The sequence below is a fragment of the Dendropsophus ebraccatus genome, chromosome 11, assembly GCF_027789765.1.
Source record: "Dendropsophus ebraccatus isolate aDenEbr1 chromosome 11, aDenEbr1.pat, whole genome shotgun sequence".
Taxonomy (NCBI): Eukaryota; Metazoa; Chordata; class Amphibia; order Anura; family Hylidae; genus Dendropsophus; species Dendropsophus ebraccatus.
The window spans coordinates 78,966,604-79,106,779 of record NC_091464.1 but is presented as its reverse complement, the minus strand read 5'-3'; the positions used below and the strand labels follow the sequence as shown (position 1 = coordinate 79,106,779).

The 140,176-nt window shown below is 44.2% G+C and overlaps 1 protein-coding gene across 1 annotated transcript; it reads left to right on the top strand.

Annotated features, from left to right (window-relative positions):
- The first annotated feature begins 77,059 nt into the window (after window positions 1-77,059).
- TRPV2 (transient receptor potential cation channel subfamily V member 2) lies at window positions 77,060-132,761 on the top strand. Its single transcript, XM_069945598.1, has 16 exons — window positions 77,060-77,378; window positions 85,535-85,826; window positions 93,688-93,830; window positions 97,357-97,509; window positions 103,424-103,564; window positions 110,310-110,608; window positions 113,115-113,291; window positions 114,233-114,391; window positions 115,362-115,457; window positions 116,319-116,389; window positions 118,969-119,134; window positions 122,137-122,203; window positions 122,980-123,281; window positions 125,162-125,289; window positions 125,903-126,009; window positions 129,581-132,761. The coding sequence occupies exons 2-16, from the start codon at window positions 85,609-85,611 to the stop codon at window positions 129,676-129,678; spliced, it is 2,325 nt and encodes a 774-aa protein (XP_069801699.1). The 5' UTR covers window positions 77,060-77,378; window positions 85,535-85,608; the 3' UTR covers window positions 129,679-132,761.
- The last annotated feature ends 7,415 nt before the right edge of the window (window positions 132,762-140,176 follow it).

Genomic DNA, 140,176 nt, shown 5'->3' with positions numbered 1-140,176 from the left:
TATATATATCAATCTGCTCAGCTCTTCCTGCTCTATAACATCATGGCAGTAGATTAGATGCACCATCTTGGTGACAGGATCCCTTCAAGCTGGAAGAGATATTGAAAATGAAACAAGAAAACACAAATTATATTTGAAAGTTGCAACTAACATTTACATAAAAGTTCATTGGTGATCGGGCACCTTAGCCATAGATGGGAGTGAATCTGGATTGCTGACCATAACATTGATATTTGTTATCATAGTTACAGGTTTCTTCTAGGCAGGGATGTTTTCGACAATAATCTATAAAAGAAAATCATACTGTGCCACTAAGAAAATAAAAACCTATCTGTAACCACCGAGCAGAGGTCAGCATTGTGTATCTCTGACTCCATTTCCCTCCATTACACGATAGGAATCAGGATTGTGTAAGTTCTGTGGTCAGGATTGTTGCAAAATCTAAGTTGGTCCAAAATATTGACAAATGGTGGAAATCTTTTACTATAGTTTTGTTTTGTGTCAGATCCAGCTGGTAAAACTACTGACCAAAACACTAGAGTACATAGCTTATGTGTCAGGTGATGTATGCTCCATGTATCCTGTATCATATGTGTTAGATTGCACATTCAGAAGGCAGGGAAGCTGTTATAGGTATCTGCCATCTAGTGGACAAACCGTGTAAGACACAGCAGATCATTAGTCACCAGGCTGGTCCCTTTAAATTAGAGCAAGAAACCTTAGTTTCTGCAGAGTCTTCTTTGCCAGTCAGAAGAGATGAAAGAAACTCCATTTTATCACCAAGAATACTTCTACATAGTGGCCATCACATAGATTCCATATAGATTTCTGCCCCCTCATAGCTTCTTCAGGGAAGTGTTTAATGGGAGCGCTCGCTACCTCTCTTCTACCAAAGCACCTAGAAGACAATCTAATATACAGGGGGCTGTATTTCTTTCATTTGGATTGCGGGCACATTTGGGTGTACCTGCAATCCAAGTAACTATTGGCCTTAATACAATGTACGGCCATGAACACGGCCATACATTGTGAGAACAGACTGGGAACAACGGCTGTTGTTCACAGTCTGCCGTACGGAAATGATTGATGAGTCAATTATTTCCAAGGCCGCAGAGGAACAGCGGCCATTGTGCAATATGTTCCCCATAGGATTCTACAGCGTGTATTCTTTTTTTTTTTTACAAGAATGGCCATTGTTTTAATTGCTAACAACCACCATTCTTAAAAACATAAAATCAAACAAACAAAAAAAACACTATCTTCTAACTATTCAGCACATAGTGATTTCCCTGTTTGCTCATAGTCAGTCAATGTGCAGGTGTGCAGATACATTCGGCTGCAGATGATGAATTCCCAGTTTTGCTTGTATTGCTGCCGCGTCTTCTCCTGATTTCTATATTACGAGCACAAAAGCATCCGCAACTACAGAGACTATATACACTCACCAGCCACTTTATTAGGTACACCTGTCCAACTGTACGTTACCACTTAATTTCTAATCAGCCAATCACATGGCGGCAACTCAGTGCATTTAGGCATGTAAACATGGTCAAGACAATCTCCTGCAGTTCAAACCGAGCATCAGTATGGGGAAGAAAGGTGATTTGAGTGCCTTTGAACGTGGCATGGTTGTTGGTGCCAGAAGGGCTGGTCTGAGTATTTCAGAAACTGCTGATCTACTGGGATTTTCACGCACAACCATCTCTAGGGTTTACAGAGAATGGTCCGAAAAAGAAAAAACATCCAGTGAGCGGCAGTTCTGTGGGCGGAAATGCCTTGTTGATGCCAGAGGTCAGAGGAGAATGGGCAGACTGGTTCGAGCTGATAGAAAGGCAACAGTGACTCAAATAGCCAACCGTTACAACCAAGGTAGGCAGAAGAGCATCTCTGAATGCACAGTACGTCCAACTTTGAGGCAGATGGGCTACAGCAGCAGAAGACCACCCGTTACTAGCATGGTGTACCTAATAAAGTGGCCGGTGAGTGTATAACAGAGCATTTACCCGGGCGTATATACATGTAGGGACACACCAGAGCTGAGCTCATTCACCAGCTCCATGTCCAGGATAAGCTGAATATACTGCCCTGTACTGTACTAGTTACACCCAGCACATCCCTCCTGCACCCAACATCCTGGCGATCAGACGATCCATCATGTGACCACTGCCTGATGAGAGCAGACAAAGGGGGAAAGCATGGGGCTGACCAATATAGATAGCTCCGCTCCTTCCCTTTAATGTAAACATACTGTAAGAATATTTTGAATAAGAAATAAGTTATAAATAAGATATAGATTTGTAATTTACTTCTATTTAAAAATCTCCAGTCTTCCAATACTTATCAGCTGCTGAAAGTTGTATTCTTTCCAGTCTGGAGAGCAGGAGAGGTTTTCTATCAGGAATTGCTGCTGCTCTGGAAAGTTCCTGACATGGACAGAGGTGGCAGCAGAGAGCACTGTGTCAGACTGGAAAGAATACACCACGTCCTGCAGGACGTACAGCAACTGATAAGTACTGGAAGACTGGAGATTTTTAAATAGAGGTAAATTACGAATCTATATAACTTTCTGACACCAGTTGATTTGAAAGAAATAGATTTTCACCCGAGTACCCCTTTAAACAGTGAGTGGTGAGTACAGTACTATAAGAGATATCTGTGGCACATACAGTAGATTATTGCTTGCTGTGAATGTACTGCGGACAGACATGATGTGAGAAGGATTGTTAGTGATTGGTGGCGATGGTGGTGATCACACAGGTGCAGTTGTGATGGGATAGTAATAATAGCAGACACCTAACCATTAAGCATCCCAGTAAGCTGCCGGCTAATGGCTCCCGCCTCCCTCCCCTCTGTGTAGTTGGAGGCAGCCCAGACAGCCGAAACTCATTACCAAAATGCAAACACAACTCATCCTCATGTTGCTGAGTGAGGAAGAAGTCAGGACAGGAATGAAATGATCAGTAAAGAGACTGATAGACGTTCCTCAGCACCGCTGCGTCCTTATTATGAGTCTCTGCACGTATTACAGCCAGTATGACAAATCTTATTGAAGACCCACAGAAAAAGCCGGACGTGTAGAAGTTAAAGTAGACGGCACATTACTAACCGGCCGGCATAAGACAGATGTGCCCGATCTGGGGAATCTTTACAGAAAAAAAACATCAATTTCCATATATTTTCTTTGGGCCTAAAGGCATCAATTACCTCCTGCGTTCTCTGTCATAGACCACTCATACACAATGTGCCCAGACTACGCCGGATCCTCTTAAAGCATCATCTGGGTTTTATTCTTCAACTTCATTCTGTTAAACAAGAAGTCCGGCGATTTATAAAATTAGGCAGCTGGCATGGGCAGAGGGGAATTAGATAACATGTACGAACTTGCCTCTCCCCGTGCCCGTAATCAGTGGCAGGACAGGGCGCCTGCCGGGCTCTGGGTTCTCGGCACTGACACATCACGACCTGGCCGCCCCAGTCACTTATTGGTTGTGACGTGTGTAGCGCCGGAGATCCTGGAGCCCAGCGAGGGTCCTTAGGATGGTTTCACCGCTCATCGCTGGCACGGGGAGAGGTAAATTCATACTCATCATCAAATTCCCCCCTGCCCCTCCGGATTTAAAAAATAGACGGACTTCTATGTTAATTCACTGTTGTTGATACTATGTGATGTTTTACAAGATTTATATAAATGTGGTAGCCTCGCGGGAGAAAAGGCCCCGGGTTGCCACTATGCCAGATGGTATGGTCACGGTTAAGGGTATGCGGCTAGTCCACGGGAACCTGACCACGTGGGCCCCCAATTCCTCGTTGCCCCTAGTCAAGGCACCAATGATGAGACCAATGCCAGGGTTCGGAAACATCGGTAGTTGTATGTTTATTGGAACAGCAACACTAGTAGCAACAGTCTCTGGATGCAACCAGGTATAGTCAACTTGGTAATGAGCAGAACTGGTGATAACTGAGGTGATGGGTGGTGTTGCAATAGGGCGTAATATATATAAATGCCTCTTTAGTTAGGAAGGGTCTCCGCTGAGGATGGGAGTACTAGTTCCCTTGAGATAATGATGCTGGGTAGAGTAGTGATGAGGAGAATACTTGCAGTTAGCGATGAGGAGAATATGAAGACTTGAAAGATGAACCCAGATCTTAGAATAGAAAGGAATCTTGAAGAACACGCCAGGTCTGGACTGGACCGGAACGAGTTTAGAGATATATGACAGAGGGGTGGTAGCGAAGCGTCCGCACCATGAGGCTGGCGGTGCCGGTCCTTCTCTTCACAGGACCAGAGACAAAGCGACCTTCTCCCTGGAAGACTAGGGAGAAACTCACTAAAACCCCAGCCAAAAGCTCAATGGCTATTGGAGTTGCTATTTGCATCACCACACCACATGACCAACAAATATGCAAATCAATGTACATAACAGCAGGGCTGTGGAGTCGGAGTCGTGAATTAGGAGTCACAACTAGTTTTGGCTGGAGTCGGAGTTGGAGTCGGAGCTAGCTTTGGCTGGAGTCGGAAAAAAATGTACCGACTCCGACTCCAGCTTGAAAAAAATCTTTAAAAAATGTAGAATTGAATTTTGATATGAATTTTACAAGTTTTGCTCTTGAATATATATTATGAGCAACATTCTAATAGGACACTGGCCCTATTACATAAGGGTGGTCGGGTAAAAGTTGTCGGTCATTATTTGGCAGTTTGTTTCTGAGCTGGAAGATTCCATTGTTTGGGGGGGGGGGGGGGATCTGTGCTGTTCTCTTCCTGGATGACTGTATATGAGCAGCAGTGTAATATGAAGATATCCTGTGTAATATAGAGGAGGAGAAGACATAAGAAGTGTAGCTGTAACCTCTGTCCTCAGTGTGGTGTTTTCTCTGGGAGAAGATTGTGTGTTTTTTTTAAGTGTTCAATGGCTGCAGCTGTGTGTGTGTGCTATGACTACAGCAGGCTGTGTGTGTGTGCTATGACTACAGCAGGCTGTGTGTGTGTGCTATGGCTGCAGCAGGCTGTGTGTGTGTGTGTGTGTGTGTGTGTGTGTGTGCGTGCTATTGCGTGCCCCCACAGTGACCTTCTATATCACTGTGTGACCTCTATATTACTGTGTGACCTCTATATCACTATGTGTGACCCCTCTCTATATCACTATGTGTGACCCCTCTCTATTTCACTATGTGTAACCCCTCTCTATATCACTATGTCTGACCCCTCTCTATATCACTATGTGTGACCTCTATATTACAGTGATCTGACATTGTTAGCAGTGTTTCTTGTATGGTGAATATTTAGTTAGAAACATAGAAGATTGTCAGCAGGAAAAGACCAACTGCTCCATCTAGTCTAGTTCTGAGTTGTTCAGGATATGGAGGCTGGAGACTGGCTGTATCCACTGCACACACAGGAGAAGCTACTTTATATCTTTCCTCATTCCCTCAGAAGTCGCCCCAGGATCATGTAGGACATTAGGGAGAAGCTGCTGAGCCAGTCTGATAAATAACTCCCCTGGTATATGACCGTCCATTTATGAAGGAGCAGGAGTCGGAGTCGGGAGTCGGGAGTCTGAGTCGGTCCTGATAAAATTCAGGAGTCTGAGTCGGTGTTGGAGTCGGTCCTGATAAAATTTAAGAGTTGGAGTTGGAGTCGGAGCTGCGGCTTACCGACTCCACAGCGTTGCATAGCAGAATTATGACAGTATAAGAGATAATACCAGAATAAACCACTGGGGAATAACATGATGAGCTTTTTGCAGTGTCCATTAAACCTTTCCAGCACTAGACTAGCAGAATACCTTTAGAAAGAAAGAGCCTATGTGCTGGGACACTGCATAAAGGTCTCTTCCCTGGACTATTAGAGGCCTATTCTAGAAAGTTCCCACCAAACGGATGCTAAGTCACCTCACAGATCTTCCACCAATGGGATGTGGAGTCACCTCACAGATCCTCTACCAATGTGATGTTTGGTCACCTCACATATCCTCTACCAATGTGATGTTTGGTCACCTCACAGATCTTCCACCAATGGAATGTTTAGTCACCTCACAGATCCTCTACCAATGTGATGTTTGGTCACCTCACAGATCTTCCACCAATGGGATGTTTAGTCACCTCACAGATCTTCCACCAATGGGATGTTTAGTCACCTCACAGATCCTCCACCAATGGGATGTTAAGTCACCTCACAGATCCTCCACCAATGGGATGTTTAGTTACCTCACAGATACCCCACCAATGAGGATTAGCTCACTTGTCACTCTCTATATAAGGAGAGTCACGTCCAGAGAGATTAGTGTTATGGTGCGTTTACACAGACAGATTTATCTGACAGATTCTTGAAGCCAAAGTCAGGAATGGATCTGAAAAGAGGATAAATCAGTCTTTCCTTTATGACCTGTTCTCTTTTTATAGTCTGTTCCTTGCTTTGGCTTCAGAAATCTGTCAGATAAATCTGTCTGTGTAAACGCACCATTAGACTAGTGTGTATCCTGATAGAACTCCTGACAAGAAAAAGTTACCTTAGGGCCTGGTCCTTGTCACCAGGTGCCTCCTCCTGTCAGAGACTGACTCTCTTCTCACAGTTCCAGCCTATAAGGTGATGGCCTGCTAAAACCCTAAAGAGGTGCAACTATCATTAAGGGGTTTTCTGCTACCTTGTCTATGTCTGAGGAGACAAAACATTCTATACAAGCAGTGGCGGTCTTTGGCACCAAGCACCCCAAGCGATCGCTTGGGGCCCCCAACATCCAGGGGGGCCCCCACGCCCCGCTCTTGTGCTCAAGACGGCTGGACAGGGCCGCTGCCCCGCTCGCTGCTGCCATCTGAACTGTAACTATGAGCACTCGTAATGAGCGCTCATAGTTACATGCAGCAGCACTGACATGGCGGGAGACGTTGGCTCCCTTCCTGTTAGACACTCTTGTGGCCGCAGGAAGGGTTTTCCCTGCGGTCACAAGTGGCAGCTTTGTCCTTGTGGTGCCGGTGCTCCAGTGACATCACTGGAGCATCGGCGCCGGGACAAGGGGAATGCGGCCTCTTGTGATCGCAGGGAAAACCCTTCCTGCGGCCACAAGAGTGAAGAGAAGAGGAGACGCCCGGACCCAGGTGAGTATAAGTGTTTGTTTTATTGTGTTATATACCTATAAGGGAGGGGGAGCACACAGGGGTCTGTTTAACTGGGGGAACGCACATCGTGGGTCTATATAAATGGGGGGAGCATACAGGGGGGCTATTTAACAGGGGGAGCACACAGGGGGGCTATAGACTACTGGGGCTTCACAGAGGGGTCTATATACTACTGGGGGCAGCACACAGGGGGTCTATATACTACTTGGGGCAGCAAAATGGGGTCTATATACAACTTGGAGAGCACACAGGAGGTCTATATCCAAGTGGGGAAGCACACAGGGGGGCTATATACTACTGGGGGAGCACACAGGGGTCTATATACTACTGTTGGGGCACACAGGGGGTCTATATACTACTGGGGGAACATACAGGGGGTCTATATACTACTTGTGAGGCACACAGGTGGTCTATATATAACTGGGGGAGCACACAGGGGTCTGTATACTACTGGGGCAGCACACAAGGGGTCTATATAATACTGGTGGGGCACACAGTGGGTCTATATACTACTAGGGAACCACACAGGGGGTTAATATACTACTGCAGGAGCACACAGGGGTCTATATCCAAGTGGGGGAGCACACAGGAGGTCTATATCCAAGTGGGGAAGCACACAGGGGGGATAAATACCCCTGAGGGATCACACAGGGGGTATATACAACTGGGGGCAGCACACAGGGGGTCTATATACAACTGGGGCAGCACACAGGAGGTCTAAATACTTCTGGGGGAGCACACGGGGGGGGGGACTATACATAACTAGGGGAACACACAGGGGTCTATATTCTACTGGGGGAAGCAAACAAGGGGTATATACTACTGGGGGCAGGACACAAGGGGTATATACTATTGGGGGCAGCACACAAGGAGTATATATTACTGGCGGTAGCGCACATGGGGTATATACTACTGGGGGCAACACACAGCGGTCTATTGTTTTGGAACGCGTGTCGAGGGGGCCCCAGACATAACTTCCCTTGGGGCCCAAGAAATGCCAAGACCGCCCCTGTATAGAAGTATTCTCAGGAAGTCCTACAGGGACCATATTCCTGGATCTGGCACTCTGTGGTCTCTTTCGGCAATAGGCGGTATTCCGCAAACTTTGTGTACAGGGTTGGTCACCCCGACAGAGTTCTGAATTGCCTAAACAGGTCCCCCAGTAGCCTCCTGTCAACTCTAAAAAGTCTTCTACTTAAAAACCTACTGTCCTTATTCAAGTCTGACCTATTCCCAACTATCGCCCAAGAATTTCCAAAGGAACAAAGGCCATCAGTAAAGCAGTGAAGTGGTTAAAGTGTAACTGTCATTTAGTTTTCACTATTCAGAATTCAATCGGTATCAATAGTACAAGTGATTATAAGAAACTCTGTAATAGGTTTTGTTAAGCAAAAGCGTTTCCTTCTGTACTCAAATAGCTGTTTTCCTACCTCCCCCCTCTCTTCAGAAGAAGCAGGATTTCTGTGTCCATTAAGGTCTCTGGAGGGGGAGAGGCCAAGGGGATGAGTGAGCACGGAGAGGAGAAAAGGCAGCCCTGCACAGCACTACATCCTGCAATCTTCTCTCACCGAGCTCCCAGATAAGCACTGATCTTTCTAACCTGTGAATCCAGCAATTTATGTGCCCAGTCTGTCTCCAAACTGTACAGGTGCTTCTCTGCTCTACCTTCTCACTCATCCCCCTTGGCCCCTCCCCCCTCCATAGGTCATAATGGACTTGGCAAACTCGTCTTCACTTTACTCCTCTGGAATAAAAATGCCTTTGCCTGATAATGCACAGATAAGAAGTGAGGGGGAGAGAGAAAAACAGCTTTTTTTGCTTGAAAAAACCTATTACAGAGTTTCTTTTAACTGCTTCTACTATTGATTTCTGCTAAATATTTTACATGACAATTACACGTTAAGTTAGGTGCTATATCACAAAATTGTGGGGCAAGGATATGCAAAGTAGCTCTCTGACAATGGCTTCCATTTAGTGTTTATGCTCCTTTAATACATTGACATGAAGGGAAATTTACCTCCAAAAGGGGGCACCAGAGAGCTGCTTAGCATATCCTCCTTCCCAGAATTCTCACCCGGGCACAGCACGCCGCTCCATGGTGGGGCAATAACCCTGGAGCAGATGTCTACAGATCCATCCCTTCTCTCTCTAGGGAAGGCCTAAATTTGCTTCCTAAATTCCCAGCCATGTCCTCTAGCTTCTTAAAGGGACATAAACACTGACTTAAAGGGTAAGCTACTTCCAACAGGTGGTGCCTGAGAGATGCTTTACGTGTAATTCTTCTACGTCAAGAAATTCTCGCTGTTCTTTCTCAGGGTAGAATACAGCCAGTGATAGGGACCCTCACTTTTCCTCACGTTGGGGTTTGGGTAAGGGTGAGGTTTACCACCCTGCGCTACAGAGCCGGCCACCGCCGGCCACCGCCCCCCCGACCGCTACGCTAAGGGGGCCCGTACGGCCCCCCTTGCTACCTGTTTTTGAGCATCCCGAGAAGCTGCGGCCATTATTAGTATATGGGGGCACCTCTGGGGGCATTATTAGTGTATGGGGGCACCTCTGGGGGCATTATTAGTATATGGGGGCACCTCTGGGGGCATTATTAGTTCATGGGGGCACCTCTGGGGGCATTATTAGTTCATGGGGGCACCTCCGGGAGCATTATTAGTATATGGGGGCACCTCTGGGGGCATTATTAGTTCATGGGGGCACCTCTGGGGGCATTATTAGTATATGGGGGCACCTTTGGGGGCATTATTAGCTCATGGGGGAACCTCTGGGGGCATTATTAGTATTTGGGGGCACCTCTGGGGCATTATTAGCTCATGGGGGCACCTCTGGGGGCATTATTAGTATATGGGGGCACCTCTGGGGGCATTATTAGTATATGGGGGCACCTCTGGGGGCATTATTAGCTCATGGGGGCACCTCTGGGGGCATTATTAGTATATGGGGGCACCTCTGGGGGCATTATTAGTTCATGGGGGCACCTCTGGGGGCATTATTAACTCATGGGGGCATCTCTGGGGGCATTATTAGTATATGGGGGCACCTCTGGGGGCATTATTAGCTCATGGGGGCACCTCTGGGGGCATTATTAGTATATGGGGGCACCTCTGGGGGCATTATTAGTTCATGGGGGCACCTCTGGGGGCATTATTAACTCATGGGGGCACCTCTGGGGGCATTATTAGTGCATGGGGGTACCTCTGGGGGCATTATTAGTTCATGGGGGCCACCTCTAGGGGCATTATTAGCTCATGGGGGCACAGCTGGGAATCCTACATACAGGGGGCACAGCAGGGGATCCTACATACAGGGGGCATCCCACACAGCGCAGTTACTATGGGAACCTACAAGGGGGAGAAAGGAAAGGAAGTTGCTAGAAATGTGCGGAGCCTAAATTGTTTGTCTCGCAGGTTCTAAGGGGATGAAACGTATCTGGAAGGAATCATCATGGAGGTCTGGGCCGGATGGAGAGGAAAAGGGAAAGTGACGCCTCAGATCAAAGAAGACGTCACCTGTGAGTCACTGTATGACACTTTTCTTATTTTGTAGAACATCATTTAGTAGAGGCGCCCTGAGGTGACAGCTACTACATTATCTGTACTCAGAGATATCACTGTGTTATCTGTTGTGTTACATAGGACTGCAGGTGACTACTACATTATCTGTACTCAGAGATATCACTGTGTTATCTGTGGTGTTACATAGGACTGCAGGTGACAGCTACTACATTATCTGTACTCAGAGATATCACTGTGTTATCTGTGGTGTTACATAGGACTGCAGGTGACTACTACATTATCTGTACTCAGAGGGATATCACTGTGTTATCTGTGCTGTTACATAGGACTGCAGGTGACATCTACTACATGATCTATACTCAGAGATATCACTGTGTTATCTGTGCTGTTACATAGGACTGCAGGTGAAATCTACTACATTATCTGTACTCAGAGATACCACTGTGTTATGTGGTGTTACATAGGACTGCAGGTGATATCAGGTGATTTCTCCAGGTTGCAGAAGTTCAAACTTCATCGTGCCCTGGTGTGCTGGTGTCTGTATGTCTGTATACACGTGTGCTGGTGTCTGTATGTCTGTATACATGTGTGCTGGTGTCTGTATACATGTGTGCTGGTGTCTGTATGTGTGTATACATGTGTGCTGGTGTCTGTATACATGTGTGCTGGTGTCTGTATGTCTGTATACATGTGTGCTGGTGTCTGTATACATGTGTGCTGGTGTCTGTATGTGTGTATACATGTGTGCTGGTGTCTGTATACATGTGTGCTGGTGTCTGTATGTCTGTATACATGTGTGCTGGTGTCTGTATACATGTGTGCTGGTGTCTGTATGTCTGTATACATGTGTGCTGGTGTCTGTATACATGTGTGCTGGTGTCTGTATACATGTGTGCTGGTGTCTGTATACATGTGTGCTGGTGTCTGTATACATGTGTGCTGGTGTCTGTATACATGTGTGCTGGTGTCTGTGAGATCAATTCTAGAGAGCTGGTTCATATATCCCATTTTCCCCAGTGGCTTAAAATGTAACCTCTGTTATACAGTTATAAAATTGTAGAACCTAAATGTGAACAAGGTGCAATTCAAATAGACACTTACTTGTATAGCTGTCTCTTGTGCTCTGTATGCAGTGCATTATATTCACCCTTGCAACGTACAATTTATAGCGTGTCTACAATCCCAGCGGGGCTCATTATGATGGAGACTAAAACTTATACAAGAGTGGGGTAGGGGTTCCCCTGTATTCAGAATGCTGTTGAGTGCTAGGCAATGCCCCGTCTGGGATTATTGAATTTCGAGGGTCTATGCAGAGCAGGATAAAGACACCTCTGCTGCACAAACAGGATCTCCTAGGAGCTAAACTAGTCTGCCTGGGGGGGGGGGGTGATTTGTATATGCTCACTAACATGGAACAGCCTCATTATATTAGCCTTATCAACATATTCTATGTTAGTGAGCATACCGGGGGGGGGGGGGGGGGGGGGATATTGGTGAACATATACAAATCAAACAGCCCCCCAGACGCTTGAAATTCAATAATCCCAAACGGGGCATTGCCTAGTACTCAACAGCATTCTGAATACAGGGGAACCCCTACCCCACTCTTGTATAAGTTTTAGTCTCCATCATAATGAGCCCCGCTGGGCTTGTAGACACGCTATAAATTGTACGTTGCAGGGGTGAATATAACGCACTGCATACAGAGCCCAAGAGGCAGCTATACAAGTAAGTGTCTATTTGAATTGCACCTTGTTCACATTTAGGTTCTACAATTTTATAACTGTATAACAGAGGTTACATTTTAAGCCCCTGGGGAAAATGGGGTATATGAGCCAGTTCTCTAGAATTGATCTGAACCAAATTATACCTCCCAGCAAGGCGTGGGGTGAACACACAATTTTTTTTTTATTAATGTGGGGGGCCCAGACACTTTGGTTGTATGGGGCCCCAAAATTCCTGATGGCGGCCCTGTGTATATATATATATATATATATATATATATATATATATATATATATATATATACCCCGATTGATTGATGTGTACCATCGGTATTGCTATGGAAAAGATGTGCACTATACCTATTTTGGTAAATGTTCAGCTTAATGACAGTCAAAATAAATAAATAAATGATATATATATACAGCAAATGTCTGTAAAATGAGATGGATACATGCATGTGCCATTTCTCTGTTGTATAAGGCTTAAAGGGGTAGTTCAGCTAAAAAAAATCTCCAGTCTTCCAGTACTTATCAGCTGCTGTGTGTCCTGCAGGAAGTGGTGTATTCTCTCCAGTCTGACACAGTGCTCTCTGCTGCCACCTCTGTCCATGTCAGGAACTGTCCAGAGCAGCAGCAAATCCCCATAGAAAACCTCTCCTGCTTTCCAAACTGGAAAGAATACACCACTTCCTGTAGGACATACAGCAGCTGATAAGCAGATTTTTAAATAGAAGTAAATTATAAATCTCGTATTTTCTGGCACCAGTTGATTTGATTTTTTTCTCTAAACTACCCCTTTAAGGAGGTTGCCTGTGTCTGTGAGGAAAAACCTTGCCTACTGCTTACCTGCCACTTGGAGGGAGTATCCATAATTTAAGATTTTACTGGACAACTTTTTTTAAGGTTCACAAAATGGTTTACAGTGTGAATTTCTTTTTCTTGTGGGAATGCATTCCTCGTCCAATAACAAGAGACAAGAATAGAAGTGTTTCACATTGACCTTTAATTCTCTATCATAAATATTTGGACTTCTGTGAGGAAACGTCAGTAATTTATTTGCAGTTCCCAGCTCCTTCTATCTAACCCGCTGGGTGTGTGAAGAATTTGCATGTTGTCATAGGAGGCGAGTATATAGGGCCACTGCTTGGATACATATCCACCTCCTTATAGAATAACCGGCTCACACACTCACGTTTACACATTTATAGAACTTTATAACAGGGACAGATATTATTTGATGACTCTTTACTCCCAGCATTATGGAGTCACGTGTTTGCTGACAGTAGTTGTGGTTAGTCTGACTTTTTTTTTTGCTTTTTCCATATACAGTAAAGTTATTTATTTTATTATTGTAGCAAACAGTTTGTCTAAATGTTTCCAGACACAGCGGTTTTACCAGATAAATATTAAGACTTTTCCAGTCCCACAGTGAGAAGAATCTCAATCTGTTATATTAAAGGGGTATAAGGGGTACTCCGGACAAAAATTTTTTTAATCAACCGGTGTCAGGCAGTTTTACAGAATTCTAAATGACTTTTATTTAAAAATATCAAAAAGTTTAAGTACTTATCAGCTGCTGTATGTCCTGCAGGAAGTGGTGTATTCTTTCCAGTCTGACACAGTGCTCTCTGCTGCCACCTCCGTCCAGATCAGCAGAAAATCTCCATAGAAAACCTCTCCTGCTCTGGACAGTTCCTGACATGGACAGAGGTGGCAGCAGAGAGCACTGTGTCAGACTGGACAGAATACACCACTTCCTGCAGGATATACACTCACCGGCCACTTTATTAGGTACACCTGTCCAACTGCACGTTACCACTTAATTTCTAATCACCCAATCACATGGCGGCAACTCAGTGCATTTAGGCATTTAGACATGGTCAAGACAATCTCCTGCAGTTCAAACAGAGCATCAGTATGGGGAAGAAAGGTGATTTGAGTGCCTTTGAACGTGGCATGGTTGTTGGTGCCAGAAGGGCTGGTCTGAGTATTTCAGAAACTGCTGATCTACTGGGATTTTCACGCACAACCATCTCTAGGGTTTACAGAGATTGGTCCGAAAAAGAAAAAACATCCAGTGAGCGGCAGTTCTGTGGGCGGAAATGCCTTGTTGATGCCAGAGGTCAGAGGAGAATGGGCAATGGGTTTGAGCTGATAGAAAGGCAACAGTGACTCAAATAGCCAACCGTTACAACCAAGGTAGGCAGAAGAGCATCTCTGAACACACAGTACCTCCAACTTTGAGGCAGATGGGCTACAGCAGCAGAAGACCACACTGGGTGCCACTCCTTTCAGCTAAGAACAGGAAACTGAGGCTACAATTTGCACAAGCTCATCGAAATTGGACAGTAGAAGATTGGAAAAACGTTGCCTGGTCTGATGAGTCTCGTTTTCTGCTGCGACATTCGGATGGTAGGGTCAGAATTTGGCGTCAACAACATGAAAGCATGGATCCATCCTGCCTTGTATCAACGGTTCAGGCTGGTGGTGGTGGTGTCATGGTGTGGGGAATATTTTCTTGGCACTCTTTGGGCCCCTTGGTACCAATTGAGCATCGTTGCAACGCCACAGCCTACCTGAGTATTGTTGCTGACCATGTCCATCCCTTTATGACCACAATGGACCCAACATCTGATGGCTACTTTCAGCAGGATAATGCGCCATGTCATAAAGCTAGAATCATCTCAGACTGGTTTCTTGAACATGACAATGAGTTCACTGTACTCCAATGGCCTCCACAGTCACCAGATCTCAATCCAATAGAGCATCTTTGGGATGTGGTGGAACGGGAGATTTGCATCATGGATGTGCAGCCGACAAATCTGCGGCAACTGTGTGATGCCATCATGTCAATATGGACCAAAATCTCTGAGGAAGCTTCCAGCACCTTGTTATAGTGCTTGAAAATCCCTATATTGTAATCCGTATTCTTCTTCTTCTTCCGTTCCTTCTTCCAGCCATTTTTCTGCGCGTAATACAGCCCGAACCGCTTTGCGCACAGACTCCGTTCAAACTGCGTTTCAAAGCCCTCGGCGGTGTGTGGTGTGCTATCTATTTTTCGTTTCGATCGAATTTGTCGTTTGTAAGAAATTTACATTTAAAGACCCCAAATTTTCCATAGAAAATAATGGCCCATTGCAAATAATGGCCACACTCTAACCGCTAACAGCCAATCACAGCACATATGCAAATAGCTAAAATATAGCAGCCAATAGGAACTCTAAGGTCTTGTCAGGCATGTATCACACCATCCACAGTCACATGTCCACTATTGGCCAATAGAAGATGTAATATATGGAAGGTCCTTAACGATTTTGTCTCACTGACATGAATAAGATTGTCATGGTAACCGAGCAATGATCTTTACCATTATAAGTACCCAGATTGCTCTTAAAGGGACCCAGGTCGCCCTTAAAGGAACGCAAGTCGCTCTTAAAGGGACCCAAGTCGCTCTTAAAGGGACGGGAGCCATGTAGCTCTTAAAGGGACCCAAGTCGTTCTTAAAGGAAGCCAAGTCGCTCTTAAAGGGACGGGACCAAAGTCGCTCTTAAAGGGTCCCATGTAGCTTTTAAAGGGATCCAAAACGCTCTTGAAGGGACAGGACCCAAGTTGCTCTTAAATGGACGGGATGCATGTTGCTCTTAAAGGGACCCAAGTCACTCCAAAAGGTATGGGACCCATATCGCTCTTAAAGAGACCCATGTAGCTAGAGCGACCTGGGTCCCTTTAAGAACGACCTGGGTCCTTTTAAGAGCGAAATATGTCCCTTCAAGAGCGAAATATGTCCCTTCAAGAGCGAAATATGTCCCTTTAAGAGCGACCTGGGTCCCTTTAAGAGCGACCTGGGTCCCTTTAAGAGCGAAATGGGTCCCTTTAAGAGCGAAATGGGTCCCTTTAAGCGTGAAATTGGTCCCTTTAAGAGCGACATGGGTCAGTTTAAGAGCAAAATCGGTCACTTTAAGAGCGAAATATGTCCATTTAAGAGCAAAATGGGTCCCTTTATGAGCGACCTGGGTCCCTTTAAGAGCGAAATATTTCCCTTTAAGAGCAAAATTTTTCCCTTTAAGAGCGACCAGCATCCCTTTAGGAGCGACCTTGGTCCCTTTAAGAGCGAAATGGGTCCCTTTAAGAGCGAAATGGGTCCCTTTAAGAACGAAATATGTCCCTTTAAAAATAAAATGGGTCCCTTTAAGAGCGAAATGGGTCTCTTTAAGAGCGACCTGGGTCCCTTTAAGAGCCACCTGGGTCCCATTAAGAGCGAAGAGACCCAGGTCGCTCCTAAAGGGACGGCACCCAGGATTAAAGTTTCTCTTAAAAGAAAGTCACTGGTAAAGGGGTACTCTGGAAGTCACTGGTAAAGGGGCGCTCTGGAAGTCACTGGTAAAGGGGCGCTCTGGAAGTCACTGGTAAAGGGGCGCTCTTTTCAAGCACTATGTATTTTCCTGGAAATGCAAATCTAGTTGAATCTATGCCACGAAGAATTGAGGCAGTTCTGAAGGCAAAAGGGGGTCCAACCCGTTACTAGCATGGTGTACCTAATAAAGTGGCTGGTGAGTGTACAGCAGCTGATAAGTGCTGGAAGATTTTTAAAAGTATAAAAGTATATTACAAATCTGAATAACTTTTTGACATCAGATGAATTGAATTTTCTCCAAAGTACCCCTATAACAGTTAAAGCATTGCTATCATTTGTAGTCATTTTTAACATGTCATCAGACATATCAAACTTTAGTGATTGCACCGGGTTCTGCTACGATCTTGAGATACAGACATGCTGCTTTCCCTGGCTGTCACTAAGATGCCACTCCTTTGCATCATTTCAGCATTGAATGCTCAGGTGGCTGGGGAGCGGAGCACACTGCTGCTCACTCCTACCCTGCATTATCTGGGGATCGCACTGGGTCTCAGGATTGAGATCAGATGCGATTAGTAACTTTTGACGTGTGTGAAACCAATGACGCTTTAGTAATGCTTTAGGACATGGTGCAATATATAGGGATACTTACATATTATGTGATTAAAAGGTTAAAAGCTTCTAATGATAGAATACAAAGCAGGTTAAAGGAAATCTGTCACTAGGTATATGCCACCTTAAATGAGTGACAGAAATGCTGAACGAATCGGTGTATTACTTACATCATTCTGTGCAGCCGTTCTCCAAATATGCAGGAGAATAGGATTCTTGCTGCACCCCTCCCCCTGCCCTCCAGCTGCTGATTGACAGGTGACTGCCTATACACAGCATGGTTAGATAACTGCCAATCAGCAGCTGGTGGGCGGAGTTTTCTGTTTCTCATGAATATCCAGGACTACTGAGCTCATGCACATAATGGAGAGGACTACTACAGATGTTGGTCAGAGTCCCCATGTTTTGGGACCTCCGCTGATAAACTGTAATCTGGGGGGAATCCTGCGGCCCTCCAGCTGTTGTAGAACGACGAGGACCATCAGGCTGGGTTTTTATTTCCTTTTCCAAGAAACAGAAAGACAAACAGCAGATGCACAAAGGCAAATATTTCAGCAGAGAAATGAACGTTGCTGGTGAACATGAAGGGAGGGAGAATTGTATGAACTCGGGTCATGTGACCAGGATGTTTTTACAGTCTGGCCAGGATGTAATGTGAGTATCTATATACTGTCAGTCTGACTGCTGGAGAGCGGATAAATAATCACCAGTTCTTATCCCTCACACTGTCTGATGAAGCCGCAGCTTAACAATACACAATGCTGCTTTCCTGCCGATCAGTTCTGCAGCTGCTTACTGATTAATATATAATTAATATTAAAGAAAAATATATTATCATTAGCTATGATCGCAGTACATAAATACTTAAAAGGGTTATCCGGCAAAAATATTTTTCTTTCAAATCAACTTAACAAAGTTATATAGTTTTTTTAATTTACTTCTGCCTAAAAATCTCCAGTCTTCCAGTACTTATCATCTGCTGTATGTCCTGCAGGAAGTGGTGTATTCTGTCCAGTCTGACACAGTGCTCTCTGCTGCCACCTCTGTCCATGTCAGGAACTATTCAGAGCAGGAGAGGTTTTCTATGGGGATTTGCTGCTTCTCTGGACAGTTCCTGACATGGACAGAGGTGGCGGCAGAGAGCATTGTGTCAGACTGGAAAGAATACACCACTTCCTGCAGGACATACAGCAGCTGATAAGTACTGAAAGACTGGAGATTTTTAAATAGAAGTAAATAACAGATCTCTGGCACTTTCTGGCACCATTTGATTAATAAGAAACTTTTTTTTAACTAGCCCTTTAAGTATTGTGATCCCAGCCTGTTCTATTGACCTATTAAAGTGAATCCTGCCATATTTCTGTGAGTTCAGTCTACTCCAGTCATTACACTCTGCACTGCGATGAAAGGGAGAACACATTACCATGAAGCATTCCCCAGATTCCTCCATTATAGCCTGTGATGGAATCCCGTACACCTGGATGATGTGAAGCCATGGACCTCCACTTCCCTGAAGCAGGCCTATGCTTGTACTGTTTTCTTACTGCATGCTATGTGAGCTGTTTACTGCTGAACCATCACCATTCCGATACGTCTTCTTCATGGGAAAGGGCTCAACCTGACAGGTCTGTATGAGTTATAATGTCATTTCCCTGGAGATAACATGAGCTAAGCAATCCTGCTCCAGGACAGCCTCATAGGCGTCAGTGAGACAAGTGCAAGAGGAGATATTGTGAGTGACTGACGGCCGTGGACAATCCTGTAACATAAGACTGACGGCCGTGGACACTCCTGTAATGTAAGACTGACGGCCGTGGACAATCCTGTAACGTAAGACTGACGGCCGTGGACAATCCTGTAACGTAAGACTGACGGCCGTGGACACTCCTGTAACGTAAGACTGACGGCCGTGGACACTCCTGTAATGCAAGACTGACGGCCGTGGACACTCCTGTAACATAAGACTGACAGCGGTGGACACTCCTGTAATGTAAGACTGACGGCCGTGGACACTCCTGTAATGTAAGACTGACGGCCGTAGACACTCCTGTAATGTAAGACTAACGGCCGGGGACACTCCTGTAACGTAAGACTGACGGCCGTAGACACTCCTGTAACATAAGACTGACGGCTGTGGACACTCCTGTAATGTAAGACTGACGGCCGTGGACACTCCTGTAATGTAAGACTGACGGCCGGGGACCCTCCTGTAACGTAATTCAGATGGTCGGGGAACCTCCTGTAACATAAGACTGACGGCCGCCACGGTCTGAGGTTAATGCGGATGTCTTATCTGTTTGGCATTTTCAGGAATGAGAAAGAATGGTTTCCTGTGATAAGCCGTCACTATGATCTAGAATACATAGGTACCAGGAAAATAATGGTTGACCTATTTTTATATCTATTCTTTTCTTACATCTTGCCAAAAGGAATTAAAGGGGTAAAGGAACTGTCCAGAGCAGCAGCAAATCCCCATAGAAACCCTCTCCTGCTCTGGACAGTCCCTGACATGGACAGAGGTGGCAGCAGAGAGCACTGTGTCAGACTGGAAAGAATACGCCACTTTCTGCAGAACATACAGCAGCTGATAAGTACTGGAAGACTGGAGATTTTTATAAAGAAGTAAATTACATATCTATATAACTTTCTGATGCCAGTTGATTTGAAAACATATGTTTTTCACCAGAGTACCGCTTTAAAAGAAAATGGAGTAAACTATGAAATACATACATAGATTTTTTTTTAAATGAAGAGTGCATAGAAAGGCAATGACTAAATGGTGATGTGAAATAAATCCATATAGACAATGCGTTATCCATAGAGAACAACATAATAATAGAAATGAGATATTACTCCTAAGGCAGTAATAGAATTAGTGAATAGAACATTTTCATTTTCCCTATCTAACCAGTGTTATATCTGATATCACTGGAAACCATGCGGAGGAGAAAAATAAGCCGTGAGAACCAACCAAGAACAATGATGTTACACAACAATCTGCTGCATTCATCTCAGTTTCAGTATTTCCATCATTTTACTCTTGCAGCGATTGCACGGAATGTTCTTCATTCAACTTCAGCTCCATAGATGAAACAGAGCTGCAGGCGCTCACCCCGTACAATGGCAAATGGAGTCACTCTGGTTATATGGACCACTATGTATTGCCTCCGTAGGTCACTGTGCTCTCTCCAAGATGCAATGCATAGGAACACCGCTGCATATTGGCCAGGCAATGAAACACTTCATGAAGGAAGGAGTTTGCATTGGCAAATAGATATTAAAGGGTATTCTGGGGATTTTTTTTTATAATTGTGCTTATGATCCTGTTAAATAAAAACATACCTTAGGGCCCTATTACACAGAGCCAATTTGTCAGATTATCGCTCAGTGTAATAAAGACAACGACGATCAGCTAAATGTGTTATTAGGTCCTGATCTAAAATAATCGGCCACTGACCGTCCATCGCTATGTATAGTAGTGATTACGGTGAGGACTGTGTAAAAAAAATAAAATAAAATAAACTGTATACTTACCCCTCCGTGCGCCCTGGTGTCTTCCTGGCTTCCCCCCGCTCCCTGCAGCTGCCGGTATAACATCAGAGTCGGTCTCTAAAGTGACAGGCCGCTCATCCAATCACTGGCGGGGGCAGGACCACTGTGGCCAGTCATTGGCTGAGTGGCCCCTCAGAAAGCGGCTCTAAAGTTCCACCAGTGGTTGCAGGGAGCAGTGGGAAGCCAGGAAGACACCAGGGAGCACGGAAAGGTAAGTATACAGTTTGTTATTTTACACTTTTAGGCTGGGTTCACACTACGTATATTTCAGTCAGTATTGTGGTCCTCATATTGCAACCAAAACCAGGAGTGGATTAAAAACACAGAAAGGCTCTGTTCACACAATGGTGAAATTGAGTGGATGGCCGCCATTTAATGGCAAATATTTGCTGTTATTTTAAAACAACGGCTGTTATATTGAAATAATGGCCGTTATTTACTGTTATATGGCGGCCATCCACTCAATTTCACCATTGTGTGAACAGATCCTTTCTGTGTTTTTAATCCACTCCTGGTTTTGGTTGCAATATGAGGACCACAATACTGACTGAAAAATACGTAGTGTGAACCCAGCCTTAAGGTATGGGCTGCACAGACAGCGCTAACAATTTATATATATATATTATATATATACACACACACACACACACACACATATATATACATATACAGCCCTTGCTGCCTGATCATCAAGCCACCTAATAGCCTCAGTAAACGAATTTACATTACTAATCAGGCCGTGTAATGATGCCCCTATACTTTCTTTCCTCTCTTACCCCCTGCTGCCGGTGCTCCAGTCCTGCTGCAGAACACTTCCGGGGTCGGGGTTGGCCCTCCTGGAATACCCCTTTAAGTGGTACTGTGTAGCAGTATGGCTGTGCTCCTACAGTTTTTCTGTCCCTCTGTAATATGTGCCATTATTGTGCCTCATCATGTGCTGTGTATGGGGCTGTGCGTATTGCAGGGATCCTGGGTGGTTATATCTATTATTACTCCCATTGTTTAGTGCTGGTAATATGTGACAGATGAGAAATATCCACTAATTGAGTCCAGACTTTTTTTTCCCTATTAATTTGAATTATGTATTAATAATGCTTTCAGATAGAAATGGAAAAATATTAACAAATGTCACCAGAAAGTGTAAGGAAAGGGAAAAACATGAATAATTGATAAATCAGTGAAATATTAATAGGACTGTCCTCCCACGTACGCTCTCAGTGTTCTAGAGAATAGTATCTGATGGAAATATTTCCCAATATCTTCCTGTTTCCGATGGTCAGTCCCAGTAACAATTTTCCATTGAGAAGCCTTAACTGAAATCTAGTCTTTGATTGCATTTGGCTCTTTCCATTGGTGCCATAGACTTTGCATGTGCCCAGGGCTGTTTGGATTTCGGGGCAGTCCCCGACTCGTGGTATACGGCCAAGACCGCTCCTGTAGTCGTGTTTTGTGTTTGGATTATATGTTTTCTTTGTATTTGTTTGATCTCTGTCTGAACACTGTCCTACTGCCTCTGCTCTGCTGATTAGTTTATCCGCCACACCCGTCTCTTCCCTGCTGAAATTCCCTCTGGACACTTCACAATTAACCTCTGTTTTGCCTTGGTGATTGACATCTCTTGTCTTTCTCTTGATAGTTTCTGGACCTCTGGTCCAATCGTGTGCTGGACCGGACCCCTGACCTCCTATATATATGCTCCCTTAGACTGTTAACCTGACCTAGCTACTTGGATTCTGATTTTGTACCGTGTTGCTTGTTTGGTTTTGACCATCCATGTGTTTGTTCTTCTTGTCTCTATTCCGTGGTTGTCATCGGTCGCTTAAGAAGTTTGAGGCAAGTAGGCTGGGTCAGTGGATAGGGACAAGTTCAGGCTTCACTGTCTGTGTCCTCCCCATCCCTGGCTGAACTCTACCTGCCATATTGACAGAATGGAGCACAAGATCAATCCTGGACAACTGCTCCATTCAGACTCCTAGCTGTGATCTTGTGGCTGGGAACCAAGGAACCAGCCTTCTGTTCTGGTTATTGGCGAAGGTGAGTCAGGACCTCAGTGATTTAGCGTATATCACATAGCTAGTGGATATGAAATAAATGCTTCTGGCTTTTATTCAATGTATATCTTGTTATTATGTTTTTTGCATTTGTATTGTCTATACCCAAGGAAGGATATATTTATAGGGGAAGACAGTACAACTACAAGAAAGCTCCAGTATCCTATTAGGCTTGGATATAAAGGGAGGTACAGTTGGGCACGGAGGATACAGGTTCCTTATGGCATTTGGCAGCACATTTGCCCAAATATGTTGCAGCTGGGCCTGCAGATCCTGTGGACTTATAGGCCACTAAAGTTTGTGTCCCAGGTGGTTCCATAATTGCTTGATTATCAATATTCTAGCCACCGGCAGAGCATATTCTGGTCATTCTCAAAGACCGAGTGTTACAATCTGGCAGAAACATTTCCTTGCTTTGTGGATGGAGCTGAAAAAAACAACAACTGAAAGCCATGAGAGACAACACATAGGGTCAGTTCACATTGTGGCTCTCTGCTCAAAGAATTGACATGTCAATTCTTTAAACAGAGAGCAGCGGAGGTGCCCTACATCTTACATTGAGGCGCTGAGGCAGGCAGAATTCCGAGCAGAGTTTGCTACGGGGATTCCACTCGGAATTCCAGCGCTGATTCCTCAGTGTGAACTGACCCATATGGTGTGGGATGTCCCATATATATCACTAAACTGTTAGTGTCCCTCATATAACTAGGGGTGACTGACTGTCGCATGTAATGTCCCAAGATTATAACACCAGCAGGGGGCGGTGTGTGGCTCCACAGCAAATGCCGGGTTACCACAAGGCCTCCATACTAGAATCTGACCAAATCTCATTGGATTCCAAACAAAACCTGGATTTATGGCTAAAAAATTAAACTTTCCAGTCTCTAACAGGGTTCTTGTTCATGACATCACTGCAAATGAAGGCTGTCTGATAAAGGACAAGTTCGGCAATTTGAAGATTCGGCAGGGGTAGGGGGGAATTTGATCAGGAGTACGGACATACCTCTTTTCGTGTCCAGGGACCCTCGCTGGGCTCTGGGATCTCCTGGATGTACATGTCAAGACCTGGCTGATAGACTGGCCACTCAGCCAATCAGTGACTGTGGTGGGATGCTGCTCCAGTCAATCATTAACTGGAGCGGCATCCCATTATATACCCGTTATACTGGGTGTATAATAAAGATGCCATCATTGTCTGCTCCCAACATCACAATGGTCTAGATGGTGGGCAATTCATTAAAAATGACTATCCTGTTCCTCATTCTATTGATGCGCCCCCTCTCAAAGTCTGTCAACTGGGCAAAATCTGGTCTTCAAACCTTTCATAGAGGCATGTCTAGTAATCATCTCCCACCAAGTTCCTGTATACTCAAGCAGGAGTATAATGACACAGGGTTGTTCAGTGGGTATAAATCCTTTTATGTTGTTTACATGTAACGCTATGACTCATGTTCTTGCTAACATTACTTAGTGATTATATACCTGGCATAAGCCTGTGCATCCCAATGCATTAACATGTAAGGACGAGTCAATCTTATAATGATATCATATAAACATAGAACATTACATGGTTAATGGTTGACAGGACTGGGTAAGGAGGCGCATACAGCTTATGTATTGCTTTTTGTTTCCATAATTGAAAACTAATTATTCAATTTCATAGGAAGCTCATAGGGCGGGTGGGGTTCCTCTGAATCTGTAGGCACAGGGCCAAATGGAGCTCATAATAGCTCAGGATTTAGCATGGCTGTAAATGACGTAAGGGTTTAAAGGTGGAGTTCCCACACTTTATGTACTGTACCTGTATGGCAGGTAGTGGTTATAGATCCCTGGGGAACACCTTGTGTAGTGTCTGGGGGTGATTTAGTCTTTTACTATCATGGGGCAACTGGCATCTGCTTGATGTGGGTTTTCCTCTTCCTCTGGATAAACACAGTAGGGTTTTAGTTTGAACTTGAAGGGGTTATCCACTATGTAACTATACAGATTTTTTTTTACGCAATTCAGCATTGGAAAGTATCCACCTTAATTCTATCAAAACTCTCCAAAACAAAAGGGGTGTGATCATCCCTTTAGGATAGTGGACCAGGTCTAGCACAATCAATGTCACTGCAATATATGGAAACCATAGGGTCTGCAATTACAATATACTGCTGTTTCTGTGCCAGTGGTAAGATTTTGCTTCCCCATAATATAGCCTGGCCCATACAGTGCCACGGTGCAGTCTGGCTCTGTACTGCACCCACTGTACTCTGTGTGCATGAGCACTACCATGGAATAATCCATAAATACTAAGAATATTTTGCGAAGCTATCGTAAGCCAATGGAAGATTGAACATCAAACACAATATATTCACTCTTAGGGAATGTTCACACTGAGGAATAGGAGAGGAATTGAAGAGGAAAGTTTTCTGCTTGAAAGTTCGAACGATTTAACAGTTTTTTGCAAGATAATCTTGCCGTGTAATATGGCCCTTGTTCACAGTATAGAGGTGGGTTCACACTTGGGAACCCACGTGGATAAGTTTTGGTGGATTCTGTCGCTAGTACCCGCTCATGGCGGTGCACATTTCTGCCCGTGCCATAGACACTATTCTATGCACGGGCGGATTCTGCCATCCAACGTAAGAATTGACATGTCAGTTTTTTCGGTGGAAGGCGAATCGGTCCACCCATAAGATGGTGTCTATGGCACGGGCAGAGATGCGCACCACGGTGAGCTGATACAAGCGACGGAATCCACCGGAACTTATCCGCACGGGTTCCGTAGTGTGAACCTACCCAAAGTCTGGATCACAGGTTCAGGTATAGTTCACCTAGAGGATACGGTATTTGCTGGGACAAGTAAAAATAAGTAACCTTTTCCTGCTAATGTGGATTATAATTTACTGCTATGACTGAAGAACAATATGTAATTCCAATAACTACAGATGAAACATTGAGATATATATATCAGGGAGTCTGTCCAGAAATTCCAATTGCCTGAACATGAAATTCCGTCAGGCTTCCTTGTTACTGACAGCTATGTTCTATCCTGAACTGCTGTGAAGTTCCAGAGAAAACAAAGCTTAAACCCGGGCAGGTAAATGATCTGGGAGGCAGCGCCCCCTGCTTTTCTCCACCTGGCTGGTGGATTACAGGGTCTGAGCAAAAAACAAACAAACATTTTTTTCTTCAAATTAAATGATGCCAGAAAGTGCCAGAGATCTGTAATTTGCTTCTATGAAAAAAATCTTCAGTCTTCCGATACTTATCAGCTTCTGTATGTCCTGCAGGAAGTGGTGCATTCTTTCCAGTCTGACACAGTGCTCTCTGCTTCCACCTCTGTCTATGTCAGGAACTGTCCAGAGTAACAACAAATCCCCATAGAAAATCTCTTCTGCTCTGGACAGTTCCTGACATGGACAGAGGTGGCAGCAGAGAGCACTGTGTCAGACTGGAAAGAATGCACCACTTCCTGCAGGACATACAGAAGCTGAGAAATACTGGAAGACTGAAGATTTTTAAATAGAAGTAAATTTTTAAAACTATATAACTTTCTGAAACCAGTTTGAATTATTTATTTATTTTTGTGCTGTACTACCCCCTTAACCCCTTGCCGCAAAATGACGTTTGGGAAACATCATGTAAAGCAGGTAGTGCTTGCTTCATTCTCTCCCTGCCTCCCCCCACTCTCCCTAACAGCGATCGGGCAGCGGGAGGAGGCTGTCACACAGCCTCCTCCCGCTGTCCCTGGCCGAAGGGGAGCCGCGGTCCGCAGTGTCTATGGGGAATCCGGGGAGATTCACTCCCTCCAATACCCCCCCCCCCCCCGAATTTGCGCAAGTGTGTGAGGGGGGTGGGGGGGTTACAATAGCAACCCAGATGCTGAAGAATGCCTCTGGGCTGCTATGGTATAAGACGATCAGGCCCTTGCACTGAGGCAGGGACCTGATGGTATGAATGAGCGGTCAGGTTCTGACAGCTCATTCATTCTATATTACATTACAGCACTGATCATGTGCTGTAATGTATTATAGATGTACCTGTAAAAGTAAAAGCACACACACACACAATTACATACATACACAAATAAATAAATAAATAAAATAAATTAATTACATAAATAAATAAATAAATACATATACACATTCCCCATCCCCCTTTATAAATGATCCCCTATAAATGAGATACATATATTTGGTATCGCCACATACATTATCACCCCGTCTATTAAACCGTTACATTAATTATACCGCCCGATTAACGCTGCAAAAAAATAAATAAAAAACTAAATCTAAATGACAATTTTTTTGTTAATCCCACCTCCTAAAAAATATAGATAAAAGCTATTAAAACGTCACATGTAATCCAAAAAGTGTACCACTAAAAACGTCAGCTTATGTTGCCAAAAAAAAAATCCCTCTCATAACTCCACGGGCGAAAAAATTTTAATATTACTGCCCTTACAATATGCAAGACACAAACAGTTTTTATAGTATAAATGATATAAACTATAACAAAAGCTATATAAAATGGATATCGCTGTAAAAAGACGTAAAAAGTAAAAGGACGTTCACCAAATGACGTCACCATAAAGCAGACATGTTGTAGATGTTGCAGTAATAATTAGTTCATGTGACATGACTATCTTTCTTAGGAAAAGAGAATTTTGAATATAAAGAAATGTAAATTTTTTGCGCAAACGTTGTGTTTTTTTTTTTTTTTTTACAAAAAACTACTGAGTGTATCAACCAAAGTATACCACAAACATAAAGAGGAATATGTCAGGAAAAAACAATCTCAGAATAACCGCGATAGTTAAAAGCATCGCAGAGTTATCACTACATAAACAGAGACAGGTCAGATTTGAAAAATATGCCCCAGGCATTAAGGCCTAAACAGGCTGCGGAGGCAAGGGGTTAATGTACACTTCAACTTAAAATGTCCTGTTACATTTTATATTCAGGCTCTTATTCAGCTTTCCACAGAAATTCTGTTACTAATAAACTATGTCCTTGGTTTTATGGGGTCTATGAGTTTATTGACTTTGGAACATTTGTTTGCATAGCCATTTTCATAATGGGCTTGTATCCCGTATAGAGTGGCAGGAAGAGTGCCCTCTTTTCTTGTATCCTGTAAATGTGGTGACCCCCTGGGATGTTATTTCGGAGGAGGCCGGTCACTTGCTAGATGGTGAGGTGTGACGCCACTTCTGTGGTGGTTGGCCGAGATACAGCCGATGCCCTACTAGTGTCAGGGGACCCGTCCTAGTGGGTGAAACAAGGCCCCAGACCTTATTACTTGGGATAAGCGGAATGCTGAGGATTTTCTGCTGACAACCGCACTGCAAGATAGAATTCCTAGGCTCTTAGCAACTTTGCTTTATCCAGATCAGTTCCTAGCTTACTGCTGTCTGTGGATACTGTCCTGCACTGTGACTCTCCTAGTCCACAGCGTGGGTTGAGATGATCTCTGATCCTCTCCTGTGAGGGGTCTAACACTGCATAGTGCTGTGTAGAGTAAACGGAGGAGAAACTGTTAGCTGTGTCTTGTCTTGCTTCCTACTCATACAGGAACCTGACTAAGACTGAACCACAAAGTGAGGGGACCTGGCAGAGGGCCAGGGCCCAAGTGGACCACTGTAGGGAGTTTTCTAGCTTGCGTCCTTTCTCTACATTGTCCAACACAAAAGACTCACGCACTTCCTCTACCCATGTGACCCTCAGCGTATCTAAGGTGCGCTGTGAGTGGGTGAAGAGTGCATTAGAAGAAGTAAAGAGAAAGCTGATAGGATAGAAAACATTCCCATACTTCAGCCGTGCAGCATCTATGTACATACATCTGCAATAACGACATCTAGTAGCGAAACTTTATCACTACTTTCATCACCACTGGCTCACAATAAGTACAGGCTTTTAGGAAGGGTGTAACCAAGAGCAACACCTGTGGTGGGACATCACATATAGAATGGCAGGGAGGGCGCCCTCTTTTCTTGTATCCCGTATAGAGTGGCAGGGAGGGCTCCCTCTTTTCTTGTATTCCGTATAGAATGGCAGAGGGGGCTCCCTCTTTTCTTGTATCCTGTATAGAGTGGCAGGGAGGGCTCCCTCTTTTCTTGTATCCTGTATAGAGTGGCAGGGAGGGCTCCCTCTTTTCTTGTATCCTGTATAGAGTGGCAGGGAGGGCTCCCTCTTTTCTTGTATCCTGTATAGAGTGGCAGGGAGGGCTCCCTCTTTTCTTGTATTCCGTATAGAATGGCAGGGAGGGCACGTTCTTTTCTTGTATTCTGTATAGAGTGGCAAAGGGGGCTCCCTCTTTTCTTGTATCCTGTATAGAGTGGCAGAGGGGGCTCCCTTTTTTCTTGTATTCTGTATAGAATGGCAGGGAGGGCTCCCTCTTTTCTTGTATCCTGTATAGAGTGGTAGGATTGAAGTCCCAAGGAGGTCCCAAAATCCCTAAGGGAGTGCAGGGCATGCTGCTGCATCGGGGCCCAAGAAACTTCCCAGTTCTTAGAATGCAGAGGGCAACGACCTAAAAGCAGATCAATATCTTATAGCAACATGAAGGAGGACACTACAAGTCTATTATGTAGGTGAGACGGTAAATGTCATAGCAGACTAACAATCATGAGTTTTCCATCAGAACAGCCAAGCTATCCTTACTGGTATCGAAACACTCTATAGAGAAGGGATACAAGGGCAACCAAGTAGGATGTAGGATCATAGACCATGTTCTAGCCCTATGAAGAGAAGACTATAATGAGAAAAAGTACTGAAATAGATTTATGAATTGGGTACTAAGGTGGGTACTATGGACTTCAACCTACAAGCCTTCTTATTGTATATATAGGCCCATGACATTATTTGTTCTTACAGTTTTCTTGTCTCTTTTTTTCGCCCTCTCCCTTCCCCCTTCTTCATATGATTCTTCTCCCTTCCCAAATTACCTTTATTTATAATTATTTTTTATATAAATGTTTCTATTTTTGTTTATTATCATTATTGTTTATATTATTGTTTTTTATACTACTCTATAATTTTTGAATCATTTTATTTCTTTATTTTTTTATTCTGTATTTTTTTTCTATAGAATTTTGCTCTGTAAAAAGGGTATAAACCCACACACCGTATACGCAGCAGATTTGTTGGTACAGATTTGATGCTGTGTTCAGTTATTTAGATCTAATCTGCTGCGAGTTTGCTGCAAGTTTGCTGCGTATCGCAGCAGTAAATATGCTGCATATACGGTGTGTGGGTTTATACCCTAAATTATTAAATATGATTAGTGAGTAAAGGGGTTGGCCACATTATAGTAAAATGATTCAGTGTACAGTACTAGTAACTGTACTCACACCACTTACTGACAGGAGCTCCATGTATACCCCATAGAGCTAAAATCAGACTCCCCTCCTCCAGGCTGGGCTGTCCTGCTCTGTGGTGAGTCTGTTCAAAAGATGGCCGACATGGAGGAGCATGGGACCGTGCCCCGCTCCCTAGTGTCCACCATAGACATAAACAGGCTAAGTGGTGGACACAGGCAGGGCCGCTTTAACCAGAGGGCACATGGTGCACGTGCACCGGGCCCACTGGTTAAAGGGGCCCCCCCGAGCAGGCCGGCCGTTGCTATGGGCGACCAATGCAGTCGCACAGGGCTCCGGCCACCAGCCTGTCAGGGGGGAGCGCCATGGATCGGTAATCTACTTACCCCTCCTTGGCGCCCCCTGCAGGGCCCCAGCGTTCGCCGCTGCCCCCGCCCGCTGCTGCTGCGGCGCTTCAGCACTGCAGCAGCAGCGACACTGACAGTCACTCTTGTGGCCGCACTTCCTGCGGTCACAAGAGGCCGCACTCTCCCTCTAGCGCCCGACGTCACTGGAGCGTGGCGCAAGGGTAAGGGGAGTGCAGCCTCTTGTGACCGCAGGAAGTGCGGCCACAAGAGGGAAGAGAAGAGGAACGCGTGGACCTAGGTGAGTAACAGTGTTTGTTTTTTTCAATGTTATATGGGAGGGGGAGCTATATACTATTGGGGAGCACAGGGGGCTATATACTATGGGGGGGCACAGGGGGCTATATACTATGGGGGAGCACAGGGGAGCTATATACTATTGGGAAGCACAGGGGGCTATATACTATGGGGGGGCACAGGGGGCTATATACTATGGGGGAGCACAGGGGGCTATATACTATTGGGAAGCACAGGGGGCTATATACTATGGGGGGGCACAGGGGGCTATATACTATGGGGGAGCACAGGGGGCTATATACTATGGGGGGGCACAGGGGGCTATATACTATGGGGGAGCACAGGGGCTATATACTACTGGGGAGCACAGGGGAGCTATATACTATGGGGGAGCACAGGGGAGCTATATACTATGGGGGAGCACAGGGGGCTATATACTACTGGGGAGCACAGGGGGCTATATACTACTGGGGAGCACAGTAGAGCTATATACTATGAGGGAGCACAGGGGGCTATATACTATGGGGGAGCACAGGGGGCTATATACTACTGGGGAGCACAGGGGGCTATATACTACTGGGGAGCACAGGGAGCTATATACAATGGGGGAGCACAGGGGGCTATATACTATGGGGGAGCACAGGGGAGCTATATACTATGGGGGAGCACAGGGGGCTATATACTATGGGGGAGCACAGGGGAGCTATATACTACTGGGGAGCACAGGGGAGCTATATACTATGGGGGAGCACAGGGGAGCTATATACTATGGGGGAGCACAGGGGGCTATATACTACTGGGGAGCACAGGGGAGCTATACACTATGGGGGAGCACAGGGGGCTATATACTACTGGGGAGCACAGGGGAGCTATATACTATGGGGGAGCACAGGGGAGCTATATACTATGGGGGAGCACAGGGGAGCTATATACTATGGGGGAGCACAGGGGAGCTATATACTATTGGGGAGCACAGGGGAGCTATATACTATTGGGGAGCACAGGGGTCTATATACTATGGGGGAGAGCACAGGGGGGCTATATATTATGGAGAGCACAGGGGGGCTATATACTATTGGGGAGAGCACAGGGGGCTATATACTATTGGGGGGAGCACAGGGGGGCTATATACTATTGGGGGAGAGCACAGGGGGGCTATATACTATTGTGGGAGAGCATAGGGGTCTATATACTATTGGAGAGCACAGGGGGCTATATACTATTGGGGGAGAGCACAGGGGGGCTATATACTATTGTGGGAGAGCACAGGGGGGCTATATACTATTGTGGGAGAGCACAGGGGGGCTATATACTACTGGGGAGAGTGCACAGGGGGGCTATATACTAATGGGGGAGTGCACAGGAGGGCTGTATATAACTGGAGGAGCACATGAGGGTCTATATACTACAGGGACATCTTAAAACTATGGAGGCACAGAGGGGTGTAACTATGTAGGGGTACAGAGGGGTGTAACTACTGTATAGGGGTACAAGGGACCTAACTACTGTATGTGTTGGAGCCTAAAATATTTGTCTGGCAGATTCTGGAGAGAAGATTCACAGCCAGGAGAAGACTTCAAGGTGGCCCAGGCTGGATGGAGAGAAAAAGAAAAGGTGACAGACTCTGATCGGAGAAGACGCCCCCGGTGAGTCATTGGATGTAACTGCACTCTGTTATAGGGTTGTAGTGTTAGGGGTCATGATGTGGCGGTATTATGTAATGGTATCATTGGTGATATCTTTCTGTTTTGTTTAGTGCAGTTTTTATGTAATATGTAATCACTGTATGGTGGAAATAGTGTGATAAGGTAACTACTGTATGTATTGGGGCTCTTGATACAGTGTGGGGGCAAATTCAGTGCATTATACAATGTGCCGAAAGGGAAGGGGGGGCCCACTCTTGAGGGCTGTGCACTGGGCCCACCAATGTATTAAAACGGCCCTGGACACAGGGGCGGGGCATGGTCAAATGCTCCTCCATGTCGGCCATCTTATGGACAGACTCACCACAGAGCAGGACAGCACAGCCTGGAGGAGGGGAGTCTGAGTTTAGCTCTATGGGGTACACAGGGAGCTGCTGTCAGTAAGTGCAGTCAGTACAGTTACTAATACTGTACACTGAATAATTTTACTATAACGTGGCCAACCCCTTTAAATATATTTGTGCAGTTCCTGCCTAGAAGCTCATTATTATGGTGTGGAAAAGCCCAGATGTTCCATCTCTTTCTCACTGGATCCAGTTAGTCAGTACAGTATGTTCCCCTATATCAAGCTCTGTATGAGAATAGGAAATTCAAATAAAAATTAAAAAGATTTGGATCCACTGGATATTACTGGAGGTTACTAACTTGTAATCCTGACACGATGCGTCGCCAAATGTGAATTTTATAGGTTTGAGCAGGGCTAAAAGGGGGGAGGGGTGGCTTGTATGGATATGTGAGTGGATGCGTGAGTGAGTAGGTACTATAGTATCTGGATTTGCATTGTTGGCATCTTCTGTGCCACCCTGACTTTTTTCTGCAGGCTAGTACACTGGGCCCTTCGCATTGTGGTTTTTGTGTATCTGAATTGTGTACTTCTGCATAATGTATATGATCTACTTATAGGTGGCTGTATTGCTCCTAATTGAAAATTATAAATAAATTCTTAAATAAATAAAGTATATATATATATATATATATATATATATATATATATATATATATATATATATATTTCTGTAGAAATGGTATTAATTAACTTTGTCCTTGTTTTTATGACTTTGGAGCATGTGTATACCTTTACTATTAATTACTATTAAGAAAAACTTTTGACATGGCACGTTTTACTCCCCCTCTACTCTCCCTCAAATACCCGGACAGAGATTGCTGCAACCTGTGAGTGAAATGCCTTACAGTATGCTCCTATTCACATAAACAGGAGCTGAACTGCAGTTACACATCGCAACATAGAAAAAGTCTATTTCATTGTGTAGTGTGACACAGAAGAGTCGATCAATGCAGATAGCTAATAATGTGGATAGCTCATCAGTAAGATTTGTCCAGAATACACCGTAAAGTTGAAAAAAAATCTTTATATTTTTTCACTAAATGAGAAAAAAAAGCAGACAGTGTTGTCTCTGTTAACTGTCACAGTGTTTTCTTTTTATGCCATTTTTTTCCAGTTTATATGGAATTTTTTCTGAACAAATAAAAAAATCCACAATACCAATTTGGTATTTTTCTTTTACATGTCAATAGTGTAATGGGGTTGTGAGTTGGATTTTTATCATGGGGGAGTCTTTTAAGTACATTTTTTGAAAAGATTTTTTTTAAACACTTTTTTAATCCCCCTAGGTTACTTGTATAATAACGCTTGTACTAAATTGACTGACGGCTTGCTGTAAAGCATGTCACTAAATTCTGTCAAAAACAGCCCAGGCAATATGGCCGCCTCCATAACAATGTACAAAAAGTGAAATAAAAAAAATAAAGAATTACAGTCAGAAAACAGAAACAGATTAGAATAAAAGAACACGTTTTAGTATCTGACTAATCAGTAAAAGAAAATTTAGGCGACACATTCCCTTTAACTGTTAAAGGAGAAGTCCGGTGAAAATGTTTATTAAAGAATTGTATGCCCCCCAAAAGTTATACAAATCCCCAATATACACTTATTATGGGAAATGCGCATAAAGTGTTTTTTTTTCCCTGCACTTACTACTGCATCAAGGCCTCACTTCCTCGATAACATGGTGATGTCACTTCCTGGATAACATGGTGATGTCACTTCCTGGATAAAATGGTGATATCACGACCCGACTCCCAGAGCTGTGCGGGCTGTGGCTGCTGGAGAGGCTGTTGCTGCAATCATCCTCTCCAGCAGCCCCAGCCCTCACAGCTCTGGAAGTCAGGTCGTGACATCACCATTTTATCCAGGAAGTGACATCACCATGTTATCCAGGAAGTGACATCACCATGTTATCCAGGAAGTGAAGCCTTGATGCAGTAGTAAGTGCAGGGAAAAAAACACTTTATGTGCATTTCCTGTAATAAGTGTATATCGGTGATTTGTATAAATTTTGGGGGGCAATACAATACTTTAATAAAAATATTTGCCAGACTTCTCCTTTAAGTGCTTTTGAAAAGGGGTTATCCAGCGCTACAAAAACATGGCCACTTTCTTCCAGAGACAGCACCACTATTGTCTTCAGCTTGGGCAGGGTTTTTCTGTTCAGCTCCATTGAAGTGAATAGAGTTTAATTGCAAACTGCACCTGAGCTGGAGACAAGAGTCGTGTTGTCACTGAAAGAAAGTGGCCATGTTTTTGTATCACTGGATAACCCCTTTAACAGCCCTAAGTAATTCTTACACAGCTCATTGTTACCCCTTACTGCCCCCCTTACGAGCAGGAATATTAAAAGATGTGTCTGCACAAACTCTCCTTTATGTCCCAGTGTCCTTGTGGTGTCAGGGACGGGACCGGCTTCTGGAAGGGTAACACTGGCATGTTTGTTGGTGTCTGTGTCACAATCTGTATTCTCCCCCACTCTCTGGATCTGCTGTAAGGGTTGTATTATTCCTTCTCTCAGAGCCCCATGTCAGAAGTTAAAAGGCGACTTATTTATATTCTTCAATGGAACAGGAAGCAGTCAGATCATCTGTATTGTCTGCAAATTAGGGACAGTCAAGTCACAAAGCATTTCTCACACTTGCTCCCATACTGGAAATGGTCCATATCAAAAACTTTATGTTTTAAGGGGGTTTTTTGTATCTTGTTGCCTGGCCCCTGAAGACCCCCATAATAGCCGTCAGATGGGCAGTAATGTAATTTCCCTTCTTACTTTTACAGATAAGAGAATATGGACAATGCTTCACAATGGTCGAATCTCCTATTACGGATTCACATTTCCATTATGTAATCCCATTTTAGCTGAAGAATTACCGACTGACCTTATTTTAAAGGGGTACTCCGGTAAAAAGCTTTTTCTTTCAAATCAACTGGTTTCAGGAAGTTAGATAGATTTGTATTTTACTTCTAGTTAAAAAAAACTTCAGTACTTATCAGCTGCTGTATGTCCTGCATTAAATGGTGTATTCTCTGCAGTCTGACACAGTGCTCTCTGCTGCCACCTCTGTCCATGTCAGGAACTGTCCAGAGCAGCAGAAAATCCCCATAGAAAACCTCTCCTGCTCTGGACAGTTACTGACATGGACAGAGGTGGCAAAAGAGAGCACTATGCCAGACTGGAAAGAATACACCACTTCCTGCAGGACATACAGCAGCTGATAATCACTGGAAGACTTGAGAGTTTTAAATATAAGTAAATCACAAATCACAAATCTACATAACTTTGTGAAACCAGTTGATTTTAAAGAAAAAGAATACTTGTTCAAATAGTGTCAAAACGGTTAAGACAATTGGTGTCAAACTATTGCAAAACTACATATCCCATCATGCCTGGAAGGCAAAAGCTTTAGGGAATTGTAGTGGTGTAACCGCTGGAGGGCCGGAGTTTGATACCCATGGTTAAGACTGTTATCTGATACTCACTAGCCCACAATTTTGAAAGAATATGGGCAGAACATTCCCAGAATGTTCTAAGAAGGATTATTTGTCTTTCTCCTTGATTGGTTTGGCCAATCAGGCCTCCACTTCGGCCTTGGTGAGGGGGGTATGGGGATGCTCCATGGTGGGTCACCTGGTAGGCCCTTAGATTGCCGCCTGGGAGAAACTCTAGACCGGTGTATAGTAGGAGAATGGTGGCCCTGGCCAGAGGCCTGTAGTTAGAAGACTGAAGAGGAGGGGTAGGAGGGATTGCTCCCAGGAATAAGGTCTGGTGTGAAAGCGAATCCTCCACTAGTTCTCAGAATGCAGTAGTACATTGTGACTTTCCCTCTTGGTCTATTGATTCTCATTCAGGTCCAAGACAAAGGAAGATGGGAATGTGCGAATTACAATTACTCATGTGCTGCGAGGGAAGGAGGATAGAAAAGATGTCTAACAAATCACTCCCCGGAGACCAAGCAACCCAGATACTATAAGGAGTGGAGTGTTAGAGGTGTGTTCCTGCTATTACTAAGTCCCTGGCTATAACCTAACAATGCCGCATTATTACTTCTACATAGATGCTGCTGGAGTCACTGACAGGAGCTAATGGTGACAGCTCAGCATTAATGGACGCTTTAGGCTTTGTGTGATTTAGGGAAAAGTTAAGAAGTCACAATGGGGATATTTATAGGTATTTCAGATAACTTTCCTCACACCCTGTGCAGCTACTCTGGAGCAGGTCTTCATGGCAGAGGACAGGTGTTCTAAGAGACAGGGATATCAGCTGCAGTTATGTTACAGAGTTTTGAGAAAGTTATATAGATTTGTAGTTTACTTGTATTAAAAAAAATCTCCACTCTTCCAGTACTTATCAACTGCTCTATGCCCTGCAGGAAGTGGTGTATTCTCTCCAATCTGACACAGTGCTCTCTGCTGCCACCTCTGTCCATGTCAGGAACTGTCCAGAACAGTAGCAAATCCCCATAGAAAACCTCTCCTGCTCTGGACAGTTCCTGACATGGACAGAGGTGGCAGCAGAGAGCACTGTGTCATACTGGATTAGCATTTTTTATGTTTTACTTTACTGGGTTTTTGTTTTATATATATATATATATATATATATATATATATATATATATATATATATATACACACTACCGTTCAAAAGTTTGGGGTCACCCAAACAATTTTGTGTTTTCCATAAAAAGTCACACTTATTCACCACCATACGTTGTGAAATGAATAGAAAATAGAGTCAAGACATTGACAAGGTTAGAAATAATGATTTGTATGTGAAATAACATTGTTCTTACATCACACTTTGCTTTCGTCAAAGAATCAACCTTTTGCAGCAATTCCAGCATTGCACACCTTTGGCATTCTAGCTATTAATCTGTTGAGGTAAGCTGGAGAAATTGCCCCCCACGCTTCTAGAAGCAGCTCCCACAAGTTGGATTGGTTGGATGGGCACTTCTGGCGTACCATACGGTCAAGCTGCTCCCACAACAGCTCAATGGGGTGGTGATCTGGTGACTGCGCTGGCCACTCCATTACCTATGATAGAATACCAGCTGCTGCTTCTGCTGTAAATAGTTTTTTGCACAATTTGGAGGTGTGTTTAGGGCAGGCATGTCCAAAGTCCGGCCGGAGGGCCATTTGCGGCCCGCGTTCCGAACTTTTACGGCCCCCCAGGTATCCAGCTTGCTATTATCTGCCTGTGTTATAAAGCATATAGCATGTAGCATGTAAAATGGTCGGCCCTCGCACATGTTCACTTCATCAAATTTGGCACTCTTCGAAAAAAGTTTGGACATGCCTGGTTTAGGGTCATTGTCCTGTTGTAGGATGAAATTGGCTCCAATCAAGCGCTGTCCACTGGGTATGGCATGGCGGTGCAGAGTGATAGCCTTCCTTATTCAGAATCCCTTTTACCCTGTACAAATCTCCCACCTTACCAGCACCAACCCCAGACCATCACATGACCTCCACCATGCTTAGCAGATGGCGTCAGGCATTCTTACAGCATTTTTTCCTTTGTTCTGCGTCTCACAAACGTTCTTCTTTGTGATCCAACCACCTCAAACTTGGATTCATCCGTCCACAACACTTTTTTCCAGTCTTCCTCTGTCCAATGTCTGTGTTCTTTTGCCCATCTTAATCTTTTCTTTTATTGGCCAGTCTCAGATATGGCTTTTTCTTTGCCACTCTGCCCTGAAGCCCAAAATCCCGCAGCCGCCTCTTCACTGTAGATGTTGACACTGGTGTTTTGCGGGTACTATTTAATGAAGATGCCAGTTGGGGACCTGTGAGGCGTCTGTTTCACAAACTAGAGACTCTAATGTACTTATCTTCTTGCTTATTTGTACAACGCGGCCTCCCACTTCTTTTTCTACTCTGGTTAGAACCTGTTTGTGCTGTCCTCTGAAGGGAGTAGTACACACCATTGTAGGAAATCTTCAATTTCTTAGCAATTTCTCGCATGGAATAGCCTTCATTTCTAAGAACAAGAATAGACTGTCGAGTTTCAGATGAAAGTTCTCTTTTTCTGGCCATTTTGAGCGTTTAATTGACCCCACAAATGTGATGCTCCAGAAACACAATCTGCTCAAAGGAAGGTCAGTTTTGTAGCTTCTGTAACGAGCTAGACTGTTTTCAGATGTGTGAACATGATTGCACAAGGGTTTTCTAATCATCAATTAGCCTTCTGAGCCAATGAGCAAACACATTGTACCATTAGAACACTGGAGTGATAGTTGCTGGAAATGGGCCTCTATACACCTATGTAGATATTGCACCAAAAAACAGACATTTGCAGCTAGAATAGTCATTTACCACATTAGGGCTACGTATATTTCAGTCAGTATATTTCAGTCAGTATTGCAACCAAAACCAGGAGTGGATTAAAAACACAGAAAGGATCTGTTCACACAATGTTGAAATTGAGTGGATGGCCGCCATATAACATTGGCCGCCATTATTTCAATATAACAGCCGTTGTTCTAAAATAACAGCAAATATTTGCCATTAAATGGCGGCCATCCACTCAATTTCAATATTGTGTGAACAGAGCCTTTCTGTGTTTTTAATCCACTCCTGGTTTTGGTTGCTATACTGACTGAAATATACATATATTGACTGAAATATACGTAGTGTGAACGCAGGCTAGCAATGTATAGAGTGTATTTGTTTAAAGTTAGGACTAGTTTAAAGTTATCTTCATTGAAAAGTACAGTGCTTTTCCTTCAAAAATAAGGACATTTCAATGTGACCCCAAACTTTTAAACGGTAGAGTATATTTAAGACAAATGTTACTTGTAGCAATGTTAAGTCTATAGTGCACATCATAACATTTGTGAATCATAGCTAGAGGTAAGCAAGCCCCTAAAATTTGTTTTATATCAGTATCAACCTAAATCGGTGGTTAAATTTGATTAGAATTCAAGTGCTAAATCACACACGTTTAGTCAAAAGACAGGAATGGCAAAACATACATTGGGTAGGGCAGCCTGATTCATCCACTCATGCGATCTATACCTGACAACTCAGTGTACAGGAGCAGGGACTCCTGCGGTTTGACAGGTGTCCCTGCTCCTCTACATACTTTCTGGAAAATTAATAGTGTAGGGTGCCAGACTACCCGGGGAATATTGTGAAAGTAGCCTGTCATCATCCATCACTGCTGCTTATGGCAGTTGCACACTGGGTAGGGAGGCATACAGCATATGGCTCACTGCTCAGTGGATTTGATAGTTAGAATTTTTGTTAAAAAATTCAAAAAGTAACATTGGTTTGAGGAACGGATCTGCTCTCTAGTCATAGAATTATCTTTATATCTGTGTACATGTTAGCCAGTAGAATGGAAAGTGGCCGGTACCTCTTAAAGGGTAACTGATATATATGATGACAAAAGGAAAAGGAGGGCTTCCAATATGGTCTCCTTACTACCATATCTGAGGAAGCGGCCAAATCAAGTCTGGAAAGGTCTTTTTTTCCATCATCTATTTCAGTGGTGTGACCACTGAGCTCTCTCATGTTTCCCATGAAGTCAGAGACATACAGAATTATAGAAAAGTCCAGAAGCTTCTGCAACTCAGAACTTGTATGGAGCTGTAAAACGTTGCACCTGAGCCCTAAACTACATTTTCTCCATAAATTTTTATTATCCCTTCATCCTATGGGAATGGTTTCTTTTTGACGTTCCCACGATTTAGAGTTTTCCTTGGTCTCCTGATCTGCACTAATTCCAGCATTATCTCCAATTACCTGCAGTGCTGTAATGTTACTGAGGTTGTCTGCCGCGTGTAAGAGATACAGTGGTCCGGACTACACAGGGTGCTCTGATGGTGTTTAGGCTCTTGTATGTAATACTAGACCTGTTTTACAAATAACTGTAGCATAGGCCTACCATGTTTTCCCGAAAATAAGAAAGTGTTTTTTATTAATTTTTGCACCCAAAGATGCGCTAGGTCTAATTTCCAGGGAATGTCTTATTTTTCCATGAAGAAAAAATGACAGTGCACTCGTACAGCACAGCAGGGACAGCGTACGGTATGGCGGTTTCTGGCCACCAGGGGGAGCTCACCACAGCACACTCATACAGCACAGCAGGGACAGTATGCAGTATGGCGGATTCTCGCCACCAGGGGGAGCCTACCACAGCACACTCATACAGCACAGCAAGGACAGTGTACGGTATGGCGGCTTTTGGCCACCAAGGGGAGCTCACCACAGCACACTGGTAAAGCAAAGCAGGGACAGAACGTACGGTATGTCAGCTTTTGGTCATCAGGGGGAGCTCACCACAGCACACTCGTAAGGCACAGCAGGGACAGCATACGGTATGGTGGCTTCCAGCCACAAAGGGGAGCTCACCACAGCACACTTGTACAGCACAGCAGGTACAGCGTACGGTATTAGGTCAGGCGACGGGATAACAGCAAACTGTGCAGCTTTACTTCTGGCAGTAGGGGACAACAGGGATTGAGGCAGGTGACGGGTCTCTTGAAAAAAAAAAAAAACATGAGATACTAGAATAAAACTAGACTAGAAAGAGACATTAGAAAATACAAGGAACAAATGCACAGATCATATGCTAAACTCAGCACCATACTGTAAAAGAGGCGAACCATTCCAGAACCTCAGCTGTAAACAAGCCCAGAGATGAGCAGTCATGGCCAGCTGATCCAGAGTAAAAGATCAGCTGTCAGACACTTAGCAACTGACCTCGTGCATCGGAATAAAACTCCTTTTCCCCCATGTAAAGCTACTGCTGCAGACGTGGCTGACAGCTTCAGGGAGCTGCACAGTAAATCTATACCGTGCTGCTGGGAAACATATCAGAATAATCGTGCTGATTGGTTCCCTTTAATAACTTTGCATTAGACACTATAATAACTCTGTACAGTACATTGCCATCATAAAAATTTGGGCCCAAAGAGTAAACGAAGTAAAAGAGCAGATTACACTAGAAAGTAAAAGCTCAGGAATCTGATGGTGTCGGCACAGCTTTACCATATAAATATAAATGAGCTCACATAATGGAGCTGATTTCCTAACATGTTCCTGTCAGAAAGTTGACATGTTTTTGTCCATTTTCCCTGTCAGTTAAGTTTTCTGACATATTTACTATCCAAAAACCCAACAAAGCCATAATTTTTGTCCAAAAACCCACCAAGTGGGGGTGTCGTGGGTGTGTCCTTCAAAACCTGTCACAAGCGACAGATTTACTAAGCAAACCGTCATTTTTGTTGGGTTTTCTATTCTAAGAGCCAGGCACTTCTAGAGTGCGAACATTTTTATTAAAATATTGTATTAAAGTATTGCACCCCAAAAATTATACAAATCCCCAAAGTACACTTATTTTTATGAAAGTATTATATTGTCCCCCAAAAGTTATACAAATCCCCAATACAGTAAAACCTCGGTTCCCGAACACCTCGGAGCTCGAACAATTCGGTATTCGAACTAAATTTCCCCATAAAGTTTTTCTCGGTACTCGAACATTGCTCGGTATCCGAACAAAACCAGGGGGATAACTGTCAGCTGAACTGATGTTCAGCTGACAGTTAGAGGTGTTCGGGAACAGTGAGAGGCAGGAGTGGGCGGCTATTTAAACTTGCCGCCGTGCTCCTGCTCCAATCAGCTGCGGGGGACACGTGGGGAATCCCATCATAATGAGCCCCCCCGCAGCTGAGAGGAGCAGAAGCACGGCGGCAAGTTTAAATAGCCGCCCGTTCCTGCCTCTCACTGCGGGGACGTGCTGTAAAGAAGCCGGCTCTCAGCACTGTCCTCCTGTCTCTCCCCACCAGCCCCCCTGCCCCCCCCGCCGGCCCGGAGCATCTTCCGATACACTTACCCAGCCTGTACACCTCTTTAGCCTGCGGCGCGCCCGTGCTGTTGCGCCCGCAGCCCAGCTCACCAGCTTCTTGCTCCTGCTGCTCTCTGCCGCATCTGAAGACTCTCCCTTATCCTGCAGAGGCTGCGGGGAGCAGCAGGAGCAAGAAGCTGGTGAGCGGGGCTGCGGGCGCAACAGCACGGGCGCACCGCAGGCTAAAGAGGTGTACAGGCTGGGTAAGTGTATTGGAAGATGCTCTGGGCCGGCGGGGGGGCTGGTGGGGAGAGACAGGAGGACAGTGCTGATAGCTTCTTGACAGCGCGTCCCCGCAGTGAGAGTTAGGAGCGGGCACCTATTTAAACTTGCCACCGTGCTCCTGCTCCCCTCAGCTGGGGGGACACCCTGTAAAGAAGTGGGGAATCCCATGGGATTCACCACTTCTTTACAGGGTGTCCCCCGCAGCTGAGAGGAGCAGGAGCACGGTGGCAAGTTTAAATAGCCGCCCGCTCCTGCCTCTCACTGTTCCGGTGAACATGGAGCGTTTTTACGCTCTGTGGGCCGGGTGCTCTGCACCTGACCCACGGAGTGTAAGAACCAATTAATCACATTTACATTGTTCCCTATGGGAACTTACAGCCTTCCAGAACCGATTATGTTCGAGAACCGAGGTACCACTGTATACACTTATTATGGGAAATGCTTTTAAAGTGCTTTTTTCCCTGCACTTACTACTGCATCAAGGCTTCACTTCCTGGATAACATGGTGATGTCACTTCCTGGATAACATGGTGATGTCACTTCCTGGATAACATGGTGATGTCACTTCCTGGATAACATGGAGATGTCACTTCCTGGATAACATGGAGATGTCACTTCCTGGATAACATGGAGATGTCACTTCCTGGATAACATGGAGATGTCACTTCCTGGATAACATGGAGATGTCACTTCCTGGATAACATGGTGATGTCAGGACCCGACTTCCAGAGCTGTGCGGGCTGTGGCTGCTGGAGAGGATGATGGCAGGGGGACCCTGAGGGTCACAGGGCACTGGAGGGACACCGAGCATCCCCCTGCCATCATCCTCTCCAGCAGCCACAGCTCACACAGCTCTGGGAGTCGGGTCGTGACATGACCGTTTTATCCAGGAAGTGACATCACCATGTTATCCAGGAAGTGAAGCCTTGATTCAGTAGTAAGTGCAATGAAAAAAGCACTTTATAAGCACTTCCCATAATAAGTGTATATTGGCATACCTCCCAACTGTCCCGGATTTCGCGGGACAGTCCCGTTTTCGGGGTGCTGTCCCGTGGTCCCGGAACGGCCCCCCGTGTCCCGCATTATATGTGGCCCCAGCGAAAAAAACAATAAGCACTATATGGGGATTGGCTACTATGTAGGGCACTATATGGGGGATTGGCTACTATGTGGGGCACTATATGTGCTGTTCTCCTCACTTATCTGTATGTTATTCAGATGTTTTATAACTGCATTGTTTACATTCATTCCTTGTTGTATTTATTACATGTATTCTTGTTGTGCTGCCATCTGCTGGCCAAGAGTTTAGACTCCCCTCCATTTTCCCATTTTTTGGTTTGTCCCTCAGTGGGTGTGTCTTATAGCCCAGTCTCCATGTCACTTCCTGTAGCAGGCATTCTTCATCCTGCTTCTGACTGGAGAAGTAGTGCTTGCTTGGGCTTATCAGAGTCATAATCTTCTGACCAGAAATTACAAGTGTCAGCAAGGTATCTTCTAGGAAAGCAGCAACAGCACAATATAACTACTATACTGCATCTGTGACTAAGCTGTATGTGACGTTATTAAACTACGTTCTGCTCAACTTTCTACTCTACCTGACGCTTATTCTGGTTCCTGTCTGCCTCATATGCTGGAATACAAGGTAGGAATTCTCCAGTCAGGCCCACTAGTCAGATAAACCTTCACTCGCCGCATGTGGGGACAGAACAGTCAGAAGATTCACTTAAAAAGCCCAAAATCACAGCTAGAAATTGCCTGTAACCCAGATCAGTCAGAGGTCTCCATAGCAACAAGCACATGGTCAGCTAATCTGAGACAGCACGTCTGGTCAGGCCTCAGGACAAGCACAGTGTGTGTCTGCTGTATTCTACACCTGCATAGAAGTCTTCCACAAAGCATCCCAAGCTGCTTCTCATATCTTACATGAACCTTTCATCACTCAGTAGAAGGACAGTTTTGTGTGTGAAGCTCCCTCAGACCATACCCCTCCTAAGAGACTTGCTGCATACCACCTCCCATTGGTCTGGCCACCCAGACTTGAAAACCCCACAAATCACTCAAATAACGCTGGGAATCATATCGGGGTGTCCTAAAGAAGCTGTGCTGCGATTTTCAGACCCCAATTCCAAAGTTAATTTTCTTAAAGAGACAGTACACTTTAAATCAAAATGGCCGAAAAGCATCCCGAGCAACTCCCCAGTGATAAAACACAGCATGGACAAGTTGATAGTGATGATTTGGAACAGCAGGAAGCAGAACTCACACCTCCAACAGACCAAGTTGTCCGACCAAGACGCTCTCTCAAACCGACACTAAAGGTAATTGAAAATTATCATACTGCTAAAAATGAGCTCTGTGATGACCTGGAGGAGAGATGAAAACGAGTTACCTCCCTCGTGGCAAGTCTTCAATCCTTCAAGGGTGACGCCGAGAGTCAACAAGATGCTGTTGCACGGCTGAATACAGAGCATGAAAGATATAAGAGACTGTTTGCAAAGTATATCACCTTCTTAAAAGCCTCTAATATTGATGAAGCCTTAACAGAGCTGATCAAGGCAGAATCATCAGAAATAGAAAGAGACACCATGGTGCAGAATGCTAAAGATAAAGCGGAGCTCCGTATCTCTCATCTACAAGAGACTAGATCGCACAGATCAAATTCATCTAAACGTTCATCACGGTCATACAGATCCTCGTGCTCAAGAAGCTCAGTCCTGAGCGACAGAATACTAGAGGCCCGCATAGATGCAGAGCAATCCAAAATAAGGCGTGCCTTCAGAGAAAAGGAAGTAATGGCCGAAGCTAAGGCTAAAAAAGAGAGTGCAGAAGCAGAGGCTCAGATAAAGATCCTTCAAACAGAGATGGAAGAGGAAGTTGCAATGGCCGAAGCTAAGGCTAAAAAAGAGAGTGCAGAAGCAGAGGCTCAGATAAAGATTCTTCAAACAGAGATGGAAGAGGAAATTGCATTGGCCAAAGTAAAGGTACTTGAGCAAGCAATGAGCCAAAGTCTCGGTCCAGTTTGCTTGCCACAAGAAACAGACAATCCTGTCGATCGCACCAATGACTATGTGCTGAATCAGTTACCTGCAGCCCCCCCTATTTCTAGCACCATTCAAGCTGACAACACTGAAATCTCCAAGTCAGCTCTACCTGCAGCTACGGTGCCACCTATAGCACCCGCACAAACTGATGATCATCACCCAGATGTGCCTTCTCAAGGACAACTATCACAGGAAGATGGTTACCGAGTGTTTTCTGGCGTAGTCGCACAGCACAAGCAGCGGTCGTCAGAACTTATAGAGGCTAAACCACAGCTCAACCCTGCAGCAACATCATTCTACCCTGGAACATCTCACCCTTTCACGCCAACCAACCCATACGCCCAAGGGGTACAACGAGTTGACACGGCAACAAGAAGTGAGAAAACAGATATATCTGAGTTCGCAAGGTACATGGTTAGCAGGGAGCTGATCAACACCAGTCTCTCCAAATTTGACGACCGCGCAGAGAGCTACAGAGCCTGGAAAGCAACCTTCAAAGCTGCCATCGCCAACCTCAACCTTACCGCAGAGCAGGAGCTTGATCTCATGGTCAAATGGCTGGGCCCTGGCTCTACAAATCGCATCAAGAGCTTAAGGACTGTCTATGTGGGACAAGCTGAAGCAGGTCTTGCCGCTGCCTGGCAGAGACTTGAACGTACCTTTGGCAGTGCCGAAGCAATAGAGAAAGCCCTATTCAAGAGACTGCAGAACATCCCAAAGATTAATCTGAAGGAAGTCCACAAGCTTCAGGACTTAAGTGATCTGCTCATGGAACTGGAACTTGCTAAAAGAGATCCTCGTCTATCTGGACTATGCTATCTGGATACCGCCCATGGGGTAAACCCAATCGTCACAAAGCTGCCATACAGTTTGCAGGAGAAGTGGGCAACATCAGTCTCAAGATATAAGAGAGCACATGATGTCACCTTTCCACCATTCATCCACTTCTGCAGGTTCATCGACGAACAGGCCCAGATGAGGAATGACCCCAGTCTTGACTTCCTGGAGCTCAACACTCCAGCTGCATCATCATCAAGGTATGAAGGTGCCACACAGAAACACAGAGACTTTAAGAGCTGTGCGAGTGTTAGAAAGACTAACCTGCCACCACCTGCAGCATCCACGGGTAAACACCAAACTAACTCATCAAGAGACAAGTCCTTTAATCGTGAATGTCCCATTCATAAAAAACCTCACTCACTAAATAAATGCAGAGGCTTCAGGTCCAAACCCATACAGGAACGCAAGAAAATCCTCACTGAGCTAGGAGTATGTTTCAGATGCTGCGCCTCATTGGAGCATATGGCTAAGGACTGTAAATCTGCCATTAAGTGTGAGGAGTGTCACAGCGACAGACATGTCACGGTTATGCACCTAACCCCACCCACCAGCGATTCATCGGCTGCAATTACCAGTATTCCCACTACAAGCCATGGCGGGGAGCCTCAGAATCGTGCTAACTCTACCACTGATGTTTCCTGTTCATGCTCGGAGGTATGTGGGGAGAACCAAAGGGACAAATGTTGTGCCAGAATATGTCTGATCAAGGTTTACCCAGAAGGACAACCAAAAAAGGCTCTAAAAATGTATGCAATCATTGATGACCAGAGCAACCGGTCCCTAGCCGGACCTAAATTCTTTGAAGCCTTTGGGATCGAGGGACCCACAAAACCCTATACCTTAAACACCTGCTCAGGCAGCATAGAGACTTGTGGCAGAAGAGCACAGGGATTCATCGCTTCTCCCATCAATGGAGACACAGAGATACCCTTACCTACACTGATTGAATGTGACCAAATACCTGATCACAGGGATGAGATTCCTACCCCAGAAGCTGCATTTCACCAACCACACCTAAGGCACCTGACCAGTGTTATCCCACCCTTGGATATGGACGCTGAAATTCTACTCCTGCTTGGCAGAGACAATCTAAGGGTACACAAAGTGCGTCAGCAGTGTAACGGTCCTGACTATGCCCCATACGCCCAGAGACTGGACTTGGGATGGGTAATCATTGGGAATGTATGCTTGGATCAATCAGGAATTGACTCCTTTAAGACTTACGTGCACAGGGACGGACGCACATCTTGCATCAAGCCGTGCCCTCATCACTATAAAGTCAAGGAGAAACCGCCAGACCTCATACAGCTGCCTGACGTCATTCCCTCCCCCTATGCTGACAACTTGGGGAGATCAGTGTTCCTCACAACGAAGGATGACGATAAAGTAGCATTGTCAGTAGAGGACAGAGACTTTGTCAAGATAATGGACAGTGAATTCTCTAAGGAGGAAACCAATCACTGGGTTTCTCCACTACCGTTCAGAGCTTCCAGGGTAAGACTCCCAAACAACCGGGAACAAGCTTTGCAAAGATTTAACTCTCTTAAGCGTTCCCTAAACAGCAAGCCTGAAATGAGAGAACACGTTGTCACGTTTATGGAAAGAATATTCCGGAACAACCATGCAGAACCAGCTCCATCTTTGAAGAAGAACGAGGAGTGCTGGTACTTACCTTCATTCGGAGTATACCATCCCAGAAAACCTAATCAAATTAGGGTTGTATTTGACTCAAGCGCCAAACATCAAGGTGTGTCTCTTAATGACGTCCTTCTCACAGGTCCCAATCTGACAAATAACCTTGTTGGAGTCTTGATGAGGTTCAGAAAAGAGCCTGTTGCCATCACCGCTGATATTGAACAGATGTTCCACTGCTTCATAGTCAGAGAGGACCACAGGAACTTCCTCAGATTTCTGTGGTACAAGGACAACGACACCACCGAGGAGATGATGGAGTACCGCATGAGGGTACATGTATTTGGGAACAGCCCTTCACCTGCTGTAGCGACTTATGGCCTTCGCAGAACCGCCAAAGAGGGAGAGTCCCAGTATGGAAAGGATGCCAGAGACTTTGTAGAAAAAGACTTCTACGTAGATGATGGACTCAAATCATTACCTACTGAAGAAGAGGCAATTGATTTACTTAAAAGGACTCAAAACATGCTGTACCAAGCCAAACTACGGCTACACAAAATCGCTTCAAACAGCCTGGCTGTCATGAGAGCCTTCGAGTCAGATGATCATGCTCCTGGATTCAAAGACATAAACCTGGGACAAGACGATCCACCAGTGCAAAGAAGCTTAGGCCTGAGGTGGGATCTGTCCGCCGACTCCTTTGGCTTTCAAGTAAGTCGTGCGGACAAACCCTTTACAAAACGTGGTGTCCTGTCAGTTGTGAACAGCCTATACGATCCACTGGGATTTGTAGCGCCCATTATCATACAAGGTAAATCCCTACTGAGACAGCTTTCTGAAACCATCAAGGATTGGGATGCCCCCCTTCCTTCTGATAAAGAGCAAAAGTGGGAAGCCTGGAAGCAATCTTTGTATGCTTTGGATCAGATCCACATCCCAAGATGCTATGTCAAAGCCTCACTTACTGCCAGCAAGGGGAAAGAACTGAATATTGGCACCAAGCCCATCCAAGATCAGCTGGCAGAGAAGGGTTGCACCTGGATTTTCAATCCTCCTTATAGTTCCCACATGGGAGGCACCTGGGAAAGGATGATCGGGATCTCCCGCAGCATCTTGAACTCTATGCTTATGGATGTGAATTCTTCAAGACTCACACATGAGACTCTGGTTACTCTTCTTGCTGAGGTTTCCGCCATCATCAACTCAAGACCCCTTGTTCCAGTATCAATGGATCCTGAAGCACCAGCTATACTGACTCCAGCTACTCTTCTCACCCAGAAAACTGGGAATCAACTGACGCCAAGTAGAGAGTACACTCATGGAAACATTTACCAAAAACAGTGGAAACGTGTACAACACTTAGCGGATTACTTCTGGAACAGATGGCGAAAGGAGTATCTTGTGATTCTTCAAGGAAGAAGAAAATGGCAACACCAGAAACCAAACTTGAAGAAAGGAGACCTCGTATTGATGAAGGAACAACAAACCGAAAGGATGGACTGGCCTATGGGACTAGTTACAAAAGTTCTTCCCAGCAAGGATGGCAAGATCCGGAAGGTGGAGTTGAAGATCTCCAGGAAGGGTGAGACCAAAACGTTTGCAAGGCCTATCAACGAACTGATCCTGATATTGCCTGTTGAGGATGTTCCTGGCGGATGAACAGGACTGAACTTTCCTTTAAAGAACTTTATTCCTCAGTTATGAAACAGGATTATCTCACTGTTTATATTGCATATTAACATGTTTTGTTTCAGGTTCTGCACTATATTTCATAGAAATTAGTTTATAGTGAAATCCCCCTAGGGAATTTCAGACGGGGAGTGTGCTGTTCTCCTCACTTATCTGTATGTTATTCAGATGTTTTATAACTGCATTGTTTACATTCATTCCTTGTTGTATTTATTACATGTATTCTTGTTGTGCTGCCATCTGCTGGCCAAGAGTTTAGACTCCCCTCCATTTTCCCATTTTTTGGTTTGTCCCTCAGTGGGTGTGTCTTATAGCCCAGTCTCCATGTCACTTCCTGTAGCAGGCATTCTTCATCCTGCTTCTGACTGGAGAAGTAGTGCTTGCTTGGGCTTATCAGAGTCATAATCTTCTGACCAGAAATTACAAGTGTCAGCAAGGTATCTTCTAGGAAAGCAGCAACAGCACAATATAACTACTATACTGCATCTGTGACTAAGCTGTATGTGACGTTATTAAACTACGTTCTGCTCAACTTTCTACTCTACCTGACGCTTATTCTGGTTCCTGTCTGCCTCATATGCTGGAATACAAGGTAGGAATTCTCCAGTCAGGCCCACTAGTCAGATAAACCTTCACTCGCCGCATGTGGGGACAGAACACTATATGGGGGCATTGGCTACTATGTGGGCATATATGGGGGCATTGGCTACTATGTGGGGCACTATATGGGGATTGGCTACTATGTGGGGCACTATATGGGGGATTGGCTACTATGTGGGGCACTATATGGGGGGATTGGAGACTATGTGGAGCACTATAGGGGGGCATTGCTACTATGTGGGCACTATATGGGGATTGGCTACTATGTGGGGCACTATATGGGGGCATTGGCTACTATGTGGGGCACTATATGGGTGAATTGGATACTATGTGGGGCACTATACAGGGGGATTGGATACTATGTGGGGCACTATGTGGGGGATTGGATACTATGTGGGGCACTATATGGGGGCAGTGGATACTATGTGGGGCACTATAATGGGGTATTGGATACTATATAGGGCATTTTGGGGGGGATTGGATACTGTATAGGGCACTATTAAGTCAGCAGCATGTGGTGACTGTAGGGGAGTGGCTATGGAGGGTTGCTATGGGGGCATGGCTATGGAAGGTTGCTATGGGGGCGTGGCTATGGAGGGTCCCTATGGGGGCGTGGTTATGGGGACCGCGGCGCACATGTCCCTCTTTGCTCTTTGCAAAAGTTGGGAGGTATGTATTGGTGATTTGTATAACTTTTGGGGGACAATACAATACTTTCATAAAAATTTTCGCAGGACTTCTCCTATCACTCCTTAATGACTTTGACATGAAAAACCAGACACAACTGACAGCATAACGGTTTAAAATTGACAGATTGTAAGTAAGTCAGCCCCAATGTCCATCATTTAGGATCAAAGCTATACAAATGAATGTCAACTGAAAATTAAAGGGGTTATCCCAAGACCAGATAGCTGACCACTGGGACCTCCACTGATTAGTTCCTTATCCCGGTTTGGTTCGGTAGCTCATGATATAGACAGAGTGTCCTAATTACCAAGTGTAAATATGTCACAAAAACCCAAAGCTTAGTCTGCCTTGGCACTGAATGCGGCTCATGTTACATCAGTGTTCTGGCAGCGCTGACACAATGCTAATGAATGCGGAGCTGGTAGCTGAAGCTGAAGACAAGCATCAAGTGAAGGAATGAGCAGCCGCAATTACTGATCTCCAGAATGTGTCACTGCAACCAGCCAGAAAACGGAGTTCCAGACATCACATATATTCCTCAGCTGCCCCGGGCCAACATGCTGATATATTTCATTTTATTCTGCTCCCGATTTTCACTCTGCACAAAGGTTTGAGCATCTGTATAATGCATGTAGAAAACCTTTTACTATTTTAACATTTTGTTATGTTATTTAAAGGGCAACACCATAAAAATTTTTATTTCTTTCAAATTAACTGGTATCAGAAAGGGGGAGAAATTTGTTATTTACTTCTATTGAAAAATCTCCAATCTTCCAGTACTTATCATCTGCTGTATGCGTGGTGTCTCCGGGACATATGGTTATACCCCTAGAAGTCTTTACTCTAACTAAACTGTGGTGATGAAGCAGTACCTACGTTTTTCCACAAGATGTCACTATTGTATGTAACGGTACTTATGTTTTGCACGGGTGCAGGTAACCAAAGGGTTATTGTTTATTGTGATTTGTACGCCAATGGGGACCTTCTCTTCTCTCCACCTATCTCTGAGCTCCTTTCTTCTTTGCTTTTCTTCTCCACCACTCACAGGGATTATTGCATCACCTGCAGGAAGTTGTTACATGGGGAGAGGAAGCACACACCCACACTAGTCAGTCTTAGCCACATTTCTGAGCAGAGATGAAGCAAGACAAGTTGGTGCCTATCGTGGTCCATCTGGGCCCTGGCTTTGCCAGGTCCCCACTCCAGAGCTACAGACTAGCCAGTCTTAGTCTAGTGGTTGAGCAGAGCAGACGTATATGGGAGACTTAGTCATCAGTTTCTTGAAAGCAGCACTTCTACACACTATGCCGTGTTAAGCTAGTCTAGGGAGAGGACAAGTGAGAGAAACCCCAAGCCACGCCGAGAACAAGTCTAAAAACGCAGGACAGTATCCTGATAACAAGAGGAATTGGGCCGGATAGAGCAAAGGTGCTAGAAGCCTATGTACTCTATCTTGCAGCGCGGGTGTCACCAGGGAACCTTAGCCACTCTGCTCATTCCAGGTAACAGGGTCTGGGGCTTGTGTCATCTTCTAGGACGGGTTGCCCGACACTGGTGGACAATAGGTGGTGCAAAGACAAGAAGTCAAAACACGGGCACAAGTAAAAGTCTAATCTCAAGTCTACAGTATTCCACTTCTTCTAAAGTTCCGACAAAGCCCATTTCTACCCTGGGTTGGGACTCTCACGACACACTCCTCTCTACTACTCTGAACCTGCAGTGCAAACTCCTTTCCACTTTTCTACACTCTAAACACAAACTCCTCTCAGCTACTCAGCGTTCTTCAGCTCTGAAGGTCCCCAGTACAGTTCCTTTCTTGTCTAGTCTACAGTCTGCTGTGGATCATTGTGTAAAGTATACTCTCAGTAAAGAAGATTTATTTATGCTAACAGGACTCCTGTGATTCTTGTTCAAGCACCTACACAGTAGAAACTATATCCTTGGGTCATCTTCCCTTTCTGTGGGTGGCGGCACTGATAGCCCAGGTGGGTCACAGCTCCATTTCGAACCACCGTGATATTTGCCCAAGGGATCCCCTCAAAGCCCGGCAAGTCACCACACACAAGGGAAAGGGTATAACCAGCCTCACTTCACTAAAAGCAGGTGTGCCAAGGGGGACGTTCTAACGGCAGCTGATTCAATGCAGGATGCAGTGACACTCAGCAGCGATAAACTGCTCTACAAAAGAAAACATAATCAGCGTAATTACAGTACAAACATGATTGTCTACGACAAAATGTCACTTTTCTTCTCTCATATCATAAAATCCATAATGTGGACTCTTCACAAACACAGGAAACCACAAACATCACGGAATGTTCAGATCACATGTGCAGCCGAGAACGCCAACACAGTTTAAAGGGCTATTCCCATCTCTACTAATGTAGTTACTCTTGTACGACTCATCAAGTTATATATATTTGCACATACATTAATATAGCAAACTTGCCTCCTTCTCCTGATATGCTGCTCTCTTCCTCCTATTGTGGATAGCTCATTGTCTAGGTTACCCACAACTACTCTGCTACAGCTAAACAAACGAGAACAATACAAGATCAAAACACATTACATAAAGGCAAATGGCAGACTGATACATGGGGGAAGAGGAGCCTGCCCGCGAGGGCTTACAATCTATAAGGACGGGGAGAGAAACAGGAGGGAAAGTGCAGCCAGTCACAGTGTGATGCAGAGTTATTGTAGGTTGTAGCCTAGTTTGAAGAGAAGGGTTTTCAGGTTACTTTTGAAGGACTTGATGGTGGATGAGACTGATGTGTCGGGGTAGAGAGTTCCAGAGTATGGGGGAGGCTCGGGCAAAGTCTTGGAGGCGGTTGTGTGAGGTACGAACAAGGGGGGAGTGCAGAAGGAGGTCACTGGAGGATCGAAGGTTGCGTGAGGGACGGTAGCGGGATATCAGGTCAGAGATGTACGGAGGGGACAGGTTGTGGAGGGCCTTGTACGTCATGGTCAATAATTTAAAGTGAATACGTTGGGCAATGGGAAGCCAGTGAAGGGATTGGCAGAGGGGAGAGGCAGAGGTAAAGCGAAGGGAAAGGTGAATTAGTCAGTTAACGATAGACTGGAGGGGAGCGGGGGGGTTAGATGGAAGGCCAGAGGGGAGGATGTTGCAGTAGTCCAAGCGGGAAATAATGTGTCAGCATGTGCCAGCAGTATTGTGGAGTCTACAGTACTTCTTGCTAAACCCATGGCTCTGATCTGCTCTTACAAATGGCTTTTTTGTTCTTACTTGATTAATTTTGGATCCTTATGGAACAATTAAAAAGTAGGATATTATAAATAAAGATTTCAAAAGTATCCATTTATATATATGTGTGTGTGTTTATTCCCAGGTCAGGTTACCAACTCCTCACTGTAAGAAACGCCAAGTAAGAATAGCAGGGTTATTGTATTTGACTGTAACCTGCAGTCACTCCACCCTTCTCCGCCTGAGCGAATGATGTTGAAAATATATAAAAATAACACTGAATATTAACAAGAAAACCTTCAAAACGTGACCTGACTAGTCTGTGTTTTTGTTTGTGTAAGAAACTTGTAATGTTTCTGTTTTGGTATACGGTGTGACACACACATGTCCTCACCTCCTGCACTGAGTTTATTACAGGGTAGCAGCTATTATAAGGCCCATATATTAAAGTCATTCCTTCTTGTGGATAAAACAAAAGCTGGGCACTCTGATATTTAATATGTTTATATGGTTTCTCCTTTGTGGCTTCTCTGTTCAGGATCGTCCTCTCCTTGTCAGGATGGAGAGAGGCCACAAAGAGCTGGAGCACCTGTACTGTGTAATGTTTCATTTCCCCTGTGCTGGCAATGCAGAGAATTAGAACACTTAAAGGGAATGTGTCACCTACATTTTCTTTTACTGATTAGAATTAGACACAAAAATTTGTTCTTTTATTTGAATCTGTTTTTATTTTCTGACTTAAATTTTTTTGTACATTTTTTGGCGGCGGCCATCTTGCCTGAGCTGTTCTTAACAGCATTTATTGACATGCTTTACAGCAAAATTCATGGACATAGATGACAATAGACAGACTCTGTCCCCTTGTAATGAATTGGAGATATTATTGAGCGCGCTCTGTGACTTGTGAAGAGGTCATTCCACAGGGAGCTGCTATTGTCTCCTCTATCTACTGGTCATATAGTGAAAAGTCCAACAGCACCTGAATTGGTAGAAGATGCCCCTCAACGCTGTAGAGGATGGACGAACGCCAGAGGGTCTCCAATACCAGTTAGAGACCATATACTGTCCTAGAAGAATTGTTCCGACAGCATCCAATAGTGAAGAATTGGAGGAAGTTTATTCAAGTAACATACACCATGGCAACGTTTCGACCCAGCAGGGTTCTTTTTTAAGACCCTGCTGGGTCGAAACGTTGCCATGGTGTATGTTGCTTGAATAAACTTCCACCAATTCTTCACTATTGGATGCTGTCGGAACAATGCTTCTAGGACTCTATCTACTGGTGTCACATGATGCTGCAATGCTGTACAGATCACTTTACAGCAGCCTCCTCTTATCACTACAGACACAACAGGAAGTCTCAGCTTAGTTTTAGCCCCAGTTGTGAGAAAGAAAACTGCAAGATCTCAGGATTATTTTATAATATAAATATAAAACAAGGAAAAATTAGACAACATTGGTACCAAGGACCCCAGCAATGCAAGGATACAGTGCTGACCACTGAGCCACCATGCTCAGATGGGCAACATAGGTGGCAGCCACCACCTTTGCTGCTACACCAGCGCCCATAAGGGGAGTGACTCAGTGGTCAGGCAACCCCACTGCTGCCAGACCAAGCACCTACCTCTTGGCCACCTCACAGACACAGTACTGCAGCAACAATGGCCGCCACATGGCAACACACAATATTAAACAGCACACTTTTTTTTTTATACTAAATTTGTGGTACATAACTTTATGAACATCACAGAAAATCTGCAGAACATGTTACGATCAGCCAGCAATGAGACATTGTCTGTATACAACATATATCTGTTCACTACGTTTTATGAAGTAATCTTTGGAATAAAACCAGCAGACTAGAGATCCCTGGTGTGGGTAGATCAGAGCCACCACAGAAGTACATGGCAGCACATTACATCCCTGTATGTGATAGTACACGCTGATGTTCGGTTAGTTGTGTACTTAGCATCCAAAAGAGGGTATTGTTCACATACAGCACATGATCATACAAGAAATTGGTCGGCCTTGTGGAGAAGTTGCGTTTGTTAGAAATAAAACTTATTCTAGAGTTATTTTCGTCTCATCATCCCATTAAAGGGGTACTCCTGTGAAAATGTTTTGTTTTGTTTTTTCCAGATCAACTGATTTCAGAAAGTTATATAGATTTGTAATTTACTTCTATTTAAAAATCTCCAGTCTTCCAGTACTTATTAGCTGCTGTATGCTCGGCAGAAAGTTGTGTATTCTCGCCAGTCTGACACAGTGCTTTCTGCTGCCCCCTCTGTCCATGTCAGGAACTGTCCAGAGCAGCAGCAAATCCCCATAGAAAACCTTCCTGCTCAACATACAATATCGATGAGTGGGAGCACCTGCCCTGTACACTATAACACCACCACTAGACACACCTGCCTTGTACACTGTAAAACCACCACTACACACACCTGCCCCGTACACTGTAACACCATCACCACTAGACACACCTGCCCTATATACTGTAATACCACCACCACTAGACACACCTGCCCCGTACACTGTAACACCACCACTAGACACACCTGCCCTGTACACTATAACACCACCACTAGACACACCTGCCCTGTACACTATAACACCACCACTAGACACACCTGCCCTGTACACTGTGACACCGCCACCACTAGACACACCTGCCCCGTACACAGTAACACCACCACCACTAGACGCCTGCCCTATATACTGTAATACCTCCACCACTAGACACACCTGCCCTATATACTGTAATACCACCACCACTAGACACACCTGCCCCGTACACTGTAACACCACCACTAGACACACCTGCCCTGTACACTATAACACCACCACTAGACACACCTGCCCTGTACACTATAACACCACCACTAGACACACCTGCCCTGTACACTATAACACCACCACTAGACACACCTGCCCTGTACACTGTGACACCGCCACTAGACACACTTGCCCTGTACACTGTGACACCACCACCACTAGACACACCTGCCGCGTACACAGTAACACCACCACCACTAGACGCACCTGCCCTATATACTGTAATACCACCACCACTAGATACACCTGCCCTGTACACAGGGCCGTTTTAATACATTGGTGGGCCCGGTGCACAGCCCTCAAGAGTGCCCCCCCCCCTTCCCTTTCGGCACATTGTATAATGTACTGAATTTGCCCCCACACTGTATCAAGAGCCCCAATACATACAGTAGTTACCTTATAACACTATTTCCACCATACAGTGATTACATATTACATAAAAACTGCACTAAACAAAACAGAAAGCTATCATCAATGATACCATTACATAATACCGCCACATCATGACCCCTAACTCTACAACCCTATAACAGAGTGCAGTTACATCCAGTGACTCACCGGGGGCGTCTTCTCTGATCAGAGTCTGTCACCTTTTCTTTTTCTCTCCATCCAGCGTGGGCCACCTTGAAGTCTTCTCCTGGCTGTGAATCTTCTCTCCAGAATCTGCCAGACAAATATTTTAGGCTCCAACACATACAGTAGTTAGGTCCCTTGTACCCCTATACAGTAGTTACACCCCTCTGTACTCCTACATAGTTACACCCCTCTGTGCCTCCATAGTTTTAAGGTGTCCCTGTAGTATATAGACCCTCATGTGCTCCTCCAGTTATATACAGCCCTTCTGTGCGCTCCTCCATTAGTATATAGCCCCCCTGTGCACTCTCCCCAGTAGTATATAGCCCCCCCTGTGCTCTCCCACAATAGTATATAGCCCCCCCTGTGCTCTCCCACAATAGTATATAGCCCCCCTGTGCTCTCCCCCAATAGTATATAGCCCCCCTGTGCTCTCCAATAGTATATAGACCCCTATGCTCTCCCACAATAGTATATAGCCCCCCTGTGCTCTCCCCCAATAGTATATAGCCCCCCTGTGCTCTCCCCAATAGTATATAGCCCCCTGTGCTCTTCCCAATAGTATATAGCCCCCCTGTGCTCTCCATAATATATAGCCCCCCTGTGCTCTCCCCCATAGTATATAGACCCCTGTGCTCCCCAATAGTATATAGCCCCCTGTGCTCCCCCATAGTATATAGCCCCCTGTGCTCCCCAGTAGTATATAGCCCCCTGTGCTCCCCAGTAGTATATAGCTCCCCTGTGCTCCCCAGTAGTATATAGCTCCCCTGTGCTCCCCCATAGTATATAGCTTCCCTGTGTTCCCCATAGTATATAGCCCCCTGTGCTCCCCAATAGTATATAGCCCCCTGTGCTCCCCCATAGTATATAGCCCCCCTGTGCTCTTCCATAGCATATAGCTCCCCTGTGCTCCCCCATAGTATATAGCTCCCCCATAGTATATAGCTCCCCTGTGCTCCCTGATAGTATATAGCTCCCCTGTGCTCCCCCATAGTATATAGCTCCCCTGTGCTCCCCGATAGTATATAGCTCCCCTGTGCTCCCCAGTAGTATATAGACCCCTGTGCTCCCCAATAGTATATAGCCCCCTGTGCTCCCCAGTAGTATATAGCCCCCTGTGCTCCCCCATAGTATATAGCCCCCTGGGCTCCCCCATAGTATATAGCCCATCGTGCTCCCCCATAGTATATAGCCCCCTGTCCTCCCCATAGTATATAGCCCCCTGTGCCCCCCATAGTTTATAGCTCCCCTGTGCCCCCCATAGTATATAGCCCCCTGTGCCCCCCATAGTATATAGCTCCCCTGTCCTCCCCCATAGTATATAGCCCCCTGTGCTCCCCCATAGTATATAGCTCCCCTGTGCTCCCCGATAGTATATAGCTCCCCTGTGCTCCCCAGTAGTATATAGACCCCTGTGCTCCCCAATAGTATATAGCCCCTGTGCTCCCCCATGGTATATAGCCCCCTGTGCTCCCCCACAGTATATAGCCCATCGTGCTCCCCCATAGTATATAGCCCCCTGTCCTCACCCATAGTATATAGCCCCCTGTGCCCCCCATAGTTTATAGCTCCCCTGTGCCCCCCATAGTATATAGCCCCCTGTGCCCCCCATAGTATATAGCTCCCCTGTCCTCCCCCATAGTATATAGCCCCCTGTGCTCCCCCATAGTATATAGCCCCCTGTCCTCCCCCATAGTATATAGCCCCCTGTGCCCCCCATAGTATATAGCCGCCCCCCCCCCATAGTATATAGCCCCCTGTGCTCCCCCATAGTATATAGCCCCCTGTGCTCCCCCATAGTATATAGCCCCCTGTGCCCCCCATAGTATATAGCCGCCCCCCCCCCCATAGTATATAGCCCCCTGTGCTCCCGAATAGTATATAGCTCCCCCTCCCATATAACATTGAAAAAAACTAACACTTACTCACCTAGGTCCACGCGTTCCTCTTTTCTTCCCTCCTGTGGCCGCACTGCAGCGGTCACAAGAGGCTGCACTCCCCTTACCCTCGCGCCGACGCTCTAGTGACGTCGGCCGCTAGAGGGAGAGTGGGGCCTCTTGTGACCGCAGGAAGTGCGGCCACAAGAGGGACTGACAGGGAGGGAGCCAATGGCTCTCTCTCTGTCAGTATCGCTGCTGCTGAAGCGCCGCAGCAGCAGCGGGCGGGCGGGGGCAGCGGCGGACGGGGGGGCCCTGCAGGGGGCACCATGGAGGGGTAAGTAGATTACCTATCCATGGCGCTCCCCCCTGACAGGCTGGTGGCCGGAGCCCTGTGCGACCGCATTGGTCGCACATAGCAACGGCCGGCCTGCTCGGGGGGCCCCTTTAACCAGTGGGCCCGGTGCACGTGCACCATGTGCCCTCTGGTTAAAGCGGCCCTGCCTGTACACGGTAACACCACTACCACTAGACGCCTGCCCTATATACTCTAATACCACCACCACTAGACACACCTGCCCCGTACACTGTAACACCACCACCACCACTAGACACACCTGCCCCGTACACTATAAAGCCACCACTAGACACACCTGCCCCGTACACTGTAACCCCACCACCGCTAGACACACCTGCCCTGTACACTATAACACTACCACCACTAGACACACCTGCCCCGTACACTGTAACACCACCACCACTAGACACACCTGCCCCGTACACTGTTACATCACCACTACTAGACACACCTGCCCTGTACACTGTTACATCACCACCACTAGACACACCTGCCCGTACACTATAACACCACCACTAGACACACCTGCCCCGTACACTGTTACATCACCACCACTAGACACACCTACCCTGTACACTGTGACACCACCACTAGACACACCTGCCCAGTACACTATTACATCATCACCACTAGACACACCTGCCCTGTACACTGTAACACCACCACCACTAGACGCCTGCCCTATATACTGTAATACCACCACCACTACACACCTGCCCCGTACACTGTAACACCACCACTAGACACACCTGCCCCGTACACTGTTACATCACCACCACTAGACACACCTGCCCGTACACTATAACACCACCACTAGACACACCTGCCCCGTACACTGTTACATCACCACCACTAGACACACCTACCCTGTACACTGTGACACCACCACTAGACACACCTGCCCCGTACACTATTACATCATCACCACTAGACACACCTGCCCTGTACACTGTAACACCACCACCACTAGACACACCTGCCCCGTACACTGTAACACCACCACCACTAGACACACCTGCCCCGTACACTGTAACACCACCACCACTAGACACACTTGCCCCGTACACTGTAACACCACCACCAAGCACCACCTAACAAGCTGTGAAAAGTACTGAAACACTGAACAGTTGGACATGTTAGAAGGTCACGTTAAGTTCACCTTTTAGCAGTTTCAGTACTTTTGTATAATTTCCTGTTCTCTAGCGCGGAGCTTGTTAGGTGGAGCTCGGTGATGTCGTGATGTGTCTAAAAAAGGTAATTGGAAAAAAACACATTTCCTTTAAGATATATGAGAACACAGCGGCCTGTAAAATACCAATTCCCTAAACTTTATTAGTGCTATAAAGCTGCTGTATTCTGTCCATGATGCTTCCCAGCCTCCATGCTCTGTGTCTGCACTGTATATACAGCATGTCACTATATCTACCAGGCTCATACAGCTGCTGTATTGTGTCCATGATGCTTCCCAGCCTCCATGCTCTGTGTCTGCACTGTATATACAGCATGTCACTATATCTACCAGGCTCATACAGCTGCTGTATTGTGTCCATGATGCTTCCCAGCCTCCATGCTCTGTGTCTGCACTGTATATACAGCATGTCACTATATCTACCAGGCTCATACAGCTGCTGGGACCAGTCTCTGGACTCCATCATTAATATATTTTTCACTTTTGCTGATATGAAACCTGTTCCCCATTTCAGATATTCAGTACATAGCAGAAGACTTGCTCCTCTGTAACATTCTGACTTCCAGAGTTTTCTCCATACACAGATAAAGAAACCCAAATAACAGCCGGAGCAGAAGGAGTTCAGTGACCACTGAATCAATACTCACTATAAAATGTGAATACAGTCTAAGGCTATGTTCACACTACATAAGTTTCCGGCCGTAGCGCGTTCCGTGAATAAGCGGACGGAGACTTACGTAGTTTGCGTATAATGGAAAGTATACGAAGTACGGCTGCACAGTTCACACTACGTACGAACTTATGCCCGGATCGTACGCGACGGCGTAAAATCCAGACTATTTTTTGCGGACGAAAATGCCGTAACTTACGCCCGTAGTGTTACATGCGGTCCCGTACGTAGTGGTGATTTCTTCATTTTTGCGGTTTTTTGTGCCGATCCAAAAGGTTCTGTGGGGTGTCCGGGGCTAGGCCGCTGTCAGATCGCTACGTAGGGCGCTCGGGAAGCGTAAGTAGACTTCAGGCGTAAGTTCGCGGTCCGTATGTAGCCGGCCGCAAGTAGCGTAAATCTCCGGCCCGAGTTTACCGCGTAAATGTCCGGCCGCGAAAATATGCGGCCGGACATATACGCAGTGTGAACATAGCCTAAAAGGGGTATTTCACCTAAACATAACTTCTGATATATTGCTGCCCATGGTGAGACTAACAATTCCTTCTTGTTATTATCTATTCAGTCTCCTTCCCCCAGTTCTCAGCTGCCGCTTTCTGCTAAAGACACAAAAATCTGTGTGTGAGCTTTTCTTTGTCTCCCCCTCCTTATCCCTCCCTTTTGAGACAGCTGATGTAAACAAGTCCCTGGCTGGCTGTATCTGCAACATTGTCTCATCTTTGTAATGCCAGGAGGATAAATCACAGTCAGTTCATCAGCAACTTGCCCTCAAAATAACCCTCCCAGTGTTACAAAAAATCTACAATGTTACAGATACAGCCAGCGGGGGAATTGATTACATCAGCTGTCTCAGAAGGGAGGTAGGAGAAGGGGGAGACAGAGAGAAAAGCTCACACACATATTTTTGTGACTTCAGCAGAAAGCAGCATCTAAGAAATGGGGGAAGGAGACTGAATAGATAATAACAAGTATGGAAGGAATTGTTAGTCTCACCATAGGCAGCAACATATCAAAAGTTATGTTTGAGTGGAATACCCCTTTTCTTAGTAATCACACTAGGAATCTACCAGGAATCCAGTTGTCATCCATAACCACCAGCCACAGGAAAGTGGTAGCCACTCTGTAATTATACATTAAATGTTACATTAGCCGGGGCATCTCTATCAATAATTTGAAGGCTGAGGCCCCTGTGTTCTTCAGCATTGCTTTACTTACTCACTGTTGCTCCTTGTCCATCTGTCTACACTGCACGAGTACAGAGGACATTCTCTTTATCTTAATTTTCAGAATTGCTGAACAAGTTCCAACCAGTTCTTTTAAAGGGACTGTTCACCAAAAATGTATTTTTCAAATCATCTGGTGCCAGAAATTGCCAGAGATTTGTTATTTATTTCTATTAAAAAAATCTTCCCAGTCTTCCAGTACTTATCAGCTGCTGTATGTCCTGCAGAACGCAGTTCCACTCTGCTGCCACCTCAGTCCATGTCAGGAACTGTCCAGAGCAGCAGCAAATCCCCATAGAAAACCTCTCCTGCTCTCCAGACTGGAAAGAATACACCACTTCCTGCAGGACATACAGCAGCTGATAAGTACTGGAAGACTTGAGATCTTTTTTAATAGAAGTAAATTACAAATCTCTGGCACTTTCTGGCACCAGTTGACTTGAATGAAAACATTTTTGGTGATTTATGACATTTTCTAGCTAGTCTTCCAGTCTCTCTACACACAATATACTCTACCAGTCGAGAGCTTCAGGACCCTATAAGCACAATATCATCACCGATCACTAATGGTTGCTTGTCCCTGTTGGTGCTGGACCACCATTTTGTAGGACTTAGTTGGGGCCATTGTCACCTGAACATTTTTTATATATATATATATATATATATATATATATATATATATATATATATGTCTTTCTAGAACTTTTACATTGTTATTAGATTACACTCATGGCAAGCTGATGTCATGCTATTGTTTCTGCCATGCTTAGAATAATAAACCATAAAACAATAACCTAATGTACTAGCTGGTGACTGGTGACATCTGTATTATGACCTGCCCCAATAAATGGCGACATGGCAGGAGAACAGCACAGAACAGGCTGCAGGGGAACGATACGGTTGTCACCAGGTTTGTAACATTTTCTTATTATTCAGCATATTGTTTTACTAGGAAATCTCCTCAATGGAAAATGTGAGTTTATTCCTAAAAGACTAAAGAATTAGTATTGTATTATAAAGATGAATTTTTGGTTGGGCAATCTCATAACTAAAGCTTCTAAAATTTACATATGGAACTGTGAACAGCCGTCCATGGAGAACTGAGATTATACTGATCATTGAGAGGTGAGGGGTATTCCAAAGTGTGGCTGGGGGAATCCCATAGATAGATTCCTAGAGAGAAGCGCGGCTGAACAAAGGACAAAAGCAACCAACAACATGGAATAAAGTGCAATGATCAGCTGTTGTATTGTTCTGGTGATCAGGGATCAGCGAATTTAGGGTGGTATTACACGTGCCGATGGGGGCCCGATAATACCTGTAAACGAGCAGCGATCTGTTAGATCGTCGCTCGTTTACTGGGCCTATTTCATGGCCCGATAATCGTTAAACAAGGGCTGCAGGGACATCATTACCGATGTCCTTGCAGCCCTTGCTTAACTATATACAATACCTATCCACGTTCCAGGGGTGCTGCTGCGGTTTTCTTCTCCACGGGTCCCGCGCTCTCTAACTTCTGAGTGGCCTGTCAGCTGACAGGCTGCTCAGCCAATTACAGGCCGGGACCGCCACGGACAGGCCACTCTGAAGCTAGAGCGCGCAGGACCCGGCGAGAAGCAGCAGCCCTGGAACGTGGGTAGGTAATGTATATCGTCAGTCGCTGGCCGCGCACCACTATTACACGCAGCGGTGAACGGTCGGCGCCTGGCGAAAATAGGTCCAAACCTATATCAACGATCAGCCGATGATCATTGTCATCGGCTGATCGTTGTATTTATTATATGGAGCGATAATCTGCCGAATCGGGTGGTTAGGCCGATTATCGTCCCGTGTAATAGTGCCCTTACAGTAATAACATAGCGAATCAGTTTGTAATCTCGGTGGAGACATTTCCCAGGACTGGATCCAGCTTTCCCAGCTTTGTTATTACTGTAAATTCGCTTTTCCCTACTGGTGATGTTCTGCCCCAAGACTCTAAGAACGTCCCAGAACATAACTTACAATTAGAGGAAATTTTTTTTGGACATCAGTATAGGAAAGCATTCTTTACAGTTAGAGTATAAAGCATGGAAAGTCCTTCCTAAGAGACAGTAATGGCAGCTTGATGGACAATACTAACAATAAGATCCTTATTTACCGACAAATAACACTGAGGGTTATAAATCATTTAGTGATATCAATGATGCGTTATTGATCAGAGAAAGGTTGAACATAATGGATGTGTCATCTTTATAACTTAAAGTGAATGTACCACCATGTTCATTGCTTTGGGTTTTTTACAGTAACAGACTGGCTCCTGCACAGGGATGCCAGTGGCGCGGTCTTTTTTTTAAATTGCCTCCCAGTTCCCGTGCACGACACTGGTCTATTCCCGAACACCGGACCACCCTGAAACACTGGATCCGGACCCGCCAGCCCCCAGTGTGATGAAACCCCCTCTCTTCTGTGAGGCAGCTCCATTAGAATCAATAGAATCGTGTCACAGTGGGGAGGGGGTTACATTAAACTGGGGGCTGGTGGGTCCGGATCCAGTGCTTCAGGGTGGTCTGGTACTCGGGAACCGGGTGGTCCGGGTGGTGACCGTCCCACTGACATCCTGGCAATGGCAAGCCGGAGCATGGAGCAGGTACAGTATGCAAACGGGGCGATCTCTTCTCATAGAAACTACAGGCAAGGGATCCGCAGCAGAATTCACTGCGAAGTTACTTACAAGACAAGCTCATCTCAGGAGTGACAGCCCGCTCAGCCAATCCCTGACTGAGACGGGACAGTGGGGGACACCGGCGAACACATTGTGACACCAGGGGATCACTGAGAGGTAAGTATTACATTGTTGTTATGTTTTCTTATATGCCAGCAACATGTGCTAGCATTGGATAACCCATATCTTCAGAACAAGAAGTCCTAGAAGTGAGGATATAGCCCCCCTCAGATAAAAGGGACACTCACTGGAGATCTGGGGCATTGGGCAAATACAGTAATCCAAATGATCTCAAGATGGTCAGTGCTGGGGTTAGGGGATATGATTGGTTTTCTGTAAACCCCTTGAAGTAGAGATTTGCAATGAAAACAGATCTAAATGATTGAATGAAGGTTTTAGAATAACATGTAAAATTAATTTTATTATCGACATTTATGTTCATTGTTGCAGTAATACAGATCTGCTATGATAAGCTTTTTCAGTCCGATAATCGATAGTTATATAGTAAGAGTCGTCCATTTAGGAATTACAAACATAAAAGGCTGATCATCGTATATTGATGGTCACTTATGTCGCTCGGGATAATGAAGCAGTATTAGGTGCTGAACTAAGCGCTCTGGCCCAGGAGGCCGTCGTTTAACAGGACGTAATTCACAGAATAGGACTCCTAATCAGACCAGTAATGCAGCCGTGCACAAAAGTGGATGGGTCCGTTCACTGTGATTAAGCAAAGTGCTTCCTTTCTATGTATCATTAGAGTCACTTGTCTATCAAAGCAATGATGAGGCAGGTATATCATTAAACCGATCTATCCACCATTTACAGTGAAGACTTTTCCCTTCCTGTAAACAGTACGTTCGGTTCCTCCGGTCAATACGGGCGGTAAAGATACTAGCTTTATGGTTAAAGGGATCCTTTTCTATATATCACAAAGGCTACTTTTTGCACTTAAAGGGGAACTTTCTGAACGTATCAAAATTGCTGATATGTCCCTATGGCACAGGAGACGCCGGGGAGGGAGGTATGTCTCTTACCTTCATCCTCGTCGCCGTTCCCATACACTTAGTTGTTTACTCCTCAGTTCAGTAATACCATTAGGAGCACTGCCTGCCTCCATAGAGATGATCTAGCCCACCTCTAACCAGCCTTCTACATTGATAATAATAAGTAGGGGAGGGCCAACTGGGGTGGATCAGCATTATGGGGGTGGGCAGTGCTCCAACAGTCTTACCGGGCCATGGAGTAAATGACTAACTGCACCAGAGCAGTGTCGAGGAGGAAGGTTAGAGACATACTATAAGAGACATACCTTCCTCCTCGGCGTCTCCTGTGCAATAGGGACATATCAGCAGGTTAGATTTGTTTAACCTGCTAATAGTTTCCCTTTAAATTTTAACCCTTTAAGGACACAATGGGGGATATTTACTAAGGATTCTGATGTGTGTGACTATTCTAATGAGGATCGATGAATATTTTGTTGCAATAGCTTGTGACAGATTTATTAACATGTAGCACTGCCATAGTGAACGTATGTGATTAAACCAGGCCTGCACTGGTTTGTGCGACTTTTTAAAAAGTCGCAAATGATAAATTGGGCACTAATCCCGGATTATGGGAATTTTTGGCTGAATACTCAAAAGAGGCAGATTAAAAAAAAAGTTGAATCTAAAAAATATTCGCCTGTCCAATACTGGTTCATAAATAGAACTTAGACAAAAATGGGTGAAAAATCCAATTATTCACCTAAAAATAAGTGCAAAGCCCTTGATAAATTTCCGCCAATGGGCTCTGGCTTTGTGGACACAGACAATTGTCATTTTTGCATTTTTGTTTTTGCCTCTTCACCTTCTAAGGGCCATATTACACGGGATGATTATCGTTCGAAAAATCGTTATATTGTTTGGATGTAAACATTAATCGTTTCGTGTAATAGCAGACAACGATTAAACGACCAATGAGAAATCGTTGATCGCTTGATAGAATCTGGGCCTATTTTCATAGTTGATCGTTAACGAATCGTTCGAACACCGTTCGGTGTAATAACACGTTGTTCGGTCTTTCCCTGGTCTATCAGCCAGGAAAGGATGAGCGCAAGAACGAACGTAAGTAATGATCATTGTTTTGTGTAATGAGGTGAGCGATTAAGGATCGTTTGTCATAGCGGTTGTTTGATATTGTTTATTGTTAATCGCCAAAAAATCGTTCAGTGTAATACCACCCTAAGAACTATAGGAGAGATTTATCACCCTGGTGTAAAGTGAAACTGGCTCAGTTGCCCCTAGCAACCAATCAGATTCCCCTTTCATTTTCCAAAGAGTCTGTGAGGAATGAAAGGTGGAATCTGATTGGTTGCTAGGGGCAACTGAGACAGTTTCACTTTACACCATGTTTGATAACCCCCCCCCCCCATATTAATTTACAGCAGAAAAGGTCAAAGAAATAAACCATCTACTATATATAAACCATCATCACGAGCGTAAATAACAAGAAAGATGGACGCAATGGAGACAAGGACATTTCCTGTGTATTTTTTTGGATGTGCTCATATAACTTCCTGCTATCTAGGTCAAAAAGTTACGATACACCCTCCGAGGATATAAAAAAAAGAGAAAAAAATCTCTATATACATACAGCCCCTAAATGCTTATATATAGCCAAGGCTCTGATATCCAAAGAGGGGTGAGCATTATTACTTTGTAGATTTGTCCCTTTAAGAGAATGGCTATTTTATAGGTCGTTACAGTATGTATATTGTAAGTATATTCTGTGGATATGTGTATGTTGTAATGTAACTTGTGTGCTCTGTCTTTGGTACATATAATGTCTGATTCCCATGAGTACTGAGGCAGACCATTATGCTATAGGGACATCATACCCTGCCAGAGTCTATGGAAAGTAGAGATGGTCAACTAAGAAACTACCAATTATATCGTCCTATAGAGAGCCTAAAATACTGCCCTGTACTATGCTCTTAGCAAGGGGGAAAAATACAAGATCTTTGGAGGGTTTCTGCAAGGAAAATTAAAGGGGTAGTTCAGCAAAAAAATCTTTAAAATCAACTAGTGTCAGAAAGTGCCTGAGATTTGTGATTTACTTCTATTAAAAAATCTCAAGTATTTTAGTACTTATCAGCTGCTTTATGTCCTGCTTTATGACACAGTGCTCTCTGTCCATGTCAGGAACTGTCCAGAACAGTAGCAAATCCCCATAGAAAATCTCTCCTGCTCTTCAGACTGGAAAGAATACACCACTTCCTGCAGGACATACAGCAGCTGATATATATTGGAAGACTGGAGATTTTTTAATAGAAGTAAATTACAAATCTCTGGCACCAGTTTGATGTATAATATACATCCTGCACTGGCTATTTACCATAAACAAACCCATGTCTATGGTATATAAGGACAAACTGATAGTGTTCTGAATCATATTACACACCTTAAAGGGGAACTATCAGCAGGGTAGACAAATCTAGCCTGCTGATGATATGTCCCTATTGCACAGGAAATGCTGAGGAGAAAGATATGTCTCTTATAGTATGTCTCTTACCTTCCACCTCTGCGCCTTTCCGGTGCGGTTAGTTGTGTGCTCCACGGTCCGGTGAACCGTTAGGAGCACTGCCTGCCCCCAAAGCCACGATCCGGCCCGCCCTCGGCCAGACCGCTCCATCCATCATTACTAGAAAGTAGTGGGCCAGATGAGCGCTATGGGGGCGGGCAGTGCTCCTAAAGGTCTTACCGGACCGTGGAGCAAATGACTAACTGTACCGGAACGGCAACGAGGAATAAGGTAAGAGACATACTATCCTCCTTAGCGTCTCCTTTGCAATAGGGACATATCAGCAGGTTCGAATTATCTACCCTGCTGATAGTTCCCCTTTAACATTATTTTTTTCTAATGCAAACTGTTGCCACCAGGGTCGGTTCAGAACAGCAGCAAATGTCATTGACGTTAACTCCTTATCGCTGCGGTCAGAGCTGTTCAAATAAGGTTATCCAGAAAAAGGGCAGCAGGTCAATGTTTGCTTTCAAGCTATAATTCCTATAGTGTTCAGCCAACAGGTAGCACATCCATATCTGAGAATAATGGAGTTGGTGTAGTACAGTATATAGCGGTAGTAACAGCTGGACTATTAGGCTGTGAGTTACTATTCTGTACATTGACGTTTTCATTGATTACATTACACTCAACATTATTTAAATAGAGAACTAATCACTCAATCTGTCTGGAATAGATTTGCTGACATACAAAGTCTTTAGCTCCATTTATATGACCTGGTACATATGGACACATGAATGGCAATTGACATAAATTGGCCTGTGTTCAGCAGTATCTTCTACTAATGTATACAGACATGAGTAAGCACTAGAGACTATAGAGAAAATGAATAGCAAGTGTCAGGGTCTGCAGGAATGGCCATTACTGAATACTTTCGTACATGTAATCTGGGGTGCTAATACCATTAGTGGTACTGAAAAGTTACTCCATAGGGTACTCTGTACCATCCTTGTCCATATGCCCTGTTGGGAGTGATTGTATATGTATTTTGCATTGTAATACACTAGATGGGTGCTTACAGGACATGTACAAGGTGCTAGATGACCGGAGACACTCACACAATGCTCTGCCTTGGAATGGGTAAAATCATCCTTTTCATTACCAGCCGAAGTGTCACAGAGGCGGAGCTGAGCCACAGCTGCAACTCCTGCCCCCGCCCCTTCCTGCTCTGACTGATTGACATACAGGATGAAAAGGATGATTTTAAAAGGAGAGATTATAGTGCAGTTATGTCCAGTGACTCACAGGAGGCATCTTCTCTTCATGAATTGCCGTTTTTGCTGAAGTTGTTTGCTTTTTCTAGCTCTTGCTTGCTCATGAAGACTTCTCCGGCCATGACTCCTATGTGCAGGAGTCATGGCTCCCCTATAGGAGTTAGGCCCCCTCTGTGCCCTCTTTGTGATCCAATATATTATAGGCCTCCTCTCTTTGCCTGCACAAACCATAGGCCCCCACTGTACCCCCATATAGTATAGAACTTCTCTGAACCTCGTCCTACTCTCCAGAATTCTCTGCGGTGCGTCCAGGAAGTGACATCATCCGTCAGGGTAGGTTTGCCGCAGATATGCCTGTGCGCAGCACGTCAGCTACACATAGGAAAGTTTTAAAAGGGCAGAGTGGCCCCTAAGTGTTCTTGGAGAGGAAAGGGGGAACATGCCAGCCTGGCCCGACCCTGGCAGAGTGAATAGCGTGGCAGCTGCACTGTTCTCTTTACCACTGCAGAGGGCTGGTGCATTGGAACCTACGGCCCCACTGACTGGTAATCTTGGCAGCCCAGAGGGCATTCGCCTGGTCCGCCAATCCAGGCCTGTTGGGGAAAGGCCAGATACTAGCTGAGGTCTTGGGGGGCACAGGCTGATGGTGTTACAATGAAAGATGTTTACTGTGTTTTTAGGAAAAATATGTTAAATCATTCTTATTTTAGTTTTCCAAGCAAATTCTAGTCAGGATATGAGAGGAGCTTCTCAGTCGGTGTAGCCATGATAGCGCTTCCTACCTACGCTGTGCCACATTACTCTTATCATACATAGGATGGGATCCTGTCATTCCCACAATTATTTCTTGTGTTGTAAATCTGTCTCCCCCTAAAATACTTTGATTTTGAGCAGTTTTGAAAAACAACACGTCCGCTTCTTGTTGTGTATGAAGGAACTCAGAAAATCAGAAAAACTGCACCCGAAATCTCCTCAGATGTTCCATGTGATCACATCCCGACCGCTGCTCGGCTCAGGAAATCTTATGACCTATTTAAGAAAATATTTTCTTTATCTTAAGAATTTGGCCTCGGCGCAGGGTTACATAAAGCTGGAATGCATGGCGGCCGCATGTGCTTGTACAGAGTTAAATTGGCCCACCACAGTGCTAGAGTGCCCTGAGGGCCGTATTACATGGCCTCATGTCTTCATATATATATACTGTATGTATACAGTATATGTATATAACGTTAGAAAAGTCCGTACAGCTTTTGTGAAATAATAAACTAGACATGCCTCTCCACGCTCATTAAGTCCTTCTAGCTTCGGCCGGCTTCCTGCAGTGTCTGAAGTGACAGGCTGCTCAGCCAATCATTGGCGAGGCATTGTCCTGGTGATTGGCTGAGATGCCTGTCACTTCAGAGACAGCGGGGAGCGGGCCGAAGCTAGAAGGACATAAGGGAGCATGGTCAGGTATATAAGTTTATAATATTTTATCTTACGCAGTCATCAGCCGATCATTTTAGGTGAAGGCCAAAAGACATGATCAGCCGTTGTCATCAGCTAATCGCTGTCTTTATTACAGGAACAATGATCTGCCGAATTGGCCTGATTCAGCAGATTATGGCTCTGTGTAAAGCGAATGTACCACCAGGTACATCACTGTATTTTTTACATGAACAGACCGGATGCCAATGGTGCGGTCCTTTCTTTGAACCTTCACCCGGTTCACACACACAGTGCAGGTCTGTTCCTGAAAGTGTTAGAGATCTGTAATTTACTTTAAATATAAATAAATAAATAATCTCCAGTCTTCCAGTACTCAGCAGCTGCTGTAGGTCCATCAGGAAGTGCTGTATTCTTTTCTGTCTGGTATAGTGCTCTCTGCTGCCACCTCTGTCCATGTCAGGAATTGTCCAGAGCAGCAGCAAATCCCCATGGAAAACCTCTCCTGCTCTCCAGACTGGAAACAATACACCACTTCCTGCAGGCCATATAGCAGCTGATAAGTACTGGAAGACTTTTAATTACAAATCTCTGGCACCAGTTGATTTGAAAGATTTTTTTTTTTTGGCTTAACTACCCCTTTAATGGAACAATACTGGTTAATAAGGCATAAACATGTAAAGAGAACAGCTGCTAATACTGCATAAGCAGCATGAAAAGTAAAGATGACTATTATACAAAGCTTCCTGTCTGTATAGAGGCTGTATAATACAGAACTGATATGTACTAAGAGCAAACCTTCCCAGTAGGGATGGTCCGAACCTGGTTCGGTTTGGGTTCGTACAAACCCGAACTCTCGGCAATGATTCCCACTGTCTGCCCGCTCTGTGGAGAGGGTGGATATAGCGGGAGGACCGCCTGGAAAACTGGGATACAGCCATAGCCATAGGCTAGGTATCCACCCGCTGCATGGAGCGGGCAGACAGCGGGAATCTGATGCCGAGAGTTCAGGTTCATACGAACCCGAACCTTGGATGGTTCGGACCATCCCTACTTCCCAGCATTGAGTTTTCCCATTGCCTTTAGATATACCTCCTCTTCCTGCTCTAATGATACAGATGGATTTCCTCTGGCAGGAGCGAGGTTCAGCAAAGTGTACATAATAGCCAGTTAGTGTGGTCATCTTGTTTTGCACCATAACAATAACTATCTACATGTTCCAAACCTATTATTTATAAGACAGACAATGGGAACGGCCATCCACCATCAGTGTAATGCGGTAGTTAACAGTTCCAGCCAATTCTGCTTCATTACTTATTGAAACACAAGACAACAAGCACACATTGTAGTCAGGGAATTTATTAGGAGACACGCTAAATATTTAAATAGGCAAAATCGCACATTTTATCTTCTTCTTCACACCGCTTCCTGTGTAATGGAGAGGAGGGGGTGGTAAAAGCTACTGCGGTTTAAAGGAGTATTACAGTTTGAGCAAATGAACCTTAATCACTGTAAAAGCAAAGGTTTACTTACTGCTGGCAATGTGCAAGAGCTTGCTGCCATACAGCCGGGTGCAGGACCTACTACAGTGACTATTATCAGGGATGGGATGCAAAGTATTACTGTCACATGTCAGTGCTGAGACCCCCACTGATCACTGGATACAGCCAGGAGGAGTGGTCCGCTGTGCACTTCACTCCACAGCTTGCTGCTAGAGCTGACCCATTGCAGGAGTGGGGCTACACATGTCCATTTATTCTGACCACATTTGCAGACCCTCAAATAAGGACCTATTCAATTCTATGGCCCCCAATAGGGGCTATGAATTCTATTCTCAATTAATGGGTCTGTGCTAATGCAGATGGCTATGAATGCACATCTATAGTTGAGGGTCTTTGGCTACAGACAGCTCTATGGATGTGTGAATTAAATCTAGGGACCTGTTCTCCTGCAACAGTTCAGACTGGGCTGTAGCTGGGCAGTTAAGCGCCCCACTGTGCAGTTCTCCCAGTTATATCCACCACTGACTAATCAAAACAATTGACATATAAGAAGTGACAGACACTTAAATTCCTATTCCCATACTTTCCAGGGATTTTCCTGGGAAAACAGACTACCCAATAGGTCATCAATCACTGATCTATAGGACACCCGGTAGGCTTCCAGTCAGCTGTCCAGCACCCATACTACACACTCAATGGTGCTGAGGGGCTGAGCTGAGGCTGAGGCACCAGACTTTAGTGTTTTACTGGATCTGTGCTGCAGAAATACTTGAAAGTGCTGAGAGGTAGCTGTAGCGGTGCTTGTAGAGTTGAAGTTAGAGTGGAGCAGTGTAGAGGAGAGGAGTTTGTCAAGGGAGTCCCAACCCAAAGTAGTTCTGAGCTCTGCCAGAAATTTCAGAGAAAAATACTTGAGAGATACTTGAGAGTGAGAAGTTAACTTGTGCCCGTGTTTACAGTGTTGACACTGTTTACAGTGTTGAGTAATCCATCCTAAAAGGGTGACACAAGCCCCAGTCATGGTTAATTGGGTCAAGCCAAGTGTCCGAGCCTTCCTGGTGTCACCTGCACTGCAAGATAGAATACATAGACCTTCTGGTATCTTTGTTCTATCCAGACTAGTTCCTCTCTAGATCAGGATACTGCCCTGCACTTTGTAGAGTGGTTCCTCGGCATGGGCTGGGTTTCTCCCCTACTTATATTCCTCCTTATAGTGTCTAGCACTGCATAGTGGATAGTGGATAGACTGGAGAAACTGAGTGTCTCTGGTTGGTTCATGCACGTGAGTCTTACTACCTCACTAACACACTGTCTAGACTAGACTGAACACACTGCACAGACTTCTTGTCCACACGGGGCTAACCAGCTACTTCCCTAGGGGCTGTGTGTTTGGAAAGCAGGGATAGGTAAAGGAAGAAAGAGTATCTCCACAGGTCAGCACAGACCACGTGGTACAATAAGAACAGTAACCCTTTACTTACTTCAGCTGTACAACACATAACAAGGCCACACCTACACAGCCAAACTGACACCTAGTGGTGAAACTATAAAATGCTACCTTCATCACCACTGAACTGAAGAGATAACTTTGCGGTACAGGTGCCCAGGGCACTTAACTGTGGGACACCATACAACACAGTTTAGGTGATTCAATTATATCTGATTGCAGATCAGTCCTTTGTTGGCAGATAGTGGCTGACAGCTGAGCAAGCAGGAGGCCCGGCAGCAGATATTCTTCATGATAAGGAGGGAGAGGAAGCAGTGGTGAGGGGTGCCAGAGTGCGGCACAAAGACTGAGCTACAACTCCTCTTTGACTCTTCTTTAGGTGACCCCAAAATGTGCATAATCCACTCCAAATTACCAAAAGCTACCCGTTTCACTCTATATCCAGAATATACTAACCAATTGCTACAGTGATGACATCTAGTGCATTAACCCTTTCATCGTTCCCTGTAGGTAATGATCAGCCCTAACCTGTCATCATTAAAGAAAATAAGGTAATTGTTCTACATTGCTAAACACGTCAGGTGCAGCTCCAATAACCTACATGCAGAGCGGGAATGAGTCTAGACACAATCTGTATGAGAACATGATGCAAACTTACAACAATAAGGCTTCAGTGAGGATGAGGAGCTTCGTCCCCCTTCTCTCTGGTGTCACTTCTCTTATTTTGCTGGGTGCTGCTGGGTTGTGCATCATTTCAGTAGAGAACTTCCTGCAGCTACTGCTCAGTCTCTAAGGAAGACAGCCAGTGACTAATGCTAAGCTGATGAACACTGGCCAGAGCTGTCATCACTTGGAGGATTCAAGGGCTGGTGCACTTCTATTGGGCTTGTAGCATTGCTGCCACTGCTGGGAAGGATTAGTGGATAGAGGATAGAACTTTTCTCATGCAGGATGTAGCTGGTTGTATCTCAGTGCATGACTATGGGCAAGGCTGCAATGTGAAGCAATAAGAGGCTGCTGCTACCATTTCAGCACTGGAGAGTGAACAGTCACTGGTTGGACTATGAAGAGGATGGAATGAGCTCCAGTCCACAAGTAGATGTTCTCCATGTAAGTAGAAGACTAGAAGACTGTCACCCAATGACTCACAATAAAGCATCTTTTCTTTCTCATTATCCATTGCTTGTCTGTTATTTGGATAGAACATTCTGTATCCTGTAGAAAGAAAAGTTGACTCTCCAAGTAATGGAGAACTACAAGTCTCAGGGTATTCTCTTAATCTGTCTTAATGTAGTTTTGCTTAGATTAGTCTAATAGGCTATGGATTAGCATTGCTGATGGTCATGAGATAGTACATGTCACTGTGACTGTGCATGGTGTCAGCTGCAGGGTTCCTCTTTTTGGGTAGGTCTGTGGTTGGGTGTGCTGTTATCTCTCAGCACAGCACAGCATGGGAGGTTCAGTCACCCAGGAAATCTACAGCCACATACATAAGAATGATTTCCTGTATAGTATAAAGTAACAGAAACTCCATCTAAAGGCTACTATATACTGTATACAGACAGAAGTGTGAAATAAATAACCTCAAGGAGGAGCAAAACAACTCTGCAAAGAGACCAGAGTACAATGGAGGGACAGACAGAGAAGAAAGGGAGGGATTGTGTGAGCTAGAAGAAAAGGGGGCACTCAACTACTACATGGGAGGGGGAAGAGGGGTTTACAGAAGGGACTGGGTGTCAGCATTGGAGCCAGGGAAGTCTTCCTACTATATAAAGTTCATATAAAGAGGTCATATCATGGTCTTATAGGAGATAAAATCTATATCTAGGCAGAAAATGCTGCAAAAAGTGACTATTCCTCCATCTATCCACCACTTCTCTCCCCAGCACACAGGGTTAACTTCTCACAACGTGACTTATAAAGACAGCCAGTCCATCCAATGGCATGCAAAGGCTTGTAGATGGGGTTTTAGGCACAGCCTGAGTGTTCTAGGCTTCTATTGCTCTGCATTGGATCCTGATCGGTGAGTTCACATTGCACATAGGACTTGCTGAGTGTCTTGTCACTTTCTGCCTGTCTTTGGTGGCTTCATCTACCAGGAGGGAGAGCTGAGACCTGCTGAGACAGTAAGTGCTTCTTTAAGTCCTCTGTAATCTTTAGCAATGACTCTTCTACCTCTTCTCATTAGTTTTACATGGAAATGTTTTTGATGTAGTTTTACTAGGTTGCTGGGGAGTGGACAGAGAGGGTGTTTGGTAACAAGGCTTCATATTTAGAGGGTTTTTAGAAAAGCTTGAGGTGTTTGCAGTGAATTTCTATACAATGATGAGTTATAAGGAAGATATAGAGATGAGAGGGCTATGATGGGGGAATGGGGGCTTCTTGGACCCTGTGTCTGGGGTTCTCTTGACTATTGGCATTGCACTGGGATCAGTCTTAGAAATCAGTCTCTTAGTGGTGAATAATCTAACAGGATGAAGGAAGAATACAGTATCCTAACATAGGAGAGAAGCCAGCTCTTGTATCACTTTGCCCTTGCCATCCTGTGTTATTGCATTAGTTTTTATAGCTTTTCTCTTTAGATACTCCTCTGCGTTTCATTGCTACATTATATCATGGTCTTAGTCTAGTGGAAAGTCTAATAGGAACCATATGTAATACACCAGCTCCTCTTGCTGCCTTCCAGGGTGTGTCTGGGGCTTCGGTCATACTTGCTCCAAGTTTACACGTAGGAATTCTTCCAGTCTGGTCAGCTAGATTTCTGCATGGGGGAGTCTATGGGATATATACATACATATTCTGCATGGGGGGTCTATGGGAGATAAATACATATATACATATTCTGCAGTGGGGGAGTCTATGGGAGATACATATATATATATATATATATATATATATATATATATATATATATATATATATATATACATATTTTGCATGGGGGGGGGCTATGGGAGATACATACATACATACATATTCTGCATGGGGGAGTCTATGGGAGATACATACATACATATTCTGCATGGGGGAGTCTATGGGAGATACATACATACATATTCTGCATGGGGGAGTCTATGGAAGATAGATACATACATACATATTCTGCATGGGGGAGTCTATGGGAGATACATACATACATACATATTCTGCATGGGGGAGTCTATGGGAGATACATACATACATACATACATACATATTCTGCATGGGGAGTCTATGGGAGATACATACATACATACATATTCTGCATGGGGGAGTCTATGGGAGATACATACATACATACATACATAAATACATATTCTGCATGGGGAGTCTATGGGAAATACATACATACATACATACATACATACATACATACATATTCTGCATGGGGGAGTCTAGGGAAATACATACATATTCTGCATGGGGGAGTCTGGGAGATGGATAGATAGATAGATACATACATACATACATAATACATACATACATACATATTCTGCAGTGGGGGAGTCTATGGGAGATACATACATACATACATACATACATACATATTCTGCAGTGGGGGAGTCAATGGGAGATACATACATACATACATACATACATACATATTCTGCATGGGGGAGTCTATGGGAGATTACATATTCTGCATGGGGGAGTCTATGGGAGATACATACATACATATTCTGCAGTGGGGGAGTCTATGGGAGATACATACATATATACATACATACATATTCTGCATGGGGGAGTCTATGGGAGATAGATAGATAGATAGATAGATAGATAGATAGATAGATAGATAGATAGATAGATAGATACATACATACATACATACATATTCTGCAGTGGGGGAGTCTATGGGAGATACATACATACATACATATTCTGCATGGGGGAGTCTATGGGAGATTACATATTCTGCATGGGAAAAAAATCACATAAGAACTGGGGAGATGATTGTGAGAATGAGGGGTCCAATGAGAGTCATGACATCTCATGTAGTGTGGATGTGGATAGAGTTTGTATATGACTTGTCGCATTTGTGCTTATACATACAGACCATTGAAGTATTTGAGGGTAGTGGATGCCTTCCTTGCTGGGAGACTCTAAGGGCTTGTGAGGGCTTGCCAAAATCTGATAGACTGGAAACGCTTCATCACATTGAGGGCTATTTCTGGTCATTTTACATGGGAACAAACATTTGAGAAGAATAGAATCTCTCTACAGTCTGCAGGATTTAACCCATTAGCTATCCCCACTTTTTTATTGATTTCATATGTTTAACAGTTTATGCAATGAAACCTCTTTGAGAAGACCCCCCCCCCCTCCAAAAAAATATTTTTAAAAAAGCACTGAAAAGTGGTCTTCTATAGGGATGGTCTTCACAAAGAAAATGGCCACTATAGTCTCACTGTATGCTTTGTCACTGCCACCCCTTTACCTGTTGTGTTCCTATGGCATTAGGCATGCATTTTGTACAGGAAATTGTACTGATCTTTTGCAATACCATCCACACCCTCAGTATCCATTTTAGGAGTATATTGTACAGGATCAGCCATCTTAGCTAACATGTCTTTTTAGTATATAATATCACATAATTATATAAAAATAATTTATATATATATATATATATAATGATAATAATAATAATAATAATAATAATAATAATAATAATAATAATAATAATAATATATAATTGAATTTCCTAGTAATATATATATATATATATATATATATATATATATATATATATTCTTATTCTGGTTTATTCTACAGCTGGGTTACATATATCGGATCATCCAGACCCCTCTTCAATAAGAATACTGGATAAAACCAATATGAATGTATTGCACCCAACATCATATCTGGTGCCCTATAGGCTGACATGGGGCATAGCTCTTGACCTATGGACAATCCTGCATGCAGTGATGTATGATTTGCTGTAATGATATGTGAAGGCTGCTATGCAGACCACCAGAATCTATATATGAGTCTATATGAGTCTAGCCTTATGAGAAATGTATAAATGAGTTTACAACTGGGATTTTACAATTGGGGTAGTGTCCCTAAACACTCTGATGCTATCCAATCACTGATGACAATGCTAGACAGTACAAGGACACGCCCCCTTGACAGTGGTAACGCCAGATTTTCCTTTTACTCGTAAATTTCTAGGAGGAATAGAAGATGATCTGCACAATGCAGAGGTCCAAACATGACATAATCCACAATTGTTATAGTCCTATTTACCATAGAAGTTACATACATTGGGGCACACTCTATAATAGCCTATAGGAGTTACATATAATGAGTCCCCTGAGGTCATACAGGGCCCGATGGAAGCACTGGAGATAGCTGCCGGCACGTGCACCCTTTCCTGTGGTGTCTTCCATTCAAATGATAGGGCATCATGTAAAACATAAAGAAAATATATGTAAAAATGTATGTACTGGGTGCTTCAGCTCAGCAATCCTGGTGGGTATGCAACATTTAGTAAGATCCAGGGGATGACATCTGTTGTACAGGTCACAGCAGAAGCAATAAAAACGGGAGATCCAATTTTCAAGGCCCATGTAATATATGGGTTTGCTACAGAATCTTCCTAGGACATTGCCCAGTGGCTTCTCCCCACCACGCCAGCATAGAGTGGTGGATCCTTTCCTGACCAAACAGAAAGAGATCTTAAGGATGCCCTCACCCTGTGCTAAACATTTTTTTCCCTCCGCCATCACATGACCTCGCTGCAAGGCTGCAAAACGTGACAAAAACACCAGAAAAAAAAACACCAAAAACATACGCACAGCAAAGGCATCTTTGAGACAACCCGAGCAATCCCATTGAAGTCTATAAGAGAAAAAACGCCACCCCCTCAGCATGCCACATTTTGGAAGAACTGCCAAAGAGCCTCAAAAACTCCAGAGAGGAGAGAAAAACACCAGGGGGGAGATTTATTAAACATGCTGTAAAGTGAAACTGGCTCAGTTGCCCCTAGCAACCAATCAGATTCCACCTTTCATTTTCCAGAGAGTCTGTGAGGAATGAAAGGTGGAATCTGATTGGTTGCTAGGGGCAACTGAGCCAGTTTCACTTTACACCATGTTTGATAAATCTCCCCCCCATGAGTGTAAGGCCGATCATAAACTTCCATTGACCTCCAGCTAACATCTGGCCACTGGTGTTTACGCAAAAAAACAAAAAAAACAACACCATGGCGTTTTTTATTGGCGTTTTTCCAAGATTTTAAGGCAGTGTGAAGTCAGCTGGTGGGATGGGGAAAAGCTGCCAGGGAACACCCTGATGATTCATGGTTTGGGCAGCAAGAAGGGGATGGCAGGTTCCCTTTAAAATTAAGAATAAAGTTAAAGTTTATTCCTGACTTATAGAAGACATTTGAGGGAGTCAGGTTACTAGCAAAGTTCATATAAAATTTTATGATTTGCTTAAACAGTAATAGACAAGTAATAACGGCTCCCTAGACAATTGCAGTTTACTTGAGTTCAACATTGACCGTTACCTGATAGGATCCGTATTGATTTGTTATGGGTGGATTCACATGTTCAGATGTTTAGAATTGCTTTATAAAGAGAACAATGTCTTTCCTTTATAGATTTCCTCCATATATGACAAAAACCTGAATATGGGAACAGACATTGGAGCTGGATTGAGTGAGATTCTCTCTAGGTTCTTATAAGGAGACGGCCCTCAGCTAGACGTCCATGTTCTTCATTTCAGACAAACCATAAAAATAACAGAGAATTCAGAAAACTATATTGGATTCTCGCCAGTGGTTACAGCTTTTTCCACTAAAATCACTTTCCATGTGTTTCCAGAGATTCCCCCCGCTCTGTATAGTTATTACAGCCCAGAGTTATTAGATGTGTAAACAGGCAACAGCCAGGGGGTGCTGTAGTTTGGATGTATCTCTTTTAACTTGTTAGCCCCTTCCATTGTAGGTAAGAAGCCAATGATCATGTTTATTAGCCAGAGACCCGGTGCACTCACAGCTCCGCCCCCGAGGAGCACAACACATCCTGCAGTGAACTTATCTTTATACTTTATGCAATCTCAATTATAACAAGTATATAAAGTGTTATGTTATAGGTGGAGGAGGAGAAGGAGCCACTCCCCGCCCTCTGCTGTGTCTATAAACAGTCGGACGTAATGAGGAGTCTGTCCTGTCTTGTATAAATAACATTTATAGGACTATTTTTAGGATCTTATTATTATGTATATAACATGTAACCGTGTGGAGAGGGAACGTTGGATCTATCATCTTATACAATGTGCTGGATACAGGTCATTACATTGCAGACAGGTTTCTATGACACAGGAAAGGCTGGAGTCAGCGACCTTTTAGGAAAATGTTGGTGTAACCTGAATGCATGGAAAGTATGTGCAGCAGAAAATGGGAATGTTGCACAGAAGGCGTGGCAATGTTTCTGGATTCTATCAAGTATACTTTCCCCATATTTTACATGTTTCTGTTCATGGTTAGGGGCAACTGAGCCAGTTTCACTTTGCACCAGTTTGATAAATCTCCCCCTGTATACAGCAGCTTTTCAGGACGAGAGCAAGGACTCCAAACTTTTCAGTCTAAAGTCACAAAGTAAATCCTTTACAAAAAATACTGCCTATATTAAAGTGACTCTGTTCCCACAATCTGACCCCTCCAAACCGCTTGTAGCTTCGGATAGCTGCTTTTAATCCAAGATCTGTCCTGGGGTCCGTTCGGCAGGGGATGCAGTTACTGTGCTAAAAAACTACTTTTAAACTTGCAGCCCTGTGTCAAATTAGCAGCTGACGGTACAAGTGGTTTTGGGGGTGGCAGATTGTGGGTACAGAGTTGCTTTAAAGGGGATATCTAGCACTGAAAAAACATGGCCACTTACTTCTAGAGACAGCACCGCTCTTGTCTCCAGTTTGGGTGCAGATTTTGCAACTGTGTCGTTGAAGTGAATTGTGCTTAACTGCAAACCGCACCTGACCTGGAGACAAGAGTGGTGCTGTCTCTGGAAGAAAGTGGCCATGTTTTTCTAATGCTGGACAACCCCTTTAAGTGTTACATACCACTGGATCTGTACCGCTGCGCTCAATCAGCTGACACAATCCTTTGTTTATTTGATTATCTCTTTCTTGTTATTTTTGACAGTATTCCAATATGTAAATCAGGTCCGTTGTGCACAGGAGGAAAGCCCGGGAACACCAGTTCAAAGCTATCTCCCCCTTCCCGTAGATGACATGTGCCTCCTCTTCTCCTCAGTCCCGCCACCAGTATCGTGCCCAGCCAAGCCTGTCAGCGAGACTGGATCTCAGAGCCGTCATCAGATTGAATCACCAGACTATACCCCATTCTGATGACGGCTCTGAGATCCCACCGCACTGACAGGTTGAGCTGGGCACGATACTGGCGGCGGACTGAGGAGAAGAGGAGGCACATGCTATCTGGGAGAAGGGGGAGATAGCGTTGAACTTGTCTTCCCAGGCTTACCTCCTGTGCACAATGGACCCGATTTGCATATCGGAATACCGGCAAAAATAACACAAAAGGGACAATCAAATCAAAAAAGGATTGTGTCAGCTGATCCAGCACAGCGGTTCAGATCGGGTGGTATTTAACTCTTAATATAAGCGCTAAGGTGGTTCATCCACTTTCAGGGTTTAAATAAGGGTCGGGAGGGAAATGTTTTTAGTTAAAAAAAAAAAAAAGCTGAAGAACAAGAGGACACAGTGAAAGGTTACTGGGGGAAAGATCAGAAGCAATGTGAGAAAATATTACTTTACTGAAAAAGTAGTAGATGCTTGAAAAAAACTTCCAGCAGATGTGGTAGGTAAATCTACAATAACTGAATGTAAACCTGCCTGGTGTATACGTATATCTATCCCAAGATAATAAGAAGGGAAATACTAATAGGGCGGACTAGATGATGCTGGGGGACTTGACATCAGTCAAATTATGGACCAGGAATGAGATACATGGAGTTAGATGTAAAGCTTAAAGGGGTTATCCAGCGCTACAAAAACATGGCTTCTTTTCCCCCACTCTTGTCTCCAGTTCAGATGTGGTTTGCAATTAAGCTTCATTTACTTCAATGGAACTGAGTTTGAAACCCCACCCAATCTGGAGACAAGAGAGGGGAAAAGTGGCCATGTTTTTGTAGCGCTGGATAACCCCTTTAAACCCGGGCCGCTGTGATCAGTGTAATCTTGCCTCTTTGCTTGTTACTATTCTATATTGTGATTTTAGTCAAGACACATTGGGAAAGATTCTCCAAAACTAAAAAGAAACATGGCAGTCACCCACAGAATTCGGTTCAGTCATCGGTCTGGGTGTTATCCCCAGGAACCATTCACACTTATATAATATGAAGCACAAGCCCAGCAGATGGTCCTGGAGGAGGAATCCATAAAAACCATCCATAAAAACTGTATGAGCTCCCGGGAACGCACTGACTTCCTGTATATCCTGATCTGTCAAAGTAGTTTGGATAAAAGTTTCCAAAGTTTCCATATTGGCAAGTAATAATGTTAGAGCCCATGAGCTCATCTATTAGTACTACTGCATGGCTACATGACCATATCCTGTCAGCTGAGGAGGTCAAAGGGGAAGAGAACATCAAGTCTATATTTTCTGCATTCGGAAGTGTGGGAAACCATCTGCTTTTTATGTTCTCTCTTCCTATGGAGACACTTTTTATGTTCTTTTTTTATTTCAAATAAACTGGTGTCAGACTCAGAACATGCCAGAGATTTGTAATTTACTCATAATCTCCAGTATTCCAGTATTTATCAGCAACTGTATGTCATGCAGGAAGTGGTGTAGACGCAGTGCTCTTTGCTGCCACCTCTGTCCATGTCAGGAACTGTCCAGAGCAGGAGAGATTTTTTATGGGGATTTGCTACTGCTCTGGACAGTTCCTGACATGGACAGAGGTAGCAGCAGAGAGCACTGTGTCAGACTGGAGAGAATACACCACTTCCAGCAGGGCATACAGCAGCTGATAAGTATTGGAAGATTGGACAAGTTTTATTAGTAGTAAATAAAAAATTTCTGGTACTTTTTGGCACCAGTGGATTTGAGTTTTTTTCTGAACTAGCCCTTTAATAACACCCTAGTAAATGGGAAGTAGTTTCTTTATTAGATAAAACCTAGATGTTCTGTATGGAAAGCCTGTGCCACTGTGGATTTGCCTATGTATACAGCTGACAGCTGCTGTTCCTGCACAGGTGACTCACAGGTAATAAGTAAACAGTGCGGCAGCGTCCCTGTCCCATCTTTGTCTCACTTCCACCCTGCTCTGTCCTTCAGGTATCAGCAGCAGATGACGGCTGCCTGTCCACCAGGAGCCCTCTAAGCGTATAGCTGCCCTTCTACAACCCAACATGTCTAACTCAGACAATGAAGATGGCGGAACGTCTAAAAGGAGGTTCTCCTTAGAGGTTCATGACAAGGATTCTATCGCTGCCTTTGGAAAAGGAGATGGAAAAAGGGATGCAAAACCCCCCATGGACTCGGCGCTGCAGAAAGAAAGTGAGGATATCCCCCCAACTATCGGCTTCAACTTTGACTTTTTGGGGCCAGCTCAAGGAAATGGCGGCAAGTAAGTGCACCGGTCATGTAGCATTTCATATTTATAGGATATGTTTGGTTTTATTGTTTAATAGTATGAAAGATGGAGCATATTGCTTCTGGTAGGTACAGCTAGGGTCTCCTTTACCATGGGCACATATTCAATTCTCTATCCTAGCTTTGTATACAAATATCCTGGCAGAGAGGTTTGTAGGTGCCCACCCAGCAGCGGAGCTATGCCCCCACATATCACATCTCTCATAACAATGCAGGTGAAAGCAGCAAAGCCAGGGCGGTGCGTATACTAGCATACTGGAATATCGGGAACCCCACTATAATTGCAGCAGATAGATGGCCGGACATGTCCTGTCTCCCTCCATTGTGGGGATCAGGTGGTAAGAAAGCGACGGCTATTTTGCGCAATATTTCCATATGTTCCATAGCTGACAATGGAGGATGTATGCAGCCACCTCTATGGATATTACTGGGTGGCTCCAATAATCATATACATTGACCTCTATTGCTTATCTATACGCAGAATTACATTGCATCTGTAAATGTTGGGAACATATAAACAGTATTTACTAATACAACTGGATGCAGCTAACAACTTACACTATTTCAATAAAAATGATGGGAAAAAAATCTTAAAGGGGTTGCACACCAAACAATAATTTTTTTTCAAATCAACTGGTGCCAGAAAGTGCCAGAGACTTGTAATTTAATTCTATAAAAAAAAAATCTCAAGTCTTCCATTACTTATCAGCTGCTATATGTCCTGCAGGAAGTGGTGTATTCTTTCCAGTCTTACACATTACTCTCTGCTGCCACCTCTGTCCATGTCAGAAACTGTCCAGAACAGGAGAGGTTTTCTATGGGGATTTGCTCCTGCTCTGGACAGTTTCTGACATGGACAGAGGTGGCAGCAGAGAGCACTGTGTCAGACTGGAAAGAATACACCACTTTCTGCAGGACATACAGCAGCTCATAAGTACTGGAAGACTGAAGATTTTGAGTACATTACAAATCTCTCGCACTTTCTGGCACCAGTTACTTTAAAAGATTTTTTTGTAAACTACCCCTTTAAACTGACAATAGTATAATAAAGTATTAGGCTATGTTCACACACAGTATGTTTGCTCAATATTTTTCAACCAAAACCAGGAGTGGAATGAAAACTGTTGAAATTTAGTGGATGGCCGTCGTTTAATGGCAAATAACCGCTGTTGTTTTAAAATAACGACCATTATTTCCTGTTAAATGGCAACCATGGGGAGAAGGAACAATGTAATGTTTAGATGAGCATTTATTGGTATTGTTTGATAGGTTTTCTGGTGTGGCTTGTGTGCCCAACGTTTAATCATTACCAGCACCTCTAATATGCCGGAGCTTCTCCTTCCCTAAGCTGCAGCCATTATGTTCAGGATTCGTGTAGCGATGGGGAAAAGCAAAGGATTATGAAGTTTGCTGATGGGGTTGTGTCTGCAGTCAGAGTACAGAGAGCAAATATTACAGCGCTCAATGTGGCTTACGATTCCATTACATGGGTATTAGGATCTGACATTTAGTCAGGGTAGCATGTAAAATAATGCACTGCCTGCCATATACAGTAACATAGTGCACCGCCTGCCATATACTGTAACATAGTGCACCGCCTGCCATATACTATAATATAGTGCACCGCCTGCCATATACTCTAACATAGTGCAACACCTGCCATATACTGCAACATAGTGCACCACCTGCCATATACTCTAACATAGTGCAACACCTGCCATATACTGCAACATAGTGCACCACCTGCCATATACTGCAACATAGTGCACCACCTGCCATATACTATAACATAGTGCACCACCTGCCATATACTGCAACATAGTGCACCACCTGCCATATACGGTAATATAGTGCACCGCCTGTCATATACTATAACATAGTGCACCACCTGCGATATACTGCAACATAGTGCACCGCCTGCCACATACTCTAACATAGTGCACCGCCTGCCATATACGGTAAATAGTGCACTGCCTGCCATATACTGTTACATAGTGCACCACCTGCCATATACTGTAATATAGTGCACCGCCTGTCATATACTATAACATAGTGCACCACTTGCCATATACTGCAACATAGTGCACTGCCTGCCATATACTCTAACATAGTGCACCGCCTGCCATATACAGTAAATAGTGCACTGCCTGCCATATACTGTTACATAGTGCACCACCTGCCATATACTGTAAATGTGGTGTCCCACCACGGGTGTTGCTATTGGTTACACCCTTCGTAAAAGCCTGTACATATTGTACTTGAGTGGTGATGAGTAGTGATAAAGTTTCGCCACTAGATGTCACTGTATTAGGTATCTGTACTCAGATGCTGCACGGCTGAAGTATGTATAGGGTTATTGTTTATTTGTGTGTCACATGGATCTGTGGACCTATGGGAATCTTTTCTTCTTCTATCCTATCACCTCTCTCTTTACTTCTTCCACTGCACTCTTTACTCACTCACAGCGCACCTTAGAGATGCTGAGGAAGGAAGTCACATGGGTAGAGGAAGTGTATGAGTCTTTGTGTTGGACATTGTAGAGGAAGGACGCAAGCTAGAAAGCTCTCTACAGAGGTCCTTCTCTGGGCCCTGGCCCTCTGCCAGGTCCCGGTACTCTCAAGCAAGTCGGTCTTAGTCAGATCCCTGTATGGGTAGGAAGCAAGACAAGACACAGCTTACAGTTTCTTCTTAGTCTATTCTACACAGCACTTCACGACAGTGTTAAACTCCTCAAAGGAGAGGACAAGTGAGGGATAACCCCAACCCACGCAGTGGACTAGGAAAGTCACAGAGCAGGACAGTATCCACAGACAGCAGTAAGCTAGGAACTGATCCGGATAGAGCAAAGTTGCTAAGGGCTATGATCTCGCAGTGTGGTTGTCAGCAGGAAATCCTCAGTATTCCGCTCATCCCAGGTAACAAGGTCTGAGGGCTTGTGTCACCCTCATAGGATGGTTCAGCCGTGGGCATTAGGTGGTGTGAAGACCCAAAGGTCAATACACGGCAGGGGTGGATTAACTTTACCATAGGCCCCGGGCTGTTCACCAAGCCAGGGCCCCCCCACCCCACTGTAATTATGGCGGCACTAGCCTGGCGTTCATAGTACAGGACAGATAATGTCATAATGTCCTGATTTGTGCAAAATTGCCATGAAAAAAACTGTGATTATTTGTAAATCATGGCGGACCCTGTCAAAGTGAAGCTGTATAACTTGCTGCACACAAGTACTTCTCAAGTAAAAACGAGATTATTTATCATAAAGAGACTTTGTGATTCTTCTCTTCACACCGACACAATGTACACTACAACCTAGGGACATTTCCCCCCCTTTCTGTGGGTGGCAGTTCCGATAGTCCGGCAGGGTCACTACACCACTCCGGCCCACCGTGATATCATCCCAAGGGACCCCGTAGCAGCCCGGCAGGACACTGGCCCTTTAAACTGAAAGCAAACATGCCATCACACCTGTGTTTCCAACTGGCACTGGCGTCACATCATAACATCTTAAAGGGGTATTCCCCCCAAAATTATTTTTGCATTAATACATTGCCCACCCGTAGCTTTCTATCTTTCCAATATAAAGTTATTACGGATTCTCACAGTTTTGCTGTTATCTAGCTTCATTCACCCCCACTAAACGGCATAGAATCATCAAATCTCAGTCCAACCCGACACGCTCCCTGCTCCTGGCCCCCACCCTTCGAGACGGCATCACGCGTCCTCCCTCTCTTTAATGGGCTGGGTTAGCGCTTCTAACCAGGCTCATTGAAGTGAGGGAGGACAGTGAGACAGTGACAGCTGCTGCTGCTGTTCACTGTCTCCCTCCCTCTCTGACAGCAGCCCCCCCCCACTGTGTAACCCCATTCCCCCCACCCCCACTGTGTGCTCCCCCTCACCCCGAAGCTCACCCGCCCCGCACCCTGTATGCCCCCCAGCGGCCGCTCCTGCGAATGCAGCCCCAGCCCCCACCCCCCCCCTCATCGGGCGCCCGCACCCCCTGACCCCCCCCGCCCATTTCGCCCGGTCCCGCCCGCGGCAAGCAACCCCCCTCCCCCGCATCTCGGATCACCCCCCGGAATCTCGGCCGATGCCCAACCGCCTGCCCGCGGCACGCACCCACCGGTCCCCCCGCGACTCACCGGCGGAGGCACTCCTGATGACAGCTCCCAGTTACATGCGGGCTCCCTTCCTCCGCCACAACTAGAGCTCCCAGGTACATGCGGGAAACAGTGCGGGCTCCCTTCCTCCGCCAGCCTCGCATCTTGCCAGATGGCCGCGGCCTGCAACAACTACCCTCCCGCCCTTCTTTGCATCTCTCCCGATGGGCGCCCGCACCCCCGATCACATCTCGGATCGCCCCCCCCCCCCCCCCCCCGCCCACCCCACATCTTGGCCGATGGCCACCCGCGGCACGCATCCACCGATCCTCCGCGACTCACCGGAGGCGGCACCCCCAATCAGGGCCGTCTTAACAGCATTATGGGCCCCTGGGCAGAGGTGCGAATTGCCCCCCCCCCTCATCCCCCATCCCCCCCCTCCCTGCGGCCGCCGCCATCAAACCCCCCCCCCCATCTTTGCAACCCCGCCCCTAGCCAGTACAATTACTTACAATAAAAAATACAAATTATTGTGAACATAAACTTTAATTCACAACACAGTCTCTCAGCAGAACAAAAACAAAAAATAACCGTGCGTGCCGCCTCACCAAACCAGACCAGGTTGGCTTCAAAGTATCCAAAAAACGCAATGGAGACAGCACTTCCAACAGCAATCTGCAGGGTTTATTGTCACACCAGTGCAACATGTCTCATATATACAGAGGGGCAACAACATGACTATTATATATGAGAACCATGTTGTCTCCCTGTATGTATACTGTATACTACAATATACAGGGAAACAACATGGCTTGTATATAGAGAAGGGCAAAACAACATGTCTTATATATACAGAGGGGCAACAACATGACTATTATATTATATATGAACCATGTTGTTTCCCTGTATACAGAATACAGGGAAACAACATGGTTCATATATAATATAATAGTCATGTTGTTGCCCCTCTGTCTATATGAGACATGTTGTTTTGCCCTTCTCTATATATATGCCAGATAACAAGCAACAAATATTACCACCGCATACTGACTAACACCACCGCTGCTGCTGACTAATCCACTGTACACAGATCACTATCACCTCATCCAGTCATATAGAGGTACCCAGCTCTACACAGGTTCTGTACACCATATACAGTATATTACAGTGCAGATACATCAAGTGACTCACATGGGACGTCTTCTCTGAGTTCTTCCCTTTTCATCTTCTTCTCCATTTGCCCTGTGCCGTTATGAGAACTTCTCCGAGCCACGAAGCCACAGAATCTGCCAGACAGACATATTAGGCTCCACACTCTGTCACCATCCTCATCTCTCTACACACTGCACATCTGTATTGGCCCCTTATAGATAGCTCCCCCTGTATTACCCCCTTATAGATGGCTTCCCCCTGTATCCCTCCCCCCATAGATGGCTCCCCTGTATTCCCCCCTTATAGATGGCTCCCCCCTGTATCCCCCCCCCCCCGTATAGATGTCTCCCCCGTATTCCCCCCTTATAGATGTCTCCCCCCTGTATCCCCCCCCGTATAGATGGCTCCCCCGTATTCCCCCCTTATAGATGTCTCCCCCCTGTATCCCCCCCCCCCCCGGTTAGATGGCTCTACCGTATTCCCCCCTTATAGATGGCTCCCCCCTCCCATAGATGGCTCCCCCATATTCCCCCCTTATAGATGGCTCCCCCTGTATCCCCCCCTATAGATGGCTCCCCCTGTATCCCCCCCTATAGATGTCTCCCGTATTCCCCCCTTATAGATGGCTCCCCCCTGCACAGCAGATAAAAAAAAAACAAACGCACAACTCACCTACCATCGCTCCCCCGTCGCTGCTTCCTCTCCTCTTCTGCCCCCGGCTGATGCGTCGCTCCCTGGGGGATTCTCAGGGAGCGCACACATCAGGAAGTTCAGTGTGCGCCCGGGCCGGGACTTCCGGTACAGGAAGTCCCAGTGACGCGCACTGAGGTTCCTGATGCGTGCGCTCCCTGAGAATCCCCCAGGGAGCGACGCATCAGCCGGGGCCGGATTTCCTCTTGCGACCGCAAGCAAGAAAGTGCTTGAGGTCGCAAGAGAGAGAGAAGGAGAAGGGGAAGGGGGGCGCGCAGGCCCGTCTTACCCATTGGGCAGGGGCCCCCTAGGACGCAAGGGGCCCCGGGCAGCCGCCTACCATGCCCAATGGGTAAGATGGCCCTGCCCCCGATATGACAGCTCTGCTGGGGCCAAACTAGAGCTCCCAGCATGCTCAGCCTCCATCTCAGCCCGCACCAAGCCCCCATCACCCCCCCCCCCGGTCGCATATTGGCCCGCAGGCTAATAGCCACCCACCCTCGCATCTCGGCCGGCAGCACCTTCCCGCCTACCCCCCCTCCCCCCGTGCGCATCTCGGTCCGCAGGCTAAAAACACCCCCCGCGCCTTTCAACTGACAAGCGGTAAGACCTCACATTCTCGTTCGCTCACTCAACTCTGCTATGCAACTCACTCAACCCTGCTATGTCACTCAACTCTGCTATGCCACCCATTCAACTCTGCTATGCCACCCATTCAACTCTACTATGCAACCCATTCAACTCTGCTGTGCCACCTATTCAACTCTGCTATGCAACCTATTCAACTCTGCTATGCTACTCATTCGACTCTGCTATGCAACCCATTCAACTCTGCAACTCATTCAACTCTGCTATGCCACTTATTCAACTCTGCTATGCAACCCATTCAACTCTGCTATGCTACTCATTCAACTCTGCTATGCAACCCATTCAACTCTGCAACTCATTCAACTCTGCTATGCAACTCATTTAACTCTGCTATGCAACCCATTCAACTCTACTATGCCACTGATTCACAACTCTGCTATGCAACCCATTCAACTCTGCTATGCCACTCATTCAACTCTGCTATGCAACCCATTCAACTCTGCTATGCAACCCATTCAACTCTGCAATTCCACTCATTCAACTCTGCTATGCAACCCATTCAACTCTGCTATGCAACCCATTCAACTCTGCTATGCAACCCATTCAACTCTGCTATGCAACTGTGCTATACAACTCATTCAACTCCGCTATACAGCTCACTCACCTCTGCTATGTCACTCATTCAACTCTGTATGCCACTCATTCAACTCTTAACTCTGCTATATCTGGTGGATATCAGCTCTGCTACATCATGGACCAATCAGATATAAGCATTGCATGATGGGAGATGTAGTTTTCTGGCCGGCGCCATGTTGGATATAGTTTGGCTTTTTTTAAAAACTCATAACTATGGAACGGAAGCAGCTAGAAAGACGGGAGACGGCTCTCAGGGGGACTTGGTGAGTAAGACTAGCTAGGTTTGGGAGCATTTTATTTTTTTAGCTCTTGAGGGGAATACCCCTTTAATACCCGGATCGGCTGTATCTCGGCCATACTCCGCCGGAGTGGCGTCACACTTTACCACCTAGCAAGGGACCGGCCGCTCCTCCCACATAGCACCTCAGGGGCTCACCACAAAAATAGTGCACTGCCTGCCATATATACCCCCCTTATATTCCCCCGCCATCAGCCGTGCGGGGGATATGGGCGGCGTATGCCATAGAGAAAGCAAGAATCTGCCTAAAATACACCAAGAGCACAACAATGATAAATCTCCCCCATTGTCTATATACCAGATACACAAGTGATCTGACAGTAAAACCTGTGTATAACCGCAGCCTTATATATGGAATACTTCCTTATCACCAGAGCCCCAGACATCGACCCTAAAGACGTCTACACCAGAGACAGAATATTTGCCGCCGTGGCTAATGAAGATACAGAAGACCTGGCCGGCCTGCAAAGCTACCTGCAGAAAACCATGAAGAAGCTGACGAACAGCGAATTTACAGGTGAGAGAAGATGTCGCTGGGAGATATTCTAAGGTTGTGTTCACACAGTGTTTTTGCAGTCCATTCTTTCCATCCATTTTATGAAAATAACGGATGAAAACGGATTAAAAGAAAAAAAAAAAGGGTGTATTCGTGCACACCCGTTTTGATCCGTTTTTTCACTGCCTTCTGTTCTAAAAAAAAAACAAAAACGATCAAAACACGAAATAAAAAAAGGGTGCATTTTTATCCATTTTTTTAATTTTTTTTTTTTTTTTTTTTTTTTTTTATAATGGGAGGCAATGGACTGCACCAGCAGCAATAATTTAATAAATGCAGAAGGCCGGAGAACCCCTTTAAGAACACGCTGTCCAAAATGAAAAAACCCTATAGGTAATCCAAAATCATTTTTAATGGATAATCCCATTAGTCCTTGACAACGTGTCTACACCAATACAGTTTAAAGGGGCACTCTGGAGAAGAAAAATGTTTTAAAATCAATTGCTGTTAGAAAGCTACACAGATTTGCAAATTCTTCTATTGATAAATCTCTGGTCTTTCATGGCAGCAGAGAGAAAGAATACTCCACTTCCTGCAGGACATACAGCAGCTAATAAGTACTGGAAGACTTTATTTTTAATAGAAGTAATTTACACATCGGTATAACTTTCTGACACTGGTTGATTTTAATTTTTTCCCTAGAGTATCCCTTTAATGTCTCTTTATTTAAAGGGATTTCCCATGATTAAAAAGACTTTCTGTCTAATAAATGAACACCTATTTATATTTAAACTTATTTTACTTTCCTCCTGCTCCTGGTGCAAATTGCCTCCTCTGTTCTTTACCTTTCCACCCTTATTGTGTTGTGTATATCTTGTAATAGACTTCCTGTTCCTGCTGTTCCCTCTAGCTGGGATTTCACCTTACTCTCCCTCCTCCTATGCCTTCTTAAAGGGAACCTGTCACCCCCGTGCCGGAGTGAAGGCCGCTCGACCCCCTGCTAGAGTTCCGAATACTTACCCCATCTCGCCAAGTCCCGCTACTGGAGCCGGTCCCGGGGCGGAGATATCCTTGCCAGTAGCCCGGTGTGCGCTCTGCATAGATGAGTCCGATGCCCATAGAGAATTAATTGAGCCGTCATTTTCTATGGGCGTCGGACTCATCTCTGCAGCGATGGGGATATCTCCGTCCTGGGACCGGCTCCAGGAGTGGGACTTGGCGAGATAGGGTAAGTATCCGGGACCCTAAGTTGGGATTTCGGGGGGTCTTCACCTTGTCACGGGGGGGGGGGGGGGGGTGACAGGTTCCCTTTAACTATAAAACTGCACCCACAGAAGCCCACCCCATAGTGGGAGGGAGATAGTGTTGGCTGAATTCCTTGCTGAAGTGTACAGCAGGAACAGAAAGGGTTGCAATGCAGAAGTAAAGCACACAAAGCAAGAAAACAAAACAAAAAGTAGTAAAATACCTTTAAATACAAATACGTGTTCCATGAGTCGGACAGTTAGAAATGGGTTTTATTGTATTCCTTATTTGCAATATGTTGTCTATTATGAAAGTAAAATATCCCAGAATTCTTTGCTAGTTCAGTATATGGCTATGTTCCCAGAACATCTTATCAGCTGCTGTATGTCCTGCAGGATGTGGTGTATTCTTTCCAATCTGGACAGCAGGAGAGGTTTTCTATGGGGATTTGCTACTGCTCTGGACACTTCCTGACATGGACAGAGGTGGCAGCAGAGAGCACTGTGTCAGACTGGAAAGAATGCACCACTTCCTTCAGGACATGCAGCAGCTGATAAGTACAAGAAAAATTTTTATTAGAAGCAAATTACAAATTTTCGAAACTTTTTGGCACCAGTTGATCTTTAAAGATTTTTTTTTTTTTTTTTTTTTGCTGAACTATCCCTTTAAACACAAAACAGACCATTCTAACAAGAAAAAAACTTTACATTTGTACCAGGAAGACCACTTATAAACCAAGTAAAATCATAAGAAAACCTTGTTTTCCGTCCATAATTGGATAAGACTCTCACTATAATGAGCGTTGTTATTACATTGCTCAGTTTATTAGGTAATTCACTTTTCACTTCGGATTGATTTCCAACACTTAAAGGATTGTTTCAGGGCTTTTATCTGCCGTATATAACTGCGCTTCCTGAAAAGACACTTTAAGCAGGAGGCCAGTCACACGAGTATGCATCAGCTGATGATCTCCGCATCTCTGCAGATGATCACACCCTGGATTATTGTTTAGGGGTTACAGGCAGCAGCTGATGGTTGTGGTAGTCATGCTTTGTATTTGGATGCCATTAAAGGGGTTGTTCACCTTTTTTTTTTTCTTTTAAATCAGCTTGTCCCAGAAAGTGCCAGACATTTGTAATCTACTTCTATTAAAAAATCTCCAGTCTTCCATTACTTATCAGCTGCTGTATGTGGAAGTGGTGTATTCTCTCCTGTGTTACACAGTGCTCTCTGCTGCCACCTATGTCCATTTTAGGAACTGTCCAGAGCAGGAGAGGTTTTCTATGGGATTTGCTACTGCTCTGGACAGTTCCTGACATGGCAGCATAGAGCACCTTGTCACACAGGAGAGAATACACCACTTCCTGCACCACATACAGCAGCTGTTAAGTACTGGAAGACTGATTTTTTTTTTTTTTTTTTTATAGAAGTAAATTACAAATCTCTGGCTCTTGCTGGCACTAGTTAATTTGAAAGAGAAAAATTTGGGTGAACTTCTCCTTTAAGGACTGCTACAATAATGAGCAGTTATGTGAGGCCAACAGCCGATTCTCTTGAATATCTTCTACATATGTTACACCAGGATACACTCTAAATTATAAGTATATATTTAGGGGTATGATTAAAGCGGAATTTCTCATCCAATGACTGTATATTACATAAAACCACGGCTTTCTATAATAGTCACCTATTGCTTATATAGGCAGGAATATGAAAGTAGAACATCTTGTAGTGCTCAGCTTAAAGGGGTGTTCTAATGTATGACTGAGATGAAAAACTATGCCATCAATGAGTGTCCTTTAAAGGGCTAGTTCATCAGATCAACTGCTGCCAGAAAGTTATATAGATTTGTAATTTACTTCTATAAAAAAAATACTTATCAGCTGCTGTATGTCCTGCAGGAAGTGGTGTAGTCTTTCCAGTCTGGCACAGTGCTCTCTGCTGCCACCTCTGTCCATGTCAGGAACTGTCCAGAGCAGCAGCAAAAAGAAAACCATAGAAAACCTCTCCTGCTCTCCAGACTAGAAAGGATACACCACTTCATGCAATACATACAGCAGCTAATAAGTACTGGAAGACTTGAGATTTTTCACATAAAAGTAAACTACAAATCTCTGGCTCTTTCTGGCACCATTTGACTTTAAAGATTTTTTTTTCTTTTTTGCTGAACTACCCATTTAACTAATATAGACATGTACAATATAGGTACAATGTACCCTGTTATGTGTTTCAGAAACAAAGAATGTGATATATACACATTGATGTAAGGCAAATACCAGCTAAAAATGTATTTTCTATGCAGATGCTGACACTGGGAAGACATGTTTATTAAAGGCCATGTGGAATTTAAGAGATGGGAGAAATGGCACTATCCCCATATTGCTGGAGGCTGCAAAGAACACCGGCCATTTAGATCAACTGGTGAATGCAGCCTATACCAATGACTATTACCACGGTAAGTGAGGCCAGGAGAAGGGGAGTCCTTGGAGTTTTCTTTTCCAATAAATATTTTTCCCAGCGCTGTGTGTGATATGAAGTACTGTGCCTGGATATGTCTGTACGGCATTGCTTAAAGGGAACCTCACGGAAATAATGGCGTCCAGTGTGCGGCCATCATGTTATGTGGCAGGAGAGGCTGAACAGATTGTGGGAAAATACCAGTGTAATTTTTCATTTATTCATTGATTATAAATCTCTGCTCATTTTGAAGTCACATGGGCGGTCTTATTCAGTGATTGACAGATCTCATTATATGCCCAGAGTAAACTATATAACAATCTGCTCAGCTCCTCCCGCTCTGTAACATATCCACAGATTGGACTGCATTTTCAATGTGATAGGTTCCCTTTAAAGCAATTTTTTTTTCATTCAAATTAACTGGTTTCAGAAAGTTATATAGATTTTTAAATTACCTCCATTTTAAAATCTCCAGTACTTATCAGCTGCTGTATGTCTTGCAGGAAGTGGTGTATTCTTTCCAGTCTGACACAATGCTCTCTGCTGCCACCTGTGTCCATGTCAGGAACTGTCCAGAGCAGTAGCAAATCCCCATAGAAACCCTCTCCTGCTCTAGACAGTTCCTGACATAGACAGAGGTGGCAGCAGAGAGCACAGTGTCAACCTGGAGAGAATACACCACTTCCTGCAGGACATACAGCGGCTGATAAGTACTGGAAGGCTTGAGATTTTGTAATAGAAGTAAATTACAAATCTCTGGCACTTGCTGGGACCAGTTAATTTGAAATAAAACATTTTTGGTAAACTACCCCTTAAATGCATTGACATGGATTACCAACCTCTTCTGCTGACTATAGATTAAACCAGAATATAGATATTTCCATGGAGTGGAGGAAACCATCATCAATATGTTTCTATAGTGAATCTGTATACTTGCCTAGCTACACAGGATATGAGTCACTCTGTGCGTGCTCCATGCATACAGACCGTATGATGGCGGCTGTGGCCCGTAGAGTCAGGCTGCAGGAGGGGCCGGGCACAGATACAACCACTATAGGGGTAGGGTCATTGCTTGTCGTCATAGATGTTGCAGCAGCCGACCTATCTGAGAGCCGTAGTAAGTGATAAAACTGCGGGATCCGTAATAAAAGGTTACTCTAAATCACACCTACAGAGGTTCTAGAAGAAGAAGTATCATTACTGTACTGTTCTCTCCCGTAGTTTCTGCCCTCCCGCTGTATAATGATCATGTATTATATTACACACCACTACTGGGTTATATTTAACATAGGGCGGCCTCATGTATTTAGTGATGATCATTTTAAGGCTATGTTCACACTACGTAAGTTTCCGGCCGTAGCGCGTTCCGTGAATAAGCGGCCGGAGACTAACGTAGTTTGCGTATAATGGAAAGTATACGAAGTACGGCTGCACAGTTCATACTACGTACAAACTTACGCTCGGATCGTAGCGTAGCGTAGCAAGTAGCGTAAATCTCCGGTCAGAATTTACCGCGTATATGTCCGGCCGCGAAAATATGCAGCCGGACATATACGCAGTGTGAACATAGCCTCATACAGTAAGTAGACAGTTACTATAATCCTCCAGTGCGTCTGCTGCCATGCTATACAATGGAAATGATTGCTTGTTTCTATAGTAGAACATCAATCCTGTATCCTTCTACCCTTAAAACAAATCCTGGTGACTTATGACTGCAGAACTTAAAGGGGGGATCCAGAACCAAGTTAAAACTAATTGTATTCATCCCATTTTAAAGTAGTCTGGTAGTCCTTGAGGCCAACGCGTTTTGAGCCCGTGTGGCTATGACTAAGGGTACTATTACACGAAGCAATTATTGGCTGTAATTGGCCGATTAACGGCCATTGTGTCCAATAATCATTTCATGTAATGGGTTATGTTGTAAATCAACGATCAGCCGACATGCACGATGTTGGCTGATCATTGATCTAAAACATTACCTAAAATTGCGGCAGCGACGGTCCTATGCCCCCCCGGCCCCCGCTCGCTGTTTGTGCGTGTAATAGCGCCAACAGCAAGCAAAGAGCGAGCGCTGATCTGATAGGTCGGTGCTTGCTTGCTCTGAAATATCGGGCCGTGTAATAGGGCTCTAAGAATTAGACTCAGGGACATCCAGACCACCTGTTTGTGGCCTTATTTTAATTGACTTCAATGAATTGCATTGAAGTCTATAGAATAATGGACGCCATTTGCGTCATAGCTCCATACGATGAGCTGTCGTCCACCCCAGACTGCGTACGAGGGGAGGACATACAATGGACCCATTGTAAGGGAATCAGGGGTGCAATGCCATCCTGAGGTCAGATAAATCTTATTCCGCATGTATAAATGTGCATATATGTTAGGTTGTTACTATTACTATGTAGGAGAAGTCAATACATAAAAATCCAGAAGGAAAAACCATCATTTCTAATTCATAGATTGGAAAGCCTTTCCTCTAATGCCCATTATTACACAATCCCAGCACATTAATGGTAATTAGGCTTTGCTGATGTTATTTGTGCAATGGCAGAGGTGAGAGAAACAGCTAAATCTCATCATCATCATCACTAAATGGCTCTGGGATCTGCTAGTGGATTTATCTGCAGATGCGTCTCTGGCTATTTACATCCTGATTCCAGCCCAGGGAAGATGGGACCGACAGCTCTGTGGGAAATGCTAATCTCTAGTATGGGAGAAGGAAAGCTAATATACCAGATACGTAAGGCACCTTATACACTATTCTTAAAAGATGCACAGTGTGTCTATACACATATGAAATACATTAGGGTGCAAGAAGTATGAGAATAGTGTTAAAGAGGTTGTCCACCCAGAAGTAACTTGTTCCCAGGATAAGGGACAACTAAGGAATCTGACCTTCGTACCCCCTGCTGAACTCCAGAACACCCCTGCTCCTTTGTTTTGAATACAGCCATGGATATGGAACGTGACCTGGGACTCTATTCATTCCTAGGGAGTACTCGGCTCTCTCTGGCAGCTCCATTCATTCTCTGTAAAGCTGCTGGAGAGAGCCGACTACATCCTCGGCCCTGAAAAATTCCTTTCCTCCTGCACCAATCAGAATAGCTTTCACCTGCACCATATTACAGCACTCACAGAAGTCTGGTAAACCAAAACTGCAAAAGAACACTGCAGAGACACCATCACGTGTCTCGACATCAGTGAACTAGCCAGACCTTCCTCCGGTAAGGCACAACCAAGCCAAGGAATGTCTCCAATCAAGGAACCCACCCAAGCAAGGTATCCACCCACAGACACCTGTTTCGGGATATTTGCCCCTCATCAGTGTGGAGGAGGTTTCTGGCTAGTGGGAGCAATTCTAGTAAGTGCATGCTTAAGGACGCTGGTTGACCTCAGGGAGATCAACCAAAACACCCCAGAGACACCACCACGTGTCTCGACGTCAGTGTATTCTAGAACATTGCCCCCTGGGAAATCAAATATGCAAAAGAACACTGCAGAGACACCATCACGTGTCCCAACGTCAGTGAACTAGCCAGACCTTCCTCCAGGAAATAACAACCAAGCCAAGGAATGTCTCTAATCAAGGAAACCACCCGAGCAAGGTATCCATCCACAGACAGCTGTTTCAGGGTAATTGCCCCTCATCAGTGTGGAGTAGGATTCTGGCTAGTGGGAGCAATGACTAGTAAGTGCATGCAAAAAGACGCAAAACACCGCAGAGACATCATCACATTCCTTGGCTTGGATGTTCCTTACCGGAGGAAGGTCTGGCTAGTTTACTGATGTCAAGACACGTGATGGTGTCTCTGCAGTGTTCTTTTGCATATTTCATTTCCCAGGGGGTAATGTTCTAGAATACACTGACATCGAGACATGTGATAGTGTCTCTGCAGTGTTTTGTTTGATCTCCCTGATGTAAACCAGGGTCCTTTTGGTAAACCAAAATGTCACACAATTTTTTGGGCTTTTTGACATCTGTGCTGCTTATACTAAAGGGGTGGGGAGGGGACAGAATGGGGGTCGCGGTCTCCGCTCATGCCATACTTATCAGAATGCACATTATCAGCTTATAACATCTGGCCTGTACACTGGGATACTGGTCTTACAAAAAATTCCCTCCAATCTGTGAGCTCTAGAGGCAAAACCTGGGAGGATGTTACAACCAAGGCCATAAGTTCAGTGACTGACATTTTCAGTTCTATTTCTCTTGAGGGAAGAAAAAGAAGGGAAGTAGAAAGTGATTACTGGACGTATAACACAGCGGCCAAAGGTGATGTGGAGGTGACCAGGTGACTGCTGGGACATGTCCCTTTTATCCAGTGAGATAAAACAAGTGATACCTGTCACGTAGCTGATGGCTGTTTGTAAAGTTATAAAATAGCAAATGTCCCCATAATTTTCCTTTATGGGGTGTTGGCAGGTGGTTTGCCTTCAAAAGAAGAGGCCACCTCTACCATATACATTACTGTCTGGCCTGTCAATAAGTCAAGATGGCTGCAATTCACTAAGGCACTGAACTATAATGGGGCAAAAGTAACAGTGATATGTACCCCTGATGAAGAGTCCTTCCCATAAGAAATCACTGAAATGCAGACAATTGGATCCACACCCCCAAGATAATGATTTTATATTCTGTATAACATGTAAAACAAATGAAACAAATATGTAGAAAGAGCTGAATATGTTATAAGTTACTGTACAGTATAGCAATCAGCATGTGGAGTATAATGTATAGTAACTGTATAACCCTGATAACACAGCAGCTGGATATGGGATATATAAGTTACTGTACAGTATAGCAATCAGCATGTGGTGTATAATGTATAGTAACTGTATAACCCTAATAACACAGCAGCTGGATATGTGATATATAAGTTACTGTACAGTATAGCAGCATGTGGTGTATAATGTATAGTAACTGTATAACCCTGATAACACAGCAGCTGGATATGTGATATATAAGTTACTGTACAGTATAGCAATCAGCATGTGGTATATAATGTATAGTAACTGTATAACCCTGATAACACAGCAGCTGGATATGTGATATATAAGTTACTGTACAGTATAGCAATCAGCATGTGGTGTATAATGTATAGTAACTGTATAACCCTGATAACACAGCAGCTGGATATGTGATATATAAGTTACTGTACAGTATAGTATCAGCTTGTGGAGTATAATGTATAGTAACTGCATAACCCTGATAACACAGCAGCTGGATATGTGATATATAAGTTACTGTACAGTATAGCAATCAGCATGTGGTATATAATGTATAGTAACTGTATAACCCTGATAACACAGCAGCTGGATATGTGATATATAGGTTACTGTACAGTATAGCAATCAGCATGTGGTGTATAATGTATAGTAACTGCATAACCCTGATAACACAGCAGCTGGATATGTGATATATAGGTTACTGTACAGTATAGCAATCAGCATGTGGTGTATAATGTATAGTAACTGTATAACCCTGATAACACAGCAGCAGTTTGTAGATACAGGGTGGGAATTCAGTTTTCCTTAATGAAGAGGATGGGAAACACAAGGGCGGACAGAGACTCCAGGCACCGGGGAGAGAGGGGTTACAGCTATGAAGAGATTACCTCCACAGTCCTGTCCCCTGATGTAAGCCCCAGCCTGAAGTGGATCTGCTATGATTTGGAAGGTGAGGGAGACTTCCTGGGTCAGAGTACTGTGCTGTAGACCCCGCTATGCAGACCATGCCCCTCCCCCACTCCCCCTCCCACCCAGTACAGGGAGCTCTTACACCAAAGCAATGCTCTTAAACCAAGTCACAATTTTAAAAAAACAAAATGCTCTTAATCCAAGTTACTCTTAAACCAAGGTACAACTGTATTGGGATTTTTTCCACCTCTGTACTTTCTTTTTGTCTCGCACAGGACAGACAGCTCTCCACATAGCAATAGAAAGGAGGAACTTAGATTTAGTGAAGCTTTTGATGGAAAACAAGGCTGACGTGCATGCATCTGCTGATGGCCTCTTCTTCCAACACAGAAAGAAAGGCGTCAGTTTCTACTTTGGTAAGTTTTTTTTTAAATATATATAAAATTAAAGGGGTATGTCATAACTTTTGATATGTTGCTGCCCATGGTCTGACTAACAATTTCTTCTATACTTGTTATTATGCACTCAGTCTCCTTCCCCCAGTTCTGAGCTGCTGCTTTTCTGAAGAAACGAAAATTTGTGTGTGAGCTTTTCTCTCTGTCTCCCCCTCCTCCCCCCTCACTACTGAGACAGCTGATGTCAAAAAGTCCTTGGCAGGATTTATCTGCAACTTTGTAGCTTCTTTGTAATGCTGGGAGGGTTATTTTGAGGTCAAGGTTCTGAAAAACTAACTGTGATTAATCCCCCAAGCATTACAAAGAAGCTACAATGTTGCAGATAAAGCCTGCCAAGGAGTTGTTTACATCAGCCGTCCCAGAAGGGAGGGGGGCAGAGAAAAGCTCACACACAGATTTTTGTGTCTTCAGCAGAAAGCAGCAGTTGAGAACTGGAGGAAGGAGACTGAATAGATAATAACAAGTATGGAAGGAATTGTTATTCTCACCATGGGCAGCAAAATATTAAAAGTTATGTTTGAGTGGAATACTTCTTTAACATAGGTAAGAACATTTTTCATGCATGATAATTCTATGAACATCTAAATAGGTAATACAGTTACCAAATAACAGCAGCAAATATCATCATCATACACATTACCACCATATTGTTACTGGCCCAATCCGGAATACTGAGCAATAATACCAGTATACAAAGAGGAAATGTTATCACCATACTATTACAGACCAGATGCAGTACTTTAAGGCCAACAATACCAATAACACCAGTATCGTATCATGACCACAAAATACCACCCCTGTGCTACATGACTAATCCTCTATACAAGTACCAATATTTCCCCCAGACTGTGTCCATACCAGCCTTGCATTGGGTCTACACATGAAGTGATTACAGTGAGTCACTGGGGGCATCTTCTCTGAGTTAAGTGATGTCGTCTGATCTCTGAGTTGTTCACTTCTTTATCTAGCCTGGGCCATAATGAAAACTTCTCTGAGCCACGACTCGTAGCCACAGAATTTGGCAGACAAATTTTCTTAACTCCTCATTCTCAAACTTCCCGTTTGTGTTGCTCCTCTCCACCTTAATATAACAGTTGTGCCCTCCTCTGTTCCACCATAAGCTTTAAAGGGATATTCTCAGCTGCCAACCTTACCCCATTTCATGCTCCTGGCCTGCTTTCAATTCCTGCTTTGGGTGGAGAAGCGGACGCCTCCACAGTCATTGGCTGTTCTGGCCAGCGTTACTGTGTTTCTCTGCTCTGCACTCTGCTGTTCTGTTTGGCTCTGCTTTACCAGGTTCTGTCCTGACAGCTTCATGGGGCTGGGAGCTGTCAGTGTGAAGATGGATTACTGCAGATAAGGTGGCCAGGCAGGGGAGCTGCTTTCTGAGATCCCGACTACCCCTCCCTTCAGAGAAGTGATGGAGTGAGTTGCGATGCCCTGGCCCCTGGGGGCCACTTCCGCAGTGCTGGTGTTATGAGCGGGCAATGACCGGGGCAGCTGCAGGGGTGTATACTTGTCACGGTATAGGCCTGAGGGCGGCACAGCTGTAGGGCCGGTCTGTGGAATCTGCGGGTGATGACGGGCATGCGATTCTTCGCTGCACTTAGTCAGGGCACCAGTTAGTGGACACCAATACCAGGGTTCAGTAACAGCGGTTTTATTATAGATGAGGTAACTAGTAGCAACAGTTCTGTCCGGATGCAACCGGGTATATAGCAGGCTTTGACAAATAAAGCAGGAGTGGTGCTGCATAGGCTGTGAGAATACGTGCCGGATGATGGGAGTAGGAGTATGAGAGAAATAGCGTTGCTGGGTGGATTAGCTTGAGAATAATACTTGCTGTGAATCCTTGCAGCGATGAGGAGAGATAACGGAATGACACCCAGATGAGAGAGAAGAATCCGGTCACTTGAGCAGGCAGATACAGCCGAAGACTTGTATATAGCAGCAGACTTAGTCACTCTTCTGTGGGAGAGGATAGAACCACACAACCTCCTTGCTTGGAAGCAGGGGCTCAACTGACTTGTCAGCAGGAAGTGGGAGGTCACATGGTTGCTCCTGGCCAGAGCTAGTCGGCCATTGGAGGAACCATGGTTACAGGTCACGTGATCAACAGCCTTGCATACCACTGTACACTGTAATACACAGGAACACATGAGAATACACATGAAAATGCACAATACCAGAGAATACTAGGGGAAAACCAGCAGCAGTTGCAGTGCAAACACTTACCAGAACAGGCATTGACACAGCAATAGAAATGGGCATAATAGGAGTAGTAGTCTGCATGTTCTGGGACACTGCATACCTCCCTAGCAAGTTTGAGCCGACCTCGGCGAATCTAGAAGGCAGCAAACATGAATAGACTGGACAATCAAACAACAGGAATGAATTATGAGAGTGAGTGTGATGAGGTGTGTGTTTCCCACGCCCAAGGCACAGGTGAGAAGAGAGAGAGAGAATGAGAAACCCTAGTGGCAGGACTTCACCTAGGGGTGCCTAACGTACTCTGGCGACCAGGTAGCTAGTGCGTGAACCATCTGACGTGTAAGCCAGGACAACTTAACGGCTGGCGGGTGACCCTCCATATTCCAGCCAGTTAGACAGTAGGTTTTCTGTTAAATGTGTTACCCTACTGGAAAAGAGAACTGTGAAGACCTGTGTACTACCTTGGCGTGTCTGAGTAGTGTCTTGGATACCTGGAAGAGAAAAGAACAAAATAATAAAACCAAACATACATGGGGAGCTCCCTTTCATACCACTCAATCACACACACAAGCACTCCACAGACCAAACACACGAAAAGGTATCCAAGGTGCGATATGTATGGACCAGTGTGAAGGTTAGGTATGACTATGTGTGATAACTACTGTGTTGGGACAAGACAGAGGCGAACAAATACTGGAAACAAAAGGAAGGGAAACACAAGGGACAACAAATACTGCGAGGTCTTGAGGAGAACTGGCTCACATGAATCTGAATGAAAATCTGAGAAAAATCTGAATGAAAATCTGAGAAAAATCTGCATACGAACTGGCTCAACTAAATCTTTCCAGCTATAGATATGATAATAATACACAATAATGAGACTGGATGAGAAAATACACTCCTACATAAACTGGACTTTCTCTGAGGTATATATATATACTGACTTCTCTTACTCAGAGGAGGAGCTATCTGACTTAGACACTGGAAAATATACTGTTTTACAAAAGAGGCACTCTACTCTGAGGCAATCTATGTAACTTTTTGCTTACTCAGAGGAGGAAATACAAAGACTTCGATAACACTGGAATGCAATAGTAGAAAAAAAATGCAATAATGAAATGAGTGCAATAATACCCTGTGTGGAACACACAATCACAGGAAAGTGCATTAGGAAGGAATGGGTTAAGTGTCTCTGTTAGGTAGAGTCTCTTTTAGGCAATTAGACATCGTCCATGTAAAAGGCTCTGGGACAGGCACTAGAGAACTTTTTGTAATGGTAAGTGTCCATCAGCTCATGGCTGGTTAGTACAGGGAACTTGGTCAGAAGGACCAGGCACGAACCTTGAACGTTGCAGGAACTGGAATGGTGAAACAGCACACAAAAAAAACACAGTTTAAGGGCTCTGGTCTCTGTAAGGATACTTAGCAGAAATGTCCTGGAGGACCCTGAGTAGGCTTCTTCTTTTTCTTCTTCCACGGATAGCGATAGCGTGAAGGGCCTGGAGCAGAAGCATCACTGGATGCCGTAGTGACTACAATGCTGGGCGTCACCGTGGTGATAGGAGAGATGATGGGGGCCACATGATAGGTGACGGTCGTGGTAGAAGAGGCAGCCTTAGCCACAGCAGTGGGGGCAGTAGAGGGGACTGCGGTAGTAGACGGGCCCGCTGTAGTGGAAGCTGCAGGAGTAGCGCTAGGCATAGCGGTGGCAGCTGTAGTGGCAGGCGACAGGGCAGCGAGGTCCTGCTGAATGTCCTCGATCAGCTGCATAATCTTAGGCCCCGGCCCGAGCATCCATTGCGGCAGGGGCGGCGGATCACGCCCTGGAGGTTGCCACAGACCCGGGGATATGAAGGCCTTAGCAGAGGTCTCCCCTTTAGGGCCAGGGACTAAGGACAACAGAGTCGGTCCACTTACAATATGTTCGCTGTCCGGTGATGAGGACCCTCCGGTACAAGAAGCGAGGTCAGCGAGGTCAGGTATGGGCCCCTCATTTCGATCAGCAGAGGCCGGGATGAAGGCCCGGCGAAGACTTCCGTCGTCCGACGGGGCAGCGTCCCAGCTGGTGTCGCTGTAGGATGGGAGCGGTGCTAGCAGGCAGGCAGGATTGCTCTCCGGCAACTCCGGCATCACTGGTGCTGCGGCTGCAGGCAAACGTTTCTCGGGGGCCGCCATCTTGTCACGCTCTGGCCGAAACTTGTAGCAGGAAGGGGAGGAGCGCCAGGCTGGAGGATCAGGCACCAGAATCTGCCCAGCAACAGTGACGTCATCCGGCCCAGGCAGCCAATCAGAAGCAGCCAATGGAAAGTCTATGGTGCCGGACGATTCCCGCGCTTTGGCAGCATGGCTGTTAACCCCCTCCTCTCCGGGGTATGGCGCAGCCAGAAATTGAAGAAGACGGCGGCCATCTTGTGTACAGTTCAGGGCCCGAAACACTTCAATCAACCCCATAGCAATCGGCAAAGTCTCTGGGGGGTAGCAGTACAGTTCTGGGGACACTGACAGTTGGCACAACACAGTCTGTATCCTGTTCGTGACGCCAAAAATGCGATGCCCTGGCCCCTGGGGGCCACTTCCGCAGTGCTGGTGTTATGAGCGGGCAATGACCGGGGCAGCTGCAGGGGTGTATACTTGTCACGGTATAGGCCTGAGGGCGGCACAGCTGTAGGGCCGGTCTGTGGAATCTGCGGGTGATGATGGGCATGCGATTCTTCGCTGCACTTAGTCAGGGCACCAGTTAGTGGACACCAATACCAGGGTTCAGTAACAGCGGTTTTATTATAGATGAGGTAACTAGTAGCAACAGTTCTGTCCGGATGCAACCGGGTATATAGCAGGCTTTGACAAATAAAGCAGGAGTGGTGCTGCATAGGCTGTGAGAATACGTGCCGGATGATGGGAGTAGGAGTATGAGAGAAATAGCGTTGCTGGGTGGATTAGCTTGAGAATAATACTTGCTGTGAATCCTTGCAGCGATGAGGAGAGATAACGGAATGACACCCAGATGAGAGAGAAGAATCCGGTCACTTGAGCAGGCAGATACAGCCGAAGACTTGTATATAGCAGCAGACTTAGTCACTCTTCTGTGGGAGAGGATAGAACCACACAACCTCCTTGCTTGGAAGCAGGGGCTCAACTGACTTGTCAGCAGGAAGTGGGAGGTCACATGGTTGCTCCTGGCCAGAGCTAGTCGGCCATTGGAGGAACCATGGTTACAGGTCACGTGATCAACAGCCTTGCATACCACTGTACACTGTAATACACAGGAACACATGAGAATACACATGAAAATGCACAATACCAGAGAATACTAGGGGAAAACCAGCAGCAGTTGCAGTGCAAACACTTACCAGAACAGGCATTGACACAGCAATAGAAATGGGCATAATAGGAGTAGTAGTCTGCATGTTCTGGGACACTGCAGAGTCACCAGCCCGGCCACCACTGATAACACAGAGAGGTGGTCGGGCACCTAGACAACCAGCTTTAAACATTACAGATAGCTCAGAGTGCCTAGAAGGGAGACATAGCTAAAAGGTACATAGAACTAATTGCAGAGTTTATTAACTTTTAATGACCTACTGTTTTAGATATAGTTGTGATGAAAATAACCGATTAAGGCCCACCCCTGTGCCCCTTATAAAATATTAGGCCCCTTATGTGCCCTCAAATAGTAGTTAGGCCCCTATGTGTCCCCTTTTAGTATTACATTCACATCTATGCCCTTATATAGTATTATAGCCAACCTGTATGCATCCATATAGTATAAGGCCTATGTTTATATATAGTATTAGACTCCCTCTGTTTGTCCATAGAGTAGTTAGCCCCTTTCTGTACCCTATATGCTAGATAGACCCCTCTGTGCCTGCCCCCATATAATGTTAGCCCCCCTCTGTGTTCCTATATAGTAATAGACCAATCTCTGTGCAGCCCCAACATAGTATTATGCCACCTTTGGACAGCCCCCAAATAATACTTGGCCTTTCTGTGGAGCCCCCTTATAGTATTTTCCCCTCTCTGAGCAGTCCCATTTAGTATTAGTCTTTGCAGCTCCTATATATTAGGTAGTCCACTCTTTGCCCTATCTAAAGCAATAGGCTCCCTCTGTTCAGCCCCCATATAGCATTAGGCCCCTCTGTGCAGCCCTCAAATAGTATTAGGTCCCTATCTGTAGCCCCAGCATTGTTTAAGGCCTCTCTGTGTATCCCTTATATTGTATTGGGCCCCCTCTGTGATGTTCCCATACATTACTAGGCCTCTATGTGCAGCGCCTGTATAGTATTAGGCCCCCATGTGCAGCCCTTATAAAGTGTTAGGTCCCCTCTGCACCTCCCAGCTAGGCCCCTCTGTGCAGCGTCCATATACTATAAGGCCATGTATTATGGACATATTGCTTTTAGGAGGCATCATTTCTGTAATACGGCATGCCCCATTTACTATTTGCCATTTTAATAGTGAAGCATATGAGTATCCTGAAAACTTGTTTTCTTTGCAGGAGAACTCCCTCTCTCACTTGCCGCCTGCACTAACCAGCCCAACATTGTCAACTATCTCCTCAATAACCCACATCGGAGAGCTGACCTGGCTGCCAAGGATACTCATGGGAACACCGTTCTGCATGCTCTGGTCATAGCGGCGGACGACACCGAAGAGAACACTGAGATTATTACTAACATGTACGACGACATCCTAAAGAAGTCAGTGCAGTTGAATCCTCAAATGAGACTTGAAGATCTTACTAACATAGAAGGTCTCACACCTATGAAGCTAGCAGCAAAGCTGGGTAGAATTGAGGTTAGTCACAAATACATTCTATTCAGGTTTATTCTGTTCTTTATAGTTTGTGTTGGAGGCACAAGCACCTAATGAGACTGCTATGGGAACCAAAGTCAGATTTATAGACTTGTTGTGCTGGAGTTGTCTCATGATTCTGTTAGTAATTATTATTATTATTATTATTATTATTATTATTATTATTACTCAAGGGCCTCCTAAATATTTTTTAAATAAAAAATTAAGGAAAATTATGCCTAATAGAATTATGCCTAGTTCAGAAATAAAAACTCAAAATTTCCAGTACTAATCAGCTACTATATGTCCTGCTGAAATTGGTAATCTTTCCAGGCTAGAGAGCAGGATAGGTTTTATATGACGATTTGCTGCTGCTCTGGACAGTTCCTGACATGGACAGAGGTGGCAGCAGAGAGAACTGTCTCAGACTGAATACACCACTTCCTGCAGGACATACAGCAGCTGATAAGTACTGGAAGACTGGAGATTCTTAAACAGAAGTAAATTACAAATCTAGATAACTTTCTGACACCAGTTGATTTGAAAGAAAAAGATTTTCACCGGAGTAACCCTTTAAGGCAGACTGCATTAATTGGGCCCTTTTTGTATTATTATTTCTTTTGAAATGGGACTGAATGAAACATTTGAATTCAGTGATTTTGCCCAATATTTGTTCTACATAGTATATGTCTACCTAGCTTCACCAAATCATTACATTATCCAGATGTCTCCAGATATCCAGAGCTACAATGTAACAGATTATAAAGGATACAATGCCATCAAAAACAGGGACCTAGAAAACTCAACAATAATAATAGAAATAAAAACAATACTATACACTAATTAAAAAAACTACCAAAGGGAACTATGAATATGTATCTAACACAATCCAAAAACATAGTTAAAAAAGTTATGAATAAACATTAACATGGTCATTGGACAGTGAAGGAAAAACAAGGCTGGGCTGAATCACAACAATAATTCAATGTGGATTCCAGATTTCACATACACGGTTGTTTGCATTATAAGGCCATGTTCACACAACATAAGTGATACTAATATAGTGATACTAATCACGGCCATTATTGCAACGGAACTTACGTAGTGCTGCAGGCTGAGGGAATCCCGTCCGGAGTGTATACACATAGTGTACGCTCCGGCCAGGATCCCTAGCGGCTCCATGGAGAAGTGACATGTCAGTTTTCTGCTGCCGCTGTCAGTGCACACTATGGAGCGAGCAGTGGGGAGTTCTGATGCGGGCGTGCACGGATGTACTGCAGTACCGGCCGGGATGATGATCTTTTCTCAGACCAGCCGTTCTGTTACCTGGACGTGTCACGGAACGGCCGGTCTCATACCAAATGTGAACATAGCCTAACATGGTTCACACTAACTTAACTTTTTGAGAAGTTTTTTTTATTTTTGAAAATATTTGATGGTTAAAAAATATATAAGAAGCCATTGATATAAAAAATGGCTAGGTTCACACTATGTAAAAATGTAATAAATGAGGGACGTTATTATGAAAGACAGCCGTTATTTTTACATAGTGTGAACCTGAACCTAGCTATTCACTTATTTTTCTCTGTGAAAGTTTACTCAGTGTGCAGAATAAAGACATTCGCAATTAAAACAGATTTTTAGGCAATTCCACCGTGCTCCATCCCATTGTACTTAGTTTTTATAGTAAATAGAACTAGACTAGAAGAGATTTCATCTTTTTTTGGTCATTTGCAGCTTCCCCTTTGAGTGATATAATCACACATTTACCAGCAGGGGCGGAGCTAGGATTCATGGGAGCCTATAGCAAGAAACTGTACAGGGCTGCATGAATCCTGCACATACAGTCTTGCGTAGTTCCATCCACCCAGACCCCCAGGGCATGAGTGACGTCACTGGCGTGTCGGGGAGTTGGGAGAACGGAACAATTAGGGACGGTGTTGGACGCTGCTTCATGTGAGTATGAGCATCACGGGGAAGGGGGGCTCTTGTTGCTGCCTCTGGCCACAGGAGAGACTGACAGGGCAGGGAGCCATTGGGTGCTGTGAGTTGTAGCCACCATGGAGGCAGACCATGTCTCACCAGGGTCCCCCTGCCGCACAGGCCCCATAGCAGTCACGTGGTCTGCCTCCATGGTGGCTACGTCACTAATAACAGTCTATAATCTTTGTTCTTGAGGTCACTTGCATTTTTACATTTCCCACCAAGATGAATATGGAACCAGAAGGTAAAACTTATAATGCTCCCCAACATGTAAAAAAAAAACCTGCCCCGTTAATAAGGGATGATTGACATACGGTGACTATATTGTTTCTGCTGTATTCTCATTGGCCCAATAGCTGAGTATGTATATATATATATATATATATATATATATATATATATATATATATATATATATATACTAATGAGGATATACTCATCTCTTCCACAATCTAAAGCAATCTGATCAGTATCTAATTCAGTTTTATCACTGTCATTTGTGACATGAATTCTCCTGGTTGTTTAGTTATTGAAGCACATAATTCGGAGGGAGATTGAAGAGCCGGAGTACAGATATCTGTCCCGGAAGTTCACTGAATGGACGTATGGCCCAGTTCACACCTCTCTGTATGACATCTCGTCCGTGGATACACATGAGCCCGGCTCTGTGCTGGAAACCATTGTGTTCAGGAGTAGAGCCAACGTGAGTAAGAGACAATCGACTTCATCCAAAGGTTATTACAGCATTACAATAAAGAGTTCATTGTGTTGACAATAATGGGTTAACCTTGAAACATGTTTTCTTAAAGGGTTTATTCGCGTTTGCGATTTTTATTTAGAAAATAAAATGAAGAAAGTGTGCAACTAATTTAAATTTAAAATTATAAAGTCTAAAGCTCTGTTGGAATTTAAAAAGCACAGTTTTAGTCTATGTTCACACAAAATACTGTTTATTAAAAGAACGTCCGTTTTCAATTTACACATACATCAGCTGTTCTTTTCAAAGTGCAATTGAAATCAATGCAAACAACGGCCGTTGTTCACACTATGTATTGAACAACTGCCGCTGTTTGCTACAGCTGTCAAAGTAATGATCATGTCAGCTATTTTTGGCTGTTGTCCATAGACTTCAATGGATTTACTTTAGTTACATTAAAAATGTCTAGTCTTCTAGTACTTATCAGCTGCTGTATGTCCTGCAGGAAGTGGAATTCTTTCCAGTCTGGAGAGCAGGAGAGGTTTTCTATGGGGATTTGCTGCTGCTCTGGACAGTTCCTGACATGGACAGAGGTGGCAGCAGAGAGCACTGTGTCAGACCGGAAAGAAAACACCAGTTCCTGCAGGACATACAGCAGCTGATAAGTACTGAAAGACTGGAGATTTTCAAATAGAAGTAAATTACAAATTTCTGGCACTTTGTGGCACCAGTTCATTTGAAAGAAAACATTTTTTGGAGAACAATCCCTTTAAATTACTATTTTTAAATAATTGGATCAATGATTCAGAGTCAGTTGCAAAGGAATAAAACATTATCCAGCAATGATGCGTCCTCTTCCTTCTTCTTTCCCATTTCACCACATTTATTAACGCCGTCCATATGTGATTTCTTGGTTATATACAAGTCTCTCGAATTCTTTTCTATAGAACCGACACAAAATGATAGTCCTTGAGCCCCTGAACCGTTTGCTGCAGGAAAAGTGGGACACCTTCGCTGGGAAGATATTTTATCTGAAGTTTATCCTGTATATTTTATATATGTGTATATTCACGGCCACGGCTTACCACCGACCTCTGGAAGGACAGGTAAGAAGATAAAGGAAAAAAATAAGGGTATTTCATAAAAAAAATAATATATATATATATATATATATATATATATATATATATATATATATATATACAGTGGTGCCTTGGGCTCAATTCAATCCTATGGAGCCGATGGAAAAGCAGCAGTTCCATAGAAATGAATAGAGCAGTGAGTCACGTGCCGTACCTGTGGCTCTGTTCATTACACAGAAGCCGGGGGCCTATACAGAGATCTCTGGGGGGTTCAGAGGTCAGACCAACCACGATCTCCTACTTTTCCACTTTCCTGTGGATAGAGGACAAGTTATTTTTCGCAATACTTTAATCCACTTTGGTCGACACACATATATACACAGTGGGGGAGATTTATCAAACATGGTGTAAAGTGAAACTGGCTCAGTTGCCCCTAGCAACCAATCAGATTCCACCTTTCATTTCTCACAGACTCTTTGGAAAATGAAAGGTGGAATCTGATTGGTTGCAGGGGGCAACTGAGCCAGTTTCACTTTACACCATGTTTGATAACACAGGTCAACAAAAAAAATAAAATTTACTGGTGTCCAAAATATTTTAATGATTTTGGGGTATTTTTGGGGTGCTGATTCTGAATATGCTATCAGTTTTGCCAGATTGGCTCAAGTTTTTTTTCATGTCTTGTTCATTTTTGAAGATTACTTTCTAAAACTAGTTAAAATAAACTAAAATCAACATTTACTTTGTAAAATTTATTGTATTCATGACAATAGCAATAAAGTTAATGCGCGTGTAGCAAATTACGTCTTTTTTTTTTACACATTTCACGAAAATTCTCAAAAACTTGAGCCAATCTGGCAAAACTGATGACATATTCAGAATCAGCACCCCAAAGTTACCCTAAATTCGTTGAAATATCTTTGGCCCCAAAAATGCTGTTGACCTGTGTAATGTATATTTATTTATTTATTTATTTTTCAAACTTTTATTTCAGCCCCCCTTTCCACTGCAAGGGACAATGAAAGACAATGCACGTGTCGCTGGAGAAGTGGTCATCATGCTTGGAGGAGTTTACATCTTCATATGCCAGGTACAGGGGCATCTCGTTGATATCCACCCTGTGCTTCTACCAAATCCAAATACTTGTCAGTAACATGAAATACGATGGAGATTTAGGACGTAACTTATAGCAGTTCTGAAATAACTAGATAACCCCTAGTATTTTAATCAATGAAACTGTAAAAATCTGTAAATGGTCAGCGCCCCCTGGTGGCAGCTGGGAAAAGTAATTGCGGGAAAAACACTTTAGTAACACTGAACTTTTCAGAAAATGAGACAAAAGTTTAAATGACTCAAAACTCTATAATGATAAAAACGTATTTCCTGTCTGGTTGTTATAATGTAAACCAAACTATTGGGAAAGTGGAGTTACAAGGTGTAAAGATAGAAACATAGAAGATTGTCGGCATAGAACCCTCCCTGCTCCATCTAGTCCGCCCTATAAGTATTAGAAGAGACTGGTAATATAGCCTACTGCATGAAGGGCTCAACCAGAAATAAAAATGTAAATATGCATGGTCAAATACAAAACTTTGGGCCTGGTGTACTAATGTGTTCCCAGCAGCAAAATGTCAGTTTTTTTGTCCATTTTAGTGGACTGACACATTTACTGCAGGTGTGCGGCACAATTCTGTGGGCATGTTGTGGGTGTTTAGGGCATGGGCCACAATGAATTTGGTGGATATCACCTAAACATATCCAAGGTCCATCCAGTATTGCTCTTGGGTAGCTTCCTCAGGGGTGGGATCAGTTTTGCGCATCCTCAGTCTGTCTGCATTCTGTTTATTCAGTCTGCCCCAATGAACCTTCGTAGACATATAACTTGCTTTTGTACTTTGTTATATAATGTTTAGATCAGATCTCGCAAAGCTTTTCTTTTTTTTCTGTACAGATCATCTATTTTTGGAAGAGGCGACCGTCATTACAAATATTAATGATGGATGGCTACTTTGAAATTCTTTTGTAAGTTTCGTCTGTTTTATGGGATAAGAAACTGGTATTGATATCGTGAGCAAGGGCAGATGGACCATCTTAAAAGAGTTATCCAGTGCTACAAAAACATGGACACTTTCTTCCAGAGACAGCACTACTCTTGTCTCCAGCTTGGGTGCAGGTTTTGCTGCTCAGTTCCATTGAAGTGAATGGAGCTTAATTGCAAACCACTCCTAAACTGGAGACAAGAGTCGTGTTGTCTCTGAAAGAAAGTGGCCATGTTTTTGTAGCACTGGATAACCCCTTTAAGGGTGCGTTCACACCTACAGGATCTGCAGCAGATTTGATGCTGTGTTCAGTTATTTAAATGAAATCTGCTGCAGAAAATTAACTGCAGATCCTGTAGGTGTGAACGCACTATAAGGCTGGGTTCACACTATGTATATTTGAGGCTGTATTTGTGAGGCTGTATAGCAACCAAAACCAGGAGTGGATTGAAAACACAGAAAGGCTCTGTTCACATAATGTTGTAATTGAGTGGATGGCCATCATTTAATGGCAAATATTTGCTGTTATTTTAAAACAACGGCTGTGGTATTGAAATAATGGCCGTTATTTACTGTTATATGGCGGCCATCCACTCAATTTCCACATTGTGTGAACAGATCCTTTCTGTGTTTTCAATCCACTCCTGGTTTTGGTTGCTATGAGGACCTGACATGAGGACCAAATACAGCCTCAAATATACATAGTGTGAACCCAGCCTAAAGGGGTATTCCAGGAAAGATTAACGTATCCCCTAACCACAGGAGGGGGAAGGGGGCGACAGCATAATTCAGGATTTACCTAGATGAGTTCTGGAGCATTCTCTCAGTACATTGATTTAAGGCCTTAAAGAGGTAATCTGGGAATAATTAACTTTTCTCCTATCCACATGATAGGGGAAAAGTAGAAGATAGTGGGAGGGTCAGACCTTTGTACACCCCACCGATCTCCGTATTGGGCCCCGGCTTCTGTATTATGAATAGAGCCCCAGGTACAGCACATGACCTGCTGCTCTGTTCCTATGGAGCCAACGGAAAGAGCCGAGTACAGCGCTCTTGCGGCATACTCAGCTCTTTCTGTCACGCCATAGGAACAGAGAAGCAGGTCATGTGCTGTACCTGGGGCTCTATTTATAATACAGAAGAATACGGAGATCGGTGGGGTGTACAGAGGTCTGACCCTCCAACTATCTTCTACTTTTCCCCTATCATGTGGATAGGAGAAAAGTTGATTTTTCTTGGAATACCTCTTTAAGGCCTTAAATCAATGTATTCAGAGAATGTTCCAGAACTCATCTAGTTAAAGTGTCACTGTCCTGAAATTTTTTTTTGCACACATCAATAGTCCAGGCGATTTTAAGAAACTTTGTAGTTGGGTTTATTAGCCGAAAAATGAATTTTTATCATGAAAAAGCAGTTTGAAGCTCTCCCCCCTGTCTTCATTGTTCTCCTATGGAGAGAGCTAAATAAAAGACCAAAACATGACAACAAAGAGTTAATCTACAAATAAATCACTCTTTATCTCCTCTGACAGTCAGCACTGACCTCTCTGAGCTCTGATTACAGCTGTCACCCAGCTCCGTGCCTGTAATCCTCTGTTATCTGCTCTCTGCTGTCGGCTAACTCCCTCCTTCCTCCTCCCCCCTCCCCTCTCTATAGACCAGACAGGGTTGTGTCTGATGCAACAAGACACAATTTCCTGATTTTTTGCAGTGGATGGAAAAGAGGAGAGAGGGGGGGACCTGGGAAAAGGCTTTTTGAATGCAGATAATGGCATATTTGGCTAATAAACCCAATTACAAAGTTTCTTAAAGGGGTAGTGGGTCATCAGCCGCTGAGCCGCGATTGGTCGAGCACAGTTATGCTCAGCCAATTGCGGCTGAGCAGCTGATGACGCGGCCGGCACTCGGGAAGATAGGAGGTGTTCGAGCCGGCCGAAGATGACGTTTGGCACAAGATGGCGGACGCGTGTCGGCACGGATCAGGTATGTATAATGCACTACACTTCCGGGTACACGGGTGGGGGTGGTGGGACACGGGGAAGGGGGCCATTCACAGACATAACATACATTACAAAGTTGTATAACTTTGTAATGTGTGTTATTCTGTGAATAATTTTTTACCGCCGCACTACCCCTTTAAAATCGCCTGGACTATTGATTTCCACAAAAAAAAAAAGTCTTGAATTATGCCGTTACTGTATATGAGTCTTCGATAATGGTTTCACATAGAGAGTATTTCTCAATATATGAGATGGGAGGCTCATACTTCACCCATAGGACCCTATTGAAAAACAATTAGAACATGGGTCAGCCTTTAAACAAAGACTGCCAGCCTGTACATAAGGACTGCCAGCCTGTACACAAGGACTGCCAGCCATCAGATAGGCACTCAAGAGGTAAGAGCTGTTATTGTATTATTTTATGACTCCTTCTGCTGCCTCTTTTTCTTTTTCGAACTTTATACCCCTTTAAATAGAGCTATCAGATAGCAATAATAATGTTGGCTCACTGTTTACAACTGAGATCCAAATCTGCCCTAACTTCACAGCATTTCTCTTTGCAGCTTCCTCCAAGCGAGCCTCCTGCTGTGCAGCGGTATCATTTACCTTGCAGGAAGTGAAGTCTATGTGGCCTTTATGGTGTTTTCATTGGTGATCGGCTGGGTGGATATGTTATATTACACCCGTGGCTTCCAGCAGACTGGAATATACAGTGTGATGATCCAGAAGGTCAGATTGTCCTCTATTATCTCATGTCCTGAAGGTTATTGTAGAACAATGGTGATAATATCTGTCATCCAGTATTTACCAAAAGGCTTGTTCTGGCCCAAATTTGTTATTGCATTTGATATTTGGCTCCGGTAGACACCAGTCACAGCTCATTCTGAGTAACAAAAGCTCAGCTGTGATTAGCAAAACAAAAATCAGACAAATTCATATCTGGGCCAGTATATTTTTAAAGGGTTGTGCCGACTTAAAGGGGTATTCCAGTTAAACATAACTTCTGATATGTTGCTGCCCATGGTGACACTAACAATTACTTCCATACTTATTATCTATTCAGTCTCCTTCCCCCAGTTCTGAGCTGCTGCTTTCAGCTGAAGACACAAAAATCTGTGTGTGAGCTTTTCTCTCTGTCTCCCCCTCCTCCCCCTCCCTTCTGAGACAGCTGACGTAAACAAGTCCCTGGCAGGCTTTATCTGCAACATTGTAGCTCCTTTGTAATGCTCAGATGATAAATCACAGTCAGTTCATCTGCAACTTGACCTCAGATTAACCCTCCCAGCATTATAAAGAAACTACAACGTTGCAGATACAGCCAGTCAGGGACTTGTTTACATCAGCCGTCTCGGAAGGGAGGAGGAGGGGGAGACAGAGACAAAAAAATTCACAGAGCAGTTTGGAGACCACAGTAGGGCCCAGATATCTCACATTTACCTCCTATGTGGTGGAGTGGGGATAACTTAATAGAGATTTGAATACACTCAATAGGTAGACATTACTGTTCTCAGGTGATGTGTGTACGTGTCCATTACACTTTCTTTTCTCTCAAGACGGACGTTGGATGCAGTCATAGGGAGTCCTGGAAAACATGGATACAGCTGTAGCCCATAGGCTATATCCATGCCTCTCTGGCAGCCCTAGGACTGCATCCATCTTCTCCAGGCACAGGGAATCCAATGCCAAACACTCGGCCTCAGACGATTTCTATCACGCTTGAGGTTCACTCATCTCTAATGATTTGTAAGTGTGATAATTCTTTAGCTATGGAGGGAGAGTCTGATGGCCGACACTATTATTAGCGCAACACCTGGAGCAACTTCGGAAGGTGGTAAGCTGAATCCTGGTAGTGCAGCTTGGCTAGTGGAGGTGCTCAACGCTAAGGAAAACAGTCCAAAATAGGCAATATAAAGGAGAATAGATGTGGTCACTCACCACAAGATATGCCGTAGAATGCTTTATTAATCCAGGAGTGAACACGGCAGGGAAGGGGAAAGGTCGAGGAGCGGGTGCTGTCAGACAAACTTTTTCACGTGATCACGCGCTTCGTCAGGTCTGATTCTTTAGCTATACTGTTATATCACTGACTAGTAATAAACTGCAGAAATCAGAACATTCATATAGACATGAGCACTTACCCGCTTAGAGTTATATATCTGGTGCTTATAAACGGAATTAATCAGATTAAATCTCAACTAAAAATAATCACAATGTGACCATCACATGATCAGCTCTGTAGCTGGAGAAATACATCAGAATGACCCTCTAAGCCTTCCATGGTGTCACTTACATTAGTTATAGTGGATGATGGATGCTCGGAGGGGCTATTGCTGGTCTTTGTTAGTGTCTCTGCTCTGGTTCATACAGAAGGTTTCTGAGCAGGAGATTCATGCACCAAATAACCTACCAACAACATAAGGGTAAAGCCCCTATTACACGTAGAGAGCTGTCGGCACTCGCTTGCTCCTGATTCCCCGCTCGCTGCCGCCGCTACTACATGCGTTAGCTGCGAGCCGGTGAGCCCAGGAGATCGGTAGATCGTTCGAGCAGCCCATAGCAGATAGCAGCGGTCTGAGCTGCCGCTCCTATTCCACAGAGCGACGGCAGCAGATCGCTGCAATATGAGTCGTTTTTTTCTTAACATGTTGAAAGACAAACGACAGCAACGATCAGCCGACATCGTTTATGTCAGCTGATCGTTGTCTTGTATTACACAAGACGATTATCGGACAAATGCGGCCGATAATCATTTTGTTTAATAGGGCCTTAACATAAGCTGTCTAATCGGTGGTCTAATCTTAGACTGGACAGTCTAAACAAATTTACAAACAGCCTGATCCACTCTGATAAATCTGCCTAGTCGTAGGATAACACGGCTTTAGAAAGTCTAACTATTCACCAGACATGTTTCCCCAAACACGGTCACCTTCATGTGAAAATGTAATGTGGTCATGAAGGCCGGGATGCTCCCATACAGGATGTAAGAACTCCGCAGTGAACTGCTGAAGCCTTTCCTGGGGGGAAATATAATATGGAGCAGTTCATGTCACACATTTAAGGGATTATCCACAATTACGGTCCTAGTAGATGAAATGATTTTTAACAATTAACAATAAATGATCAAAAAAGAGATTGTGTATCATTAACCTGAAATCGTTCCCCCTATTACAAAGAATGATAGTCATTAGTTATGATCAATACTACGATCATTTACTCCATCTGATCCCAAAAAATGAAGGGACGATGTGGAATTACACTGACCGATTAGTGACTGAATGTGGAATTACAGCAAAGGATTAACAATGATTTTGGTGTTAGCGCCAAAATAACGATGAACAATTTCTCGTTGGTCGTTTGATCGTTGCCTGTATTTACACAAAACAATTATCGTTTTGAACGATATAGCGATAATTCCCACGTTAATCGTCCCGTGTAATAGGGCCCTAATGGTGTGTTTACACAGAGAGATTTATCTAACAGATCTTTGAAGCCAAAGCCAGGAACAGACTATAAACAGAGAACAGGTCAGAAAGGAAAGACTGAGATTTCTCCTCTTTTCAAGTCCATTCCTGACTTTGGCTTCAAAAATCTGTCAGATAAATCTGTGTGTGTAAACGCACCATAAGAAAAACATTGCTCCTTTCTCCAAAAAAAAGCCCCACCCCACATTCTCCCAAACACTGGGTAAAGCTTTGCACAGGCGGTATTAATAAGTGATATCTTTCTTTCAGACGATTCTACGGGACATGCTTCGCTTCCTGCTTGTCTACGTTGTCTTCCTCTTCGGCTTTGCAGCAGGTATCATATTAATGGGGGGCATTGTGTACCCTGTTTCCTCCCAGATTTGAAGCTTATGTGTTTACATGTATTTCACTATTGTGACCAGCAGATGTCACCCTTGCTGTTCTGAAGTTTGTGGCAACTCTGGAAACAAATTATGACTTATTTACTAGAGTTTTGGTTGTTTGTTGACTTTGACAAACAATTGTAATTTTTTTTAAATTAAGCAATGATCATTGTAAAAGTAGCTGATTGTAGCTAATAAAGTAGACTTAATGGGGTGGTTCAGAAAAAAATGAAAAATAAAAACTCTTTTAAATCAATTGGTGCCATAGATTTGTAATTTACGTGTTTTGAAAAATCTCAAGTTGTTCAGTACTTATCAGCTGCTTTATGTCCTGCAGGAAGTGGTGTATTCTTTCCAGTCTGGAGAGCAGGAGAGGTTCTCTATGGGGATTTGCTGCTGCTCTGGACAGTTCCTAACATGGACAGAGGTGGCAGCAGAGAGCACTGTGTCAGACTGGAGAGAATACACCACTTCCTGTAGAACATACAGCAGCTGATAGGTGCTGGAAGAGTTGAGATTTTTTAATAAAAGAAAATTACAAATCTCTGGCACTTTTGGGTACCAGTTGATTTGAATTTTTTTTTTGCTGTACTACCCCTTTTAACCACAGGGCTAAATTTAGGGGTTTATGACCTCAACACAGTCTACAAAAAGCTGAGAAAATACATTATAATTTATTTTTGCTTCTTAATCTAAAAGTAACTAACAACCCTCTTTGCCATCACAGCTTTGGTAACACTGATCGGCGAAGCACCACAAAAGGTAGAAAACAGCACCGAATCTGGTGAAAAGGAAGCGGCCAGCTCCTATTCTGGCCTCTACATCACCTCCTTGGAACTGTTCAAGTTTACCATTGGCATGGGAGATCTGGAGTTTAATGAGAATCTGAAATTCAAGCACTTCTTCATGTTCCTGCTCATCCTGTACGTGGTCCTGACTTACGTCCTCCTCCTCAACATGCTCATTGCCCTGATGAGTGAAACTGTGAATAAGGTGTCTAGTGAGAGTAAGAGCATCTGGAAACTGCAGGTGGGTTGAACTGGTTTTTACTACATCATACAGCACATTGTCTCCATTACTCATCAGGAGACTCTACAACAGGCATAAGGCCTGAAAGCCTGCTTAGGTCAAGGTTGTCCATATACCTACCTGCCGTCATGTAAACATTAAGACCTGGTAAACTATCCCCACACCAACATATAAACAGCTAATGGTCAGGGTAAGTAAGGTTCTACATATGACACCCATAAAATATAACCATCGATATAAGATATGTGACTGAGAAAAGAGGAGGTGTTACTGCTGATAGCCGGCGTGTCAGGAAGAGCTCAACTTTACTAAAAATAGGGGAGTTCTAGTTATTTTGTCCACCCCCTGTAGCTGCTGGATGGAGACATCTGCACACAGTATAACCAGCTGCATGGAGAGGCGGAGGTGGAGAGGTTGGCGATCATCATCGGTCTTCAGGAAAGGTTACTGTCTGAAAATCTTGGACTTTGGACCACTCTGTCACTAATGCTATTGGGTCTTTAGTAACAGTAAAAAAGAGACCAAATGCAGGAAGTGATGTCATACGCCCAGTGAAGATGAATGCTGATTGGCCAGCAGCCGTTCACTGCTGCAGATGAGTAAACATAGTCATAAAAAAAGGCTCTGCCTACCGGCTCTGAGTGAGGCTCCGCGGGCATGAGCAGCACAATGAGGGACTAAATGGGCCACTGGAGAGGTGAAATGAGAATCAAAATGGACAACATACACAAGGCAACCATTAAAGGTGTTGGCCACTTTAGGGTAGCTTCACACGCAACTGATCCGCTGCGGATCCCTTGTCATTCATTTTAAATGAGAAGACATACTCGCAGCGGGAATGATATCCCGCTGCGAGTATGTAAAGGTCGCCCAATAACCCCCCGCTGGCCAGAGCATACTGTACCTGTTCCACGCTCTGGCTTGCTTCGGGGGCTTGCTTTTTAACGTCTGGTGCTTCCCGGCAATCAGTGCGCTGCAGATCTGTTGTGTGTGAAGCTACACTCAGAAAACCACTCAGAAAATTTTTTACATGAAAATCAAGTTTAATTCGCCAGATATAAGTTTTACGTCCGCAGCCGCATTGAAATTCACGGCCGTTATTGGAGCATTACCGGACGGATATAATTGACATGTTCATTTTTCACGGAGCCGTATAAGCAACGGCCGTTGGCTGATACGTAGTGTGCATTGTACGACCGTAGTTCGTATATATTGCAGCCAAGTTATAAACCTCAAAACAGCGGCCGTAGTTTTGTGGCGAGGACTACGGTCGTAGTTTTACGTAGTGTGAACATAGCCTAAGGCTATGTTCACACTACGTAAAAGTACGGCCGTTGTTGCCGATGGCAACAATGGCCGTACTTTTGGCGGGGTGGAACAATGCCTTACTTTCAATGGGATCCCGGCCGGAGCGTATACACATCGTGTCATGTCAGTTTTCTGCGGCCGGAATTCAGTGAATTACGGCCGCAGAAAGCCCTGTCAGTTCACACAGTGAAGTGAGTACTTAAAGGGGTATTCCAGGTTATTTTGATATTAATTCTACTGATTTCTCTTGTAATATAATTAATATATCTCATTGGTTTCTATAATAAATTTTGTCTCTTTCTCTCTATTTTTATGTAAGTCACGTGTTTCTGTGACGTCACCGAACCGGAAGTGTGGGGACTTCCCCGACTCGGCCGGCCTCTTGGTGTTTATCAGATGATCCGGCCAGAGACCGGGGTCACGGAACGGCCGGTCTCTTACGTAGTGTGAACATAGCCTTAATCTATTTAAGTCAATTATTTTTTTTACTGATGCATTCTTTTTATTTTTCACACTAGCAAACCTGGACCTGTACATAGCAAATCTTGTTAAATCCTATTCTTTATCCACAGAGAGCGGCTACAATCTTGGATATTGAGAGGTTCCTTCCAAGGTCAGTTCGGAAAAAGCTGAGATGTGGCCGCAGCCTGACAGTGGGGAAAACACCTGATGGAAAAATAGATGAAAGATGGTGTTTTAGGTAGGAAGACGTAACACTACTATAGGTGTGAGTGGAGGAGGACTTCTAATATAGCAAATACTTGATGCTAGCCCTTTAAAAGACGATTTATTCTCTATAATATTGCCTGTGTTCATGAAGTCTGAAAGTATATACTCCCCCTATTTCTTTGGGGGACCCAGAAGGCTATCAGTTGTTTTCTGATGGATAGGCTATCGATTATTTTCTGGAAAACCTCTTTAAAGCATAAGGAGGATCAGTGTGCCCATTTGTGGTCACCGTCAACAGTTTTGAAAAACTATTTTTTTTTACTTTTAAAATGATGTATTCAACCCAATATTAGCTCCAGAGATGTAACTCTTTTTGGTTTTCCAGCATTTGTTATGTATGGCCTGTCCTGGGGATGGGCCACTAGTATCTGCTTGGTCGGGGGTCTCGGGGTCTGACATCCAGCACCCCTGCTCATCAGACAATTTCTGAAAGTGAAAGGGAACCAAGTTATTTTCTCGAACTCAAGTACAGAACGGTAGCATTGTAGCACCCCTTTTAGTTGCAATCTTGGCTAGATTGATTATAAAGATTTATGTTTCCAAATGTAAAATATGAGTAAATAATGTGTCTTTTGCTTGTCAAGGGTGGAGGAGATGCAATGGGGATCATTCGGGAAGAATATAGTCAGCCTTAATGAGGAACCTGGTGACAAAGAAAGAGCAATGCGGTCAATGTACAAACAACCCAAAGGTAAGGACCCTAAGATTATAATATATATATATATATATATATATATATATATATATATATATATATATATATATATATGTATATTGTGACAGAGTGTCTGGAGAAGTTGTAGACGGGGTGTATATTTGCCCATATATTTGTATATATGTCCAGTGTATAATAGCAACCAGGAAATAGTGACTTTGAAGTCTTTGAAGTTCAGATTTGGGTTGGAAAATCCAATTATCAGGGCCTGTGTTGTTGGAGTGGGAAGTGAGGGTGGGCCCCACTCCATCCAGACAGTCCGGGTCTTGGGCTGTCTGATTAATCAGTCAGTCCCCAGATGTGTGAGCCTTATAACAGGCCTGGACTGCAGACACACCTTTCCTTTGTGGGGCTCCCCAGAAAGGAAAGGTGCCAAAAGTCCCGCCCACTGCTCCTTTGGCCAACTTTCTCGCTCTGCAGTTCTTTCAAAAGTTGACAGGTAGGCTTCCACATCATCAGCTGATGTAATCTTTTGTAGAAAATGGCTAGCCCTTATGGAGGTGTGAGAAGCATCTGCAACATTTGGGACCTGTGCAGCGACAGTGGTTAGTTGCTGCACGACAGTTTTTAAGGTCTCCCAGTCTTTTCTTTGCTCCTGCTGGGCAGCTTCTAGTTTGGCTGTTAGCCTTTGGGATGTTTCTTCAAGTGCTCTTTGCTGCACTCTGGTAGCCTCCTGTTGCACTTTAGTAGCCTCTTGTTGAGATGCAACAGCTTGCAAAATAGCTTTTACTACATCCTCCATTTTTTTTTATGTAGAGACACAGTCTTTATACAGCTGCAATAAAAGGGACACCGACCCTTTAAATTTTCAGTTTTGCCTTCTTGTGCCAAGATTTGTGCCCGCATCCTCCTCCACCAATTGTAAGGGATTAGGTAGCGGGTATGTCGTCTCCTGGGTGGACGGGCACACTTTATCAGGCACAAACATCAAACAACAAGAGTTTCATGCCACTGACCTCAGCCAGTTTGTTTGTGGTACATAAATAAAATAAAGCAAACAAAAATCCTATGCCTGTCCAGCACTAAATAAACAACAGGTTAACTCTCTAACCAGGTGTCGGCCTAATACCGGGCACCCAACATAACAGTATTGTACATACCACTGGTAAAGCTCCCACAGGCTCAGAGCAGATGACCTGTTCCCAGGCTGAGAGCAAGGTGTGTCTGCAGTCCCGGCCTGTTATAAGGCTCATACAGCTGAGGACTGACTGATTAATCAGACAGCCCAAGACTCGGACTGTCTGGATGAAGTGGGGCCCATTCTCACTTCCCACTCCAACAACACAGGCCCTGATAACTGGATTTTCCAACCCAAATCTGAACTTCAAAGACTACAGATCTCTGGTCACTATTTCCTGGTTGCTATTATACACTGGACATGATGAATCTTGGTCAAATATACACCCTGTCTACAACTTCTCCAGACACTCTGAAACTATATATACTAATTAAATTGTGTTTGGAAAATTTATTAAACCTAAAAAAAAGTCTTACCTTGTTGCTCATAGCCACTCTGTTTGCTGTGGGCACACAGGGCAGATTTTTCCTGTTTACGCCATACTTAAAGGGAACCTGTTAAAATGCGATCTATCAGCATCATGTTAAAGAGCAGTAAGAGCTAAGCAAATTGATATATATCTTTGTGAGAAAAGATTCAGTATGATTTGTAACTTATTGAATAAAATCCCTGATAATTCAGTGATAAGGAGTCCAGTGGGCGGTGTCTCTCAATGAACCGGACTCTTTAGCCCGGAAACATCAGAGATTTCCATCAATAAATTACAAGTTATACTGAATCTTTTCCTATAAAGTTATATATCAATCCTCTCAGCTCCTCCTGCTCTATAACTTGATGCCAATAGCTTAGGAGGCATTTTTATAGTGACATGTTCCCTTTGACAGCTGTTTTTTTTTTTTTTACTATGTGTGTACTGATGGCCAAATCCCCATGGACTTCAATGGAGCACATTATTACATTGAAAATACGGCTGTATTTTTTTAACATAAAATTATAGCCACATTTTGCTTTTATTTTACTGTGTATGAACATGGCCTTAGGGTGATTTGATTACAGCGTGCGTATATTTATATATATATATATATATATATATATATATATATATATATATATATACACACACATATGAATGGGCAGTACAGAGATATTTCTAGTGAACGCTTTACACCTTGGCCTGTAACCATGACAAAGGGGCACCCAATACATCTACAGCTTCACCATCATCACAGATGGGGGTTCTTTATTGTAGGAGCAGTGATGCTTTTGAACTCTCTGCCACATGATTGTGAGGGTTGATCCATTAAACAAGCCCAGAAGGGTCCTTGGTTGCCAAACTTAAAGGGGAACTATCAGCAGGTTAGACGAATCTAACCTGCTGATAGCTCCCTAGTGGGCACTGGGCGCTAAGGATCAAGATATGTCTCTTACCTTCCTCCTCAGTGCAGTTTCTTTGCTGATTATTCTGAAATCCACTGCCTGGTAAGCTGTTAGGAGCACTGAGGGCGGGGCTACTGACCCCTGAGCACCAATACCGCCCTCCCCCTTTATTGATGATCATTGGAGGGCGACCTATCCGGGGGCTGAAGCCCTTCCCCCCCAGTGCTCCTGACGAATCAGTGCTCAGGGGTGGTAGCCCCACCCCCAGTACTCCTAACTGCTTACTGGGCAGAGGATTTCAGAATGGAAAGGTTTCAGCATGGAAACAGCGCCAAGGACAAAGGTAACATACATACTTTCATCCTTAGCACCCGCGCCCACTATGGAGCTATCAGCAAGTTAAATTCATCTAAAAACTTGGGAATTATTTTTTTCCCCTAATATGGAGAAACTGGCATTTGCTTAAGAAGTTCTCTTTGCCTTTTTCTGGATTGACACTGTAGAGTTAGGGTCCTATTACACAGAACGATAATCGGCTGAATTGGCCGATTATCGTTCCATGAAATAAACACAACGATCAGCCGATGATCGTTCTCATTGGCTGATAGTTGATATAGGTTAGGGCGTATAATTGTCGGCCACCGAGCGCGCACCGCTACATTAAATAGCAGTGCGCGGCCGGCGGCTGACGATTAGTAAAGTGCATACATTTCCTATCCATGGTCCAGGGCTCCTCCTGCACTCTGCTTCTCCCTGGGTCCCGCGCGCTGCAGATTCAGAGCGTCCTGACTTAGCTGACAGGCCGGGACCGCCGCAGCCAGTGATTGGCTGAGTGGCCTGTCAGTTAAGACAGGACGCTCTGAAGCTGCAGCGCGCGGGACCCGGTGATAAGCAGAGCGCAAGAGGAGCCCTGGACCATGGATAGGAAATTTATGCCAGTTTCGCAAGGATTATCAGGCCGTGTAATAGGCCCAGTAAACAAGCGCCGATCTAGAAGATCTGTGCTCGTTTACAGTTAATATCGGGCCCCTATCGGCCCGTGGAATAAGACCCTTAGAGATTAGACTTGATGCACCCTTCTCTTTTTTCAACCTTACCAGCTGTGTATATGTATGGGGTTTCACTGTGTAATATATCCTATTGCTTTCCTAGGATGGAGCCATTGGGTAACCAGAGTTCAAGAAAGAGCACGTGAAGAAGAGCAAGTGCCCTTAAACTCTGTGTCCACGAGTCCATCGGATAAAGTCTAAGATAGATGTCATTCTGTATTCTGCTGTAAATGTTTACTGATAATACATCTCACCGATATTCACATTGCACCAACAAGTGGCTATGATGGAGGAGATACTAGAGTATTGGTTTTCTTACAGTAGTATTCCCAGGGGCTAGTCCGGGCCATAGTCACTACATCTATGCATACAGAAGATTTCGTTGGACAAAATGGGTTTTTTTAATATATTTTTTTATATTTGTTCTCATTCTCATCTTCACCATCATCTCTGAACATTGCTATAAGCAGGAACGCAAAAGAGGGGACATGTTATAGCAGAAGAACAAAGTTCCTTTAGCAGGCAGGGGTAGGAAACCTTGGCTCTCTAGCTAAAGCTTTGGCTGTCCAGGCATGATGGGAGTTGTAGTTTTGCCACAGCTGGAGAGCCGAGGTTCCCTACCCCTGGTATAGGGGCTCTTGGGGGCTCTCCACAGAAGGCAGGCTCCTAGATGGAAATGGCTATGATTTGCCTTCTAGTACATGAGCTGTAATAGCTGCCTATTCTCATCATTACATTTTATTCTTCCATTATACCAAAGAGTCAATAGGTCACAAAAACAAAATAAGATTTGGGGGTAACTGATCAATTAGCACTCGCTCAATAAAGCTCCATTTATAGCAGAAAGGCACTTTAAGGGTAGAGTTCCATGGTGACATTGGGTTTGGCCAATGTGATAAAACCACTGGACTGGGACTATATTTTTAAATCTGCTGCCTAGTTCTGTTATATTTGCCTGTAGGTGCACTGGAGGTCGGTACGGCGCCTGCAATTCAAAGATATCTCCTATCCCCCTCTCCCCTTTTGATGTGCTCCTCCTCTTCTCATTCAGCTCCGCCTCCACTCTCTCTCACAGCCCCGCCTCCTGGTCGCCCCAGCCATTCATGGTGCTGGGATCTCGAGCACCATCATCAGAGCATGGATACATGCTTTAATTGAGCTGGAATCGGGAATTCCAGGTCTGATGATGGCGCTTGAGATCCCAGCACAATGACAGGCCTGGCTGAGGAGGAGGTGGGACTGTGAAAGAGAATGGAGGCGGGGCTGTGAGAGAGACCGGAGGCATGTCTGAATGAGAAGAGGAGGTGCACGTCACCGGGTGAGGGGGTACATTCACTTTAAGAGGTTATGTGCAAGTTGTGGTAATGCAATGACCTGCAGCAACCGGGTATTGTCACAGACCTCTAACTTAAAGTGTCACTATTTCATTTATTTTATTTTATTTTTTTGCAGAAATCAATAGTACAGGCGATTTTAAGAAACTTTGTAATTGGGTTTATTAGCCGAAAAATGCATTTTTATCATGAAAAAGCAGTTTGAAGCTCTCCCCCTGTCTTCATGGCTTGCTTATGGAGAGGGGAGGGGTGGAGAGAGATGAGGCACCAAAACAGGACAACAAAGAGTTAATCTACAGTTAATCACCCGGCTGTTTCCTCTGACAGTCAGCACTGACCTCTCTGACCTCTGAATACTGCTGTCACCCACCTCTGTGTTGTGTAATCCTTTGTTCTCTGCTCTCTGCTGCCAACTAACTCCCTCCTCCCCCCTCTATAAAACAGACAGGGTTGTGTCTGATGCAACAAGTCACAGTTTCCTGATATTTTGCAGTGAATGAGAGAGGGGGAGGGGGTGACCTGGGAAAAGTCTTTTTGAATGCAGATAATGGCATATTTGCCTAATAAACCCAATTACAAAGTTTCTTAAAATCGCCTGTACTATTGATTTCTGCAAAAAAAAAAAAAAAAAAACTGTGACATTTTAACACCTAAAGACATTTATACAGCACCAATACCACTTCTAAAAGTAAACGGTACTGCAAAAAGTTTTTATAGCCCACTGTGGTGACGCTGTGATGTCACTGTGAATGGATGATGTCATCATTATGGTATCTCAGTTGGCGCTTTAGCTGGTCGGGGGTTCTCTGTTCCCTCTCATTGTTAGACATATCCTGTTTCCCCTACAATAAGACATCCCTTGAAAATAAGACATAGTAGAGGTTTTGCTGAGTTGCTATATGAGGCCTCCCCCGAAAGTAAGACCTAGCAGAGTTTTTGTTTGGAAGCATGGCCGCCGAACAGAACACCAGGACATGCAGCTGGGATTTTTTTTATCTTGTCGCCATTGTCCCCTACCTTTACCGTCCGTTGCAGAGCAGCTGCATGCAGGACATAAAGACCATCACCTGCCGCCAACCCCGATGTTCCCTTCAAATGTGCAGGCAAGGCATCAAGAGGCTCTTCATCTGCCACCATCTCCATTGTCCCCTACCGCCAGATGAAGAGCAACACACAGTCTGCTATTATCCCATCGCCTGCTGCTATACTGTGCACTGTCTCTGCTGTGCTGTATGAGTGTGCTGTGGTGAGCTCCCCCTGGTGGCCAGAAGCCACCATACCGTACACTGTCCCTGCTGTGCATGTGACATGTGAATTCTTCTTCATGGAAAAATAAGACATCCCCTAAAATAAGACTTAGCACATCTTTGGAATCAAAAATTATAAGACACTGTCTTATTTTCGAGGAAACATTGTATTAGCTTATAATAAATCAGTTCGGAATATATTTCCACTAGAGAATTAAATGTTCTTTACTGATTTTGCACTTTTTTTTTTCTCTGAAATGTGGTGTACAGCAGTATATAAAGATAGTGGACTCCCAAATAAATGATATAATAGCCACTTTCATTGCCATACTGTACGAATCATGGTGCGGTGGAAAGCATTAGTTAATGTGCTGAATCTTTATAGGTGTCTGGCGGTGTATGACAGATACTCTGCTGCTGTATAACAGATACTCTGCTGCTGTATGACAGATACTCTGCTGCAGTATGACAGATACTCTGCTGCAGTATGACAGATATTCTTTCTGCTTTAAACCTACTTGTTTTCTAGGTCAGCGAAATATAATCTTTGCCTGTTGTCAGTAGAATCAGACACTTTATCCTTTACTTTATTAGCTGTACTGGAGAGAGAAATGTTGGCTTTTATAAAGGTGTATTTTTTATGAAATCATGCATTTATATCAAACTTATGTGTACGTTCATAATAAACATTGTTTACATAGCATTGTGAGGTTATTTTACTGTATCTGGTAATGATTGTGGGATCAATACATGACCGAAGCATTGTGCTGGACTGACTGGTGAAAAGTCAACTCTGCTCACTTCTCTAACCTCATACCACATTAGCTATCGAAAAATATGTTTCCACTACGTTTTTCCTCTCTGTTTTTGAAAATAAAAAATGATGTCCGTCATTTCGCTGTTTGGCCGCCCATCAGTGCAATGACGGCTAAGGGTCCATTATTCTGGTTCAGGTGGACTGATCGCCCTTTGTCTTTAATTGAAAAATCCATTGAATTTAATAGTAAAAAGGATAGTGAAAGGACAATGACAAAATGACAAAAGAAATACTGTGTGTGACCAACTAAAAAATAACGTCTGCTGTTTAGAAAAGACGGACGAAAATAATTATTATTATTTTGACGTCCATGCAGACGTCGGTCATTTTATACACTGTGCGCACTGGACATCTGTCATTCCATTGACTTTAATGCATTCCATCAAGGACAATAAATCGCGTCAAAAACTGGTGTCTTTTTGAATAGAAAAAGTGGACACCTAATACATAGCCTAATACAGCAGTGCAGTACATAATGGTAAAAAAGGTAAAAAATGGTAAAGAAAATCAAACTATATACTAATCCCCACCAAGGTTTGACAGTCAGTAGAATATAGCCAAGCACATGCCAAGTGTAACATATCACTGCTCTAATATATAATACAGTATAATGAGATGGAGATGTAACATATCACTGCTCTGATATATAATATAATGAGATGTAACATATCACTGCTCTGATATATAATATAGTGAGATGTAACATATCACTGCTCTGATATATAATCTAATGAGATGTAACATATCCCTCACTGCTCTGATATATAATCTAATGAGATGTAACATATCACTGCTCTGATATATAATCTAATGAGATGTAACATATCACTGCTCTGATATATAATCTAATGAGATGTAACATATCACTGCTCTGATATATAATCTAATGAGATGTAACATATCACTGCTCTGATATATAATCTAATGAGATGTAACATATCACTGCTCTGATATATAATCTAATGAGATGTAACATATCACTGCTCTATATAGGGAGAGAGGAGAGGGAGAAACAGGGGCGCCTCCTGGTGTAGTAAATAAGGATAAAGAGTGTCAAACACAAAGGGGGGTGTTGCACTCACCTGAGGGAGTTGTGCACGATTGTAGGCACAACTCTACAGTAGGCATATAGAGTAGGACACCGCAGCTCCTGCCGGGGTACGTCCAAGGAAGGCGTACGATGAAAGATGTGGATTGCCAGCTGCTGCAGGCTTTGGGACCATGTGGGATCCCGGCTCGTAGTAGGGCGCAGGTGTCCAAAGTACCACAGACTGAAGTGGTTATTACATGAAAAGGATATTTATTAAAAACGACGCGTTTCGGCCTCCAAATATAAGGTGGCCTTTCTCAAGTTCATACAGAGTGGTAGTGAGCATAGGTTTAAATGGTGTATGGTCCGGTCAAGTGGGTTGTCACTTCCGGGTTAATTACCTGTGTATGGGAAGTGTCCTAAGTATGGACAAATCTATCCGTGTATCCAAACAAGTAAAAATCGCATAATAAAGAAAACGGACGCAGACGCTGGCCTCGGGACGCTCAGGGATATGTAAGTAAGTTATGGACTCTGCTTACATGTTATTTGTTATTCTTTATTATGCGATTTTTACTTGCTTGGATACACGGATAGATTTGTCCATACTTAGGACACTTCCCATATACAGGTAATTAACCCGGAAGTGACAACCCACTTGACCGGACCATACACCATTTAAACCTATGCTCACTACCACTCTGTATGAACTTGAGAAAGGCCACCTTATATTTGGAGGCCGAAACGCGTCGTTTTTAATAAATATCCTTTTCATGTAATAACCACTTCAGTCTGTGGTACTTTGGACACCTGCGCCCTACTACGAGCCGGGATCCCACATGGTCCCAAAGCCTGCAGCAGCTGGCAATCCACATCATATCACTGCTCTGATATATAATCTAATGAGATGTAACATATCACTGCTCTGATATATAATCTAATGAGATGTAACATATCACTGCTCTGATATATAATATAATGAGATGTAACATATCACTGCTCTGATATATAAAATAATGAGATGTAACATATCACTGCTCTGATATATAATATAATGATGTAACATATCACTGCTCTGATATATAATATAATGAGATGTAACATATCACTGCTCTGATATATAATATAATGAGATGTAACATATCACTGCTCTGATATATAATATAATGAGATGTAACATATCACTGCTCTGATATATAATATAATGAGATGTAACATATCCCTCACTGCTCTGATATATAATATAATGAGATGTAACATATCACTGCTCTGATATATAATATAATGAGATGTAACATATCACTGCTCTGATATATAATATAATGATGTAACATATCACTGCTCTGATATATAATATAATGAGATGTAACATATCACTGCTTTGATATATAATATAATGAGATGTAACTAGTAGAGATGAGCGAACCCGAACGTTCAGCATTTGATTAGCTGGGGCTGCTGAACTTGGATAAAGCTCTAAGTTTGTCTGGAAAACGTGGATCCAGCCAATGACTATATCCATGTTTTCCACATAACCTTAGGGCTTTATCCAACTTCAGCAGCCACCACTAATCAAATGCCGAACGTTCGGGTTCGAATCGACTCGAGCATGCTCGAGGTTCGCTCATTTCTAGTAACTAGTGATGAGCAAGTACTAAAATGCTCGGGTGCTCGTTACTCAAGACGAATATCTCCCGATACTCGAGTGCTCGTTTCGAGTAACGAACCCCATTGAAGTCAATGGGAAACTCGAGCATTTTTGCAGGGGACCCAAGTTCGGTAGAGAGAAGGTCGTGTGAAAACCTGTCAACCTCAGAAAATGATGGAAACACAACGGAAATGGACAGGAAACAGCAGGGGCAGCATGTATGAATGCTTCTGAGGCTGCCTAATCGCACCATTATGCCAAATTCTGGGCAACAGCCTGGTTAAAACAGAAGTAGGCATATGAACCACCAAAAAACTCAGCCTGACACAGCATGGAAGTGAGAACACAGGGAACCATTAAAACAGAGGTAGCATATGATGAACCACCCAAAAACTTTGCCTGACACAGCATACCGGTGAGGACACAGAGAACCATTAAAACAGAGGTAACATATGAAGCACCCCAAAATTTAGCCTGACACAGCATGGCGGTGAGGACACAGGGAGGGAACCATTAAAACAGAGGTAGCATATGATGAACCACTTAAACACTTTGCCTGACACAACATGGTGGTGAGAACACAGAGAACCATTAAAAGAGAGGTAGCATATGAACTACCCCAAAATTTAGCCTGACACAGCAGGGCAGTGAGGACACAGGGAACCATTCAAATACAGGTAGCATATGAACCACCCAAAAACTTTGCCTGACACAGCATCGCGGTGAGAACACATGGAACCATTCAAACACTGTTAGCATATAGACCACCCAAAAACTTAGCCTGACACAACTGACCCATACCAAGATGGACAATACAATCATCTAATTAAAATAGACGGATTATGGCTAGATTTAGCCTCACACACTCATGCAGTTGTGCGTGAGAGGCATATCATTGTAGGTAGGGATGAAGAATAACAATACAGTCTTCTTAAGAGGCCCCGGAATTTGAATGACTACACTTTCAATCCTTTAACCCCTTAAGGACAGAGCCTGAAATGGCCTTAAGGACAGAGACAAATTTTATGAATCTGACCTGTGTCACTTTATTCATTAATAACTTGGGAGTGCTGTTACCGATCCGGCTGATTCTGAGATTGTTTTCTCGTGACATATGGTACTTTACATTTCTAGTAAATTGGAGTCCATACTTATAATGAATCTTTATGGAAAAAAAACAAAAATTGTGAAAAATGCATTTTTCCAACTTTGAAACTTTTCTGCTTATACAGAAAGTGGTTATGCCACATAAATTATATATTAAATAGCATTAGCAACATGTCTACTTTATGTTGGCGGCATTTATTAAACTATTTTTCATTTTTTTAGACAATAGAAAGCTTAAAACATTAGCAGCAATTTTCCAAATTTTCAGTAAAATTTCAAAATCAGATATTTTTAGGGACCTGTTCAGGTTTAAAGTGTATTTCAAGTATGTTAGAAAACCCCACAAAACACCCCATTTCAGAAACTGCACCCCCCAAACTCTGCAAAAGAACATCCAGAAAGTGTTTTAACCCTCTAGGGGAGTCACAGAAATAAAAGCTAAGTGTGTAAGAAATTTGAAAATTGTAATTTTCTTTGCAGAGATTTTATTGTAATCCAATATATTTCATAATTGTAAACCTATTACCGGAGAAATGCACCCCAATATTGATTGCCCCGTTTCTGAAGTTTATAGAAATACCCTATATGTGGCCATATTGTGCAATCACAAGCCTCAGATATAAAGGAGCGCCTAGTGAATTTCAATGCCTCTGTTATATTTGGTCATTTTTGACTGTACCACTTCAGGTTGGCAGAGGCTCTGGGGTGCCAAAACATAAAAAACACCACAAAAGGGACACCATTTAGAAAACTACACCCCTCACGGAATGTAACAAGGGGTGCGGTGAGCATCTGGACCCGACAGGTGTTTCACAGATTTTCAGAACAATGTGTTGTAAAAAAGGAAAAATTAAATTTTTTACACTAAAACGTTGTTCTAGCCTTTAATTTTCAAAGAAAAAAAAACACCAAACATGTAGCGCAGTTTCTCCCGAGTACGGAAATACCCCACATGTGGACATAAAGTGCCAAGCGGGCGCAGGATGAGCCGCCAAAGGGAAGGAGCGCCAACGGGCTTTTTGAAGCTGAATTTCACTGGAACGGATTTCAAGGGCCATGTCGCATTTACAGAGCCCTCGTGCTGCCAAAACACTGGACACCCCCCCACAAGTGACCCCATTCTGGAAACTATACCCCTCAAGGAATCTAACAAGGGGTGCAGTGAGCATACGGACTCCACTGGTGACGGGCACAAATGTAGAACAATGTGACGTGAAAATTTTCATTTTTTTTACTTTCACGGCACAAATGTGCCCGTCATCAAGGGCTCCATATCCTCACTGCACCCCTTGTTAGATTCCTTGAGGGGTGTAGTTTCCAGAATGGGGTCAGTGTTTTGGCAGCACGAGGGCTCTGTAAATGCGACATGGCGTTCATCACCCATTCTAGACAAATTCAGCCTCCAAAATCCAAATGGCGCTCCTTCCCTTCGGAGGCTTGTCCTGCACCCACATGGCGCTTTATGTCCACATGTGGGGTATTTACGGACTCAGGGGAAATTCCTTTACACATTTTGTGTGTTTTTTTCTCTTTTAATCCCTAAACCAACATAAACCAAAAAATGTAATATTTCATTTTCACGCCACATTGTTCCACATTTGTGCCCGTCACCAGTGGGGTCCATATTATCACTACACCCCTTGTTACATTCCCTGAGGGGTGTAGTTTCCATAATGGGGTCACTTCTGGGGGGTTTCAACTGTCCTGGCAACACAGAGGCCTTTTAAATGCAACAAGGAGAAAAGAGAAACCAGTAGTGTGATACCACTGGTAAAAAGACTTTCAATCTACCAAGTGCCAAAAGGGGAAGATATATATATATATATATATATATATATATATATATATATATATATATATGTGAATAAAATACCTTTATTGTGAAGGGTGATCAAAAGAGCATGTGTTTTAAAATCAATGCCCCTGAGTGCTGGTAGTATTATGTCAATATATATTAATCAGAACAAGAGGTCTCTATAGGTTCCAGTGTTAGCTAAATGAATAGATGTGAGGCAGTTATATTATTATGTCACTAGAGGTCAGTAGTGCTCCATAGATGGGTGCACTCTGCTCTGCTGTGTAGTACTGCAAACAGGCAACCTCTGTAAATACAGTGTAGCAAGCTAACAATTGTCAGTAAACAAGCAGTTAATGCCTGTGCATACAGTACACAGCAGGAGTATTTGACTTTTCAATCAAACAAAATAAATAAATAAATGGAGAAGCAAGTAATTATCGTGCTATTGCATAAGTTTCTGCATTTAGTCTCCACACGCCTCAAACACCATCATGATGTACTATAGCTGGGTCTGTGTCAGTAGTGCTCCATAGATGGATGCACTCTGCTCTGCTGTGTAGTACTGCAAACAGGCAACCTCTGTAATTATAGTGTAGCAGGCTGACAATTGTCAGTAAACAATCAGTTAATGCATGTGCATACAATACAATGTATGCGCATGCATTAACTGTTTGTTTACTGACAATTGTTAGCTTGCTACACTGTATTTACAGAGGTTGCCTGTTTGCAGTACTATACAGCAGAGCAGAGTGCACCCATCTATGGAGCACTACTGACCTCTAGTGACATAATAATATAACTGCCTCACATCTATTCATTTAGCTAACACTGGAGCCTATAGAGACCTTTTGTTCTGATTAACATATATTGACATAATACTACCAGCACTCAGGGGCATTGATTTTAAAACACATGCTCTTTTGATTACCCTTCACAATAAAGGTATTTTATTCACATACATATATATATATATATCTTCCCCTTTGGGCATTTGGTAGATTGAAAGTCTTTTTATCAGTGGTATCACACTACTGGTTTCTCTTTTCTCCTTAAATATAATTGCGACTTTCCAAGTGTCTGCCCACAACCCTCTTTTCTTGCTTTTTAAATGCAACAAGGCCCTCAAAATCTATCCGAGCCAAATTCAGTCTCCAAAAGCCAAATGGCGCTCCTTTCCTTCAGAGACTAAACCTGCACTATGCACGGGCGGATTCCGCCCTCTGTCCAAAGAATGAACGTGAATGGAGTCTATGACACGGATAGAGACGCACGCCTGCATCAGTCCGCTGGCGGGTGCCAGCTGCAGAATGCATGAAGAGTTATCAGTTGCCATTACGCAGTGTGCACGTACCCTTAGAGTGTATGATGGAAGGGACACCCGAATCCAGCCCCCAGATGCCCCCTCATCCACGGAGTTAGTGGGAAGATCATTTGGGAACTGATCTTCCCACTGTTGGATAAAGGTTACCACCTGCGGGACCCGATCTTCGCTCCGGTCGCCGGGATCAGGTGAGTATAGTGCACCTACAACTATACATACCTGTTCTGCACCCCTTAGCTACCTAGCTGAGGGGTGCAGAACCTGGGGACATACTTTTTTAACACTTTGATCGCCGTTATGGGCCGGTCGGTACTGACCGGCCAATCACCGCGATTGTGGGGGTGGCACCGGCGCCATCTTTCTGGAGCACTAACACATAAGGCGGGCACCACATACA

What these genes read in the sequence shown, in the direction of transcription:
- TRPV2 (XM_069945598.1), top strand. Translation starts at nt 85,609, where the DNA reads ATGTCTAACTCAGACAATGAAGATGGCGGAACGTCTAAAAGGAGGTTC. An exon ending in AGGCGTCAGTTTCTACTTTG is followed by an intron (nt 103,565 to 110,309) that starts GTAAGTTTTTTT and finishes TTTTCTTTGCAG; the next exon opens with GAGAACTCCCTCTCTCACTT. An exon ending in AATGTACAAACAACCCAAAG is followed by an intron (nt 126,010 to 129,580) that starts GTAAGGACCCTA and finishes TTGCTTTCCTAG; the next exon opens with GATGGAGCCATTGGGTAACC.